General features: G+C 39.6%; 1 protein-coding gene across 2 annotated transcripts; it reads left to right on the forward strand.

The window, feature by feature from the left end:
* The first annotated feature begins 1,707 nt into the window (after positions 1-1,707).
* THOC2 (THO complex 2) lies at positions 1,708-109,411 on the forward strand. 2 transcript variants are annotated; one of them, XM_037909450.2, is made up of 40 exons: positions 1,708-2,007; positions 9,797-9,855; positions 14,205-14,296; positions 17,471-17,522; positions 28,003-28,073; positions 30,789-30,910; positions 32,459-32,592; positions 36,177-36,343; positions 37,060-37,152; positions 37,973-38,128; positions 44,644-44,816; positions 48,452-48,647; positions 53,533-53,577; positions 56,139-56,180; positions 58,463-58,593; positions 58,702-58,803; positions 59,778-59,862; positions 60,975-61,068; positions 61,716-61,796; positions 62,059-62,155; positions 64,741-64,858; positions 65,043-65,222; positions 67,308-67,472; positions 68,663-68,938; positions 69,821-69,962; positions 72,284-72,441; positions 75,342-75,470; positions 79,948-80,079; positions 80,168-80,352; positions 81,098-81,282; positions 81,613-81,715; positions 82,709-83,145; positions 84,982-85,040; positions 86,597-86,632; positions 97,101-97,238; positions 97,607-97,676; positions 97,755-97,912; positions 98,955-99,031; positions 99,144-99,191; positions 108,584-109,411. In XM_037909450.2, the coding sequence occupies exons 1-39, from the start codon at positions 1,940-1,942 to the stop codon at positions 99,169-99,171; spliced, it is 4,836 nt and encodes a 1,611-aa protein (XP_037765378.1). In that variant the 5' UTR covers positions 1,708-1,939; the 3' UTR covers positions 99,172-99,191; positions 108,584-109,411. The 2 variants fall into 2 exon arrangements, with proteins under 2 accessions (XP_037765378.1, XP_037765379.1); XM_037909451.2 differs by lacking the exon at positions 53,533-53,577 and having other exon boundaries at positions 1,858-2,007.
* Positions 109,412-124,016: the final 14,605 nt, after the last annotated feature.

Here is a 124,016-nt window from a genome sequence, read left to right on the forward strand (position 1 = left end):
CAAAGGGAATGGCTGAACTGAAGAGGAAAATAGAGGAGATTGAGTTGTGTTTGGCAGGGTGTTTGTGAAAGAACACACTATATAAAAACTGTTCAGTCCTGTAGAAATAATATCTTATCTTTAAGATATTTTGTTTAGGTGTCTGCTCAGAGAAATGGTCCCTGTCAGAGGGCAGCTGCTTCCCAAGCACTCCCTCCTGGCTTTGGGGATGTGTCTACGCTGCGTAGTAAATCCAGGTTCAGACTGAGGTTTAAGCCCAATGCTCCCTAGCATCCACACACAAAGCCTCCTGATTTGCATCATAAACCTTTCAGGACCTGGGCCTGCAAACTTGCCCTAGGGTGTATTGTATTGTATTGTATTATCACGTCCCTCGATCTGCTGGCAATGCCCCTGCTTATACATCCCAAAATGCCGTTAGCCTTCTTGGCAACAAGGGCACACTGTTGACTCATATCCAGCTTCTCGTCCACTGTAACCCCTAGGTCCTTTTCTGCAGAACTGCTGCCTAGCCATTCGGTCCCTAGTCTGTAGCGGTGCATGGGATTCTTCCGTCCTAAGTGCAGGACTCTGCACTTGTCCTTCTTGAACCTCATCAGATTTCTTTTGGCTCAATCCTCTAATTTGTCTAGGTCCCTCTGTATCCTATCCCTACCCTCCAGCGTATCTACCTCTCCTTCCAGTTTAGTGTCATCTGCAAACTTGCTGAGGGTGCAATCCACACCATCATCAAGCCCTCGGATCGCTTGACTGCAACTGCATCATTAAGAGCTATACAAATTAACATTACCGCTACAAATGTGTAGAACAGAGCTACAGAATTACATAGTCATATTGATGTCCTTTTGCTAAATATCTAAGAATAAATTTATTTTAGTAAGTTTGTAAAGTCACAGGCATGTGCATGGATGTCAGTCTAGGGGATATGGGCATGTTTGAGGGAGAGATGAGAGGGAAGTTGCTACAGACTCAGCGCTACCACTGTGGGATTGTTGGAAGCCCAGTGTTTGTGGTGTATTTGGTGGAGTTGCTGGGCATCCAGTGTTTGCAATACATTGGGGAGGGGCAGTTGCTGGAGAATGGGGGTTATCACTGTGAGAGGGGATTTGCTGCGGGCCTGCTATTTGGCGGGGGCAGCGACTGAGGACCCGGTGTATTTGGGGAAGTTGAGGGAGGCCTGGTATATTGCGATGTATTTGGTGGGTGGACTGCAGGGGACTTGGTGTATTTGGGGGGAGATTGGTGAAGTCCCAGGATTACTGGTGTCTTTGAGGGAAGGTTGCAGGGGGCCCAGGGGTATTTGGGGAGTGTTGCAAGGACCTTCAGTGGGTGGATGGCAGGGGGCCCAATGTATTTGGAGTGGGGGGATTGTTGGGGGCCCAACGTATTTGGGGCACTTGCTGCGGGCCGGGTGTATTTAGAAGGGGAATTACAAGGGGTCTGGTTTTACCGCTGTATTCAGTGGGTGGACTGCAGGGGGCTGGATGTAGTTGGGTGGGTTGCTGGGGCCCAGTGATGTTGGTGTATGGGGGGGGAACAGGGTGTTACTGGTGTACGGGGGGAGAGTGCTGGGGGCCAGGGGTTATCTTTGTATTTGGGGGCTGCTAGGCGTTCGGTGCTACCGATGTCGTTGATGGGGGGTTGCTGGGGGCCCGGGGTTGCCGGAGTATCTGGCGGGGGCGGGGGCGATCGGGACTCGCTAGGCCCGGCGGTGCCTGGCCGGGGAGGTTTGCGGGCAGGCGGCGGTGCTGTGGCTTGGCAGCCGCACGCTGAGGCGAGGCAGGCTCCGGCGCGCTCTGCCGCGGCTCGGAGGGGGGGCGCGCGTTCTTCTCCCAGGCTGCCCCGGGCCCGTTTCCCGTCATGCCTGGCGGGCCGGCCCGTCCCCTCTGACCCGGGCCCGTCGCTCCCCCATCCGGGCTCTCGGCGCCACACGGGGAAGATGGCGGCGGCGGGGGCGCTCCCTGCCGAGTGGATAAAGAACTGGGAGAAATCGGGCAAGAGCGAGTTGTGAGTGCGGGGCCGCGCGGGGGGGCGCGGAGGGGCCCGGGCGCTGGAGCCTGGGGCCCGCCGGCCGGAGCCGGAGCCTGGGGCCCGATCGGGCGGAGGGGCCAGGAGCTGGGAACGGAGAGGGTAGAGGGCAGGGCTCCGGGCTGTGTTCGCCACACCGCACCCCGAAGGGCTGAGCTCCCGCTACCGGGTCTGTGCCCTTTCACCCTCACTAACGCTCTCCCCGGGGCGCGACCCGGCCCCCCTCCCTCGGCCCAGCTCGCTGGGCTCTGGGGTGTACGAGTCCCAAGCGCCCCCCTCCTGTCCTTGGGCTAAGCTCCCCCGAGCGTTGGTCCCCGTTCGCCCCCAGTCCCTCCGCCCGCGGGGCTGAGCCCAAGGCTCCCGAGTTCGCCTGTCTTCGCCAGTGCCGAAGCGTCAGGCGCCCCAGTGCTGAGCTTCCCTGGCAAGGCCCCGAAATCCTTCGATCCGAGGGATTTAATGCTCACGTCTCTCCCCCGATCCAGCCTAGGGTGGTCGCTGCGGTGGATGGTTCCCCCCATCCCTCCCTTGTGCTCCTGCGAGGGGGCCTTTGTGTGTGCCAGGAGAGGTCCACTCAGCCCTCCCCAATCCATCTGGGTCCACTGGGCTTGGCAGAGAAAAGAGCTGCCTTGTCAGCATCCCCTAGATACTAGTCCTAAGAGGTCTCCACCTTGGCAGGTTATCTGCTTGTATTGCCCACTATGTATTGGGGTTGCCTTTGATCAGGAGGTTTGACTTGAAATTCACAATCTCCTCAATTTAACATTGAGTTGTTACTTGGGATGAAGGTTTTTTTTAATATTTTAGATTAATCGGAAGGGCTCTTTAAAAACTTCCATCTCTCTGTCTTTTATTAAAAGTGATGACACTTTCAAAGTTAAATTTTAAGCATAGAATATTTTGTGGTGAATTTCAAGGAGACATTATAGTATCCACAGCATCATTAATTTCCCTTCCTCAAATTGGCACAGCTTTACAGTCCTCTTAAAAGCTGGATGAGGGGAAGGGGAGGTGAGGTGAATGGCCAATGTAGAGGCCCTCTGCAAACACCACCGTTCTTCTTTTGATCTCTTCCATTTTGTAGTGGAAGGAGGAGAATAGCCCTGTTGTCAGTGCCCTTGTGTCATGCTATATATAGGCTTGACGTGACCGTGGCTTAAACATGTTTTTGTCTATACTGAAAACTAAACTATATTACGACCAAATAAAGAAACAGCTGTATGGTAATAGGGTCCCCTGACAAGTAATAACTACAGTGTAGATGGGCCTATAAAGAAACTAAAGTTCAAACTCCTTTTTAACTTTCCCTGTTTAGGATTCTGTGTTGACAACTGATTCCACAATAAACTTGAAAGATAGTGAATAAGTATAGAGACCATATATTAGCCATTGTTTACAAATTTTGGTTCAATATGATTAATTTTTAAAAACCCTCTTATGATAGTTGGGTAATACAAAGTTAATGTTGAGAGATATTTCATAGTTGATTGTGTAAAGATATGTGCATTGTTTGAAGACTCTGTAGTGCTATAAAAGCAAATTTGCAGCAGTTTAGAAGGGGTGGATTAGCTTATTCTTTGGCTATTATAGGATTCAAACAGATCAGCTAAACCATTTTCTAACAAAGAGACAGACTATCTTAGAAATGTGTTACACAAAAGTATTCTACCCTCGCCTTTGAATCCATGATTTTAAAAAACAAAACAGAATATAAAATGATTTTGGTCCATTCGTGATGGCTTATCTCAGTGTTACCAGTTTAAGTCTTTTAAAAGTGAAGAACTGTATCTTTATCAAACATTCCAGAAGATTTCTTGCGGACCAAAATTCTGGTTTCCTTGGAAGTACATACTGAGCAATTTTGCTAGAATTTTTATTCTGAAACACTGACCAATCCCTCTGTTAATAAAGAAAAGCAATTATTGATTGCATTTTACATTCAGTTTAGATACTGAAATGAAATGCTTCAAAAATATTTTATAACAGTTCTAGAAGTGAAGAATTAGAAGCTTAGAAAGGGTGCTAGGTGCTTTGCAGAAGACCTACGACATGATTCCAGCTCTAAAGAGCTTGCAGTCTAAATTAAATATATAGCATGACTGATTAAGTTCATAAACTGTGGGAAGGGGATGAGATGTAGAAGGACAACACCTGTAATTCTAGCAACTAAAGCTAAGTGACAAATGTTAGCAAAACTTGTTTTACCCACCTTTTTCATTGGAGGTACGCTCCTATTGTCAAGCCAATGTTTAGTCTTTAAGCATGGTGGGGCTGGGCAAAACAGAAGCAAAATATCAGCTTTCACTCAAATAAGAACCAGGAATTGTCTGGGGAACAATCTATGGTGAGTAGGAAGAAAAGGTGAGGAAAGATAGGAAAATTCATTAATTGCTGGTAATGTAAGGTAGCTTATGAGATCCAGCAAGATCACAGTCTGAAATGGTATGTTGGCAAAGTTATTAGTTATCTATACTTCAGCATCATTTTACAAGTTGGGAATTGCCCTAATGAAACAGACCAAATACTTTGTCTTGTTTAGTATTTTGATTCTTGACTGTGACCAGTTCTGGATGCTCAAAAGGCAGAAATAAACAGCCCACTATATATTACTCCTATATAGTACTGTATAAAAGTGTGGTGATCAAGTTATGCTCTGAAGCACGAGAGTTGATGGCTTTTGTAATATTATTAGGGCTGTCAAGCGATTAAAAAAATCAATCATGATTAATCATGCTGTTAATAATAGAGTACAATTTATTTAAATATTTTTGGATGTTTTCTACATTTTCAAATATATTCAGTTACAACACAGAATACAAACTGTACAGTGCACACTTTATATTTATTTTTGATTACAAACATTTCCATTGTAAAAAAGAAAAGAAATAGTATTTTTCAATTCACCTAATACAAGTATTGTAGTGCAATCTCTTTACCATGAAAGTTGAACTTACAAATGTAGAATTATGTGCAAAACCCCCCTGTATTAAAAAATAAAACATTGTAAAACTTTAGAACTTACAAGTCCAATTAGTCCTGCTTCTTGTTCATCCAGTCGCTCAGACAGACAAGTTTGTTTACATTTGCAAAAGATAATGCTGCCTGCTTCTTGTTTACAATATCACCTGAAAGTGAGAACAGGCGTTTGAATGGCACAGCTGTAGCCGGCATCTCAAGATATTTACATGGCAGATTTGCTAAAGAGTCATGTGTACCTTGATGCTTCAGCCACCATTTCAGAGGACATGTGTCCATGCTGATGAAGGGTTCCATTTGATAACGGTCCAAAGCAGTGAGGACCAACAAATGTTCATTTTTATCATCTCAAGTCAGATGCCACCAACAGAAGGTTGATTTTCTTTTTTGGTGGTTTGGGTTCTATAGTTTCCACATCAGAGTGTTGCTCTTTTAAGACATCAGAAAGCATGCTCAACACCTTACCCCTCTCAGATTTTGGAGGGCACTTCAGATTCTTAACTCTTGGGTCAAATGCCTAGCTATTTTTAGAAATTTCACATTGGTGTCTTTTTTGCATTTTGTCAAATTTGCAATGAAAGTGTTCTTAAATGAACAACGTGTGCTGGGTCATCATCTGATACTGCTATAACATGAAATATATGGCAGAATGCAAATAAAAGAGAGCAGGAGACATACAATTCTCCCACAAGGAGTTTGGTCACAAATTTAATTAACACATTATTTTTTTAACAAGCGTCATCAGCATGGAAGCATGTCCTCTGGAACGATGGCCAGAGCATGAAGAGCCATATGAATCTTTAGTGCATCTCGCATGTAAATATGTTGCGACACCAGTTACATCGGTGCCATGCAAACGCCTGTTCTCACTTTCAGGTGACATTGTAGTTAAGAAGAGGGCAGCACTATCTCCCCTAAATGTAAACAAACTTGTTTCTTTTAGCGATTGGCTGAACAAGAAATAGGACTGAGTGGACTTGTAGGCTCTAAAGTTTTACATAGTTTTGTTTTTGAGTGCCGTTTTGTAACAAAAAACCCTAAATTTGTAACTTGCACTTTCATGATAAAGAGATTGTACTACAGTACCTGGATGAGGTGAATTGAAAAATACTATTTCTTTATCATTTTTACAGTGCAAATATTTGTAATAAAAAATAATATAAAGTGAGCACTGTACTCTTTGTATTCTGTGTCGTAATTGAAATTGATATATTGAAAATGTAGAAAAACATCCAAAAAGATTTAATAAACAATAGAATACCAATTGAAATTTAACAGTGAGATTAATCACGATTAATTTTTTTGAGTTAATCACGTGAGTTTACTGCGATTAATCGACAGCTCTAAATATTATTCTAGCTAGTCTGATCTTTTGTACTTTTTAAAAAGTCTTCGTTTTGATAAACAAGTATGACAAATGTATCAAAGAGCATGGAGTGGATCATGTTACTGTAAGTTTAAAAAATGCAATATCTATTATCAGCATTGACAAAGAGATTAAGACAATTCAATCTATGCACTATTCTAAGCAATATGAAAAATACTAAATCTTAAAGTTAACACTGTTATGACGTAAGACATTGATACTCAAATAACAGATCATAAAGATTCTGGACATATCCATAGATGGCTACTATCTAAAATAAGAATATAACTTATTAGTCTAAGCCAGTGATTCCCAAACTTGTTCCGTCGCTTGTGCAGGGAAAGCCCCCGGCGGGCTGGGCCAGTTTGTTTACCTGCCGCATCAGCAGGTTCGTCTGATCGCGGCTCCCATTGGCCGCGGTTCACTGCTCCAAGCTAATGGGAGCCGCTGGAAGTGGTGCGGGCCGAGGGACATACTGGCTGCTGCGGAACAAGTTTGGGAACCACTGGTCTAAGCGGTCAGCCATCCGATTCCTAAAAATTCTTCACAACCTTTATTTATAATTATTTATAATTGTACACTTTATAAACTAAGCATGTAAATAACATGTAAAAACAGTAACTGTGTAACCGATTAAAATTCTGTTGGTTACATGGTTAAACATTTTCCCATAGGAATTAGGGTGTGGGGTGTGCTGCAGCACCCCTGTGTTTTATGTGGGTCCCCGCTGCCGGCCCCTGCACCCAGGGGTCCCTGCTGCCGCCTAGCATCCTGGCTGTGGGGCTGTCAGCCAGGACGGACCCCAACTGCTCTGGGATGTCAGGTGGCCGTGGGGCTGGCAGCCCGGAGGGACCCCAGGCGCACAGGGCAGCAGCTGAGACCCTGGGCGAAGTTTAATCGTTAACAGAAACCGATAAGCATCAAGCATGTTAGTTAACCAGTTAAACTCATACATCCCTATTATAAACTTAATTTAATTAGCTCTTTTACTGACTTGTAATGTCTAGTCCTTCTTAGACAATTTTTGAACTATTTGTCGCAATCAGTATCTTGCATCAGTGAGTTTCACATACCAGTTATCTGTTGGAAAAAAGTATTTAAAATTTTCTGCCTTTTAATTTACGTGTCACTTGTTTTTGAGAGAGGTTAGTTAATGCTGGTCATTCTTTTTCTTTTCTTACTAACTGCTCTTAATCTTCTTGAAAGCTCCCACACTTGTAACTTTGTTTTAGTCCTGTGTTTTTTTTAAATGAGGTGACCCAAACTGAACATTTTTCACAGTGAGGTCATTTTTTTATATGCGCGCGTTCGCATGTGCATGTGTGTCTCTTAACCCTTCTAAGTATATCATAGTATCTTATTTGTGTTTCGCCACTGCTTGGTACTGGGTGGACATACCCATTGAATTTATACAATGACAACTTTGTTTTCTCGTAAATTAAAAAACTAATCCAGGAATGTGTAGTGTGTCAGAGTAGCTTTAATGATTTCTTTGGCCAGCTTAAACAATGGATTGATCTTCAAGATGAGCTGAAAGAGCATTCTTGATATTTTGAGTCTCCTTTCAGTTTGTCGTATGTGATGGGAGTTTATATTTGTCTGTAGTACAGAGACAACTTAAAACCCTTGAACTTGTATTAAGATCTGCTGAAGTGGACCCTTCAGCGCACAGTGGAGTTCCATTAACATCACAGCTTGTTGATCCATTATAAAAACTGATATCAGAAGGACTTTATGTGCTCCAAAGGGTCTGCCTGAGTGGATCCCAGTGCAGGATCAGGGACTTAGTTTGGCTGTTAATTTTAAGCAGAAAGTAGAAATGACTGCACATAGGCTGACTGTAATGGGTACTAATTAATCCACTTAATATTTAAGAAAATACACAGTAGACTCAGAAGACAGACTAGGTTGAGATCAGATGGCCTGAAATAGTTCTTGTGAAGAGATATTGATTTTTGTAAATGCTTCTAAAGGTCTATTTATCTTGGTTAATAATGAATAGAAGAAACTTCACCATTAGTGATAGAATGAAATAGAAGCTTCTTGGCCCCAACTTTAGAACTAGACTTGTCCATGTTATGTGATATGATAGAGAGAATCTATTGTGTTTTCTGTAACAGTAAAAAAGTAATAATAATAATTTGATCCATACCTTCACTTTATGTGGCATGAAAGCTTCCATAGTGTAGCTGTACAGTGAACCTGCTTATTACATTATATTTACATTTGAAATGGCACATTTTCTTAATGTTTTACACAGTGTGTATTGGTTGTAAGCAGCCTGAGTGACGGCTGTGATTTTGTTGTATGAGCTTTCTTTACAAGAGTTAATATATAATTTTGGTTATGATAGCAAGGAAGCCTAATATTTTTATATGTAATCTACATTGTAACGTACTGCTATGAGTTTATGTATCTTTATGAGAGAATATAGAGATTCATTTTTAATTCTCTGAAACTCTGAAATGAATTGTAATATCTAAAGTTGTGGTCCTTACAAGAATATAATTGTTCTCTTGCAAAGTTTAAAAAAAATCTGATTTGAGCAGTCTTCTACGTTTTTATAAATGTAGGTATTTACACATTTTTTAGGTCTCTGCTCTTATGCTTTGGGGCCTGATCTTGCAAGGAGAACAACGCTGGAAAATCCCGGCACCCTTGAGAAGCACTTTTGAAGTCAAAGCCCCACCTGGGTGCACAGATAGCTATTTAAAAAAAATAAACAAAGAAACTTAAAATATATAAGGTCTTCTCTTTCACAATCCAGTGTTGTTGTTTTTAAAATGGATACAAGATTATTTAGAATGCTGTTGTGTATTTTTTAAAATAAGGGATTTGCACAATATAACACAGACACTGATCCAGACGACAGAACCCTTCAGCCTATAATTATCTTTTTATATTTTTATTTAAAGATTAAAATAGCTACTTAGTAGTGTGTGCACACTCCTCCCCTTTGCTGGATTATGTTCTGTGAAATCATGTGAATGCTTAGCATTAAAAAGTGAACAAATATTTCAAACACACATTTGGGCAAAAGTTCAATAATGGCCACTAGAAAGATACTTGCATGTCACTTCTTAATGATAATATGTAAATGGCAGTGCTTCCTTGCCTGCTTTCATGTCTTTATATTGCCTTAATTTCTCAGTTTTCTGATAGTCATGCTGAGAAAGGTGTGGCAATCCAGAAGTTAGGGTATGGAAGTACTACTACATTTGTAACTTTTCTAAATTAAGATCCTAATTTTAGCTTTAAGTATTGAATAAAGGTTATGTTTTGGTTTTCAACTTGTTTGGCTTGTCAAAATAATCTAAAATAACTAGATACATATACAACAGCAAACCGTACTATATAATTCTTTTTATAACTAAACTTCATGACTGATTTTGAAAACTGAAATTGTATAAAGAATATTTCTCTTTTCAGTTTGCAATTATGCCGCACACTCAGTGAAAATAAAAGCCATGAAAATGTGACTTTCAGAGGTAAGTTGATATTATCCAATATACTTGGAGTGTGTATATATATGAAATTGATCAGGGTTCAGTGTGTGCCTGGATGGAATGTCAGTATGTATGATGATTGCTGCATAATAAGGAGGGGAGCTCAGTGCATAAAGCAAGGAGGATATCCATTTACACAGATTCAGTTAACCTCAAACATTCACATAGGAAGTATGCAAAGGGAGCTCTCTGCAGACCCGCAACCAGTCTTTGGTTGGGGAGGTGGACTTCTTCGCCATAGCTCCTTGTGAAGTTCCATATGCAAAGCCCTACTACTTACGTTTTGTGGAGAGCTGAGTTTTATTCTAACAAGGAATTAGGTAAATAAGAAATGCTTGGAACGTACAGAAGTAGTTGCTTAGTAATGCAAGTATAAACTCTTAAACATATTGTTCAGTTTGCTCCTATAGAGTTATAGTTCTTAGTTTCCAGTTCTGTCTTCCTTGGGTAAATATATTGCTGGTTTTAGTTTCTAAAGTTCCAATTTTTAAAAGGGTTTTAACGTTCATTCTAAAATGCATGTACTTACAATTTTGGTGGGGGGGCTTTAAGAATTAGAATGATTAAAATGTCCAAGGACAAATAGCAAGGCATAGTTTTGCAAAATAAACAAGAGAAATTGAATTTTGGCTTTGTTTGCTTTGTATGATTCCCTGAAAGGAAAGATTCAATATTATGGAGTCTGCAAAGCTGCTTACTTTATTTAGGTGGTGTCTGGGGATCTTGTTAAAACAGTTGCCTTGGGAAACGATAAAAGCAGAGGGGATTATTTATTGTGAAACACAAATATGATTATAATTAATTTTGCAAAGTAAAAAGTATTTAATGTTAAATCAGTAAAATTGCAAAAATATATTTTAACTCCCAGATATGTTTAGTACAAGTCATTGTTTTAATACAAGGCTATGGCCCAAAAATGAGCTGTTTTCAATCGTCATCTTCCTGTACTGACTTTTATAAACTTGAGATTCAAACTTTCATTGAAATTTATATAGCTCTCTAGAACTTGTGATGTTTCCTTCTGATTAAAGAAAGTTACTAGATTTGGTGACATATTTACAAAATTGAAATTTACGCAGTCTCTATAATTGAACAATTCTCATTCAATTAAAACATAAAAAGGTCTGATTCTGCTCTCACAATGATGTAAAATGGAAATAACTCCATTTAAATCAGTGTTTTGTGTTATAAAACTAGTGAGAGGAAATCAGGCTCACAGTCTTCTGGGGAACTCATATTTATCTATTTCAGAAAATACATTAGCTTGATGAAGACAAAACACTTCACATTTTCTTTTTTTGGTAGATGCTTAGATACCACAATGATGCTTTCAATAAAAAAAGAATAAAACTGTGATTAATTTATATTATTTTTGTGTGAATTGTTACTACCAGCAGTGATCACTTCTTAAAATTCGGAGTAAGTTCTGTATCAAATTCAACCGCTGCTTCCTTTTTATATTTAAAATTATTTATTTGTATTTTTATTATTATTATTTATTATTGTAGTGTCCTAGAAACACCAGACAAGGATTCTGGTTCCATTGGGGTATGTGCTATACAAGCAAATAGTACAGTCTCTGCCCCTAAGAGTTTTTTGCTATACTTTAACATGTGCCCCAGACGCTGTTTCTCTCTCAGAATAAGTTGAGATTTAAGCTGAGAACAGAAGGTCTGCAAGTGTAGTAGAATATGCTTCTGTCTCATCTGATGACTAAGGTATCAGACTTTTAAAATTATTTCTGTAGCATATGTTGACCTACTATAAAATGCTTCTGAATTATATATTTCAAATATCCTAAATATCCGCTCAAAATTTAAACAACCCCCTCAAACGTCTACTTCTGAAATAATAGCATTATTTATGTAGAAGATATGCCTTTTCTCAATATTGCAGCTGATCTTGGAAAAAATATCTTTGACTGTCTAGTTAGGTGAATGACTTCGACTAACTGATTATTTTGAAGATTAGCGTAATCAATGAATGCGGATTGAAAGCCGAGGACAAAAACATAGGAGTTGTCATATTGGATCAGACCTGAGGTTCATATAGTTTATTATCCTGTTTCTGACTGGCCAGTACCATACGTTTCGGAGGAAGATGTAAGATTGCTGCAGTATGGAGGTTTGGGGTTACCTGTCCCCACATTAGGTCCCCTCCTGAATTCTAATAGAGATCGGCTTAAGATCTGAAGAATTAGAGTTCCTTCATCAGAAATACTACATTAAAGAAAATAAAGACCTTCTTGCCCAACTCTGGAATTAAACAATTCCATGCTATTAATGTAATTTCAGGTTAGAGTTTTGTATTCCCAAATGTATAGACGTCAAAAAGATCCATGATCTAAATACTCATTGAGCACACTGTTGATGTTTAATATTTTCATCCGGGTGTTTTGTATAGCTATGTGTACATGGCTTGGTAGAAGTGTGATTTTTCCCTGCTTGTGTTCACATAGTTTGCTAACTCTCAGTGAGTAGCGCAATATAAATAGCAGTGTAGCCACACTATAACACTGCTTGTGGCCGTGGAGGCATGGGTGAACTTTACCAAATATATATGCACCAGTTTCAGGTGGGTTTGTACTCAGTACAACTCAGCGGTGCCTCCATGGCCACTACCAGAGCTACTGTGGTTACGGTGCTATTTATATTGGTAGTAGCTCAATGAGAGCCTGCGCAAGTGTGATAATGAGGAGAGGAATCACACCCCTAGCTTGCAGTGTAGACATAGCCTATAACAACGGTGGCTAAATTTACTGACCCTCTGAGCCGCATATGACAATCTTCAGAAGTTCAAGAGCTGGGGTGTGCCTGCCGGGACTCGGGGCCTCTGCCCTCCAGGAGACGCCTGCTGGGGTTTGGGGCTTCAGCCCAGCTCCTGCTGAAGCCCCGAGTCCCGGCAGGTACACCCTGCGGGCCTGGAGCCCTGAGATGGCCCTCCTCCCTTCTGGGCAGAAGCCAGAGGCGATACGTCGGGGGGACACATGGGGTCACGCGCCCTCTCTCCACCCCCCAATTTTTGCCATGGTTTGCTTGCCGTGATCAGTTGCAAGGTGCCGCACAGCCCCCACCCTGCATGGCAGCTGCTGGATCTGGCAAGCTGGGAGCTGCAGCCATAGTGAGAGGCAATGGCATATAGCTGGGAGCTGCAGGCAGAGCCGCTGCTTTTGCTGCTTCCTCTCCCCCATGAGCTAAAGCAACAGCCCCTCCCTGCAGCTCCCAGGTGTTTGCTGTTGACTCTCCAGTGGGAGCTAACACCTGGGAGCTGCAGGGACGGACTGCTGAGGGTATGTGGGGGGCATGCCTCGGAGGGCATGACTCAGTCTGTTAGGAGGGACATTTAAATTGTGCCCCCCCAACAGGTACCAGTCATCTCTGGCAGAAGTCCCTCACCCCACCGCCCCAAGCTTCCCCCCTCCCCCCAGCCTGCTAGGCGGAGAGTGGGGGACGGGGGGCCTCCGCGAGCCATACTTTAACTGTAAAAGAGCCTCATGTGGCTTGGAGCTGCGGTTGGCCACCCCTGGTCTATAATATAATTATACGCATAATGAAAATGTACCTCCTTTGTGTTTTGGCTTTTAGCCACATCAGTTATTATAAATGTATTCTTCACCCTGTAATAAGGTGTTTTAAAGACAGTTCTGTATACATTTAAAATAGTGTAGCCATCTGTTTTTAACTTGTTGAAACCATGTGTACAAAACAAGCATGTATTTAATGTTCTATAATTCTCCCCAAACACACAGTCTCTGATCCAAGGAGCAGTGAAGAACTTTTCAATGTAATGTAATGCTCTGAAGCATGTGACATTATTTAATCATAGAAGTTTTTCTCTCACTTTTCTCTCTACAAAGAATTCAGCCTGACAAAGTGTTTCTCAGTTATTAATTTTCCACCTAGAGAAGTGGATATTAATTTTTATAGCTGCAACTTAGTTTATTATAGTATTTTTCCTTTGTCATGACATAATCTCTGATTTATGTGCACTATGCAAATGTGTCTTCATCCAGGGAAGCTCATATTGTTGTGCATGAGACTGGTGTAATAATTCATCCCATTTTAGTCTATGGCATTTAACTCTTCTTTCCATAGAATCTCTAGGGCAAGGACCATATTTTGCTATGTGCTTGTACCATGAGGTCAGATTGGGACCTCAAAGCACTGCCTTATACAAATAAATAATCTTCTGGGTGAAGTGGGGAAAAAACACATTCTCTGTGACTACTAACTGCACCAAGTCTGCAGCATCACTGTAGATTTTTCCCTGGAAATTAGACCAAGGATTACCTAACACTTGTGTTCCTAATGCGTCTGTTTTATGTATGACAGATATCCAGCAGGCTCTGTATGAGCTTGCAAATCACGTTGTCAAGGGAAACTTAAAGCACGATCAAGCTTCTAATGTTCTCAGTGATGTTATAGTAAGTATATATTTGTACTACTTGCTGTAGGTTTATTTAATATTTTAGTTAGCTTATTACTTATGGAAGCCAGAGTAAATGGGAAACCAGCAGAAACACACCATACCCTGCTGATGTAGTCCTTAAAACTTTTAAAGAAACTGCTTTTACTCCTAGGGCTTGTACACAATTGCACTTAGTTCAGTATAACTCAAGTTGCTCAGGGTGTGAAAAAGCCATCCCCCGAGTGACGTAAGTTGCACCATTCTGTCCGGTGTGGATGGACAACGCTGTGTCGGTTGGGCAAGCTCTCCTGCTAACATAGCTACTACTGCTCGGGGAGGTGGACTTGGAAGTATAACTCCATGCCAGATACTCTGCCCATCTTGTTCTATCCCTCTCCACCTCCCCCGCCCGCCCCCCGCCCCCCAAAAAGAAAAAAAATTAAGGTGATACTTTTGACTATTAAAACCTTATAGCTTCAGCATAAGTTTAAGGTCTACTATGTGTTGTGGAGAGAGAGGGAATGAAAACATTGAAATGAAAAATATTACTTGTATACAATTATAACTATTGTGCCAAGACCACCATAAAGGATATGTTGGTGATGCTACATCTTTCCTGTTGAAGTGCACTGTAATGAATGAAAATTTCCCAAGGCTAGGTTAAAATGGTATTCATGGAAAGTATATTGAGGTTCATCTGATGAAAAGCTGAAGAGAGAAACAAATGTTTTATAGACATACGTGGGGGACTATGGTACTCAAATGCACGCTTGTTCTTGACTGGGAAGTTTGCATCTTTTTTAACTTTATGGTTCTTTTGTGTACCCACAATGCTAGCGAAGCCTTTCAGTTTTTACAATCAGTACTTTTACTATAGAAAATAGTTTAGATACTAGAATGTTCAGGAGGGAGGAGTGGGTGTTTGGGGTAGCTATAGAACAGCGTTGTGGGCTTTTTAGCTAATGCTAGGTCTGATTTATGTGGAGCTCGCTTAAATTCCCAACATATTAAAAAATACCTCAGGACTGAGGCTATGGGGGGGGAAAAGGTGGATTGATTTAGATAACCAGTTTTAATTTTGTTTGGCTGTTGTGCTTTTTAGTTATTTTCCTAAAGAGAGGTTGATTTTCACTGGTTGGTAACCAGTAAAACATACTGATTTGCAATTGAGTACAGCCTTTATGCTAAATTTGGTATTTCTTTTTGCTGACCAGAAGGATTTGCTACATGAGAAAAACGTTTTTAGATATTGTATAATTGTATAGCTAATGTGCACTAAATCAGATTCTAAGATTTTACTTCTTTATTATGTTTAAAAATGGTGAGTGATAGATTTCTTATTTACTAGATGATTAATGTTTTGGATCTATGCCCAGCTGTATTTGGATGGAAATTGGAATTCAATCAAAAATGCACGAAACTAGTTTCATCTCACTTAAAAACTACTTGCGTACAAAATCAGGCATTAAAAATACAAAAGAGTCACAGCACACTGTTACTGAACAATTGCTTATTCTCTCTTTTGTACCATACAGTTATAAAATAAATTAATTGGAGTATAAGTATTGTACTTACATATCAGTGTATAATATATAAAGCAGTATAAACAAGTTGTATGAAATTTTAGTTTGTGCTGACTGCATTTGTGCTTTTTATGTAGCCTGTTGTAAAACTAGATAGATATGTAGATGAGTTGATGTACCCCCTGGATGTCCTCTGTGTACTCCGAGGGGTACATGTACACCTGGGTAAGAACCACTGCTGTAGGCTCCTCCAACAACTTCCACCAGTTCAGTAGTTTGAATATCATTCAATTCTGGCAGCAAACATATACTGTTTAAATAATATTTTTATTTAAATGATATAATAGATTTAAAGTAAGTTGAATACTTAGCATAGATTCTCAATTTCAAATTTAAATAGATTTATTTTTAAAAAGAAAACCATCTATGATTTAATTTAGAACGAACTGATTTTTTTTTTTTTTTTTTAAATCTACCATGATTTATATGGCATAGTTTTTTCAGTATATTTATCCTAGGGTGAAATGGGAACCCCGGGGTCTGGAGACACTGTGTGTTAGTGTTGGGCTACAAAGTGTATGGTGTCAGTTTGGCAGATGATTTGTTACATGAAGCCGTTTCTTAAATTCTTTGATTTTTAACTTAGAAATTAAGGGAGATGTTCAAAGGCACAAATGACCTTTAGGGTATCTACCTTCTCTTGACTTAGGATACCAGACTGCCATTTGTGCCTCTGACAGTCCACCCCTTATTTATACCACTTCTGCAACAGTCACTGTTGTTAAGCAGTGTTCAGTCATTTTAACTTTAATGAAATGTATGTTTTATATGTATAGAAGTTAAAAACGATATTAAGGTTTGGATTTTGCAAGTGCAAAAGTCAGAACTTCGAATTGTTTGTGACACTATACAGTTTTGGATAATTGTCAAAATGAATACAACTGGCTGTGGACGTGCTTTAAACTGTAAACTTGGGATGTTTATGTGTAGGAAAATCAATGTACTGTTGATGCACAGTACATTTTTAAAATAATTTTTAATTTGATTATTAGTCAAAACTTTTTCAGGTTAGCGGACTTAAAGTATTCTACAGTATGTTGTTCAGGCAAAAGAATATCCTTAAGGCATGCAGAATGTCCTTTCTATTTAACTGTGTATCACTACCCCTTAGAATAACAAAAAGAACCCAAAACAGGTTAATTTAATCTTAATTGTGCACCCAAAAAAGGCATCTTTGGGTTTGAGAATCAATATAAAATACTTAGTTCAAAAACTGAATTGTAGAAGCACTTGAAAACAGGGATATACAAAGGGCGTGCCTTGTCAACCTTTAATAATAGCATTTCTAATTCAGTGCACTTTTAAAACTTATGCCATACCCGCAGACATGAGTTTAACTGTCATTGAGATTTTTCTTTCTTTCAGTACTTTTCAGCTCACTTGATAATGGTTTCCATTGTATTAATATTTTCTTTTGTATTTTTCCAAACACATCAGGCACAATAGATAGTTAAACCACTCCTGTTCATTGATTTAACAAGAGTCATGTTAGTGGATCTAAATTTACATTTCTGTCAAGACTCTTTCTTTATTAAAACAATAGACTAAAATATTCTAATTACACATTGTGGTATTCCTGCATTTACTGTGTTTTTTGTTTCGGTTAGGAATTTCGAGATGACATGTCCTCCATCCTTGCTGATGTATTCTGTGTATTGGGTAGGTTTCTTTCTTCCTTTCATCACTTAAACAGCTTAGTGGAGGAGAAGTGTGTGTTCTGTCACATAAAAATCTTGAAATTCCAAAATGTTATATAAAATAACTTTTGAAATGTAGTTGAATGTAACTAGTGCCATAGGAAAGCAATTTAAACGTTTGTCGTTTCAGTAATGCAGTATGTACTATAAACTTATACAATTCATGGTTATTTTGCTTTTGTCTTCATATAAATGAGTATATGCATAGTAAAACACTTCTTATGCCTTACCAAACTATATGTACGTTGTTTAGAAATCAAGGAAATTGATGATAGTTACAATCTGTTTGAACAGGACTATTATGCAGCTCCCTAGAACTATCAGAGTTGAAGTTTCTGCCATTAGTACTAATGAATTGATGCAGTGTGTCAGGCAATCCAAATTTCCAGACAACAGAGGCAGATTACTGGTCTTAACGATTGCCTATTTTCAGCTGAAGATTTTTTGGTAGTTTCACAGCAGTCTCTAGGCTTTTTTTTACCCTGGTAGTTTTGTGTAAGGTATCCGTGATGGAGATGGGTCTCTTATTTACAAAGATTCCTTTCAGAACTCCCAATAAAAGGAGCAACATATGTACATTTCTGTCCTGATTGTGCAACCTTTACTCATTCCAATAGTCCCATGAAAGTTGATGGGAATACATGCACAAAAAAGTTACAGAAGCTTGCTCTTAAGTATGAATAGCAATAGGTTGTGAAGTCAGTGACTTAGCAATAATAACCATAATTATGACTTTTAAACAAATGCTCTTATAAACTGGCAATTTTTCTTTGATTTTTACAAATCTGGATTGTAAATGGTATTGGTAGCTGCTATTGTAGCTGTATTTGCACTTACGCTGTAACTGAAATGGAGCTTAGTCTTACATTATACCTATTGTTCCTAGAATCCTAGAATATCAGGGTGGGAAGGGACCTCAGGAGGTCATCTAGTCCAACCCCCTGCTCAAAGCAGGACCAATCCCCCCAGATCCCTAAATGGCCCCCTCAAGGATTGAACTCACAACCCTGGGTTTAGCAGGCCAATGCTCAAACCAGTGAGCTATCCCTCCCCCTACAATACAATTTATGTATTGTTCGTAAATACAGTCAAGGCAGCTGGATAGGTCCTGGAAGAACAATGAGTATAGACAAAACAAATACTTTAAAGATAAGATGCAAGAGAAAAAAAGTACACTTTTCTTTCCCTCTGTCTACTGAAAGTTCTTTCTGCCTTTTTTTCAACTGTAGAAAGATGTCATGATTTACCTTGTTTTTAATTAAGATATTTTATTGAATTTTTCAAACAGCCTATATAATATATAAAACAAACTAAGAAGATACTTGCAGGAATTATGTAAATCCATACATATCTGGAAAAAAAAGTACTATGAAAACACAATTACTAAAAGAGTACCTCCTGCTGCAATCAGATCTGTGTGGGCAGACCCTTGTGCCTTCGAAGATCAGATTACTTCAAGAGGGTCAATGTGTGTACAAAAAATAAATATGAACGCATAAATCACAAGGCAAAGAATATTATGTTCTAGTCCTTTAGTCAAAGGATGAACAGTCATATCTTTTAGGCAGTTTATGTACAAAATTTTGGTGATTTTTACAAAAATGGTGCTAACTGACCTATGAAAAATTTATTATATAAGAAGACTCAAATTCAGGAAGATTTAAGATTTAAAAGGAACATAGCCCACCCATTGCAAAGGAATATTCTCTCTAGCTACAGTGATAGCAATCAGAAGAGTTGTTTCTTACCATGTCATCAAACATGGTAGCTCTGTAACTTGGTAAGTAACTTGATCTGTTATGAGCGCATTTCTAACAGGAAGTCAGATTTATGTGTTCAATTTCACATATATATATGTGGTGAGATAAAGATTCTGAAAAACAGTTTTAAACTGTAGTTGAAAAAGTTAAATTGAATTGAGAAGTGGCTTTAGTTGAGTGAGTGATCTTGCAGTTTCACTTGACTAATATTGGACAGTGAATCTTCTCTTAAAGATATTTAAGATTTTGTCATCCAGATTTTGTCATAGCATTTTACCCAAAACTGCTAACATCAATGAAATTCTGGACCAGCTACTACCATTAGGATCAGCAGCAACGTTTTCTCTATTATTTGTTTGATATCTGTATGGACCACCAAGAAACTCTTGAGACTGTTCTTTTTCTTTCTTTTCCAGATTTGTAATCTACGTGAATAAACGTAGCTACTAATTTCATTTAGGAAACTGACTTTTCTCCCCCTTTATGTTGGAGGGCTCTGATATTGTGCATTATTGTCAAAGTCCTCTAGCAAAAACATGCATATTTTGGACCTGATTTTTTCTAATGTAAATAAATAAGCAGAAACATTTGGGGCTGGGAAAGGAGAGGAGCAATTTGTACATAAAGGAGCCGTAAAGAGGATACCATCTTGCTTTGCATATCACCTGAGTGCTCAACGGTAGCTGTTGAGAGAGTTATGGCTACAGGAGAAGATAAAGCTGGCCTGGCCTACCCTAAGTTGTTTCTGAAAATGGGATCCTTGGGATCACTCAAATTCTCCATTAGTAGAAACAAGGGATTGGCAAAAAAGATCTTTTTTAATGTCTCATGGTGGATTTCACCCTAGCTTCTATATTAACATAATTTTTATTGATTTTTATGGTGAAGATTGTGGGCTTATTTATATCCCTGAACTAAATAGTTCTGGAATTCGTTCCTTTTAAAAATATCAGGGAAATTGAGGGCTAGTTTCTGTGTTAATGATCTTCCCTGAGATAGGGGTTATGCATTGTTGAACTGTCTGGAGCGGTTCAGGAGAGAGATTGTGACTCAGGGCTAATCTACATTACTGTGCTATATTGGCTCAGCTGCACCAATGCAGCTGTGCTGCTTTAGCATGTCTGGGGAAGATGTGCTATGCCGACGGGAGAGGCATAATTACTCCACCTCAGTGAGAGGCAGCAACTATGTTGGTGGGAGAGCGTCTCCCGCTGACAAACCACTAGTGGGGACAGCGCTTAGGTTGATGTAACTTGCATTGCTTGTGGGGGTGGCTTCTTCACACCTCCCCTCCCCCCGAGCGACGTAATTTACATCGACTTAAGCGGTAGTGTGGACAAACCCTCAGTCTGACTGCTGATCTGGGAAAAGTGTAAACGTCCCTGGCTCTGTACCTAGTTTAGTGTCTATGTCTTTTGATACGCCAACCTAACTATGCTCTATGCTTCTATAGAGGCTGCTTCACCTTATGTGCTGTGAGCAGTGTAACGGGTAGTAAGGTAGTAGTGGGGCACCTTATAGTGCCGTACAAGTGGGCCACGGTCTGATCTAATTGCAAAAAGTAGTATTTAAAGCAACATTGAGGAGGTTGAGAAATCGAATGGCAGTTCTTCCTGCGATATTAACCAGAGCAATGTTACATGTTCTGTGCTTTTGATATTCTACATTGATAACACAAAATATATCACTATTTAACAAGACAAACAGATACTACCTATGTTCAAAGCAATGGTTAATATTGCAGAAGCAACCTTAACTTTTGCACTTGATTTCTCAGCTTCAATGTTAAACTAACAATGGTGGGGTTTTTTGTACTCCATGTAAATGATTAGTTCCAAGTAAGGCCTAATCCTTTTTCTAGTTCTAGATTTAAAACATAGTTGTAGAAAACATATTTAAAAAGCTTAAATATTGAAATATAAAAATTCTGGTGTGGGTGTTTTTCAGTAAACTTTAAAATGATTCTTACTTTATAGAATATGCAGACTAATTGCCCAGTTACTTTATAGACAAGCCATTATAGTTAACTGAGCACACAGCTGAGTTAAAATTCACAGTAATTATATCACTGTATTATTTGGTGATTGCTACTAGATTTCTACCTGTTATGGATAATAGAAAATATAGGGTAGACTGTTTTCTCTTGAATAACTCCAAAAGCTGATTACAAAGAAAATTTTTTCAAAAAATTCAGATGCAGAAACTTAGATAAATTACACAGTTTTACATTCACAGTGCGATAGAGCTCAGTTTGTTTAAAAGCAGCAAGTCATTACAGTTTTTTAGTCTCGGGGGAATAAATATTTAGACTTCAGCTAATTTAAAATATTGTTGAATAAAACAGTTGTGGCATAACTGAAAAATCTGGAAAATTTAAAGTAATAGTTGATACTCAAACTTCTGCTTTTCTCACAACTGTATGAATTAAGAATACATAGGTCCCGGAACTGGTTTTCTTGGCTTGAAGTAGTAATAACTAGGGCTGTCGATTAATCACAGTTAACTCACGTGATTAACTAAAAAAAATTAATCTCCATGTTAATCGCATTGTTAAACAATAGAATACCAATTGAAATTTATTAAATGTTTTGGATGTTTTTCTACATTTTCAAGTATATTTATTTCAATCACAATGCAGAATACAAAGTGTACAGTTCTCGCTTTATTTTTATTACAAATATTTGCACTGTAAAAATGATAAAAGAAATACTATTTTGCAATTCACCTCATACAAGTACTGTAGTGCAATCTCTTTATCATGAAAGCGCAACGTACAAGTGTAGATTTTTTTTGTGTTATATAACTGCACTCAAAAAGAAAACAATGTAAAACTTTAGAGCCTACAAGTCTACTCAGTCCTACTTCTTGTTCAGCCAGTCGCTCAGAGAAGCAAGTTTGTTTACATTTACGGGAGATAATGCTTCCCGCTTCTTATTTACGTCACCTGAAAGTGAGAACAGACATTCACATGGCACTTTTGTAGACAGTATTGCAAGGTATTTACATGCCATATATGCTAAACATTCGTATGCCCCTTCAGGCTTTGGCCACCATTCCAGAGGACATACTTTAAAAAAAAAAAAATAAAAAAAATGTTAATTACATTTGTGACTCAACTTCTTGGGGGAGAATTGTATGTCTCCTGCTCTGTGTTTTACCCGCATTCTGCCATATATTTCATATTATAGCAGTCTCGGATGATGGTCCCGCATGTTGTTCGTTTTAAGAATACTTTCACTGAAGATTTGACAAAACGCAAAGAAGGTACCAATGTGGGATTTCTAAAGATAGCTACAGCACACGACCCAAGATTTAAGAATCTGAAGTGCCTTCCAAAATGTGAGAGGGATGGGGTGTGGAGCATGCTTTCGGAAGTCTTAAAAGAGCAACAATCCAATGCGGAAATTAGAGAACCCGAACCACCAAAAAGGGAAATCAACCTTCTGCTGGTGACATCTGACTCAAATGATGAAAATGAACATGCATCGGCCTGCACTGTTTTGGATTGTTATCGAGCAGAACCCATCATCAGCATGGATGCACGTCCTCTGGAATGGTGGTTGAAGCATGAAGTATATGAATCTTTAGCGCACCTGGCACATAAATATCTTGCAATGCCGGCTACAACAGTGCCATGCGAATGCCTGTTCTCACTTTCAGGTGGCATAGTAAACAAGAAGCGGGCAGCATTATCTCCTGCAAATGTAAACAAATTTGTTTGTTTCAATACATTGTGTGAACTGAAAGATTGACTGAACAAGAAGTAGAGCCTACAAGTCCACTCTGTCCCAAAGTTTTAGATTGTTTTATTTTTGAATGCAGTTATTTTTTGTACATAACTCTACGTTGGTAAGGTCAGCTTTCATGATAGAGATTGCACTACGGTACTTGTATTAAGTGAATTGGAAAATACTATTTTATTTTTACAGTGCAAATATTTATAATAAATATAAAGTGGGCACTGTACACTTTGTATTCTGTGTTGTAATTGAAATCAGTATATTTGGAAATGTGGAAAACATCAAAAAATATTTAAATAAATTGTATTTTATTATTGTTTAACAGCACAATTAATCGTGATTAATTTTTTTAATTGCTTGACAGGCCTATTAATAACCCTAATATCTGGTTTCTGCCTTCAGCACCCTCACTGTAAAAATTGTTCCATATGGCCATATGTGCCACTGGCCATATGTGCTTCATATTTAAATGTCTTTGCTTTAGTCTGTCACAGATCATTACTCTTTTTATTTAGAATAGAAGTGTAGGTGTAATATTTCCAAAAAAGTGCTGTCATTCTATTTTGAGAAAACAAAACGTCAATGGAAAATAGAATTTCAGAGGAGAATAGGCCAATACATTTCTGTGCTCCCTTTTAGTGAAAATGGTTTTATTTGTATATTTGCTGTTATTTTAGAAATCAAACTTGTTTAATAACAATTTATTAATTTATAACCTGGATTTAGTTTCATTAGTAACCTCACACTTCCATTGAAACAAAATGCTTCCTGCCCCTCAAAAATTTATATTCTGAATACTTGATCATTAATTTTGCTTGGGTTCAAACATACAGATGCAAATATAATTTATTGTAGCCAAGAGTCTTCAGGATAGTAGTTACTGTTTCCAAATCAAATTATTTTTGCGTATATTTGGCATTTATTTTTGATATGTTTATTACCTTATTTATTATCTGTAGCTCAGTTGGTGAGTGAATATCGGTTTTACATGCAGAAATAAAAAGATAAAGAGCTGAATACTGTCTTGTTCCACAAGTGTAATTCAGAGCACAATTTCATCTAATATTTCTACCTGAAGAGTTTGCAATCTAAAGTGATAACTGATAACAGATATGCAGTAGGGGATTGTGAGCACCAGGATCAAAGATACAGGCTGTGAGAAGCAGAATATGATACAACCTGGGGTTCAAAACAGTTATATTTTAAAATCTCTAAGGAAGAGATTTTATTTTATAAAACAATGGAAGACTTGAGTTAATAGGCCTGGTGAAAGGGGGAGTGTTTTTTGAGGAAAAATTTGAATGAGGAGAGAACAGTTGTTCTGTGCACAAGATTAGTTAAACTATTCCCTTGATGCGGGGAGGTATTAAAGAAGACGCAGAGATGAGTGAGAGAAGTTTACTTGTTTGTTCTCATTTTTCTTTAATTTATTTTGAAAATAGGTAAATGTCCATTGCTCAGAATTTTTTTTTTATTGTTGAAAAATAGGGGAACAGATCTGCTGTGTGTTCTCAAATGTATTGTTCTGATTCAGTGCACCTTAGTCCTGTTTCTGCTCCATAACTTTGTAAAACTAAATTCTGACTGGTTTTACTTAAGACTTCGGTGAGCGAGCTCAGAATGAGTAGGGATTAAAATTTTTCTTTTTAGTAACTGCTGTAGGACCTGTATTGGTACCAAACTTAATATTGGCCATGATTTTAGCAGTTGATATCTCACAGACTGCTAGATCTAGAGATGAATATTCACCATTTGAAAGCTGAAATTCTCATCTGGTTTCATGCTCTATAATGCAATGATTCTCAAATTTCTTGAACCTACAGACCACTTGCCAGTTTTTTAACTACACCATATCAAACATTAATTTTAATCAGAGTGGTTTTTCTTGTCTTGGTTCTTGCTGGTGCTGCTGAGGCTCTGGTTGGCTTATTTTCCCAAAACAGTGATTAGCAATATGCATACTGTAATATATTTTGGCCAGAATAGACTATACAAATTTCTGAATAATTTGCAGGGAAGAAAAAACGTTTGTAATGTGTAGTGGTCTTTAAAAAATATCATTTAGATTCATGAGGAAAAGTCAACTCTAATAGTTTCCAGTGAAAGGGAATGAATTCTTCTGTTCCCTCCCTTACTGCCCAGAATTCATGCAGTTTGTGCATTGTGTTAGTATACACACATGCATAGTCAATTATATACCCATGTTTTAATCTTAAAGTTTTTGCATTCATCTTTGTCATCAGAAATTCAACTTTTAAAGATTCTATCGCTTTTCTCTTTTTTTCCCCTTCATGCCAGTTTACTTTCTTTTATATTGTATCTTCATGGGGAGAGCTTCCTGACTAGAAACTTGAACCTTGCATTGCCAAATATGGCAGCTGGTCTAATGAAATTCAGCCACAAAGGCTGCTCCTTATTTTGAAGAGCAAGTACTCATCTCTGCTTGAGATAGTTAATGTCTGACTGTACTCAAAAATTTCATATATGTCCTATGACTGGGATAGTTCTGCACTGGCTATTGAAGTTGGGGAAGAAGCTTTTAATGGGGGCCACTGCCTTAAAGTATTGTGCTTTCCCTCTAACAGCTCTATTCTGGAGGTCACCCGGGGAGAAAAATCAAAACAGCATGAGGACCAGAGATATGGGTTTGGAGTGAGTGGTAGCCCCAGCCACACTCCAGTGATCAGGAAAGGGCAGAAAGGCACCCCCTTCGTTTCCAAGTAACTTTTTTTTAACCTGGTTCATAGCTTAGGGCTTGTCGGTCTCATCTGTATTTGGGCAGGTGAGTCATTTCAGCCCTAAGCTGCACAGCCTGTCTTGAAAACTGTCCTGGAAATTGATAGCAGATGTGGGCTGTAGGGTAGTAACTTACACGACCCACCGCCTCGCTCCCAAAGATTGAAGAGATGCGGGGAAAGGGTTGCTTTCCATCACAAGCCATCCTGTTCATCTGAATGTCTGCCTACTACAAGACCAACATATGTGACCTGAGCTCATGTGACTCTATGCTGTGGCTGTACTGTACCAGAAGAGACACTTCATTTAAGGATTCACTGCCATGGTCTTCAAACTATGTGGTCAGATATGCTATCTTTTAAAAACAATCATCCTCTTTATGTGCACTTCATTTCTCACCATTCATAAATTTGAGTGAAAATAGATTTCCATTTCCCCTCCAGTATGTATCCATCATTGTCTCGCCTGATTTGAAATCCTCATTTGGTGTGACTTTTAAACGCACAGATTTTCTCACTTTTTCTCATTTTCTCATTCTTCATCCCAAATCCATAATCATGGAACAGGAGATGCAGAAAAATGCACAACATTGTAACGGGGTTTGGATAAAATGTATTGTTTGCTATAATAATACAGTAGTAGGTACGCTGTCACTTGTAATTTTTAAAACTGTGCTGGTCAGAGCATTTAAGGATAAATCTGTACTGAAAGGGGGGATAATTTAATAGACTTTGGAGATGACAGTACCTAGGAATCTAAGATTGTGTCAATGGAAGAAAAGTCAAGAATATGAACTGAGAGAGAAAAATTAAGGATGCATATCTGATGCTTTATCTCTATGGAGTTACAGAAGCATGTAACAGAAGAGCAAAACACATCTAGGTAGTATTATAAAGATCACAATGTTAAGGCAGTCTTCTAGTACATTTAATGAGTATTCAGTCCAGACTCTATCAAATTGAACTCAACAGGTTATGGCAGTGGTTTTGAAACATTGTTTGAAGCCCCTGTTGTGAATGAGTGGGCCATCTGCCTGCACCTCATTGGAATTTTCTCCTTGTTTCTGCTCTCTCTCCAATTTTCTATCTATATTTTTCCCCTTGCATTTTCCTATAGGGTTTTCCCTCTCTTGCTCTCCCCTGTCTTGATGAATTAGAGGGATCTAAACTACTCTAGATCGGGGGTAGTCTGTTGATTACTGTGTTGTGGAATGTGCACTCCTGTAGGACCTGATAAGCTGCCTGAAAGGCTCTCGTAAGTTACTGCTTCAACAGCTGACTGTAACAGCAGAAGGAGAGAGAGAGAGAATGTGGAGAAAAAGCATGGGGGGAGGGGGGGGTAGACCAGTAACATAGGGGGAACAGCTAACTCTTTACCAACTTCAGATAGAAATAATGTTTATACTGTACAGAGTATAGTAGAATCTCAGAGTTATGAACACCTGAAGAATGTAACTGAACAAAATGTTATAGTTCTTTCAAAGGTTTGCAACTGAACATTGACTTAATACAAATTTGAAACTTTACTATGCAAAAGAAAAATGCTGCTTTTAACCATCTTAATTTAACTGAAAAAGCACAGAAAGTGTCCTTACCTTGTCAAATGTTTTTTAAACTTTCCCTTTTTTTTAGTAGATTATGTTTAGCACAGTACTGTACTGTATTTGCTCTCCACCCCCTGATTGCGTACTTCCAGTTCCAAATGAGGTGTGTGGTTGACCGGGCAGTTTCGTAACTCTAAGGTTCTACTGTATGTTGGTTTCCCTGCCTCCTGGTCCTATCCCTCCTTCTACCTGCTGTACCTACTGCTGGTCATAGGCCTCACTTAGACAGGGAGAAGGGCAAGAAAAAAGTGAATTATCTTCTGTTATTCATTCTTGTCTCCAGCATTTGTGCCACCAGTGTTAACAACCGCTGGATTTATAGATGTGCAGTGTGTGAATTCTTTTTATCAATAGAATCAGCCACTAAATATTACAGTAAGCTGAGTGTTAATGAATGGTTAGACTAGACACAGAATCAGAATGTTAATTATAACTGAATCTTAAACATTAATACATGTGCAAGCAGATTTTTACTAGGATTCATCACAAAAGGAAGAATGGGCCTTCTACATTGCAGTGGAGAAATCAGAGAGAAACCAGAAAGATATGTCTCCATGACCAGTAATGTCTCATTTTACCCTTCCCCATATTCCTTTACTTCAGATATCGAAACAAGTTGTTTAGAAGAAAAAAGCAAGAGAGATCATTTTACGCAACTGGTGTTAGCCTGTTTGGTAAGTTGCACTTACATACTTCTTGTGTAGCAAAACACTTCCACGTTAAAATATGACAAGAAAATTGAAATCTGTATCTTTTACCAGATATTTTTTAGGGAAAAAATTGTATGTAATGTAATTATTGAGTTTATTTTTAAATTATTACTTATTTTGTAAGAAATACTGTGTATGTATACGACATATACTAATTTGTTGTATATTTCAAACCACATGTTTTTATTGCCAAGAGAATAACTACAACATTACTTTCATCCTTGTAGTCAGAAGGTTTATTAGTGTGAGATAAAACAGAATAACAGAATAGCAGATAGACCAGTTGTCTTATCACATATGGCAAATCCTGTGGTTCTTTATTATGTAGACTTATAAGAACAGATAACTGTTTTAACTAGCTGCATTATAATTGCACAGAATGACTAGTTATTAGTTTCAGGCAAAATAGTTTGTGAACAACAGTGTGTGGTGTTCCTCCTCCAAATTTACTCCTCTTTTACTGGTTAATTCTTTCCCACAAAATAAAGATCATGGAGGAAAGAATTAGACAAATTGCATATCTAGAATTTTTATGATCCTTAATTTGTCACAGTTTTTCTAGATTTAGTGAATATGTGAGATGTGAAACTCCAAAATCTGTTGTAATGAATTAATTTAATTATAGCCTCCTTCCTCCCTATAAATATTAGAGGCTCTTTTGTTAGGTGACAGTGCCACTTTGTACCTGTCATGTGCCTTATTTGTATAAAATAGCAGTTCTTTTTCTTATGTTGTGAGTTTTAGTTTGTATAAGACACTGTATTATTAAAAATGTGTATTGTGTTCAAGTTTTTGTTGAGTTTTTATTAGCTGTCAAGATATCAAGCCCCATTGATCATGGGTTGGACTCAAATTACTTAACAGCTGAAAATATCCATTATAGTAGTCATTGTCAAATTTTTTTTTCCATATTTTGGACCATTTCTTAAGATGGCGATCCTCTCACAGACACCTCCCTTCCAATCTTGGTTCTACATCTGGGCTTCAACTACAGTGTTGATTAGATAATAAAGGTCTATTAGGCCAGTGTTAGACTAGATAAAAATAACCTTGTTTTTATGTGGTGGCTGAAGTGGCTTGGTTCTGCCTTTTTTTCCCTACATTATTTGTTTCCTTGTCTGAGCACTGGACTGTATTTTAATATTATAACTGGGGCTCAACCTACAAACCTTTTATCTGGATTTTGAATGTGACCTTTCCTTTCCCCAGTGTTTGGATGTATTCATTTTTGGTTTTGCCATTATGACTACTAAACTACTAAATTTGGATCTAGGTTTGGATTCCAGTCTCTCACCTTACTATAATTTGAGGTTTTGAGATGTAGGATTTTTCCTTTTGGGAGCATTTCTAATTAGTATAAAATATTCCCTCGTTGCTTGCATCCCAAAATGTTCTTATATCTCCATGACCCTTTGCAGTTAGGTCTGGTCCTCCTTTGTGTTTGCTGCTAATCTGATTTTTGTGTCATCTGCTGATGTGATCGTGGTGGAGTTTGCGTTGGAAAAACACTGGATAACATTAAGCAGCTTCGCAGCATGTCATTTTTTTGTTTAGTTGGCCAAAGAGCCTCTGGAAGCCCTTAATGTCTTGCATGGGACTACAGGTAGCAGAACCCTTCACTTTACCATTGTAACAAAAGCAGCTTTGCATATCATCTTGAAGTGTTGCTTATACTTCAAGTGGCTCGCAGATGGGGCATCGTGTTATAGACAGCCAACAGGTGAGGGTCGGTCTCATTTGAGCATAACATAGTGGATGCTGTTAGAAACAAATAATAATTAATTATTTCCAGGAAATGAAATATGACTCTCAAGCTCAAGTACTTTGGGCTCATATAGATGGTTTGAGACCTTGCTTCCAAGTCCCTACGTGTATATCAGTTAGATGTTTTTCTCTTTGAGTAGTCAATCTAAAAATGTTGACTTGTCCTGCTATCTGTAGTTTGGATACCATTATAGGGTATCTGGAATTTAATATCAGTGATACCAAAGGATTTCTACAGGAACTATATTGAAAAGTAATCGAATTTAATAAAAACTGTTAAATTTTTTACAGGTTTTTGAACCTATCTATTAAAAAAATCTATAGCAGGGATATAATTTTCTGTCAAATTCTATAGGATAGTTTAAAAAAAACCTGTAAAAAAAGATAGTATTTTCTGTTAATTCTATGAGGTTTTTGGGTTTTTTTTTTTCATCAAGGTGTGTATGAGTGTTCTGCTGGACGTCCCATTGGTGCAGCCTCTTTTGTGTCTAGGAGTTGGCCTTTTCCATCATGTAGAATAAGACTTTTAATTGTAAGAGCTTCTGCATGTGAAAATGAGTGTTGCACTTGTTTTTCAAAGCATGTGAAGGGAATATATAGTGATTTTGGCCACAGGCAAAAGTTTTAGTAATCAGGCTAAAAATGATAATTCTGTGGTGCCACTCACTGCAAACTCCGTAGCCTTCAGTGTATTTTATATAGATTCCTCATTTGTAGAATTGTAGCTTTTCAGTTGCAAGCAATTGTTCGTTTTGAAACTGAGTTTATATGGTATGTTTTGTATTTGAATTACCTTTATTTTCACTGTTAGTATACATACACAGATAACCCAGGGTCAAGATCAAATGCTGTTTAGTTTAATATACTTATCAACTCATATGTATAACATGTATGTTGCATTCTTGTTTTGTGCAGTACCTTGTTTCAGACACTGTCCTAAAGGAGCGTCTGGATCCGGAAACACTGGAATCATTAGGGCTCATCAAACAGTCTCAGCAGTTTAATCAGAAATCTGTTAAAATCAAGACAAAACTTTTGTAAGTGTGTGTGTGTAGATTTTTTGGGGGGTGCAGGTCAATTTCTTTAAATGTAGCTTTTTATAATCTATATATTTTCAAAGTAATGTTTTCCATGTTGAAAATTTTATGAAATACTTGGTGGTTTTTAAAGTGAAATGTTTTGTTGTACTAAAATTACTCCTTGGTAATAAAACATAATTTGTCCTTTTATATTTTTCATAGATACAGTAAAAGCTCTTTTATCCAGCACTTCACCAACCGTCAAGCTCTATAAATCGGCATTTCTGATCTGCACTGAAAATCCGGTTTATAGCGCAGTTGTTGCGGGACCGGCTGGGGTGTGGGAGGGGCTGTGGGGCATGCTCTGAGAGGGAGTTTGGGTCTGGGAGGGGCTTGGGGTCCTTGCGGGGAGGAGGGTGCTCACCTCTGGCGGCTCCCTGCAAGCGGCTCCCTGTCCCTGCTGTTGCTGGTGGAGGCACAGCCAGGTGGCTTGTAGGCACGCTACCTCTGTCCCCCGTCCCCGAGCGTTGACTCCGCAGCTCCCAGCCCATTGGCCGGGAACCGTGGCCAATGGGAACTGTGGGTGGGGGGTGCTTACAGATGGAGGCAGCGTGCCTCCTTGCAGAGGCAGAGCCACCTGGCCGCGCCTCCACCAGGAGCAGCAGGGATTGGGAGTTGCTTGTGGGGAGCCACCGGAGGTGAGTGCGCCCTCCCAATCCGGCCCTTCCACACCCCAAACCCCATCCTGGACCCAACTCCCTCCCAGAGCGCACCCTGCAGCCCCTCCCATGCCCCTGCACTCCAAACCCCTCCCTCTGAGTTAACCGGCATTTTTAATTTACTGGCGCCCCCCTGTTTCCAGCGTGCCGGTTAAAAAAGCTTTTACTGTATGTGAAATTTACATTTTATTATAATGCCTAATTATCTTTGCTCCAGTGGTTTCAAATATTTAAGCTTTCAATGGTAGAAAATGCTTACTTGCAAAATACTTAAAAATAAATTACTAATATCTCTGACTTAAGCATAGGCTTTTGTTGTTTTCCTAAACTATCTAGTGCAGTGCTTTTGGTCTTTGGATTGTAAGCAAAGGCTCTGTATCTACATGTCTACTGTTTCATTTTCAGTGTCTATGAAATGCAATTAAAATTAGTTTAGATCCCTAGAGCTCAGTCCTGAAAGGTGCTGATACTCTGACCCCATCCATCAAAGCAGTTAGGAACAAGTTTAATATTAAGCACATGATAGTCCCATTGATTTAAAAGGGATTAATCACATGCTGAAAGTTAAATGTGAGCTTGATGTTTTTGTTAGTCTGGGACCTGTGCTCAGCAACTCAGGGTCCTTAGCCACTATTTGAAATGAAGCTTATTGTTTTCTGCATTCTGTAGTTTTCCTAATGGTTGGAAATAAAACCATTAATTCATAAGCATGTATTCAATGTTGGTAGATAAGTTTAATATTTATAAAATATTTAACCTGTATAAACTTTACTATTATGAATAGCTATCTTGTGCTGAGCTGTACTCCTCATTTGTTAGTGTTTAATATCTATTTATCTAATTGCAGTTATAAACAACAGAAATTTAACTTATTAAGAGAAGAGAATGAAGGTTATGCAAAGCTGATTGCTGAACTGGGGCAAGATTTATCCGGCAATATCACTAGTGATTTAATCCTAGAAAATATCAAATCTTTAATAGGTAAGGAATTTATCGAAGCAAATATAAGTAATTATTTTCCTATATAATCACCTTGAGTTGCTTCTGTAGAGAGCCATTCTGGACAACTTTTTTGGTGTCTTTTGGGGATCAGACAGCAGATTTACGGTGCTAAGGTAACACATTGCGTTGCATAATCTCCGGGATTGGTTCTGTAGGCAGAAGTTTCTTTTGGGGAGTTTCTGTGGTAGTGTTAATTATGTAAATGCTATGTATTTCAATTTACTAGTGGTGCTGAAGTTGTCAGCCCAGCTTTACATGTGGTTCTCCACAATTTATTTATTTTGGACTATATATATTTAAGAATGGAGTTTTATGATGATGCATCCTTCTTTTTAATTGGTGGGAGCATGGTGACTTACCGGTGCCTTTTTTTTTTTTTTTTTAATTAGTTTAGATACCCAGAAGAATAAATGGCTATCCAGTTAGTCTAAAAAGCAGAAATCAAAGAAATTGGTATTTCTTAAATGAAATGAAAATCAGTAAATGTTGTTGGATTCGCTCACATAGATCCATCTGTGGTTGGTTAAGTACTCATAAAGGATTGAACTTGGCAAAAGAGTGTCACAATGGGAGCCCAAGTTAGATTTAAAAAAAAAAAAATCTAAATCTGCTCAGATCAGCTATATATAAATATATTTTTAGTGACTGCTTGCAAATTAGCCTTCCACATTGAGACTAAAAGTTTGATTATATGTAGCTGTTCTGTATGCACATAATGCAGCACCTTCGGCAGACTAAGACTTTAAGTAATTTAGCTGTTTCAGATTTGCAGTTTAGTTAAAAATAGGTAAAATGACCACATACTACTTTGTTTGCTTAATATTATAAGTGAGCAGGCAACAGTAAAATACAGACAGAGTCTGGGTTGCCTGGTAAATTAACCATACTTCAATTGCTTGTGTGTGTATACAAGCCTGTATTTTAGACCAGGGGTTCTCAAACTGGGGGTCCTGACCCCTCATGAGGTTGTGAGGTTATTACATAGGGGTCATGAGCCCTCAGCTTCCACCCCCAAACCCGACTTCCCTCCAGCATTTATAATAGTGTTTAGTATAAAAATTGTTTTTTAATTTGTAAAGGGGGTCGCGCTCAGAGGCTTGCTATGTGAAAGGGGTCACCGATACAAAAGTTTGAGAACCTCTGTTTTAGACTGACTTCATCTCTCCCCCCCCCCCCCGCCTGAAAGTCTGCGCAGGTATTGTCTCCGTACCTCATAGTCTTCTAACTCCTTTTATTCCCCTGGAGCAGAGGATTTTTGTCATATATGGGTTCTTTAAGAACATAGACCTCCAGGGACAGAGTGTGCAGTATGTGTTTAATGTAAGACATTTCCTGATGTATACAGGTCCAAGTTTGCTTCCCTTCTTACGAGGATAGCAGTAAAGGAGTTTGAGTGAGACGACTCAGCAGTACTAAGAGTGGGAGATCTCAAATAATCCCACTGAAACAATTAGTTTAAATTAAACTGGACTCAAAACTGTCTTTGGACATTTCTACCAACAGTTTCCCCAGTTTATAATCCTCACCTTGCATTATAAAGTGTGGGCTAGAAGTAGCAACAAACCTGCTGTGGAGAGCTGGAGTGAGAGAAACTGATATTTTATAATGAGTCTCCTTTCAACATTTTACTTCCTCTGTAATTGATTGTTTGCTCACTATCTCCATCAGCTTTTAGGTTGTCTCCCCAGAGAACTATCAGGGTCTGTCTAATACTTTTATAGTAGAGAGGTTAAACCAGGCATGTCTAAGATTACTTCCACAGGAGTCATTGATAATTTAGTTTTATTTTCCACAAATTAATAAAATACTTAGCAAAATTGATAGTACTGGGGAGAGAAGATATATTGAAAGTCTATGAATAAATGAACGTTTCCTAAACTGAAAAGATTGCAGTGGCTTAGTGTGTTTCTTAATAGTTTAAAAATAGGTCTTGCCAGCCTTGAGGGAAACAATTACATATAGGCTGCAATGGTGAGTCAAATATTCACCCATTTAATTATATACGCTTCTCCAAGCATATATGGGGGTTGTCCTAGTTTCAGGGTAACTGTACCAGTATTTTCGCCCTCTGCAGTGCATGCAAGGAGTGCCCAGTCAGGTCTCAGTTCTTCTATTGTCACCTGTGTCTGGGTAGAGACCCTTGTCCCATGCCCTTCTGATTGCAGGTTTTAAGACTGCCCAACTCCCTGCCTTACACTCATATCCCCAGTCTGCCTAAAGGCCAGCACCTGTTCGTTGCTTTTTCTTTGAAGGCTATGAATAGTGAATTGCCTGCAGTTATAAGTTACCACACAGCTCTTTCTAAGCAAGCACATTTATTCTTAAGGTAAAAGCATTAGAGAGAGAATATTAAATCAATTTATTGGTTATTTTATAACACACACTAAATATACCAGGAGGAGCAGCTGGTAACCAGCAGGAGAGTGAGTTTGTATGTGTGTGTGTGTGTGTGTGTGGGGGAGGAAGGGTGAGAAAACCTGGATTTGTGCTGAAAATGGCCCTACTTGATGATCACTTTAGATAAGCTGTTACCAGCAGGAGAGTGGGGTGGGAGGAAGTTTTGTTTCATGATCTCTGTGTGTATATAATGTCTTCTGCAGTTTCCACGATATGCTATGCATCCGATGAAGTGAGCTGTAGCTCACGAAAGCTCATGCTCAAATAAACTGGTTAGTCTCTAAGGTGCCACAAGTACTCCTTTTCTTTTTACGAATACAGACTAACATGGCTGTTACTCTGAATACAGAGAGTATAGTACTACTCAAAATTTAAAATATGTTTTACAGATCACCTCTGTCTTGCATAGTTCTCTTGACTCAAAACTGGTTTTCCATAAAATATCTGTTCCTTTGTAGTACTAATTAAGATAGTTAGAAGTACTTCAGGCATTGGGTCTGTTCAAATCATCTTATAGCTATTAAACCAGCCATTCTGTTTTCACCAAAAGCTATTTCTATGGCAATTTAAAAATTAAGATGTAACACCTTACTCCTCAGTGTGCGATTATCTGACATACAATTGGTATATTTTGGATAACCCGTGTCAGTCTTTAACTGACCAGAACTTCCTGTTTTGCAATGGTGAGGTTAACATTTTACTAAAGAAAATACCTTGATCTCTTATCACAGTGAATATTTGTATTTTCCTTTGGCAGGTGCGGCAGAAGGAACTGACTAAAAATAGAGTTCATAATGACTTTTTTTTTTTTTTTGCTGAAATCTGAGTGTTAATATACAATAGTATTTAACAAGAACACTGAATTTTTAGCTTTTTACTTTAATCTAAATCTCAGTTCTGTCCCTAACTTTGAAATTCTGATGTTTACTACAGCTGTCAACTTCTATATTTAATATAGTACCATAAAGCCAAAATATATACTGCTCTGTTTAATTTTGTCTATTTATTTTGATGTAGAGAGAATTGCTTTTTATTCAGAGTAAATGGCTGAAAAGATTTTTTTTAATGGCTCATTTGCAATTTTTCCTAATTCTAATTTAATTGTGTTGTATTAGGAAATGAGAAATAGAACTGAATTTTTAACTTGTATTTTTTTCCCCCAATAGGATGTTTTAACTTGGATCCCAACAGAGTTTTGGATATTATCTTAGAAGTCTATGAATGTAGGCCGGAATATGATGATTTCTTTGTACCTTTGATAGAATCGTACATGTATATGTGTGAACCTCAAACTCTGTGTCATATCCTTGGGTTCAAATTCAAATTCTATCAGGTAATATAGATGTATTTTTAATATTTAAGCACCCCTTCTTTGTCAACCCCTATTTCTGTGTAATTTCAGTGATGTAAGTTTTTGATGCTTGTTTAGGAAAAAAGTTTTCTTTCCACAAAATACAATTAGCATTGGTTGTAGAAGTCCAATTTTAGAAATAGTACGTTTCTCTATTTATGATACTTTAACGTGGGATAACTTTTTGCATTAAATTTTTTAACCATCAATGTATAATCTAAAATGGAAATTGTTCAGTACTATATTTGAACCAAGCATTTTTTAGAGTACACTTTAAGTGTTTGACTGTATTGTCCTCCATTTGAACTTGTAGATGAAATGTGCAAGTTCTTACATTACTGGAAATGACACATTCTTATATACCGCAGACTAGACCCCTAAGAATGAGGAAAGCATGGCTGATGTTTAGTGTGATATCTCACCATCTCAACTGCAGAACTAGTAATTGCATGCAGTCACTGTGAGATGCGAAAGAAGATAATCGGTTGCACATCTTTCTTCATTCAGAATCAATATAGTAACAGGACCATATACAATGACAGAATTAATATGTTTGATAAAAGCTCTCCCTGTCCCCATTATTAAGATGCCTGCTTTCTCTGTTCTTACTGGCATTTTTTATTTTTTAAAAGTAAGTTTTACTTTTCTGTGACATTCTTGATTTGCTGTTTCTAAAAATGATAATGCTTGTCTTTTAGGAACCAAATGGTGAAACACCTTCCTCTTTATACAGAGTTGCTGCAGTACTTTTGCAACATAATCTTATAGATTTGGAAGATCTTTATGTACATGTAAGTTATTTATTTTTCTCTAACTAAATGTTACTAGTAAGAACAATGAATATGAAATTGGGCTTGCAGCTGACCTGTTTCTCATACTGCTAAAACTGTTACCACAGAGAATTCAGAGAAAAGAATTTAGATGGATTACCTACTCCAGTCTTTCACACTCTCAGCCGAAATGTGTCCCAGGAGATCCAATACTTCCTGTGGTACTTCAGGCAGGAGCATCTACAGCTTGTAGCTGGCATGGTCAACTGGGCAGTTACACTTAACAGAGAGCTGCTAGGTGTGCTCATCAAGCCAGGCAACCAGGAAAAGGAATTTCAACAATTTGTGGGGCTTTAAAGGGGAGGGGTGACTTCCTGTCTACCTGCCCCCTGGGCAGCAGAGTTCACAATGGTGACCAGAGCGGTCAATGTGGCTCATTGTGGAACAGCTTCTAGAGGCCAGCAACAGTCGATGTAAGTAACGCAGTGGCTACGCTAGCCCTGTGCCAACCTAAATACATTGATCTTAATTGGATTTCAGTACTTTTCTGTTTTGTTTTTTGAATTATCGATAGCTCTGAGGACAGTGTGCAGTATGATTCCTCAGTCTTCCTTACTTGATTAGGGTATGTCATGGATGTATCATTTTTGAAGTGCTGCTGGGAAGTTAAAACAAAACAACAAAAACAAAAAACTCTCCTTTCTAGGGAATGACCTGATTTCTTCAGGAAGAAGAAGGGATCTAGCTTTTTCTCCTTCAAGCTTATTGATCAAAAAGTAGTTTCAGGTTATGTTAATTTTTCTTTACGTATCTTAACACCATCCATGTTTTATTTTCTCAGCTTCTTCCAGTAGATAATGCCATTCTTGAAGAACACAAACGAGAGATTGTGGAGGCTAAACAAATTGTTAGGAAACTTACAATGGTGGTTTTGTCCTCTGAAAAGACTGAAGAGAAAGAGAAGGAAAAGGACAAGGAAGAGGAAAAAACTGAAAAGGTATTTTTTCAAATGAGTTAATTATAATTGTAAACATAACATGGTCATTGCTATGAAAATTACTTTTTTGTCCTTTTAATACAGTGTATCCAGTTGTAATGATAAATTTAATTGGCTGTTTATCTAAAACAAAACCAGAACTGTAATTAAACTGTTTTCTCTCCTGTTTCAACTTCTGATGTAATTTTTGTTATGCAAGAAACCCTTCCCCCAAAAGTGTTGGTTTTAGTGTCTTGTCCTGAATTCATTCAAGGTTGTATATTCAGTTCTGTAGTTAGGTATTTTGATTCCCTCCTTCCTCTCCCTCCCACCCCCCTTCTTATCACCTTCGATAAATATCGCTCAAGATTTGCCTACCTTTTGTGCTGGTTTAACAAGCTTTGGTATGTTGTTAATCTTGGTAGGAGGTGTCATCATGTAACCCACAATTGATTTTTGACTATGCAGGGTTTATATAATCTATTACACACAAACTGCTCCAAAAGAACATTATTAAGGTGCAAAGTCAAGCACTTAAAAGTTAGGAATGCCAGAACTAAGGTTGCCTGTGCAGCCCCATTGTGCGTGTTCATTGTGATATAATCTTTAATTACATGACCACATACTATTTTTTCCCATAGGACCTCTTTCTCATTCAGCCCACAGAGTGGACAATGCTTCCTTAATGAGAAGCTATTTAAATATTTTTTTCTTCTCTTCACAGCTCAGTTTGTGGCCCATGCCTTATTTACTGCATACTATTCAAACTCTCTGTTGAAAACAGTTATTAGTTTCCTCATGGGCTTTCTTATGGTGCTCATAACTATCGTCTCTTGAGTGCTTCACAGACACTGATTAATTTATTTTCACTAATGGTTGGGGGACTTATCTCCACATTTTACAGGTGGGGAACTGAGGGCAGAGAGATTAAGGGGATAAGTATCCACTAATTTTGCATGCCCAGTTTGAGATGCTTAGGATCTGATTTGTCAGAATACTTAGCATTTTATAGCACATTATATAGTCAAGCATAGCTCCCAGTAACTTCACATGCATTAGAGTGCTCAGCACTTCTGCAAATCAGTCCCCCAGGGTGTCAAGTTGGGCACCCAGAAAGCAAGGAGAGCACAATTAGTGACCACCTGTGAAAAGTTTGGTTTAAGTGACTGGCCAAGCATCACATAGGAGCTCTATGGCAGAGGTACTGATAAAATCCAGACCTCCAGGGTGGCATTCAAATGCCTTAACCCTGAGACCGTTCTTTCTCTTCCTGCAAGCCCCTGCCTGATTCACTATTCACCTTCCAACTTCTGCAACAAACGAAGTGAGGATCAGATAAGTCTCCTTCACTACACAACCCTGATTTGCCCCATAACAGTTCCATCCTCTGCACTGAATGAGGAAGGGGTCCTATGGTGAAAAAAATATGTGAATGTGTAATTTTTCACAAGGGGGCTGAATTGTAGTTCCACAGGCAACCTTAGTATTAAGAGGCGTTGTGTTGCTGTCTCTCCAAGTTGTCTTTGAAAATCTTAGCCTAATTGTTTTGTAGCTAATATGAAAATAAACCTGTTCTAATCCATGATTTTTGACGCTTTTGTTATGTATGGTACAGAGGACATTTGAAAAGACACAGTTTAACTTCTGTGAAATAAAGTTGGCTGGATGATGGAGCATGATGGAGAGATGCTCATTACATGAATCTTTAGCTGTTGTCTTCAGTGCTAGAAATTAATATTGTCTGAAAACAGACTACTGTGAAAAATCAATAGTTTAATATTGGCAAAAAGCAGTATCCACTTTTGCCTGTGGAGATGAGTTTAGGATAATGAATAAACAGTCAATTTCAGAATACAGGTAGTGCAAGTGTTAGAGGTCACAGGACAGAGCAATGTTACTAGATTTGTACCTCTGAGAACAGTTCCATGCAGTGAATCTTAGGTGCACTGTGCTGCTGTAGAATTTCAGTGGAGACATGCACTATAGCGATGAAAGAGTTTCTCCTATTGCTGTAGTTAATCCACCTCCCTGAGAGGTTGTAGCTCGGTCGACTGAAGAATTCTTCCATTGATCTAGCACTGTCTACATGGGGGATTAGGTTGGCATAGCTATGTCTCTGGGGGGTGTGGGGTTTTTGCACCCCAGAGATATAGTTTTGCTGATGTATGTTTTCAGTATAGACCTGCCTTTAGTCTTTTGTGTCCAGTGGTGAAAACTAGGGCTGTCAAGCGATTAATCACTTTGTTAAACAATAATAAAATACCAGTTATATAAATATTTTTGGATGTTTTCCATGTTTTCAAATATTGATTTCAATTACAACACAGAATACAAAGTGTACAGTGCTCACTTTATATTTATTTTTTATTATAAATATTTGCACTGTAAAAATAAAAGAAATAGTATTTTTCAATTCACTTAACACAAGTACTGTAATGCTATCTCTTTATCATGAAAGTTGAACTTACAAATGTAGTTATGTGCAAAAAATAACTACATTCCAAAACAAAACAATGTAAAACTTTAGAGCCTACGAGTCTACTCTGTCCTACTTCTTGTTCAGCCAATCACTGAGACAAACACATTTGTTTACATGTGCAGGAGATAATACTGCCCGCTTCTTGTTTACTATGTCACTTGGAAGTGAGAACAGGCGTTCGCATGGCACTGTTGTAGCTGGCGTTGCAAGATATTTACTTGCCACATGCACTAAAGATTTATATGTCCCTTCATGCATCCATGCTGATGATGGGTTCTGCTCGATAATGATTCAAAGCAGTGCAGACCAATGCATGTTCATTTTTATCATCTGAGTCAGGATGTCACCAGCAGAAGGTTGATTTTTTTGGTGGTTCGGGTTCTATAGTTTCCATATCAGAGTGCTGCTCTTTTAAGACTTGTGAAATCATGCTTCACACCCCGTCCCTCTTAGATTTTGGAAGGCACTTCAGAGTCTTAAATCTTGGGTCGAGTGCTGTAGCTATCTTTACCCTGTTCTAGAAATACATCATTACCCCGCCCCCCCGCCCCCCCCCCCGCCAATTTGGCGATCTGTAGCAGTACCATGACAATGCCCTGTTTCTTTTCCCCTTTTATCTTCACCCAGAGACTTTAAACTGTTCTGCCTCTTACCTCCTTCTGGACCAAGATTATATATTCTTGCTATTTAATTCAATACTACCTCCCTTATTTCCCTGCTTGTCCTTCCTAAATAAGTATATCCCTCTATACTAATATTCCAGTCATGAGACTTATCCCACGATATCTCAGTGATCCAAATTATGTCATAATTTAGCTTGTAAAAAGAAAAGGAGTACTTGTGGCACCTTAGAGACTAACAAATTTATTTGAGCATAAGCTTTCGTGAGCTACAGCTCACTTCATCGGATGCATTCAGTGGAAAATACAGTGGGGAGATTTATATACATAGAGAACAGGAAACAACGGGTATTACCATACACACTGTAACCAGAGTGATCACCTAAGGTGAGCTATTACCAGCAGGAGAGCGAGGGGGGCGGGGGGGGAAACCTTTTGTAGTGATAATCAAGCTGGGCCATTTCCAGCAGTTGACAAGAACGTCTGAGGAACAGTGGGGGGAGAGGGGGAATAAACATGGGGAAATCCTTTTACTTTGTGTAATGACCCATCCACTCCCAGTCTCTATTCAAGTCTAAGTTAATTGTATCCAGTTTACAAATTAATTCCAAAGCAGCAGTCTCTCGTTGGAGTCTGTTTTTGAAGTTTTTTTTGTTGAAGTATTGCCACTTTTAGGTCTGTAATCGAGTGACCAGAGAGATTGAAGTGTTCTCCAACTGGTTTTTGAATGTTATAATTCTTGACCTCTGATTTGTGTCCATTTATTCTTTTACGTAGAGACTGTCCAGTTTGACCAATGTACATGGCAGAGGGGCATTGCTGGCACATGATGGCATATATCACATTGGTAGATGTGCAGGCGAACGAGCCTCTGATAGTGTGGCTGATGTGATTATTCAGGGGACACCATCATACGGCCTAGATATGTGGACACAGTTGGCAACGGGCTTTGTTGCAAGGATAGGTTCCTGGGTTAGTGGTTCTGGTGTGTGGTTGCTGGTGAGTATTTGCTTGAGGTTGGGGGGCTGTCTGTAAGCAAGGACTGGCCTGTCTCCCAAGATCCGTGAGAGTGATGGGTCGTCCTTCAGGATAGGTTGTAGATCCTTGATGATGTGTTGGGTTTTACTTCCTGAAGAGCTGAAGGTGATGGCTAGTGGCGTTCTGTTGACAGAGCCAGAAGAGTACCCAGAAGTCATCTACTACAGGACAGGCCCACCAAAGAAAATAACAGAACGCCATTAGCCATCACCTTCAGCCCACTGTTCCTCAGACATTCTTGTCAACTGATGGAAATGGCCCACCTTGATTATCACTACAAAAGGTCGTGTCCCCCCCCCTCCCGTCCCCCCCCCAACTCTCCTCCTGGTAATAGCTCACCTTAAGTGATCACTCTGGTTACAGTGTGTATGGTAACACCCATTGTTTCATGTTCTCTATGTATATAAATCTCCCTACTGATTTCCACTGAATGCATCCGATGAAGTGAGCTGTAGCTCACGAAAGCTTATGCTCAAATAAATTTGTTAGTCTCTAAGGTGCCACAAGTACTCCTTTTTTTTTTGCGAATACAGACTAACATGGCTGCTACTCTGAAACGTAGCTTGTGTTGTTGTATTTCCAGTTCTTCCATTTATTTTCCATACTCCTTGCATTTGTGTGTAGACATCTAGGATGTTGAGCAGATTCCCCTCACTGTTTTCCCTCTTGTTGTTGTTATGACCCTATTATAATTTTCCATCCCTTCCCTGTTACCCACACCCCAACTCTCTATTAAGATCACCTTTTTTAAAAAAAAATCTACTTGTGGGTTTTGTCACCTGCCCCCTTTGAGTTTAAAGACCTCCTCGTTACGTTGGGAAGTCGGTGCACCAAGATGCTCTTCCCTTTCTTGGTCAGGTGGACCCCATCTCTTCTGCGCGCCTGTGGGTACCTCCTCCGAAGCTCCCATTGGCCGCGGTTCTCCGTTCCTGGCCAATGGGAGCTTTGGAGGAGGTACCCACAGGCAATAGCAGCGCCGGGGCCGCAGGGACATGGTGCGGGCCACTTCCCGGAGCGGAGTAGGGCCCACGGCACTACTGGGTGGCAAATCCGCAGGCCGGATCCAAAGCCCTGAGGGGCGGATCTGACCTCCGGGCCGTAGTTTGCCCACCCCTGCTCTACTGGAAGAATGGAAAAGAATACCACCTGTGCCCCCAACTCTTTCACCCTCACTACAAGAGCCCTGTAGTCACTAGTGATCTGCTCAAGGTCATATAATGCCCATGTGGGTGAGGAGCAGAGGGTAGTAGTCAGAGCGACAGATGAGCCACATCAAGCTTTCTGTAATGTCTCAGATGCAGGCTCCAAGCATGCAGCATGCCTCCATGGACATCAAGTCAGGTTGGCAGATTGGTGCCTCATCCCCTTCCAAAGGGGAGTGACGGTGGTCGGGGTCTCCTACTTTTCCTCCTCTTGGGTGTAGTGGCTGTGAGCCTGCCAACCTTCAGGGCAGATGGCTCCTCTTCCTCAGCCACTAGGTCTGCTCCTTTCTTACTGTTGCCAGTACAGCATACCTGTTCTTCACCTCAATGGATGAGGGACCTGCATGGGAGGGAAGCAGTGTCTTCTGCCTGAAGTAGCCAGCAGATGGTCTTCTCCCTATAGAGCAGCTGAGTCTCCTTCCTCCTCTGGTGTTGCTATATCTTTTCTAGTTGGCTAGCATCCTCCATCCTGGATGTCTCCTTTTGCGTTCTACTGATGAAATCCTGGTGCTCCTGGATGCTACACAGATGAGCCGCCATTTCCTTTCATTTTAAAATGCAGTATTTGGCAACCTAATTTTACTTGCCATAGAATTAAGTTCCAGATTCTGTTTCTTTTAAAACAGTTGCTGACATGAAAACCACAGTATACAGCATTGTATAGGAGGTGATTTCTTCCACTATTGAAAGGGAAACTTACATTTTCAAATTCAGATTCTCGCATAAATATTTAAATAATACTTTAAATGTTGCCTTTAAAAATTAAGTATATTCAGTTCACTATAATGTCTAAATACACCATTAAGTTCAGACTTTTCGTTTTTCTAACAGCACTTTGTACATTGTAATGGTATTTAATATACATTTTCCTATTAAACAAAAAACTCAGTCTCATTTGTAAAAACAGTACTCACTGCTGCAAGGAACAATACTCTAGAATTAGTATTTAGGTTTGATTATGATTGTGTTGCTGAAGAGTTTGATCATATCTTACAAATATTTTAAATACATTTTTAAAAAAATGTGTAATAGGAGTATTTACCGAATGGTAAAATACATTTTGAAATAATTATGGTGCATACAAAAAAAATTGTCATCTTGTAGATTTTAACCCTTCTACTGAAGAGGAAACACAGGGAGGTTTTAGGAATGCATTAAACTTTTGACTCTAATTTCTTGTTTGCTATCTTTTTTTAGCCACCTGACAACCAGAAACTTGGTTTGTTGGAAGCTTTGCTAAAAGTTGGTGATTGGCAGCATGCACAAAGTATTATGGATCAAATGCCTCCATTTTATGCCACTTCACACAAGCCTATTGCCATTGCCCTTTGCCAGCTTGTACATGTGACCATTGAGCCTTTGTACCGCAGGTAAGATGAACAGCATTATTAAATGTTGGGAATTTGTACAGGGTAGGTAGAGAATGTATTCATCATGTTTGCAGACTCTGTAAGGCTGAGAGGTGTTACATTTCTTTGTTAGGACAAGATTAAAATACATTATGAACTAGAATGGAGAAATACGCTTAATTTAATAAGGATCAATGCAAAGGACTTAGTATAGGATGGAATTTGCCTGCCCTGCTAAATACCCAGTAATTGAGCTGTGCATGCGGGGAGGGAAAAGAGAAGGGAAGCGTGGGGTCATGAGATTCACCATACAGCCTGGACCTAGGGCTACGGTGTACATATACTAACAGTACTCCAGCTTCTAGGTTTGAACAGATCCTGTTGCTCTTCTATACCTCCTCCACTAGGGGTGAATCCCACTGACTCTGAGAAAATGCTGATTCCCTCGGCATGCCTCCAGCACCAGCCTAGATGTTAGCCTAGGTTGGCATGCAGACCATTGTCCTTCATGCAGTGGTTCTGGTGGCATGTGAATTTCACCCATAGGAAAGAATAATTGAATGTATAAGTGAATTCCAGCAAACGGATAATACAACAGAGGAAGACATGAGGTTGATAGTAGATAATACATTGAACAAGTCAACAATATGAATCTTCAACAAAAAATGAGGGAATCAAATACTGTATTGGAGTCTTGCTAATTTGTGTAAGTAATATACATGAGACAGTTACTGTGCTCTAATAAGTAATGGTTAGGGCCAGTGTTCCCTCTAATTTTTCCATGCATGTGCGGAATGAATTTTGTTATGTGCACCAATATGAAAGGGCTGAGAGGTTCAGAGTGTGGCGGGGGGGCTCAGGGCAGAGGATTGTGGTGGGGCAGGTGGGGCTTGGGATGAGGGGCTCAGGGCTGGGGCAGAGGGTTGGGGTGGGGGGCGAGGGCTCTGGCTGGGGGTGCAGGCTCTGGGGTGGGGCCGGGGATGAGAGGTTTGGGATGCAGGCTACCCAGGGGCTGTGGCGAGGAGGGAGGACTCCCTACAGCTCTTTTTCCTCACAGCAGTACCTGGGCTGGGGAGGGGGAGAGGCGCCTCTCCCCTGGCCATGGCAGGTCTGTGCTGGGGCTGGGTTGCAGCCAGGGGTGGGGTGCCTCTCCCTCGGCCAGGGGAGAGAGACATTCTCCCCCCTCCGAGTGGGGCTTAATAGGTAGCTGCGTGGCTGTGCAGCTTGGAGGAAACTTAGGTTAGGGCTCCGTGTTCCTCATGGAGGTTGCGGAAGTCACAGATTCTGTGACTTCCTGTGACCTCCGTGACTTCTGCAGCAGCCATTGGGGCTCGCCCCAGGACTGCCTGAGCAACTGGCCCCGGGGACAGCCACACCAGCTGCTGTGGGAGTGCCTCTGCAGCCAGCTGCTCAGGTGGCCCTGCAGCCATCCACACCAGCCACTGCTGGAGCGGTCCCGGCACCATCCATATTGGTGAGCAGCAGTCCTGGGGCAGCCGGAGCAACTTCCCCACCCTGGCAGCTGGTGCCATGAGCCCCCCCAGGACTCCCAGCCACTGGTGTCATGAGGTCCCCCCCGGCAGCCCGGAGGGGCTCTCCAGGGCTTCTCCCCACACCCTGGCAGCTGGTGCCACGGGCTCGCCCGGGGCTCCCCCCCCCCCCCCCCCTGCTGCTGGTGCCACAGGCTCCCCCCTGACAATGCTCCCTCCTAATATTCAATCAGGGGTATTTATGATATAAGTCATGAACAGGTCACAGGCTGTGATATTTTGTTTCTTGCCCATGACCTGTCCATGACTTTTACTAAAAATACCCATCAGGAGCAGGTGCTCAGCTGCCCCATCCTTTATCTGTTGCTGAACCCTGAGAGACTGTTGGCAGATGCTGGGGAAACTCTGCCTCTTCTCTGCTGCTGCTTTCTGATAGTGTGAGGTGACAGCTGCAGTGAACCCTGCCACTCCTGCCAAATGTGGCTCCCTTGCAATATGCATGCGCCACAGAATTTCTAGTCAGGCGATAGCAACAGCCTCGTAATGGTGTCACCAGGTGGGGCCTGTCGTGTCCTGGAGGATGTGGCTGACTTGAAGGTGCCTTTGCTCCACACTGCTTGCCAGCCCCTTAGTTGTGCCTACCTATTGCAATCCCGGGGGGATGCCCCACAGTTTGAAAGCCAGTGGTTTAGAATATCTATTTAAAAGTTTGGCAATACAATAAACTATCATATGAAATTATAGAATTGCCATCATTGGAGTTATCAAGGTTTTGCTAGGTAGCCATCTGTCAGATATATTTTACAATTAATCAAAGCATTTCTGTCCTGATACAGGGTGATAGGCTAGATAATTCAACAGGTGCCTTCCAACCCAAATGTTTTGTGTCTGTGTATAACTTTGAAATGTATAAGAGATCAAGTTGTTGATTTTTCCCTCTTTGTCTTATTCTATCCTGTATATATACATATACATAGGTACATATATGCAACTCTCAGTCAAGTTAGTATGGGTTGTACATGTGTATTTAAGGCAGAATTGATTCATGTTGGCTAATTGAACAATGGACAATCACCAGTCTGTTATAAGTTGATCCAACTGCTGGGCACCATGCGCCTATAAGCCATCTGGATCTTCACTGAGTTTAATCATTATTCCTAGCTCTGCATCTACAGGGCACATTCCTGGGTTCAGACTTTTTATCTGATCCCTTCCTTGTGCTCCTGTGTTGAGTCCATTTTTTCAGGGGGATGGCTTGGTAGTTGAGAGACTGTCAATGGCTACTTAGAGATTGTCCTTTAACAAGATATCAAACGCTCCTGGGTAGGATAGCTGACTGGAATACATCATAATACCCTTGAGCAACATTAGATGTGAGTTCAGCACATAACACAAAATGGATGTCCTAATCCAAAATGGAGTTCATAATTTGATTCAGACATATCTCACTCTGCCACTCACAGTAAATACAATATTTGTGTACGGTATCTTTCTGATCTTATGTTAATATGTTTAGCTGGTAAAGCAATTTTCAAGTTTTGTATATAATAATGACTTCACTGCATTTCTATTTACTATTTTTTAATAACATTTTTTTAGTCTAAACTCTTCTGAGAGTCATGCAAAAATAAATGTTCATCTTTGAAGTAGATCAGGTCAATACTGTTACCCAGTCCTGTTCTGATTATTAAAGCAAATCTTAAATAATAGACAGTTCAAAGGACAAGTTCTATTAAAATAAGAATATTTCACTTAATGTACTTAGATTTACTTTAAAGACAGTATTTATTTAATGTGGTGTGGGTTTTTGACCATATTAAAAATGAGGATTTTCTAAAATATTTTGTACCCACTGATAGTGATCTTGCAGTTTTTTATTTAATTATGTAGTAACAGAGTCCCTTTGATAAGAAGAGGATTTGGGGATGAAATCCTGATCTCACTGTAGTTAATGGCAAAACTCCCACTAACTTCAGTGGGGCCAAAATTTCACCAAATCAATCCAGAAGACTATAATACACTGTTGCATTGAAAAAACCACTGAGAAAATAGTATAGAACCATAGTAACTAAAATCAGTTAACTAATAAACTAAATTGTTTGTCCTGACTGTAAAAGTGAATAGTCCTCATGTAGAATGTGAAATTTTATACTTCTGTTTTCACAGAGTTGGAGTACCTAAAGGGGCTAAAGGGTCACCAATTTCCAATTTGCAAAATAAGAGAGCCCCAAAACAAGCAGAAAGTTTTGAAGATTTGAGGAAGGAAGTGTTCAACATGCTTTGTTATCTTGGTCCTCATCTCTCCCATGATCCCATTTTATTTGCAAAAGTGGTTCGCTTAGGAAAAGCATTTATGAAAGAGGTTGGTAAGATAGAGCAACTTGTCTAAAGTTTTTGATGGAAACATACTATTCCTGTATGATGACAGCAAAAGATAATTTATTAAATACTAGTGATGTGTTCACATGCTGAAACAGGAAATGTCCGAACATTTTTTAAAAGGACAGTCTCCCTTTGCTGTTTCCACCCATTGATCTCCTTTATTATAACTATTTTACAATGTTATCTTTTGTGTGGATAGATTTTTATGAAAAAATTCTATACAATTTCCTTGAAGCTTTTGCACTGGAAAAATGTGAAGGTCATCCTGAAGGCCATGGTGAACAATAAACCAATATGGGACCATTTTTAAAAAGTTTGTTTCTCCCCATCTGTTAGGTATCATGGAGAGTGGGGAATATGCTTTTTCTCTCCCCTTCAGTGAAATTAATAATGGATGCCAAATCAAACCCATCCAGGTGGTTGGATATGTTGAAGAGCTGCTATTTTCTAGCTCGACTGCCTCCACTGCCACCATGATGCTGCCATACGGTAGCCATATAGGCTACCTCTCATATGCTGCTGACAGGGATGGGTTTAATTCAGAGGGCTATGAAACCTTCTAAATCACAAAGTAGCTCACTTTATTTTTAAAGTGGACCCTTTTGGGTGCTATTTTGGCCATGGACCCTACTTTTCCACTAAGTGAGTGTCAAGACTATATAGTGATCTTTTTATTTAAAAAGGGCAAAGGGGAGTTTTTTGGTATTACTCTCTTGGAATGTAGCCTTCAGATCATGTCAAGGCCCCTGGGTTGTTTTTGCTTCTGTTCCAGCAATGTTCTGTTTGATACAGTACAGGTTTGGCTACTTTGCTGACCTGCCTCATCTTTCAGGTCATCAGTGCAAAACTATAAAAACAGTTGAAGCTTAAAAGTGAAAATGAATAATATTTAAAACTTGGTGTGACTTGCATCTTTGCACTCTACAATTAGTGGCTTGCCCACTCCTTTCTTCTCTTCCTCCTGCTTTTTCACTGGTTGCTGTACTTTCTTAGGATACGTCTGCACTTCATTGTAAGCTCAGGGTTCGAACTCTAACCCAGGGCTTGGACTCAGGGTCCCAGGACCCCATTGGGATGCAGGGTCCAAGCCAGAGTCAGGCTGGGACCCAGAGTTAAAACTGAATTACTTTGCAGTGTAGACACATTCCCAATGGGCTTGTGCTCTGGAAATCCACCAACAGCATCCCACAATCCTACGGGCTGACTTTTTGTCCTTTGGACAGTCAAGTTTGGTGGATAGTCAGGTTTTCCAATACTACATCACTAAAAAAGAGCTAGCTCCACATTTTGGAATAAATGTGGTTTTACTCGGGTCCTGCATAATGCAGTGTAGCCACTGAGGCCCCAGATTAGGACCCAGGGTTCAACAGTTCGTAACCTGGCGTTACAAATGAGTATAGATGCTCAAGCCTAGGTTAACAAACCCAGGATCTGGTAACTCAAGTTCTACTAACCCTGAGCTTACCTTTCAGTGTAGACATACCCTTATTGGCTAAATACCATGAGTTAAATAACATCAAATGCTGGCTGACTCAACTACAGCAAGATGAATAATCTAGTATCTTCCATTTCCAGTAGTAGTTGCAATAATATTACAGTAATTTTTAACTTCTCCTGCCATTCTCCCTCCTCCACTTGGATGGATGGTATTATTCCTTTATCAGAGCAATGAGAAAGCCCAGTGACTAAAAGTGCAACTTCCCTAGCACATCTCCCTCCTGCCTACTTCTGGTGTAGAAGACTGGAATTTGAATGAAAATGCGTTGAATGCCAGTGCAGAGTATTGCTATTAGACTGCCAATGCTGAATTCATATATGCTGAGGATTTTGCTTACAGGTCTTGGCATCTCATTTAGAATACACAGACTTCTTTTAAACACAAATTTAAACCTGTGACCAGAGCCCTTCTGGCTTGCAAGGTACTTAGGTTGAGGAATTTGCAGTTTACTGTGTGGTGGTGGTAATTTCTGATGAGACTTGTAAGAATACCCTGGTCCTGGCTTCTCTGACATCTGAACCCATGCACTTCTTATAGGTATCAGGGGTTTGTCTTGGTGTCCTAGATCAAAAGTTCCCCTTCTCTTATTGCTGCATAATACTTTTTTGTAGTGCAAAACTAGAGGTTATGTAATTAGGCGTTCAGTAAATGGGAAATGAGAGAATTCCAGTTGAACATGCATCAAGAATAGTGCCCCTTTTGAATATATGCACAAGGATAATAATCAGATATTGTATTTTTAGAAATAGTTTAAAAAGTGTAATAATTTTTGTAACCTTAGGCACATGAACTATATATCTTGTAATACTGTGTACAAGTAACTGTGAGAAGTACACACACATACCATATGCTACAAATGCAGTATAGTAAAATTCTTTCTGACTTCTGATGGCAGAATCTTTGGTCTTGCATAATTTTTTAAACAGTTCCGTTGATGCATGAGCTGTAATAGAATCCCCCTCTCTCTCTCTCGTCTGTGCGGTGCAAACAGGAGTAAAACATAATACAGTAAAAGCACTGTTATTCAGCATGTTGGGGGAATGAAGGTTGCCGGTTAGGCAAAAATTCCAGATAACTTAAGGGGCTCATGGCTGGGGTTGGGGTGTGCAGGGGGTGCAGGGCACGGGCTCTGGGAGGGAGTTTGGGTGAGGGAGGGGGGCTCGGGGCAGGGGGTTGGGGCACTGGAGGCGTTTCAGGGTGCCGGATCTGGACGGAGCTCACGTCGGAGGCTCCCTGCAAGCAGTGACATGTCCCTGCTGCTCCTAGGCGGAGACGTGGCCAGGTGAGTCTGCGCACTGCCACCGCCCTGCCCCAAGCTCTGGCTCCGCAGCTTCCATTAGCTGAGGACCACCAAGGTGAGCTCCACCCGTTTCCGGCACCCCGAAATGCCAGATTCTAGATGTCTAATGTCTGGTTTATAAAGTGCTGGAAAACATAGCTTTTACTGTAAAAACTTTTTTACCTGCTATTGTGCAGAAATGACCATGAAATACACATGTAGTTGTCAGATTATGCTGTTTTTTCAACATCACTTTTCAGAGTAGAACTACACTTAACAGGCATAATAATGCGTCCTATAATAATGTCACGGTAGTAGTGCAGGCTAACAGCTGTAAAATTCAAAATTTATGTTGCTACCATAAAAATTTGCTCTGATTTTAGAAGAGTCAGATCTGCATGAGTGGAGGACAGGTATTAGTCTTAACCTTTTTTTTTTTTTTTTTTTTTTAAACCATGGCATTTGTGTGTTTTTTCATTTTCTTAATGAGTCACTGAAGCAAAAAAATCACATTTAATGAACATCACATCTATTTGACTAATAAAACATTAGAATATTGAGAACATTTTTAAAGATCTCAGCCCACTGACCCTTTTATCCCACTTTACAAACTTATCTTACATAGAAGTAAGAAACCCAGACTCCTCTGAGGGCTTGTCTACTCAGGGACACTCAAACATTTATCTGAATTAACTAAAGTGTGAATTCAAAATGGATTAGTTAAACTGCAGTAAGCCCCTGTGTATACACTCTCATTCACTAAAGTGAATTAAACTAAACTGAATTAAGGCCACTTTTATTCTGAATTAGTGTGTCCACACCGGGATTTAATGCAGTTTATATAATTCATTTTGTATGGCTCCAGTTCAAAACTACACTGAGGTACAAATGTGTGTAGAAGGCTGTCTCAAATGTGGCTATGTTCTATCCTCTCCCCTTCTCCTCACCTTTTTCCTCATTGCCTCTAGTTAGTTTTTGTTGGTTCTAGTGCTCTTATTTTAATCCCTTCCACCCAGATGGTTTGCAGATTCTCTTGAGGTGGACTAGTTGAAAATGAAATACAGTAAATGTATTTTACCCAGTTTTCTAAGATGCCAGTTGGCATGGTGAGTAATAATATGGCCACCTATCTGCAAATAGGAATCAAACAAAACTGTAATGCTAGACTCATATAAAGGAAGTTAAACTGGCATTATACTATACATGTGCATAAATCTGAATAGATGTTACTGTGTATGAGCCTATCATTAACTTAAGAAATTTAGACAAAAAATGAAGTGAGTGCCTGTTTATTTTACCAAGCAAATATAACCTTGTAATTTCACTCTTAGCTGGATAGAATAATAAACCTGTACAGTAAATTCCATGTTATCAGAAATTTGTCTTCTATGCTATAATTTTGAGGTATGACCGTTACAAGTTATTATGCAACTGTACATCACTTAGAGAAGTGCAAGTGTACATTTTTATTAAAATTTTAACATAACTTTGTAGTCATGATTCAGTTAAATGTCATCTTTGTCCAAGATCTTTTACTGAAATGAATTTGTTTCCCATGTAACTCAAAGATAAACTACCAAGTTCTCTACAGATATATATTAATATAGCATTGTGTGCTACATTGGATATAGCTATATGTGTCATGTTTAAATATTGTTCTACCGTAGTCAGTGGCCTAGTATCTTTCACCTATTTTTTTCTGTTCACAATTTTTGTGACTTGTAGTTGATTTGTAAAAGTAGAATTATTGATACCTGTATTTAAGGACTTTTTTTAATGGGAGGCTTCAACTATGAATATTGGGCTGTGGTGCTTTCTGTTAGATTGGTCTAGTCATCTGAAGAGGTTGTCCTGGTTTCTGGGAAGAAGGAATGTTTGAAAAAGTAATTCACAAATGTAAGAATATACTATCATATTTGTTTATCATGTCAAAGATCCATTCTTTACTTATGTTAGACACTTCATATTATTCTGTTTTGTCATTTTAGTGGAAAATTCAGTATTTGAAATATACAAATATGATAGTTTAAGATACATAAATGTTATGCTTATGACAAGGATGAGCAACATTATAGCTGTTTGCTTTAGGTTGGAACTTCGAAGAAACTGAACAGTGAGGACAGAATGGTTAAGGTAACATAGGGAAAGTTATTTTTAATGCATATTGCAATCAGCATGTTATGTGAACTGTTGAAGTTTTCCCATTCATATCTAATACACATGATTGAAATATTTATAACCATATTGGTTTTTTAGAAACTGCCAGCTGACTAATCATACAGTAGTTGATAAACCCAGGCTTCTAATACTGCAAACCTGGCTTTTGTGCTCAAACTTAACTGTAAAGTATTCTGCACTTTATGTTGTTAACTTAATGCACATGCAACAGGAGTGGGGCAGGATAAGAGGGACAATGAGGACTAAAAAATGTGAATAGATATTATTTCCCAAAGGGTGGCTATTAGAGGAGTTGCTGTCTGTACTTTTATAACAGGCTTGGAAATTCTGCTATTCTAGAATGTATAGTTTGAAAGCCAGATATATTTCATCTCTTTCCAACACGGCAGTAAAATATAGTGTACAGAATAGTGACTTTTTTTAACTGATAGTGGTCTTTTAGTCAATTTACATCTTTCAACAAAAATAATATACAGTTAAGTTATTCCATTAAAATGAGCATTATTTCATATATGGATGTGGATTTCTTTGAGAAATGAATCAACTTGCTCTTCATGGTGGCTTTGATGTATTTTTTTCAGTTTTGAAAACAAATCTGAAACATAATAATCAGAATGAAACAGCTTCTAAATATGTAAATCTTTCTGCTATAGTCACTGACGGACTGATAGGTATTAGTATGGTCCTCCAGAGAATTTACATATGTAATATCTAAATAAAATAGAATTTTGTTTAATTTATTGACATAATGAATCTTTGTGAACTCTGTAAAACATTGCACTCTGTCTACTATGCCAAAAACATTAAATTTATGAAGCAGTAGGACACAACATGCTAAGATTTAGTTTTCTGGTCTGCACTGGAACGCAGGAGGTGCACTTCACACATTTTCCAAATTAGTGTAGTCTTTGCCTTGCAAATGATATTGTCTAAATATTGGAAGTGTATAGTAGACCTCTGTTGACTTTTCTCCCCCCTTAAACTCTTGTAAAGTAAGATGGATGATATCCGATTTTATACAAGGCTACCCCCAAAACCAGCACTCACCGTATCAACAAATTAGGCTCCCCTCTCATTGGTGTGTATGCAACTCTAATATTGCTTAGAAGAACCAAATCCACCATGCATAACCAAAAAAACCAAAACCAAAACCAAAACTACCTCAAGATTGTACAGCTCAAATGCTTGTATACTTCCACAGTACAGAAGCCACTTGTTGGTTCAGTGTTAGTATTGTTTCTAAAATTATAAACAATTTTTAAATTCTTCAGATTGTTTGAAATGTTTAACCTCTAGATGACAGAGCTGAACATCTCAGTTGTTGAAATTTTGCTGTGTGTTAGTTCCATAGCAAAAACTAATGTCTAAAAGGGTGTATTGATTTTGGAGAAAGAAAAGGAATACTTGTGGCACCTTAGAGACTAACCAATTTATTTGAGCATAAGCTTTCGTGAGCTACAGCTCACTTTATCGGATGCATACTGTGGAAAGTACAGAAGATCTTTTTATACACACAAAGCATGAAAAAATACCTCCCCCCACCCCACTCTCCTACTGGTAATAGTTTATCTAAAGTGATCACTCTCCTTACAATGTGTATGATAATCAAGTTGGGCCATTTCCAGCACAAATCCAGGTTTTCTTCCCCCCCCCCCCCCAACCCACTCTCCTGTTGGTGTGGGGAGGTATTTTTTCATGCTTTGTGTGTATAAAAAGATCTTCTACACTTTCCACAGTATGCATCCGATGAAGTGAGCTGTAGCTCACGAAAGCTTATGCTCAAATAAATTGGTTAGTCTCTAAGGTGCCACAAGTACTCCTTTTCTTTTTGCGAATACAGACTAACACGGCTGTTACTCTGAAACCTGATTTTGGAGACTATTCCTGATGTTGACTAAATCTTCTTTTAAAAGCTTTGGGGTGAAATTTTGGCCCCATTGAAGTCAGTCGGAGTTCTGCCATTAACTTCAATGGGGCTAATATTTCACACTTGAACTTAAGCATAATGAAATAAAAATGAATCTAGAACCCTTCAGTTAACATAAAATGCTTAAGAATAATTTAAAATGTCTGCTTTCATTTCTGGGTTAAGTAATGAAAGTATTGATACATTGCAACATTTTCCACTACAATTTCAATTTCCTTCAAAAGAACTTTAAAATGAAAATTGTTTAAAGAAAAAATCCTTAAGATATATATAATAATGAGTAGTCAATCTTCATTTAGGCATTACAAGTGTTGGGTGAAAAATATTACATTCAAAACAAATATTTGAATTGTTACTCTATATAATGTATTTGTATTTGATGGGTAGTCGTATACTGTATACAGCTAAAAAGATACAGATATTGAAACTTCAGTGCTACAAAATGGGAGTATTAAACCATTTGTGGGCACTCCATTAGATATAGATTTTTCTGAAATAACTTTTGATTTGAAATTATGCCTATTCAGTAGTAATAGACTAGCTTAATAGTCATATAATTCTACAATTAATATGAATGTGTTTTTTGTAGTTTCAATCTGATGGAAATAAACAAGAGGATAAAGAGAAAATGGTGAGTTTTGGTCCTGGAAATTACTATAATATTTCTTTTACAGATAACCTCTTTTCATTCACTAGTAATGTCATACAATTTTAAATGAAAAACTTTCTAATGTTCTTTGTGCCTATGCAGTGCTTTTATTTTTTAAAACACCTTAAAAAAAAAAAAAAAGAAAGAAAAGAAGCAGCAAGTGAAAACTTCACATAGTTGAAACCCACTCTTCTTTCTTGTCGGAAGTCTATTTGCTTGTTCAAGGACCTCGGCTTCTCAGGAGTATGCTTGATTCTGCTCTTTCTGGTCTGCGAGAAGAAATCTCATATCTAATTATGAATTATAATTTGACAAAATATTTATTGTCAATAAACGTTTTCCTCTCTGTATAAACTCTATTTTATTGTGAGATGAAAACTGGTTTAGAGTTACAGTGGTCTCAGGATTTTCATGGCTCACTGATGTCAGAACAGTCATACTTTTTTTTCTTATAAGCTATAAATCTGTGGTTGTCTTCACCAAATTCAAACAATGGATTCGTCTCCTTATTGGCTGCATCCTGCTTATAAACAATCACAAAAAAGATCTCGTCTTCTCCAGCTGGCTCTCTTCCTTCCAGTTTCTGCATATTTAGTCTTTTCTTCTTCCTGCTGGACTGCTCTTATTTTGTAGTAATGGTCTATTGACTGTATTCTGTCTCTTGCTGATTTTATCTGGGAAAAGTGTAGGAAGATCAAGGAAAACAGTAATTAGAGCAGAAATTGAGGAGATATTTTATAGTTAGATGGCTAGTTACTATTAAAATATATTTCCTAATCCCAGGAAATTAATTTGCTACTGGCCTCAGTGATACTCCTGTGAGATCCAGTTTCTCAGCAATCATAGGAATTCACCTGTAAAAGGTCTAATATTGAAGCAGTTCAGTTTCCTATAGCATCCAATTCCTCCTGTATTTCACATGCCACAGTTTTGTGACTTTCTGAGGTATCAGTGCAGGAGAATGTTTGCACAGTGCTGCCCAAAGGTGTTGGGAAAAACCTGTGTTTCTTATAATTGTATAGTTTGGTCAAAGTAGTTTTAGATTTTCCTGAGGCACTCGGTTTATATTAACATTTCTATTGTAGCATTTTAAGTTAGGCCCTTTGCTTAAAGATACGTCACATTAAAAATACCAGTTTTATGAGACTCTTATACCACCATGCAATGCCTAAGATTACCATAACCAGGTTTGGAAAGATTAGATTTTTATCAGTAAATGTCAGGAAACATCTATTTCAAAGCAAAGAAAAATATTTCCATTGATGATAACCGCAATTTACAGATAGACAAAGTAAGAAAACTGCTGCTTGAAATTTATTAGAATTTAAGGATGTTTACTTTCTATCTTCTATCTGATGTGTGATGTTGATTATTTGTGTTTTAATGGTTATAAAGCTTTAACTTTTTGAATCTCAACATCTATTGTCGTTAAATTGTCTGACCTCCTTATTAACTTAATCCCCCCCATAATTTTTTGTTACTGAAAATTTAAATTGATAAAAATTGAAAAAATGCTTAAAAATAAACAGATATTATCCATTGAAATAAGTAAACAAAAATCAAATTCTGCCAAGCCTAATCATAACTAACAGAAATAGAGAAAATACTTTTCTGTTTTTCATTGTATTTTGGGCTTTTTTGCTATATCCCTGTTCATAACCACAGTAAAAGGGAAAAGAAAATACATTTAAAAAAAAAAAAAAGGGAAATCTGATTCTGAAAACACAAATTGGCAGGGAGGTTTCAGGAGCAGGTGTAATTGAAAATATTCACATTTTGAAAATTGATGTGATTTCAAATGGCAAGTTGTCTGCAAGGACAGTCCTAATGTAGTATAGGACACCTTTCTATTGGTTTAAAAATTACTTTTTAAAACAAGTGTAAAAATTACTCTCTGATACCACTTGATATCAAAATAAAGAAGTGACTTATCACATTAGTTGGAATTTTATCAATTTACTGTTTTGGGAATATGAATGTAAAGCATTGACATTTTCTACCACTTCCCTCAATGCTATATGGCTAATACATTTAGGACAGTAGTTATGAGTATCTAACCAAATATTTCTGCTTAAAACCAGATTTTCTAATGTAGATGTTTTTCCATATAAATAGGAAGTCACAGGTATATCATGAGGCATAAACCATGAAGATATTTTATTAGTTAATCAAGATAAATAACTTCACATTGACAGGTATTTTTTCTGAACTTGTCTCATACTTATAGGTTATTTTGTTTTATGTTTTTTTGTGTTTTATCTCAGGAGATCTTGTTTAGCTGTTTGTTAAATATTACCGACCAAGTTTTGCTCCCATCTCTTACTCTAATGGACTGCAATGCATGCATGTCAGAGGAACTCTGGGGAATGTTCAAAACTTTTCCATACCAGTACCGGTGAGTAGCGTAGAATAAATTTTTATTTTATAAATGAGAAGTCTTTTTTTTTAAATTTTCAGTTTGAATGATGCTCCTTTTTCTTTCTCCCATTCTTATCCCTCCAAGCTATCGTCTCTATGGACAATGGAAGAATGAAACATACAACAGTCACCCACTTCTAGTGAAAGTTAAAGCTCAAACCATAGACAGAGCCAAATATATCATGAAGTAAGTTATGCTGGATTTCATATTTTGCAGTTAAAAGTTAATGAGATTTTAGGAGTAACTTTCAGCTGTTTCAGGTAGGTGTCACATACAGTGAATCCTGCCAACGTTAATACTTGACAAAGATGATTCCTGTTTACAGAGTACTTGAGTCATTAAATGACTCATGAACAGGGAGTCTCTTAAAATTAATGTTTCGTGATTTACTGAAGCTTCCAGGAATAAATGTCAGACTGATTGTTTTGTCAAATCAATGTTGAGCAAAGGTTTTTTTTAATTTTTGTCAAGACTATGCCAAGTGAAATTCACATCTTCTATGGGACAACATTTCTTGCATAGAATCACGTAAAGAGCTCTCTGTTTTCTGCAAGATTTTTCTTTAGAAACAATGCATTATAATGCAGGCGCATCTTGATTGCTGGGAGGATCTCCTAGAATCTCAAAAATCCTTCCCTATAGACAGATGCACTTCATAATTTCCATTCTGTGGGTTTTCCTTCTTGTGTGGTGTATTTTCTCCCAATCCAAACTCAAATGGTGAGGTTTGTCATCATCCACACACATGGAGTTAATTTTAAGTTGAAAAATTATATGTGGTTGAAACTTACAGTATGTGCATTTGGAGCCCCACTTTGCAACTCTATCTACTATGTCAGGGATTCATGTTAAATCCTTTTGTTGTTGCATGTGTGAATTGAACCCATGTGGTTTTACCCATGCTATGGTAATGTGGTTATCATCTGATTAGAACTCTACCACACAGAACTCTTCAATTCATAGATTCATAATTTTTTTGATTTGCAGATTTTAAGGCCATAAGGAATAAAAAAAAAAAAAAATCTCCAAAAAAAGGATTTAGGCTATCTAATTGGTAAAGGAGTGCTTAAGAATAAGCTGTACATCTGAGAGAGAGAATAGTAAAACTACTAACACTCTGTGAAGGAATTAATTGAAATAAAATATCTATTCTTTTACAGGCGTCTAACCAAGGAAAATGTGAAGCCTTCTGGAAGACAAATTGGGAAGCTAAGCCATAGCAATCCAACAATTCTATTTGATTATGTATGTGATGTGATATGCATATGTTTATGTATGTATGTATGGACCTAATCTGTCCTTTCCTTACTAATGTGAACAGTCCCATTTTAAGTCATTGGGGTTCGTGTGAGGAAGTGTTACAGACTGAACTCTATGCATATATATTTAAGGGGAGGATGGACTGCGTATTTTATGCATGGTATTTTAGTAAGTTGGAGAAAAGTGCTAATTCTATTATTCTTGATTTATGATAGGTTTTAAAAACATGGTAGGTAATTCAGTAGAAATGTAAAAATATATACACTGAGACTTGCAAAAATGACTAATAATTTTGGGTAGACAAATTGAGAGAGGCCCAATTTTCAACAAGTCCCTGACCACTCACCCTCTGAAAATCAGATCCCTATAACGTGTCATGTGTAGGGCATTCAAAAATTGAGGCGCTCAATCACTAGTCACTTTTTAAAATGTATATCCGTGTGCTACTTCAGCTTAATAACAATAACAGCATGTGATTTCAGTCAACTATTGCATCTTCTTTTTACTTGTTCATTTTGGTTTCTATTTTAATTTCTTGTAGTAAAATCTTAAGTGGTTGAAAACAAGAAGTAAAGCAAACAAAACCCATTTTCATGTTTCCTCTTCGTTAGTTTTCGGTTTGACAATCAGTGGCAGCAATTCTTGTTAATGAGGTTTAGTTTTTGTGAGGATGGATTGTTATTTATTTGTATTAACATGTAGGAAAATATATATACAAGAGCAGAAACTTTTTTGGGATTATGTTTTCTGTTGGTCTGAAGGCTAGCACTATCACTCATTTTAAAGAAATTGCTAATATGGAAATGTTTTTACATGATTAATTGCACTACTATTTTTATTTATTTATTTATTTATTTATTTGTGCTACAGAAATCCAACGAGATTACCTTTTGCTACAGAAGCAACTAAAACATTTTGTTGAAACGGGTTTTCTTTGTTTTATCTTTTTAAAACATAGGTATAAATGTTGACCATACTAGCCTATTTACTATATTCGGCAATGACCTAGGAATTTCTAGGTTTACATTAGATGAAAGGCATGTAGCACTGTCTTAGTTTGGCTCACTAAATCTTATCTATTTCATGTTTGTTTTCAGATTTTGTCACAAATACAAAAATATGATAATTTAATTACACCAGTTGTTGATTCATTGAAATACCTCACTTCACTGAACTATGACGTCTTGGCATGTATCCTTTTTGGGTAAAATACATGTGCTAATTGTATGCCTTGTATCTTAATCCTCGATTGCCCATCAGTAGGTGTTGTTTCGTGTTGTAGCTGTACTTTGCTATCCACCTTTCTGTTAGGTCTCAGGTCTTGCTATGGTAGCTCCTAGGCTGGGGAACTAGCCTTTTCCACTTTCCAGTCTTTCCTGCTTCCTGACGTTGTATGAAAATGCTCCTTTTCCAGAGCTGTTTTACAATTTTAATTAACATCTGCTCTCTTAGGATTCCCATGCTTCCTAAATGATGAGGTGGTAATTGGTTTGTTTGGTATGTTGGTTTTATTGTGTCTTTATAATCTTATATGGTTATTTTTCAGCTGTAATTGTCTTCAGTGGCCCTAATCTCTTAGTATATATAATGTTTTAGGATGATGCTTTCTAAGTATTCAGGTATAGTGTTTGCATATTAGAATTTTTGCGGTTGAAGGGACAATTGTACATGGCTATTGGCAACTCAAATGGAGATAACTTATTTACCTTATAGGGATATCGTTAAGTTTAAATAATATTTGTAAAGCAATTTAAAGACGTACAGTAGTATTGTTAATTATTATTAATGCTTATTTCAAAGATACTGGGGAAAAAATATATTCTTTAACTTTGTAAAAGACTGCATCATTGAAGCTCTGGCAAATCCCGAGAAGGAGAGAATGAAACATGATGACACTACAATTTCTAGCTGGCTGCAGAGTTAGTATTTTTGTTTTATTTAATAAATTAGTTTTTCAGGTATTTATCATGGCTGTTACTTTATCAATTTATTTATCAAAGGAAAAATCAATATGGCAAGTAAAGGCAATAGAAACAATTATTACGTTCATGTTCACGAAAATATTAAGTGGGAGTGTTAGCAATGCATAGCTGAATAAATGCAGAGCATAGTAATCTTATGTTGAAATAGATGATGCATAACTTTCAGTCACAGCTATTTCTCCCTCTCCATCTACTTTAGGTCTAGCTAGTTTTTGTGGTGCAGTTTTCCGAAAATATCCTATTGAACTTGCTGGTCTACTGCAGTATGTAGCAAACCAACTAAAGGCTGGAAAAAGGCAAGTCTGACATTTAATCTGTATAACACCCTCTATTTTAAAGTTTACTCGTTGTTTGACATCTGCCTTTTGCTGATGCAAAAGTGCTGTTAATAGTAAAGCTGTACTTGAATACCTGTCGGAAAGTTAGAGAGCTTCAAGTACCAGGGAAAGAGAACATACAGCTGTAATATTTTCCTTTAGTATGTATGGTTATGGCATGTACTTTTGAGTCAGTGTTCTGTGTCTTTCATATACTGTAGTACTAGAACCTCTAGTTGAGTCTGAATCACTGGCATACTTACAGTATATGCAAGAATACTTAATTTAGAAAAACGTATCTACAGCTATTACATACAGTATTCAAGAAAGTTAATCATTATAGTTTCTCTTACGGTTGCTCCCAATATTTTGTCTGCAAAAATGTCTTTACAATTCTTTTTTTTTTTTACTTTGAATATTTAAATAATTTAGTATATTTAATGACTATACAATTACTTGCTGTCCAGTTGCTCCTTGGATCTCCAGCTTGTCAGCACCGATGGTGTCCTTTTTTCGAAAGTTTTCAGTTGTAAACAAACTTTACAGCCTGAATCCTTTCTTCTTTCCCCTTCCACTGTTTAGTGCACTTTGTTTCTTTTCCTGTTTTTTAATGTTTAATGGGTAGTTTTGTCATATTTGGTAAGTATGGATTTATAATAATTCCTGTATTATGAACTCTTTTATTAAAATTTGGTGAAAGATAATTTATGAATGCTAATAGTGAGCTACTGATTTTTTTGAAATAGTTAAGATCTTGCATTTTTGCTTAAAAAGAGAAAAGAAGACACAATCCCTGCACCAGCAGTAAAATAGGGGCACTTCAGCCCATTGTTTTAGGGCTCGGGGAGTTGAAAAATGAAGTCTCTTCCTTTCCCTCAACACAGACAACCTTGTTTCACATGTGTGTACCAATTCCCATCTTATTATGTACTCTGGTGATGGTACAGTCACCAGTTAACTACAGAGAGTAAGGTAAATAACTTTTCCCATCCTACCTCAATATTGTGCAAGCATCTTATAAATGCTGTTAACTTATTAAGTAAGTGTTAAGTTATTAAATAACTGTACATACAATGCAGTATTTGGGGATGGTCAAAGAAAACTAGACTTCCTTATTTTAGAAAGGTTGTTTATGGTGATCATATTATTACTTGTGGACTTCCATTAAAAAGAATAGTAACTACATGACAGACAGTAATAGTCCAAGTGATGTAGTGGTTAGAGCATTAGATTGGGATCCAGGAGGCCTGGGTTTAAGTCTGGCTCTGCCAGTGGCCTGCTGGGTGACCTCAGGCAAGTCACTTCCTTGCTCCGTGCCTCAGTTTCCACATCTGTAAAATGGAGATCGTGAACATTATCACTTAAAACCAAGGTCTCTATCCACTCACTCTCTTCCATAACTTAGCCAGGATAGGCAGGGATGGTGTCCGTAGCCTCTGTTTGCCAGAAGCTGGGAATGGACAATGGGATGGATTGCTTGATGATTACCAGTTCTGTTCATTCCCTCTGGGGGACCTGGCATTGGCCACTGTCGGAAGACAGGATGCTGGGCTAAAAGGACCTTTGGTCTGACCCAGTATGGCCGCTCTTATGTCAGACATTTTAGTTGCTGAAATCAAGGGCAAAACATTGATATTTTGATATTTTGATAGCTAGAATGAATTACTGACCTCAGTGGTTATGGAGAAATTGGAATTGATGGTACGAGACATTTGGAACAAGTCTGCAATAAGAAGTCCTACTGGCTGAAGTTTATTTTAAATTCTATAGCCAGAAATGCTTTGTGATGTTTTAGATGTTAGAGTTTTGAGTGAGAAATTATGGTAAAAGACTTTATAAACAGTTGTATATGTTTAGCTGTTTAGTAAAAGGCAGAGGTGTGATCTGTCATTATAATTTGCTGCCTTTTCTTTTGAATTGAACATATCTAGCAAAATTAGATGTTTCTTCAGGAGGTGGCCATTGTGGCTTTTCATATTTTTTGCACTTTACAAGTCAGACACATGTTTAATAGGTCAAGGTGAGATCACTACATTCACTTTAGGTTTCTGTCATTAAACTCTCACTATGTGCACTGAATTGTCTTTAAAAACAATTCTTTAACTAAAAGCAATTATCTGAGGGTTTCTCATTAATAGTTTATTTGTTTTGGCTGATATATACATCAAAGGCATGTAAAGATAAGAAATACAAAGGAAACAGCTGCAGTTTTTTGTAATTAATTTGTTGGTATAGTAAGTAAGTGGTACTGTACCTGTTAATGTTTTCAGGATTGGATCCCAGTATTTCTCTCCTGCAGAAGCCTATGGTCCTGGTCTTGGTCCATTGGAGGCATATCACTTTTACTACTACCTGTAAATTTTCAAAAACAATTTTTCTTTCAGCATTTAGCAGTGTTCCTGAACCTTAATTACCTTTGGAAAAGGAATTTTGTGTTTTGGTCTTGTTTCACTACAGCAATTTTAACACACAGTGGTTTTATTTTGCATTAGCTATTGTAAGTAACCATTTCTGTTGCTCATAGTATTTCATTTTTATGTGGTTCTTATTTTTCTTCTGTGCAGCTTTGACTTGCTCATTTTAAAAGAGGTGGTACAAAAAATGGCTGGAATAGAGATAACAGAAGAGATGACAATGGAGCAGCTAGAAGCCATGACTGGTGGAGAACAGCTAAAAGCTGAGGTGGGAGTGCAGATTAATTTACTGGTTTTATTGAAGTTCAAGAAATTGGGCAAATGTTGATGAATTACTTATATTGTCATAAGTCGATACTATATCTATTTACTATTTGTCTATTTTCTATAATAAAGTGATATTTCTTAAATTGGAATACCTTAACTTCTGGTTTTCTTGACTCTCTGGGCAGGGTGGATATTTTGGCCAGATCAGAAACACTAAAAAATCTTCACAGAGATTAAAAGATGCATTGCTTGACCATGATCTGGCCCTTCCACTGTGCCTGCTTATGGCTCAACAGCGAAATGGTGTGATCTTTCAGGAGGGAGGGGAGAAACATTTGAAGCTGGTGGGGAAGCTGTATGATCAGGCAAGTAGAACCAATTACATATTTACATTTTTAAATAAAAAGGTTTTTAATTCTTCAGTTAAGTTTAGCCTGCTTATTTGATATAAAGGCTGCATAGCACAGTTTTTACTGTCAAAATAGTAAATATAAGAAGTCTCTTCTTTAAAATTACATACTGAACATATCATGTATTTTCATAGTTATCTTTTTCAAAAATTGATTTTGTCTTTAGGTATTTTCCCCTAATGTCGGACTGAGATTTGCTTCAATTTAGAAGTGAATTGTATTGAAAGACAGTTGCAGATTCCTAGATCTATTGTTTTGCCATGCAAACTTCACAATGTTTGTTAATGTTAAAATCATGAAAAATGAAAAGGCTTTTAGATTTTAATGTGGGCTCTTAGATTATAAAAGGTTTTTCTTATTTAAAATATATGACTTATTGGAACAATACGTGAAAGTGCTATATGTATCTTTTCAAAGTCAGTTGAACTATTCTGATTTTTATCACATTAACACTGTCACAGATAAAAGATATTACCTCACCCATCTTGTCTCTCGAATGTATTTCCCTGTGAGTATTCACAATTCAGGTCTAACTTCCTGCAAATGTATAAATTGAGATTGCTCAGTTTACTGTGTTAAGGTTTGAAAGACCTGTGTACCAGTTGTAATTTTGGTAGTTTGTTTTTTCAGGTGTTTTATTTTTAAATTATTATTTTAGTGTCAAAAGTTAATTATGTAATCCAGCACAAACAAGTCACAAAACTGAAAGAAAAGGATGCTTAGGAGTAAGTGTTTGCAGGATCAGACCCTTAGTCCAGCCTTCATTTAGGGGAGAAGTGGACAAGTAGGCCTAGATATTTGTCTAGTTCTTTTAGGAACTCAAGAGAGATCACTTACTTATTTTACCTATTGAAGTAATCAGCCATCAGCTAGCGTCATTGATTTACCGATTCCAAATTCAGTCCGTTGACCTGTATGTGAAAGCTTAAAGCAAAGCTCTTCTTTTATACTGGGAAACATGAACTTAGACAAGCATATTGATTAAAAAAGCTTTTTCCTCTCTAACCATTGGGTTAGCCAGGTTACCCTGTTTATCTGACCTGATTCTGCAAAAATTTAATTTGAAGGGCTCTTTAAACATTTTCTTGCTTTGTCTTCACAAAGCCTTCCCGTTTCTGATTTTTAGAAGTCAGTGGTATCTTACCTGTCTTTCAGTATTTCTCATTTTGGGCCTTTGGGCTGACAGGTGCAAGTGGCACTAAATTAATTTAGAATCTGTATTGGAAGCTCTCAGATGTATGAGGTTAGATTTTTCTTTTTTTCCTGTGACCTCATTAAAGTATCTTAAATGGAGCTTTGGTCCATGGGTAAGTAAGATCTTGTGTTGGTCCATAGGCTCAGCTACAACAGCCTGTGCACAAAAATAATCAAGCTCTGTAGGCTTTCTCTTTCTGTAGGCCATCCTCAATGCTGGGTTTCCATGCAATACTGTATTTTCAACACAGAGCACTGGAGGTTTCAAAAAAATGTATCACGATATAAAATATTGTAGTGCTATATGAACCTTAGACTTTGATATGCTCTACATGCTGACTGGGGTCTTTCTAATTTTTTAAATGTCTGTGCTGACATAACAAAAGGAAAAGACAAAGTATTGAAATAAGTTAAAATCTTAATTTAGTTATAATTTGCAAATTATTTTAAAATATTATCCTAATTTTAGCAGTTTTTCTAAAATCCTCAAGGGCCACAATAAAGGATTCAAAAACATGTAGAGAGCAGAATGTTGAATCCTAGTAGGGCAGAATACTTTTAGAATTGAATACATTTTTTGTGGAGAATTTATTTAGCTGCGGAACACGGGGCCGGATTAGTTTTCATAAAGGGCAGAAGTTTTTTGTAGTATGGAAAGAATTAGCATATTATTACAGCAGTAGTTTAAAATGTACTTTTCAGGAAAGTGACTAGTGGCTTGTTACCTATATATGTATTTGCCTTAAAAAGTTTGATATTTGTTAAATCTGCCTAGTCTTCCCCCCCCTCCCCCCCCAAAAATCAAAAAATAAATTTTCCTCTTATACTTTCTCTGTTTCAATTTAGTGCCATGATACTCTGGTACAGTTTGGTGGATTTTTAGCATCCAATCTAAGTACAGAGGATTACATTAAGCGAGTGCCTTCCATTGACGTTCTCTGTAATGAGTTTCACACACCCCATGATGCTGCATTTTTCCTCTCCAGGCCTATGTATGCACATCATATTTCAGTAAGTAAAAGCTTTTTTTGTCAATTTTCTAGAGCTTTAATTTTACCAGTTATCACTGAACTCCAGCTACATTTTGTGCACGTCTGTTATGTTCTCACTGAAAATTTGCTGTGTAATTTGGGAGCTACAGTTTGCCTGTAGAGTTGAGAAGGAATGGTTATTTAGAGGTCATGCAATCTGGGTTCTGTATCCATTTCTGCCACAAACATTTCTTTGTAACCTTGGACAAGTCACTTAACCCTTCTGTGCCTCAGCATTCCCAACTGTAAAAACACAACAATGAACCGCCAAATACCTCTTTGTAGTGTAAGTGCATGGTAGTGGTGTGGGTAGCTATGTTTATACTTAAGTTTGCCCAACACTTTCCATTGCAAGACCCTGTTCTTAGTTGCTTATAATTTTGCCAAACTTAAACCATTATGGATGAGGTTATCGATGCTGGGAGTCTGCCTAAATCTGTTTTTTTCCTGAAGGTTTCAGCTAAAATGATTTTCTGAGAATGACAACAGGGAATATGTTTTGCACATGTTAAAGAAATTCTTAGAGCTGTTTTGTGAAGGAGCTCTTGTGCTTGCATGCTGTGGAGCCAGGGAGTTTTTGCAAGGGAGTCATCCTGCGGTCACAGATGTGCTTTTGGTGTACCTGTGAAAATTTACTCTCACTTGGCTGAGTTATCAGACTCTTAAAAAACTACAGTTTGCACATATCGAATAGAGACTTGTTAGAGTTTGGCGGCTAAATTTGCTGAAGAGTCCATCTGCACTGAGTATACTCCACCCCTTCATAGCTCCTACATGCTGACTGGATTGCACATGTTTCATCCCTGGGCTACAGGGATTGAGCAGGACTTTCCCTGCAATTGCTCCTCCCGGATACCAGCATACAGGAACTGAGATCAGGGAGATTCCCCATGGACATAAATGAGTCAGAGAGATTCTTCATCAGAGAAGATGGCAGCCTTGATGGTGCAAAATTAGAGCCATTCATCACCATAGAAATGTTCAAAGTTTCACAGGCATTTCTTTAATGTTTGGTTTATGTATATAAAATTAGGATGGGGGAGGGCGTAAATCTATATCTATACATTTGATAGAGGTTTCCTTTGAATGATAAATGACGTTATGTAGGAAATAATTAGATATGTAAAAACAATGCAAATCACAAATATTTTTCTTTTTATTTTTCTTTAGTCAAAATATGATGAACTTAAAAAAGCTGAGAAGGGAAACAAACAGCAGCACAAAGTTCATAAGTACATCACATCATGCGAGCTAGTGATGGCTCCTGTTCATGATGCTGTGATCTCGTTGCACCTTCCTAAAGTTTGGGATGACATCAGCCCTCAGTTCTATGCTACATTTTGGTCTCTGACAATGTATGACCTTGCTGTTCCACATAATAGCTACGACAGAGAGGTCAATAAACTTAAAGTCCAGATGAAAGCTATAGATGACAATCAGGAAATGGTACGTTTTTGCTTGCAAACCTTTTTAAATAGTTGAATATTTAAAATTTACTTTGATGTTCAAATTGAAACATAAATATGTCTAAACATGACAGCCAATGAAATCTTACATTAAAGATAGTTGTAATCACTGTTTTTTGAACAATATAAGATGTCAGTTTTATGTCCTGGTACCATTTCATACTAGAATTTTTCAAAATGTCAAAGTGTGTGAGATTTGTGTTTAGTAGAGGTTCTCTTTTTGATTTTGTGCCTGCGGTAACCAGGTACAAACGGTTGCAGGAAATACAGTACATGTCAAATGCTGTTTATTTTTGCTATAAGTATTTCAGTACAGAAAATCTTGTTTTTCCTACATGGTGTAGCTGGACTATATTTTGTTGAACAAAAATAATGTTGTAGCGGCATACCACGATAAACTACTTTTGCAACAATTAAACGCTCAGGCATTTAACTACTAACTTACCTATTTTAGTAAAGCAGATATCTGTCTTGTGTATTCCTTCTTTACTATGAACATTATCATATAAATATTTCAAGTCTAGTAAAACTAATTTTACCATAAGAGAACCTACTGCCCTTACTGGGGTTAAACTCTTGTTGACTTCACTGAGTAAGGACTGCAGAACTGCTCTCTGACTAGAAAAATAAAGTTTGACATTTGCCTTCAGTTTAGTGGCTCATTTAAGATCTCCATCTATGACTGTTGTGGTTAAAATTAGGTGAATGTGGGGGTGGAAAGACTGCCAGAGCAAGACATTATTTTATTGTTTACATGAAGCTTTATTTGAAACTTGTTTGTGGTAAACCAAATCTTTAATCCTTGTTTTTGCATATAGTAAGGGATAACAAATATTAAAGTGAAATGCATTGACATTTGTAGCCCCCAAATAAAAAGAAAAAAGAAAAAGAACGTTGTACAGCCCTTCAGGACAAGCTTCTTGAAGAGGAGAAGAAGCAGTTGGAGCATGTGCAGAGGGTTCTACAGAGACTGAAACTGGAAAAGGATAACTGGCTTCTGGCAAGTAAGTATGAGAAACTTTGGCTGTTTTCCACAGTCACTGCACTTTCGATATCTAAATTACAAAGTTCTGCTCACTTGACTCTTGCTATACTAGCACTGTAATCATTTGTTTTAAAATCGGTTATTGACATATATTATCAAGATAAGTGAACTTTAATTTCAGTGTTGTTTTATTTCAGATTCTAGGCAGTGTGTCAGCTTTTACACTGACACTTTGTAGATGCTTAATTTACTGGACAGTTAAATTAGAGCAAAGTTCTTTCCAGTGCACAATGCCCTATGTGCTAGTTAAGTCCTATGTAAGGTTGTTGTTAAGGACTTGTTCAGGTACTTGCATGAGTCCTGTGCCTTGAGTTCAAATTCATCCTAATTGAGGAAATACCCTTTTTCACCAGGCCCATGTTTTTGAACAATTTTAGTGTTGTGAACGTGGCATTGACCTAAGCTGGTGCAGAACTGATACAGTTATTTAAAAAATTCAGTCAGATTTGGCCAGTTAAAATTAATTTATTGTAGTGCTTCGTTAATTTGGCCAATGTATTTAGTTGCTTCCATTAGTTGTGCCCTGTAGCAGTTCTGTCAGTGGACAGGCATCCAATTCTTGCTTTAACTGTGAAATGTAAAATTGGTGGTCAGTAAAGTGGTTATTTTCCATGAGCTAATCAAGGATGAGGCTTCCATTTTGCACGTATAACTGAGACGTGGTTGGGTTACACTGCAGGACCAGTGTTGGCGAAGTTGTCTCCAGCTGCATATGTAGTTCTGCATGAAGCAAGGGAGATTGGGGAGATAGTATTAACTCTGTTTTTTTCATCAGACCTCAAATGTAGGTAGTCTCTGTCCCCAAAGCTACATCTCAGGGAGTGTTTCCATTTTGTGTGAGAGGCCCCAGACAAGTTAAGAATGGGGTAGTATTGGTGTACAGGTTTTCTCACTGGATCAGAAAAACCCTGGCAAGGCTTCCTGCTTGTGATCGTCCTGCAGTTGTCGTGGCTGGTTTTTCTTAGTGACTTGGATGTTAATGCAGATGACTCTTCTGGGTTCAGCACAGGAGCTCATAGCTGCAGTGAAAACTATGGGACTGTTTCATGTGGTTTAAGGCACAATTAACAGATCTGGCCACAGTCTAGTTCTGATGAGTGAGTTGACTTGGAGTTTGGGCGGTGGTGATTTCTTCCTTCTAATGGATGGATAGTTACCTCCGCTGATTTGAGGTTGGGATATACCTTGCCTACCAAGATGAACTCATTTTGATGGTTGACCCTTAGAGATTAATGGAGACGGTGAGCTTCTATAGGGCTTTGAGGGAGAATAGTGTGGAACTGATTGGTGTCCTGTAGAACTTTATAATCTTTTGTCCTCTGCCTTCCATTTAGAGGTCCTTAAGTAGCTCTCTCTCGTAGCTTTGTTCCCATATGTCACCTTGATTAGTAAATGACTTAAGAAGAGCACTGGGAGTGGAAGTGTTATGTCAAGCTACTGGCCACATGAAATATTTTTGAGGTCTAATACCATGGCTATGCAGGAGGTAGAGAGACTTCTTTTCCTCTGCTATAGCATCAGTCAAATTTCACATATCTGAACTACTTTTTAGGTTCTGATTGTGTGGACAGTATTTTATTGTACTGTGTATAATGTTTGTAAAAGCACATGGAGCTAGCGAAAGGCGCTAAAATCATTAATAAAAATAAATATTGTTACTAAAGCACAAATTTTGATAATTATTTAAAAAAAGAAACAACGCGCTGGCCATTTCATACCACTTAGCAAAGAATTAATAACAGGTGTCCTAGTGAAATATTGTAATTACCAAGACTTTATTTTATAAAATATACTACAGAACATATGATGTTACCAAGTAGTAACATAGCAAATGGAAACTAAACTTTACCCCTGAAAGAGAATCAACTTATATTTTGTGATGAACTATCTTTGCTTTTTAATTCCTTTTTTCCTCGCTTTCTTCGCTAAATCTGATCATCTGCATTGTGTCTTCCAGTCACTAGAGCAAATTAGTGTGAGGTGGTTCTGAGTCAGCTCTTGTATATAATGGAGAAAAATATTCATGGTTAATGAATACATTTTATCTGTTAGTTTTCTTGGTATCTTACTAGGGATTATCTATCTGGTTTGAGAGTTTTCACTGCGTAGTTTGAAAGGAAATTTGGGATGTTAAAACGTGTTATAATGCACACTATATTTCTGAAGCATGTGTGATTGAGTTCATTTTGTGGGTTTTGTTTGAATGTTAGCTGCATTATGTACAGTTGATGTTGCCATAAAAGACTTCCCTTCTTTGTCTCTTTATTTTTGTTTTTGAAGAATCAACCAAAAATGAGACTATCACAAAATTTCTACAGTTGTGTATATTTCCTCGCTGCATTTTTTCTGCAATCGATGCTGTTTACTGTGCTCACTTTGTAGAACTGGTGCATCAACAGAAAACGCCCAATTTTTCTACACTTCTCTGTTATGATAGAGTAAGTAACCGGAATGTGTTGGAGCTGTGTTGTTTTCTTTTAAGTGAATATTACAAGTCTATTAAAACTCTGTTTTTGAAAGATTACTATTTGTCACATCCTTTTTCCATGTGAAAAGACACTGTGCATCAACAGAATCTCTAGATATATTCCAATTCCAGAATCTGCGTTTATCATTATTACCATAGCACTTAAAGGGTCCCCATCAAGACCGGGACCCCATTGAACTAAGCACTCTACAAACATAGGAAACTATCTGTACCTGCCCTGAAGAGCTTACCGTCAAAAAAATCAGATAAAAAGAAATAGACAACATACAAGTTAAAATTCAAGGAACATATCGTTATGTACTTCTAAAAGTTTTTCCTGCAAACCTTCCCTTTCCCTTTGTTCTTGTCCCTAAGCCCCAGAAAGCATGCTCCATCTTTGCTGAGCCAAGGTGTCATCCTCCACCTTGCCTGCCCAATATTTCATTGCTCTATATAGATGGTAGTGATATACAAGGCACAGATAATCACCTTGGTCGATTCAGTCCATCAGCCCTCACAGAGAGAGCGCAGATCAAAAGACATCATTCGTGTTTTTCAAGACAGTACTTCAGCCACCTGCTGGCCAGGCTGTCAGTGGCACCAGACACCCAATCAGCATAGTGCCCCGCAGTCCAGAACCCCTGAGCAATCTGCCAGCCTCAGCCTCCCAAGTAGCAGGGATTACAGGCACACACCACCGCGCCTCATACAAGACAAAGATAATGTAACTTATATTTTGGTACCAGGTCAAGCTTGCACTGCTGAAAGCTAATTTACAAATCAGTACCACTGACTTTTGTTTTTAACTCACTAACTTGCACAATTTGGTAATCCATGTTGGGTTTCCTGGGCACTAATATGAAGTACCATAACTAAGAAACTCAGTGTGAATGGAGGTGGTCTATTTAGACCAAGTATGTATCCTGTGTCTTTTACACCATGGGAGATCTGTGAACTTCTCTGGTTCTGCAGCTGGATGAAATGATTTAAATCAAAGCAATTGAAATTACTAAGCAGGAAACTTGATTACTGTTTTTAAATTGTTTCCCATTTGTATGTATTAGTTATTTTCCTAAAGAAAAGTTGATTTTCATTGTTTGGTAACCATTAAAACGTTGATTTGCAGTTAATATAGTCTTTACACTAAATTTGGTCCTGCTTTTTGCTAACCAGGAGGATACGTTATATGTATATACATTTATTTAAACATTATATAGCTTAAATTACATCTATTCTGCTTCTTAATTTTTAAATGTATTTCTTATTAACTAGATTAATTTTTTACTTGTGATTTTGTGTTAAGCTCTATGTGTCTGGAAATTGGAATTAAAAGAGCAGCTAACACATACTGCTTAATATTTTTTGTATTTAAATTATTTTAATAAACTATAATAAGTTTAGGCCTTAACAGAGGTTGTCAGTTTCACGTTTAATTTTAGATTGTTTTAATTTTAAAAAATAAATCTGTACTTTAAATGAAAAAACCCATTTAACTGAAACTAATCCAATTTTGATTTTTTTTTTTAAATCATCATTTGTTATCCACCCTGTTTGGCAACCACAGATGCTAATTTCTGTCTTGAGAAAATGTCTCCCTGAAAAGCAACCATACAATCAGATTTTGCCTTTTTGTGCTGCTTAAGAAAGCCTTATTTCCAGGGGATGATCACATGGGAATGGTGTCCAATCAGCAGGGTGTGCAAGGAGGACTTCCCTGGTTAATGAGATCAGCCAGGGAAAGTTGTTAAGGGTTGCCATTTCAGAGCCAAGTACTAGAAACGGTCATCTGGAGATCGGAAGTAATCCCGATCTCCAGATGAGTGTTTCCAGTACTTGGCTTTGAAACGGTACTTATTGTTAGAGTACAGCCTCATTTGTATAAACCACAATGTTTTAGGACATTAGAATCATTCATGTAAAATGTGAGCCTGGCTTCTTATGGGAGTGGTTGGGTAAGTGACTTGCCATGGTGGAACACAATGGAATAAGAGTCTTATTTAAGTGGGTGATTTATATGGTTGTACAGTAAACATTATCCTAAATTCTTCTTTTATCGTTTTTTGTGGGGAACATTCAGCTCTTTGGCTGGGCCAGAATGGGTCCAGTTTTACTTTTGGCATGGGAATACAACTTTAATATTTGGGTTTACTCTGAAATGACTTTTTAAAAATGGCACTTCCTTACTCATCAGATCTGCACTTCATGTATTCAGAGTCCTATCTGCTCCCATTTCTGACAAAAATACATTTTTACTGCTTTTGTACTCCTCGTAGTCTTGGAGAGCCAGCACGGCCAGTAGCTGGATTCTATTTCTTCTTATGCAGCAACAATATTATTTACTAAGCTTCTATTATCCAGCCAATTCATTACCTGTGCAGCTCTGTTGAAGGCATTGGTGTCACAAAAGGTGTCACTGAGGGCATAATTTACTTTGTGGGAAACTATATATAAGCAAGAGCCAAAAACCCTGCTTGACTTTCAGATCCAAGGTAGAGTTTAAAGGCCTCACAGTTAGAAAAACCATCTACTTGTAAACTTCATGTGTTAAATGTAGAGTCATGGATAGATAGTAAGTATGGGATGTCCACAATGCCTTTATTCTGTAATACTTAGAGTAGAACTACATTTTGTTTATACAATCAGCAACAGTTTACATATGTCTTTTACCCAAGCTCAATGAGATGAGTTAAGAGTTAAGGTAATAACTGATAAGAAAAGAAAGGGAGTTCAGAGTTCAAGGTGGAATTAGTTCTTTGTATTCTAGTAACCTTATGAACATGAAGTATGAAAACTAAAGCAGTTGGGTTTGATTTTTTTAAATAATTTTGATTTCATATTACATAGCCTGACTATTGTTTCTGTTCTTTACAGGTTTTCTCAGATATAATATATACAGTAGCAAGTTGCACTGAAAATGAAGCTAGTAGATATGGCAGATTTCTGTGCTGTATGCTAGAGACTGTGACTAGGTGGCACAGTGATAGAAACATATACGAAAAGGTATGTAAAGCTGTTAAATTGTAGTCTGTTTCATGAATAATCATATGATTACTATTGCTATGCCAGGCGCAATAAAAGTGGTTGCTGTAAAAGTATTAAAAGTACGATTGTTTTTCTAGTTTTCTAATTTTAAATTTCATGCGTTATAAAACTTTGCTGATACTTAAAGGCAGGATTTCTGTGATGGGAAAGGAATTCCGTGCATACATTTTGAACACTTCTGCTTACTGAATCATACTTTTCATCAATCTATGTCTAAGTTGAGTTGGAGGAGGCTTAACTTATCAAAGTTTAAGTGCTTTGAAAACTGCATATGGATTAAAAGGTAAATATATCTCAGATTAACCACAGTCAGTCATGAAGATAACATGTGAGAATGATGAAACTTGCTCGATAGCTCTGTCAGAAGCAAGTTAAAATGGAGCAAAGGTGAGAGATGTGCACACCTCTCTTCCACTCTCCCAAAAGCAGGCATTTCTTCTTCAAATGGTTGCAGACATGTATTGCGCTAAATTGTAACTACGTATAAAAGACCTCCCTTTCTGTGTGTGGTTCCTGCTTTTTTGAAAAGTCTGATCAAACTCTCAAGCTACATTCCATTGGCATCTGTACCCCAACCATTAGGGGACAACAACATGGGCAACAATTCCGTCAGTGTTCCCAGCCGTATTTCAGACAACCAGCTTATGCTTCCAGGCAGCAAGACTTTTCCAAGAGGAGGCACAAATTACAGAGAAGGTCCTCTGGCTCCGCCTCTAACCAACTGGCTCATCTCCCCCATCAGCTTTGGGCAAATAGACTATTTGACCTGTTTCAAGGTCAGTATTCCTGTCATCAGCAATCTTCCAGTCATATCCCCCAGTCCCACAGCTACACGGCTTGTGAAGCAATAACCACAGACAGACGGGTCTTAACCACTGTGTTGGAACACACTATCCAATTCCAAGCCAGCTCCCTACCTTGTCCCTTTTCAGGGACCCATCTCTTGAGTTGCTGCTATTTCAAGACTTTCAGGCTACGAGCTTCAGCAGCCATAGAAAGAGTTGCTGTACAACATTGGGGTAAGGGGCTCTATTCACATTACTTTCTGATCCCCAACTCCAAGGGAGGGCTGAGACTTATACTTTACCACCAAAGTCTCAAAAAATACATCAGATATATAAGATCCCACATGGTCAACCAAGCGACAATTCTCCACTTGTTGAATCATGACTGGTTTGCTGCCCTCAATCTTCAAGATGCCTGCTTCCATATAGCAGCTTTATCAAACCACAGGAAGTATCTGAGATTCATAGAATGGGTCAGCATTATCAACACACAGTACTCCTCAATACTGTCTGTATTCATTAAATGCAGGACCATAATGGCAGCCTTTCTCGGGTGAATGATTTCCCTTAGCTGGATGATTGACTAGTCAGGAGCAAGTCTGAAAGTCCAGTCCTCCATCATGTCCAATTCATGCTATCTTTCTTCTATTGACGGGCTGATCTTGAACAAAGGAAAGTCCACTTTACTTCCAACACAAAAAATTGAGTTCTTTGAGTCCTACTAGGCTTTACGAGTTCGACAGCCTTTCTCCTACATGAATGGTTTCAGTTTGTTGCCTATATCTGCCCCTCAAATCTCACTTCTCAACCATGGTTTGTGCATGCTTGAGATTGCTAGGTCACATGGCTTTGTGTACTTAGTAGTTCAACATGTGAGATTATCCTGGAGTCCCTAAACTGGTGGACAGATCAGAATAATCTCACATGTGACGGTGTGCCCTTCGCTCATCCTCCACTGGCCAAGACCATAGTTACTGATGCCTCGCCAATAGGTAGCAGAGTGCATATAGAGATGTTAGTAGCCCAAGCTCTGTGGACAGAATAGGAAGCATCATTACATATCAATGTCCTAGAGCTTTGAGAAATTTACAGTGCATGCTGAGCCTTTCTCTCACACATCAGTGGCACATCAGTTCACACTCTTACTGACAATACCACCACAATGTACCGTGTGAACAGATAGGGTGGAGCCTGGTCCAGCCAGCTCTTCAGAAAGTGATAAAGTTTTGCCACTCTTGCATCAAAGATGACGTCGTTCTCTCAGCCATCCACTTACTGGGTGCCCAGAATCAGTTGGCTGATCAGTTCAGCAGGAATTTCTCTGAGAATCATGAGTGGGCCATGAAGAGCAGCATCCTGAGACACTTCTTCAGGGACTAGGGCATTCTGTCTATCGACCTATTTGCAACAAAAGACAAGAAGTACCGTCAGTTTTGCTCTTGAGTGGATTGCAATCCATGCTTTCTGATTGATGCCTTCCAATTGAACTGGGGGTCAGCACTACTGTATGCCTTTCCCCCCCGTTGCGCTCATCCCCCAGATCATTCTCAAGCTGAAGCTGGATCACACCAAATTGATACTCATTGCACTAGCCTGGTCAAGACATTGTTTTTTCTCCAGCCTTCATAGCCTTTCTGTCCAATTTTCCAGAAGGAAGACCTTCCGGAAGGAAAAGAGATAGGGGAGATTGGACAGAAAGGCTATGAAGGTTAGCTGTGGCACCAGGTCTGTACAGTTTGCACCTCAGCATGGATGCTGCATGGTTAGATTCGGGGGGAAAGAGCTGTTCAGAGGTAGTTCAGCAGTTTCAAGTAGATCAACCTGTTTGGCCAAGTGGAAATGCTTTTCCGTTCAGTCTTTGGCTTGGGAAATTTGTCTGGTACTTACCCAGATTCAGGACACTTTAAATTCCCTGTTACATCTTAGATCACCAGGCCCCGTCTCAGCTCATTGAGGGTCCACTTGGCAGTGATCTCAGCATTCCATCGCCCAATCCAAGGGAAGTAGGTGTATTCCTTATAGTGGTTGTCTGCCTCTTCCCACCTGTAAAGGAAGCAGTAGCCCTGTGGGACCTTAACGCTGTACTTCCTGCCCTCAAGGGGCCTCCATTCAAGCCTCTAGCAATCTGTTCTCTGTTCCTTCTTTGCCAAAAGACATCCTTTCTTATTGCTGTAACCTTGTGAAGGAGGGTAAGTGAACTGCAGGCCCTAACTGCAGAACTTCCATGTACTCAGTTATTCAAAGGCAAACTAGCCTTAAGGTGGCATCCAAAATTTTTGACTAAAGTGGTTTCACCATTACCAAACAATGTACTTGTCTGTATTTTTTTTCTAAGCCACGCGCGAATGCAGAAGAACGGTGACTTTGTATTTTGGGTGTAAAATAAGCCTGAGAGTTATATTTGGACGGGACTATAACATTTTGATTATTACTCTGGCTTTTTGTCTCCTACGTGGACAAGATGAGAGGTCAAGTGATTTCGGCACAGACAATCTCCGGATGGATTACTTCCTGCACAATAAAGCATATGCATGACAAATACCACAGCTCCACAAAGGCTCTTGGTTCATTCAACAAAGGCCCAAGCTGCTTCAAGTTGCATTTCTCAGGGATGTTCCCATATTGGACATACACAGTGTTTCTGCTTGGTCCTCCATGCATACCTTTATCAAACTGTGTTATCACAACTGCATCTAGGTCTGATGCAAAATTTGGAAGAGCAACTCTGTAGTCACTATTTAAGTAGACTCTAAACCTCAGCTCCTTCCATTACTGCTTGCAAATCCTCTGAGGGTATGCCTACACAGCAAAGAAAAACCCATGCCAGCCAATTTGGGCTGCGGGGCTGTTTTCATTGCTGTGTCTGGGCTTGGGCTGGAGTCCGAGCTCTAGAACCTTCCCATTCTGCAGGGTCCAATGGCCTGGGATCCAGCCTGAGCCCAGAAGTGTACACAGCCCTGCACCCTGAGCCCCGTGAACACCAGCATGGGCCAGCCGCTGGTGTTGAGTTGCTGTGTAGCTATACTCTGAGGGGAATATTAGTCTGCAACAACTTGATGGAGAAAAATCTGTTACTTTACTTGTACTGTAAATTGTTCTTCAAGATGTGGGTTCCCGCTGCATCAGAGTCTTCAGACATAGATTCTGGTTCATAGGAACTGAAGTGGGTCTGGATAGCACCACTCTGAAATAGCCTTGGGAGGGGCCATGAGGAGACCCTTGGTTGTGCATTTGTTGTCCCAACAAATTCTGCTAAACACAGTTATCCGGCTTCTGTGCATTGGGTGTGCACAGGTGAGTGAAATACACATCTGCACCAACATAGAATTATAGAACCAGAGGGTTAGAAGGGACCACAAGGGTCATCTAGTCTAACCCCTTACCAAGATGCAGGATTTGTTGGAACATGTTGAAGAACAACAGTAACAGTACAGGTAAGTAACTGTTTTGATGTACATAAGTTATTTTAGGAATATGGCAGATATACCTGTATAAATGTTGCTAAATGTGAATGTTTTAAACTTTACATATACCAGAGTTAGTGAAAGTAATGTACTTCAGTTATGTTAAAACTTCAGCAAAAGTTAAATTATTTTAATCCGCTGACTGAATAAGGTTAACTTTTTACTTTTCTTTTTACATACATATAGGAATGTGGCAACTATCCAGGCTTCCTTACCATATTACGGGCAACTGGATTTGATGGTGGGAACAAAGCTGATCAGTTAGATTATGAGAACTTTCGACATGTAGTACATAAATGGCACTATAAATTAACTAAGGTAAATAAAGGATGTTAAGTTGATATGACCCACTTTTGCAAGTATTAATGAGAACTACTTTGATTGTATTTTATACCTTGTATTCTAGGCTTCTGTACACTGCCTTGAAACAGGCGAATATACACATATCAGAAATATCCTGATTGTGCTGACCAAAATCCTTCCCTGGTATCCAAAAGTTCTGAACCTGGGTCAGGCCTTGGAAAGAAGAGTACATAAGATCTGTCAGGAAGAGAAAGAGAAGAGACCTGATCTATATGCGTTAGCTATGGGGTAACAACAACTTACTTTAAAAAGAGATTTAAATGGATGATGAAAGGATTCCAAAGGCTCAGAACTCATCCAGTCTTGACACATTTGGCTTTTGCTGTATCTTGGAAGATCTTGCAATCCTGTTGTTTTGAGGCTGGTGCAAGTTGAGGCTCCTGGTTTGTACTGGATAATGATGATTAAGTGTGCTAGGTTCTCTGCAGGACAAAAGAAAGTAACAATCCCTGCCCTGAAGAGCTTATAATATAATTTTAAGCAGGACCAGTAGTGGTAATAAGTAGCTGGAGGGAGAGTAAGACAATGACAGACGGGTTATAGCTATAAGATTACACAATTACTCAGTCTAGGCATGTGCAGTTCTAGAAGGTTAAATAAAACAATACTTTGCTGTTTAATTATGGTTATTTTTTCATGATGTGGTGAATGCAAAATTATCTATGTTTGTCTTGGTTGCTGGAAAGGTATTTTATTTCATCACTGTCGTTGATTTAGCACAGCTTCAAAACTATTAGTGTAACACAAAATCACTGGCTTATTTCTTTGAAGGTTTTTAGATGGCAAAGGTTTAGAGGGTCAGGTTCTTTAAAGAACCGATGGTAGTAATAGAAGGAGAAAGAGAATACTGCAGATCATTTTCAAAGAAGGGCTAAATAATTTGCAAACTACTCGAATAATCTTTTTAAACAGTAACCCATGTTTATATTTTGCTTTATGTTTGTGCATATTTAACACACTGTGCGACTTTCAGCTATTCTGGGCAATTGAAAAGTAGAAAGCCTTATATGGTACCGGAAAATGAATTCCATCACAAAGACCCACCTGCCAGGAATGCTGTAGCTGCAACAGTGCAAAATGGGCCAGGTGGTGCTGGGCTGCCTGCATCACTCACAATAAATGCAGCTAAACTGGAAGAAAGCACTGCTGAGGAGACTGGTAAGCCATCCATTTTAAAAGAGAATTCTTTTAGTGCTATAATTCTGACCCTTTTTTTAAATTGACTTTTAGGATTGTGTGGTTTAACCTTCAGATTGTAAAACTAACAGGGTCCATTACATGTTGGGTTTTGTGTTTTTTTTTTAAATATTGTTTATTGCTTATATTGTTAATCCTTTGTTATTGACAAATACATCTTGATCAATTTAGCTGTCAATAAATTAAGTCTAATTTTAAATGAATTTTGAAGTATTATATGTTCAAGTGGTTGCTATAGCATTGAGCCAAAGTACTAACTCAGTAGATTAAGTTTAGCATCTTTTTCAATAGACAAACTAAAGGAGAAAACTCAGGGTGCTGTGAAGGTTATTAATAAAGCCGCCAATGCAACACCAAAAGTGACGACAAGCAATGGAAACAGTGCTTCTAACAGGTGAGAAATCTATTCTTCAGTCATTGTCTGACTGCAGAATCGTGAAATTACATTTGAAAGTGACCTATCTATTCTTAAGGGTTTTTTTAGGAAGAGGTGAAAATGATCTTCTCTACTTTGTGCAGTAGAAATCTGCAAATTGTATCCTTTTGATCCACTAGATAAAGGAGTTGCAAGTGAAGACTGATAAATGGAATGCTTTTCTCCCAAATTATGCAACGAAACTATACTAAGTTAAATGAATAAAGCTTCACTAAAGAAATAATCATATCTAATATGCTGAACTTAAAGATCCATTTTAAATACTGTGAACCCAATCCTTGAAATCTGTTAGAGTGGGCTAGACATCTCACAACGAGTACTTGGTAGCTGCTCTAATTGGGTACTTGTAATTGGTGGGTATGACTACATTGGAATAAAAGACTCGTGGCACAGCCGTGGCTGGCCTGCTTGGCTCAATATTGCTGTGTAGACATTTGGGCTCAGGCTGGAGTCTGGGCTCTGGGTACATCCCCCCATGCGGGATTGCAAAGCTCAGGCTCCAGCCTGGGCTTGAATGTCTACCCAGCAATTTTACAGCCTTGGAGTGAGAGCCCCACAAGCCCATATCGGCTGACCTGGACCAGCAGCGGGTGTTCACTTGCTGCCTGGATGTACTCATAGTTATTGTTTACATAGCTGCTGGGCTGGAATAACCTTGAGTCAGAAACATTAGTGTTTTGTAATGGCTACTAGTTCTGTGTGCCTCAGAATCCTGCTAGTCATGTAATAGCATTGTTTCCTGTATCCTCCCATTTTAGCTAGAAGAAAGGTACTGGTTTGTTGCTATGAAGATGAGCGGAAGAATATTGAGAGACAGGAATTTGTCACTTATTTAGCATTTTGAAAAGGGTTTTTTGTCTTAATCATGAAAAGTAAAAATTGATTTGCATTTGATTATGAAAACTGAAGCTAGTTTTGATATTGAACACTCATTGGGCTTTTTTTGTGCAGCAAAATTATTAAAGAAAAAGATGAGAAAGAAAAAAGTGGGAAGGAAAAAGATAAAGAAAAAAAAGAAAAGACTCCGGCTGCCATTCCAGAGGCCAAGGCACTTGGAAAGGATGGAAAAGATAAACCAAAGGAAGAACGGGCAAACAAAGATGATAAAACGAGAGAGATCAAGGAAAAAACACCAAAATCTGACAAAGAGAAGGAAAAAGCCAAGAAAGAAGAAAAAACACCAAAAGAGGAAAAATCCAAGACAGTTGTTACCAACGCTGAGTCAAAGTTCGCTGCAGAAAAGGAGAGAGAAAAGGAGCCATCCAGAGAAAAAGATGTAGCGAAGGATATGAAATCCAAGGAAAATATTAAAGGAGGAGAAAAATTGTCAGTAGCTGGGTCCTTGAAGTCCCCTGTTCCCCGATCAGAAACATCAGAGTCTGAAAGGGGTAAATTAAACTTTTTTTTTTTTTTTTAAAAGCTGCCTTTTCAATAATGTACAGAAACTTTGAAAGCTGCTTAATACCTAAAAATGGTTTGAGGGTAGAAGGAGAGTAACTATATGCTAATTGAAAAGGAGTACTTGTGGCACCTTAGAGACTAACAAATTTATTTGAGCATAAGCTTTCGTGAGCGGCAGCTCACTGCATCCGATGAAGTAGCTCACGAAAGCTTATGCTCAAATAAATTTGTTAGTCTCTAAGGTGCCACTAGTACTCCTTTTCTTTTTGCGAATACAGACTAACACGGCTGCTACTCTGAAACCTGTCTATATGCTAATTAGCATCTAATCATAAAAGATCCTTTTCTTTTCAACTTTTTGGTGCCAGGTAGTTAAAAAGATTTTCAATTCCTGCATTAGTAAGCAAACTGTGGGGGAGGTGTTTTCTGTTCCTACCACTTTCAGTGAGAGCAGAGTATTATAGGGCCCACTGCCTTTAAGAATTTCAAATATGCTTTCATATGAATATCTCTTGTAACACATCCTTGTGAAGATTCTAAATTGTGGTGATCATGTAATAATAGATTACACATGGAAATGTGTATTGATTGTTTGCTTGCTGTAGTTGAGGTACCATATACTCTACAGCAAAAACAATCTGAGTTCTGCAAAAATTTTTGTATTGAGAATAGGAGTACTTGTAGCACCTTAGAGACTAACAAATTTGAGCATAAGCTTTCGTGAGCTACAGCTCATTTCATCGGATGCATATAGTGGAAAATACAGTGGGGAGATTTTATATACACAGAGAACATGAAACAATGGGTGTTACCATACAGACTGTAACAAGAGTGATCAGGAAAGGTGAGCTATTACCAGCCCAGGGGAGAGGGGTGGGGACCTTTTGTAGTGATAATCAAGGTGGGCCATTTCCAGCAGTTGACAAGAACAAGGGAGGGGGGAATAAACAAGGGGAAATAGTTTTACTTTGTGTAATGACACATCCGCTCCCAGTCTTTATTCAAGCCTAAATTAATTGTATCCAGTTTGCAAATTAATTCCAATTCAGCAGTCTCTCCTTGGAGTCTGTTTTTGCATCCGATGAAGTAAGCTGTAGCTTAGGAAAGCTTATGCTCAAATAAATTTGTTAGTCTCTGAGGTGCCACAAGTCCTCCTTTTCTTTTTGCGGATACAAACTATCACGGCTGCTACTCTGAAACCTGTATTGAGAATGTATTACAAACAGCATATGGAAGTTTTTGGAGGAAAGCTGGAGTTTTTGGCATCTGGGTAGGCAACAGCTGGGGCTTTTAGCACCTGCAGAAGATGTGGAAAGCTGTTTGGAATAGTTTCTACTAAAATTGTCATCAGTGAAATAGTTAACAATGTGGACTTTTAAGTTAACATCTTAGGGTTTTGGTGTTAGCAGCCTGTTTAGGTGAATGAGGTACTTCGCATCTCAGAACAATTGTTTTTAGGCTATTTGCAAACCCAGAAAAATGGGTCTGCATCAGTTTCCACTTGTTCCACATTTTCAAGGTTTTCATCATAACCTTGAGCGCTAAACACAGATTATTTTAAAAGAAAGTTTAAACACGAAAGCACAATTTTGCAGCTGGGGATTCTGCAGATGAGAAATTATGGAATCCATGGGATCAGGCCTGTTACTTTCTCCTGATGATAATCAATACTTTTAATCCTCCAACAGTAAAATTTTAATTCTAACTTTAAACTCCTTTGGTATTTTGTGAAGTAATGTAATCAGATTTTATCCCCTCTTGCTAGGGTTTTAATGCTTACTGCTTCTTATTTATTTATTTCTTCCTTTTTTTTTTTTTTTTAGAACAAAAACGTCGCAAAGTTGATACCCATTCTTCTCCATCACATTCCTCAACAGTAAAGGTTAGTATAGCCTGAGGAAGGCAGCGCCCATGTTAGGCTCACAAGTTTGGAATGCCAGTGTCCGACTTCCTTCAAGTTTTGTGCCAAGTATATACTGGAACCACTGGAGGTTTTATCTTGCATTAGAAAATGCATTCCTTTTCTTTATTGGTGGACTCTTTTTTTCTATTAAATATTTTTAATTAGAAAAAATAAAGCTTCAAGGACCTAGCACAAATTTTGTAAATAGTGTTTGAAAAATGCAAGAAAATTTTTACACAGAAGTGCCTCATTGTTTTAAGCAGTCAGTTTTTTTTGGAATGCAATGGTAGCTACAAGCAAATGATTCTTTGCAGCAGAATGGAGCATATTTTTCTGCACTAATATTGAAGAATATATAGCACTGAAGATTTTCTGGATGTTACGGGATATACGGATACCTCTGAATTCATCAGGCTTCTTGATGAGCATCATACCGATGTGTGCCTTCCAAGGAGGAGTCTTGAAAGGAGTTCCATTTTAAAGTCTCCTTGGTGATCAGTTCTCCTGTAGTTGTGTATATTCAGTGAGCATGCAGCTTCTGTTGCACCTTCCCTTCGAGGTTTGTTTATATTCCAATGGGTTCCCACCATGTTGAGCCCTGCGTTACGATAAAACCAGATGTGGCAACCAAGCCTACCACCCAGCAAAGAGAAACCCCAAGCATTCAAGCGCAGCACAATACCGTGGGTGTAGCCTACTTGAAGACTCAGGGTAGCCATTCCTTGCTCCATATTTAATTTTATTTCTAAACCATCTAAATTCATGGAATCTTTGAATTTGCAGTACGTTGAACCTTTAAAACTGTAAGTTACTAATACTTCATCAAGAGCACTGTGATGGATTATGTGGGGTGTTTAAAACTTCACCATCTTACCAACTTAAAAATCCAATGTTTTGTTTTCTTTTTTCAAAGAATACATCTTTTTTGTATAAGAGTTACTTAAAGAATAATAATTAATTTTGCAGAAATAAGACTAAAAAGTGCATATAATCAGTTTTGAGGAACCAGGAAAGGATAAGGACTTAATTGTAACATCAAGTATATTTTTTTAATATTTTTTTTCTCTATCTGTTTTTTGCAAAATGAAACCTAAAGTTGTTTTAGGGGACTTCTACCACATTTAACTATAAGTGGAGAAGATGCATTTAATATATTTTTATTCATGGAATATATTCATTTAATATATTTGTAAAATCTTCATCTGTGGCTCACTCATTTAAAGAATATTTTTCTTTAAATATTGCAGAAATCTTTGTGGGTGGAGGGGAGGTTTTTAAATATTTTTATGACAAATTTAATAGGAACAAATTTACTTTTGTAGTTTAAAGAATCATATTGCTGATATAATTTAGTTTAGAAAGAGATGTAAATTTTGTTTTCTAGCTTTAGCTTTGTTCAATATAAAATATTAACATCAGATTTATTCTGGAAGGAGTAGTTGTTTTTTGTTTCAAGGTACAGCCTGCTTCCCAAAGTTCCTCTGGTTTCTGAAAATTATGCCAGTTTACGTGTCATCTCCATTCATTTTCTACAGGACAGCCTCAGCGAACTCAAGGACTCTTCAGCAAAGGTTTGAATCTTTTATTTGTCACCAAGATTACATTTGTATTTTATGTGGAGAAATTTTAATCTTGTGTGGATGTTATACATTACCTGAGAAATTGAAGGGTGCATTACTGTATGTGCTAGCATAAAAACAGATTTTTCAACCATTGCATAAATGTGCTTTACACATGTGCCTTTAGATTTTGATCTATAGAATAAACTACAGTTGGCACAGTGTACAATCAGCATTGCTCTGTTATGTTGGTAGTACCTTATAGAGTGATCACTTAATTTTCCTTGATCCTCCTCAGACATGTTTTTTTCATATTTCATAGCTATTAATGCAACTTTACTTTGCATAAAGAAAACAACAAAACTATGGCAGTATTCATGCTTCTAAAGTAGCCCCCACTCATTTGTGTCTTGGTAAATCTCCATCAATATCACCATCAGTATGATTCCAGAGCTAACAACTAAGTTTTCCTATTGGTATGCTTGCTTTTTTTCATAAATGTAATTCAAATTAAAAATATTGTAGAATTGTGCTCTAAAATAAATACATTGAAAACATGTTTGAAGCAGAGTACATTCTGATATTTTGGGAAAAGGCCATAAAACAAGCATTAATGTAGATTTTAAACATATTTACCGAAATACGCAGCTATTACAGTAATGAGCACCATAGAAACTTGAACCTGGTAATGTACTAGAATAATTTCTTATCCTTTTTTGTGGATCTGTGCTCTTCTTCGAGTGATTGCTCATGTGTATTCCACAACAGGTGTGCGTGCTCGCCACGTGCACCGGTGCTAGAAGTTTTTTCCCTAGCAGTACCTGTACAGGGGGAGCGCCCCCCCACAGCCTCTGGAGTGGCGAATCATAGGATCATAGAATATCAGAGTTGGAAGGAACCTCTGGAGGTCATCTAGTCCAACCCCCTGCCCAGAGCAGGACCAATCCCAACTAAATCATCCCAGCCAGGGCTTTGTCAAGCCTGACCTTAAAAACTTCTAAGGAAGGGGATTCCACCACCTCCCTAGGTAACGCATTCCAGTGTTTCACCACTCTTCTAGTGAAAAAGTTTTTCCTAATATCCAACCTAAATCTCCCTCACTGCAACTTGAGACCATTACTCCTTGTCCTGTCATCTGCTATCACTGAGAATAGTCTAGATCCATCCTCTTTGGATCCATCTTTCAGGTAGTTAAAAGCAGCTATCAAATCCCCCCTCGTTCTTCTCTTCCGTAGACTAAACAATCCCAGTTCCCTCAGCCTCTCCTCATAAGTCATGTGTTCCAGACCCCTAATCATTTTTGTTGCCCTTCGCTGGACTCTCTCCAGTTTCTCCACATCCTTCTTGTAGTGCGGGGCCCAAAACTGGACACAGTACTCCAGATGAGGCCTCACCAATGTCGAATAAAGGGGAACGATCACGTCCCTCGATCTGCTGGCAGTGCCCCTACTTATACAGCCCAAAATGCCATTGGCCTTCTTGGCAACAAGGGCACACTGTTGACTCATATCCAGCTTCTTGTCCACTGTCACCCCTAGGTCCTTCTCTGCAGAACTGCTGCCTAGCCATTCGGTCCCTAGTCTGTAGCGGTGCATTGGATTCTTCCGTCCTAAGTGCAGGACTCTGCACTTGTCCTTGTTGAACCTCATCAGATTTCTTTTGGCCCAATCCTCCAATTTGTCTAGGTCCCTCTGTATCCTATCCCTACCCTCCAGCGTATCTACCACTCCTCCCAGTTTAGTGTCATCCATAAACTTGCTGAGGGTGCAATCCACACCATCCTCCAGATCATTTATGAAGATATTGAACAAAACCGGCCCCAGGACCGACCCTTGGGGCACTTTGCTAGATACCGGCTGCCAACTAGACATGGAGCCATTGATCACTACCCGTTGAGCCCGACAATCTAGCCAACTTTCTACCCACCTTGTAGTGCATCCATCCAGCCCATACTTCTTTAACTTGCTGACAAGAATACTGTGGGAGACAGTGTCAAAAGCTTTGCTGAAGTCGAGGAATAACATGTCCACTGCTTTCCCTTCATCCACAGAACCAGTTATCTCATCATAGAAGGCAATTAGATTAGTCAGGCATGACTTTCCCTTGGTGAATCCATGCTGACTGTTCCTGATCACTTTCCTCTCGTCTAAGTGCTTCAGAATTGATTCCTTGAGGACATGCTCCATGATTTTTCCGGGGACTGAGGTGAGGCTGACCGGCCTGTAGTTCCCAGGATCTTCCTCCTTCCCTTTTTTAAAGATTGGCACTACATTAGCCTTTTTTCAGTCTTCCGGGACTTCCCCCGATTGCAATGAGTTTTCAAAGATAATGGCCAATGGCTCTGCAATCACATCCGCCAATTCCTTTAGTACTCTCGGATGCAACGCATCTGGCCCCATGGACTTGTGCACGTCCAGTTTTTCTAAATAGTCCCGAACCACTTCTTCCTTCACAGAGGGCTGGCCACCTCCTCCCCATGCTGTGCTGCCCAGTGCAGTAGTCTGGGATCTGACCTTGTTCGTGAAGACAGAGGCAAAAAAAGCATTGAGTACATTAGCTTTTTCCACTTCCTCTGTCACTAGGTTGCCTCCCTCATTCAGTAAGGGGCCCACACTTTCCTTGGCTTTCTTCTTGTTGCCAGCATACCTGAAGAAACTCTTCTTGTTACTCTTAACATCCCTCGCTAGCTGCAACTCCAGGTGTGATTTAGCCTTCCTGATTTTGCTGTAGCTCGTCTCCAGAACCGTTCGTTTGTTCAGTGTGTTAGTACCTGTAGTTAGTTAACTGTTTAGTCAGTCAGTGAGCCTGGGCTGGGGCATGCCCCGCGCCCTGGGGTTTAAGTTGTGTGGCTCTTGTAGGTGTTCTGTGCCAAGAAGTAACCCGCATGCAGACTGTTTGCGCTATTTGGGAGAAACCCATATCAGCGAAAGGTGCAAGATTTGCAAGTCATTTAAGCCTCAGACCAAAAGAGAAAGGGACATTAGGCTCCAGGCCATCCTGATGGAGTCGGTGCTGACCCCGACTCCGGCACGCCACTCTGAACTGGTACCTGGCACCATGGCATCAGTATGTGGCAACCCTCCAGTGCCATCGACCAGTCGGCACCACTCCCCGTCCACAAAGTCTCCCTCTTTGCAGCGGCACCAAGGGAAGTCTGGGACAGAGGCTAGGCCCATGTCAGGCAGTCCTTGATCCCCACCAGCCCCTTTGGCCTCTCCGGATGTCTGGATGCCATCCACACCTGAAACCCTCCAGGCAGCCTAGGATGATATGTCCATACTCGTGCCTGGAGTGTCGCCGATGTTGGCCCCACGCTCCAGAGGCAAGCTGCCGCTGGGATCTCCGCAGTCGCCTCCAGCCCTGTACCAGTCTCGGTCAAGGGAACATTCCCAACGCAGTTCGCCGCCCAGCAACCACTTAGGGCAGAGTCCATGTGGATCTCTCTCGGCGCCCACCAGACTGTCTGGCTGGGTTCCATCTGGCCGGGACTCTCGGCACCGCTCATCCTCAAGGAGCGAATATTGACAAGACTGCGGCGGGCGTCGCCAATGGTCCTCGTCTCTGAGAGGGTACTACAGTCGGTCACGGCACGGTCATCGTCGCTGATCCCGCTTGGACTCCCACTCCAAGTCTCTGCCAAGACATCGCAGCCCTGGGCGTCGATTGCCATTGCGGATCCGCCCGTTGAGGCTGTTTGTGGAGCAGATGTTACCGTCGGTACCAATCCTCCAAGTCGAGATTGCGGTCCCATGGCCGTCGTAGATCCCAGCACCGCTGCTCCTCCCAGTCCAGAGACAGCAGCAGATCTTATGCCAGCGCAATGTCCATTCGTAGCTGTCCTTTGATGGGCCAATAAAGCTACCCTTCTCCAACCGGTTGTGTGCTTTCCTCCCGGAGTGGTCATGGCTAACCTCGGACCGATGGGTCCTCAACACCATCTCCCTGGCTTACACCCTCCAGTTTACTTACTCCCCACCCCGTCCCTCTTGGGGGACCCGTCGCATGAAGCTCTGCTCGAGCAGGAGGTGGGGCAGCTCCTTGGACTAGGAGTGATAGAGGTGGTGCCTGAGGAGTTCATGGGCAAGGGGTATTACTCCCGTTATTTCCTTATCCCGAAGGCCAAAGGGGGGCTCAGGCCCATCCTGGACCTGCGAGGTCTGAACCAGTACATGGTGAAACTCAAGTTCTGCATGGTCTCCCTGGCCTCCATCATCCCCTCCTTGGATCCCAGGGACTGGTACTCTGCCCTTGATCTACGGGATGCATACTTCCACATCCACAAATTCGAGGGGCACAGGCGCGTCCTCCGTTTCATGGTGGGACAGAATCATTACCAATTCACGGTCCTCCCGTTTGGTCTGTCCACTGCCCCCAGGGTGTTTACAAAATGCATGTCGGTGGTAGTGGCCTACCTCAGATGGCGGGGGGTCCAGATATTTCCCTATCTGGACAATTGGCTTATCAAGGGCACCTCTTGGTCGCAGGTGAGGGATCACAATATGCTCCTCCTGTCCACGTGCACTGCCTTGGGCCTGTTGATAAACAACACCAAGTCCACTTTAGTCCCAGTCCAACGCATAGAGTTTATCGAGGTGCTCCTGGACACAGTGTCGGCCAGGGCCTCTCTCCTGCCAGGCAGATTCAAGACCCTGAAAGGTCTCATCGACCCGGTCACAAGGTTGCCAGTGAAAACAGCCTAGGTTTGCCTGCAACTCTTAAGTCACGTGTCGGCATGCACGTACGTAGTCCGTCACACCAGACTCAGGATAAGGCCCCTCCAGTTCTGGTTGGCCTCGAAATTCTCCCAGGCCACGGACAGAATGGACAAGGTCCTCACCGTGCTGGACTCTGTGATCACCTCCCTACGGTGGTGGTCTGCCCCAAACAACATGCTCCAAGGGGTCCCGTTCAGGGACAGGGTCCTGTCGTTGGAGCTGGTGTCCGACGCGTCTGACCTGGGTTGGGGGGCCCATGTGGGGAACTTTCAGACCCAAGGCCTGTGGTTGGCTCAAGACCTGACCCTACATATAAATGTCAAGGAGCTCAGGGCGGTGCGGCTGGTGTGTATGGCCTTCTGCTCGCACCTGGAGGGCAGGATAGTCAGGGTCCTCACGGACAACATGGCCTCAATGATCTATATCAACAGGCAAGACGGGGCCTGATCCTCTGCCACGAAGCCCTCAGACTGTGGGACTTCTGTATAGCCAACAACATCCACCTGAAGGCCTTCCACCTACTGGGCACCTGGAACGAGAGGGCAGGTCACTTGAGCAGGGACTTCTCGCAACACGAGTGGTCCCTCCACCCGGAAGTGGCCCACCAGCTCTTCCAAAGGTGGGGAACTCCCCAGGTGGACCTATCCGCGACTCGGCACAACTGGCAATGCCCCCGCTTCTGCTCCAGGGGGGGCCTGGGGAGGGACACTATCACTGATGGCTTTCTCCTGTCCTGGTCAGGCCAGCTTCTCTACGTCTTTCCCCCGTTCCCTCTATTCAGCAGGGTCCTGGAGAAGATAAAGATGGACAAGGCCCGGGTCCTCCTGATTGCCCCGGTGTGGCCCAGGCAGCATTGGTATGGGACCCTCAACTGCCTGGCGGTAGCTTTGCTGTGGCCATTGCCGCTCTGCCCAGACCTCCTCTCTCAGGACCAGGACCACCTCCTCCATCCCAGCCTAGTGGCGCTTCACCTCACGGCGTGGCTACTCAGTGGTTAGGTGGAGAGGAAAAGACATGCTCAGAACAGGTTCAGCACGTCCTCCTCGAAAGTAGACGGCCCTCCACTCGCCGCACTTATTTGGTGAAGTGGTCCCGGTTTTCTAGGTGGGCGGTGGACTGGGATGTCTCCCCGGTGGCCGCCCCGATCCAGCTTATCCTTGATTACCTCCTCCATCTGAGGGCCCAGGGCCTGGCGCTCTCGTCATTCAAGGTGCACCTGCCAGCCGTATCGGCCTTCCATCCACTGGTGCAAGGGCACACGGCATTTTCCCATGCTATGACTGGCCGGTTCCTTAAGGGTTTGGACCGTCTTTTGCTGTATTCTGGACCCCCGGTCCTGCAGTGTGACCTAAACCTGGTGTTGGCTCGTCTCATAGGGCCCCCGTTTGAACCGCTGGCCACGTGCTCCTGGTTTCACCTCTCGTGGAAGGTGGCCTTCCTGGTTGCAGTCATGTCTCCCAGGTGAGTCTTGGAGCTCATGGCCCTGACCTCCGAGCCACCATACACGGTCTTTCATAAGGACAAGGTCCAGCTCTGCCCACACCCTGCTTTCCTCCCAAAGGTGGTTTCTACCTACCACATGGGTCAGGGTATTTTTCTACCGGTCCTCTGCCCCAAGCCTCGTGCGTCCAGTGAGGAGCGCCATCTCCACACGTTAGATGTGCAGCGGACTCTGGCTTTCTACCTCGAGCGGACCAAGCCGTTCAGAAAGTCCTCGCAACTGTTCATCACCTCGGCTGAGCACGCGAGGGGCCAGCCGATTTCCACTCAGCAGCTTTCCAGTTGGATCATTTCGTGCATCCGTTCCTGTTATCACCTGGCAGGTGTCCCCCTGCCACCCATTGTGAGGGCACACTCGACTTGGGTGCAGGCCTCATCAGCTGCCGCCTCGTCGGCTGCCTTTGTGACCCACATCCCCATTCAGGACATTTGTAGGGCTGCCACGTGGTCTTCGGTTCACACATTCACCTCACGTTATGCGATCGTCTCCCAAACCAGGGATGACGCTGCGTTCGGCAGGGCTGTCCTCTGTCCTGGGAACTTGTGAACTCCTACCCACCTCCAACAGATATAGCTTGGAATCACCTATTGTGGAATACACATGAGCAATCACTTGAAGAAAAGACAGTTACCTTTTCCGTAACTGGTGTTCTTCGAGATGTGTTGCTCATGTCTGTTCCACATCCCACCCTCCTTCCCCTCTGTCGGAGTTGTCTGGCAAGAAGGAACTGAGGGTGGGGGGAGTGCAGCGCCCTTTATACCGCTCCAGGCAGGCGCTGCTCCAGCGGTCGCGTGGGGCACTTCCCCCCTACGGGTACAGCTAGGGGGAAAAGCTTCCAGCACTGGTGCATGTGGCAAGCACGCACACCTATTGTGGAATAGACATGAGCAACACATCTCGAAGAACACCAGTTACAGAAAAGGTAATTGTCTTTTACTGTGTGTGGGGCGGGGAGTGGGTATGTCTGTTAAAACTGACTATTGAGATCTTGTGTTAATAAATAAAATGCTTTCCAATAATCATAACAGAGGTATTTATTAGCACAAATGTTGATTGTATCAAATTAAGCAACTTTGAACATTTCCCAATTAATTTATAGATTTTCATCTGTCATTATGCTTTATCATTTACAAAGAAACAAGTTTAAAAATGCATGAGAGAATTGTTGCTTACTGCAAAGTGTACATCAGGTATTATTGTACCTTTTAGCTCAGATTGCTTAAATGAGTCTTTACAAGAATTCTTTTTATATAATTTTCAAACAGCAGCAGTAATTTTGCAACTGCTAGTTGCTAATCTACTGGGTTTATCTAAGTGATTCCAATGCTAACTATACAGCATACATAGGAACATTTAGAAAGGGAGGCAGGAGCAGGAGCCTCAACTCCTTAATGTCCCAAATTCTCATAGTTTTACTGTTTACACAGTTGTCACTTCTATGTAACATATGTCATTTTAAATATTTGGGATTGTTAACTTCTTTTGAAAGCATTGCCTTTCTGATTTCAGAAATCCAAGTCATTTCTCTCCCACTCACATCTGTTAACAACTGGGATGTGTTGTGGTGGTGGGGTGTTACATTGGAAAAAAATGTATTCGCTAAGACAGTTTTTCCTAAACTAATTTCAGAAGTACAATTAAATAATTTGTATATGCCAATGCATTTGGTGCATATGATTAAGACAAATAGCTGAATTAAATATATGTTAAATAATCTGCAAATTGCTTATATGTTTTAATTCAAAATAAACAGCTCAGTTTTAGTGTTGGCTGCTGAATGTCCTTATGTATTGGGCTATAACATATGTTTGTTTGTCTGTTTATTTTATTTATTTATTTATTTGTATTATTGTAGCACTTAAGAGCCCCAGTTATGAACCAGGACCCCACTGAGCTAGGTGCTGTACTAACACAGTTTTTCCTGGCATTACTGTTCATGAAGAGCTTTTCTTCTGAGCTCTAGTTTCCACCTCCCACCCTCCCTTCCAGTTGCTCCTTCTTTCTCTGACTGAATGAACCGGCATGTGTTCTGCCAGTAAAATCACAACCCTCATAAAGTAGCACTGGAGTATGGACTCTGTCTATAGAGTAAGGAAGTCAAACCCTCTTCTTTCCATGATGCATGTCCCTAAAAATAAAAGGTGCACATTTCAAAGACTGAAGTACTCAACTGTCATTCGCAAAAAGAAAAGGAGTACTTGTGGCACCTTAGAGACTAACCAATTTATTTGAGCATAAGCTTTCGTGAGCTACAGCTCACTTCATCGGATGCATACTGTGGAAAGTACAGAAGATCTTTTTATACACACAAACCATGAAAAAATGGGTGTTTACCACTACAAAAGGTTTTCTCTCCCCACACCCCACTCTCCTGCTGGTAATAGCTTATCTAAAGTGACCACTCTCCTTACAATGTGTATGATAATCAAGGTGGGCCATTTCCAGCACAAATCCAGGTTTTCTTCCCCCTCCCCCTTTTTTTTCTTCCCCCCCCCACACAAACCCACTCTCCTGTTGGTAATAGCTTATCTAAAGTGATCACTCTCCTTACAATGTGTATGAGAAAACCTGGATTTGTGCTGGAAATGGCCCACCTTGATTATCATACACATTTTAAGGAGAGTGATCACTTTAGATAAGCTATTACCAGCAGGAGAGTGGGGTGGGCGGAGAGAAAACCTTTTGTAGTGGTAAACACCCATTTTTTCATGGTTTGTGTGTATAAAAGGTCTTCTATACTTTCCACAGTATGCATCCGATGAAGTGAGCAGTAGCTCACGAAAGCTTATGCTCAAATAAATTGGTTAGTCTCTAAGGTGCCACAAGTACTCCTTTTCTTTTTGCAAATACAGACTAACACGGCTGTTACTCTGAAACCTGTCAACTGTCACTGAAAGTTAATGGGAATTGAGTGCCTCAATCCTTTTGGTGCTTTTGAAAACCTCATCTTAAATGACCAGCAATTGACTAAGGCTTTCAGTATTCTTTTTTATATACTGTTGAGCAGAATGATTAATTCTAAGAAAATCTTAACTGACAGCTAAATATGAGGGAGTGGGGCAAGTGGGAAGAGTCTGGAATAGAAGATCTGCAACTTCCATCATCGAGCAGACTCCATGTTCCCTAGTGCTGATCTGTGGTAGTTGTGATATCCCCAGGAGAGTGCCTGCTATGGCATCTTGTTGGAGCAGGAATTGTGCACTGGGGGAAGGGAGCTGAACAGTCTGCACTTCATGGATATCAACAACCAGGGAGTGAAGTATGTTTAAAAATTATACTTCCTGAAACCTGGAAATAAAGCAAAGGAAATAAATTAATTTTGTTGGGGTTTTTACTCATTCCATGATGGTGCTTGTTTTTTCTTCCCACGTCCCTCTCCAAAACAATCACATCTGTCGCTAATGCTCTGAACAAAGAATATTGAAATTGCTTAAAAACAGAATTAATGTAATTCTGGGAAATTTGCAAAACAAACATGAAGAATTCTTCTCTCCAGTAGCCAGCAGTTTGAGGATTTGTGGCCCAGTTGAGTTGCCTCCATACTCATGTTTCTTTGATTGTTTACAGTATTGCAGTTGGAGAACCTCATTCAGTGTTCTGAGTATCTTCCAAAAATGTATGACTTAAAACACTTTGTGGTTTAAGATTACTGTTTAACAAAAAGTAATAACATGTTTAAAAACCAGATCCCGTTAAATCAGCCCTGTGTCATTTGTAAATTATTCTTCTGTATGCTGGAAATGTGTTGGGATGTATCATTTAAACCAGTTTTGAGAGTGATCCATAATTGGGCAAATGAAGTTAGTTCTGCATTACCTCTGTGGTACTGAAAGTCAGGATTTCCATATGCTAAGTATACTGTAGTAAGTCCAAGCATTTTCACTGGCAGAATCAACAATATTGCTACCTGGTTTGTGTTGAGTATATTAAGCGTTACTGGTAAACAACTTAAGGTGTATTTAGTACAACATTTACCTTAAGTGTATCTTCTGTTCAAGCTAGTGCTGATTCTTTATGCAAATAGATCTTGAATTTTCAGCTTTGTATAAGATGCTTTTTTTTAAAGAGTTTTTGAGTATTATGCTACATTTTTTTCCACAGATGGACAATAGAGGTGCCTTTAACCTTTTGCTTGGCTGGAAAGTAATAATGTTTAGTTTTTATTCTCTGAGATAGATATGTTGCAGTAAACAATACGATTTTTTTTCATGTCCACATTTAGGAAGACCTATTAATCCTCAGTAATATTGCCTTAATTTAACAGCACTACATTAACCATACTGCTCCTGCACTGTCCAAGAGTAAGGAGAGAGAAGTGGAGAAGAAAGATTTGGACAAGTCCAGGGAAAGATCCAGAGAGAGAGAGAAGAAAGATGAAAAGGATAGGAAAGAGCGAAAAAGGGTTTGTGACATTTTTATGGAATAGCTTAGAAAGTTGGTGCATGCTTGACTCATTTTTTGACTCTAAGTAATAATAATTACAATTGTTGTGGTAGCCTTTATAGACAGAAGTGACCTGCTGCAGGGTTTATTCTTCATTTGCCCTATTAATTCTTAAAAGGTCAGTACTTGACATTAATAGGTTCTAAACTGCATTTTAATCTTCCATGTCAAGAGAGTTAAGTTCAGAAACTTTAAACAAGCTTTAATCATGCAACTACCTTTCAACACTTGAAAAATATGGTATTTGTACAGTATTCTAATTAGGATGCTGGTTTAGAAATCAGCATCTGTTAATCTGCTAACATTATATAATTGTATTTGGTTTAGGATCATTCAAATAGTGACCGGGAGGTGCCACAGGACTCAACCAAAAGGCGTAAAGAGGAAAATGGAACAAGTATGTGTTTTATTTCATTTTTCTGTGCTTGAAGTGTCCAGTCATGATTATGAATTGTGTTACGGGGTTTTTTTCCAGCTGGTTCTTCAAAACATAGTAAAAGTGAAAGTCCATCTGATTCCCCTCGTTCAAATGAGAAGGAAAAGGAGAAGAATAAATCAAAATCTTCAGGCAAAGAAAAAGGTGATTCGGTCAAAACTGAAAAGATGGAGAAAAGTTCCTCTGGTAGCAAAAAGGTAAAATGAATAAATTTTCTCATTTGTCTATTACCTCTAAACCTTTTAATTGAAACATTTTGTTCCAGGTAATGCTTTGGAGTTATTTTTCAGCTTTTCAATGCCCTTGTGTATGGCCTAGGTTAAACACAGATATTGCAAATGGTAGAGGAAAATACATCTGGAACTTTTGGCCATGTAGCCGCAACTTTACACTCAGTAGTCAACTCTGACTGGATAATTCATGAGGGAACACCTTTCATGTTAGCAGCAATGATGGAGGAAACTTTTTGTGCCAGATAATACTTATTTTTGAATGCTATGGTGTGAGTTTATAGCCTAGATTGGGGGCTAAAATCTAAAAACAGCGTTTTCTATACTTTGGTTTAAGGAATTAAGTTTTTTTCTTTTTCAGTCCAAAAAAAAAAAATTACTTTCAGAAAAAAATTCTGAAATGGGGCCTTACTTAAATATTGATTTTTGCCACAGTTAGCATATATTTGATCAAGAAATCTACATGGGAAAACTCGTTTGGCCCTTGGAAAGGAAATGTGTTCAATTTGAAGACTATATTCAGTCATTAGAGTGTGAACCAGACTGACTCTACTTATGCTTTTAACTGCAAGTCTCAGTGCAGCCATATCTAAGAAGACACCACAGCGCCCATTTAGTATAGTCTTCTTTTGAAGACATTTTTAAAATGGTAGTGACTACAGTAGATCCGTCTTCAACTATGCATATGGAGTTTACTGGAGTTTTTGAGAAAAAATTGTTTACAGTAATGTAATATATTGTTAAATTGATAATGGAAGAGGCATTTATAAGTACACAAATATTACAGTATTCAGGATGAAAGTGGCCAGGGCCTATGGGGTTTTTTTTGAATGGTGGTGTGTATATGACAGTGCCTTTCAATATTTAGTAGCATCCCAGTGAAATCCTCATTTTTAGAAATATAAACCTTAATTGGCTCTGATGATTTTGGACTATCATACTTTATTATGAAATTCTTTGTACACTCAAACATATTTTGCTTTATTTTTCATATACAAATTTTGCACAGGAGTCTAGACATGATAAAGAAAAAACAGAAAAAAAGGAAAAACGGGACAGTGCTGGAGGGAAAGAAGAAAAGAAACAATATCCTTTTAACTTTTGATCACTGGAATTTTAAGTAGCATAAACAGTGAAGTAAGATAACTGTGTGTTCTTAAGGAATTAAAAAAGCATTTTTCTTTAATGCTTAATTTACTCATAAATCTTCAGACAAGCACAGATAATGAAGACTGTTCGAATCAAGGTAAGAATTATTTTCATGTTTTCCCCTTACCAAAGTATTGAAGATACCTGTTAAAGTCTATGGGTAAAATTTGCATCTCTGCCGTGACCCCTCTAAGGTGGGTTAAAGGGCCGGAGTGGCATAGAAGGGGATCAAAAAAAAAAAAAAAAAAAAATTCCCCAGCACATAAAATAAGGAAGACAGCCCCAAGCTGCTCTAAGAAGACTCTCTCAGAAGCCTTGACATAAGGGCTGAGTTGGGGGGCAAGAGAGGGGTGTTAGAGGGGGACTGCAACACATGATGATGTGGAGATTCTGGGCAGCTGGGAACAAGGCGGCTATAATGTTGACAGCCCTTGATAATCCACTTTCTGCTTGATAATCTTTTGCTACCAAGTTATTTTTGAAATGTAAAGCAGCACATAGGATACATTTAATTATCTGTAAGCCTGTGATCTCATACTCTGCTTTTTCTTCATATTAAGATACTTCATTATGCCTGTGTAGTCTTTGGCCTTTCCAAATAAGATTGGACAATAAGTGAAAGCTTTACATATAGTTCTTGAGAGACAAGTCTAAACAAGATCAACTTCAACATATTTGTGTTCAAATTCCAACTTGAATGTGGGTGTGACTCAAGAGAGATGTGCCAAAAACATCTGAAAAATTTTAATCAAGTTTTCTAAAATCCTCTTCCAGGGCTGTTTAGACATTGTCACATATACAGATTCATTAAAATATTGGTAAATAATTTACTTATACCAAGAAAAGCTGACAAATTCAGATTTGAAAGATAAAAATGAGTCTTTAGCAAGCAGTTCTGTGTTCAGGTATTTCAGGAGTCTCAGAACACTGTTCATTTTGTGGAGAGCAGGGAAGTGGTGCCCTTCTAGATTTCAAAATAATTCACCCATCCATCTAGTTTCAGAAGCCACGTGTCACAGCCGACCTCTCTCCAGAGGACAATGGACAATTTTACATTCTGTAAAATATGTGTAATTATGGCTGGTAAATATTAGAGTTGACTGATTAAACCATAGCAAATAATTTATTCAAAGAATGTAGCCTCTCTGTTTACCAGTTGCCTGTGAGCAGTTTATAATTTTCTTATATTTGTTCTCCATTCAAAATTACTTGATGAATTGTTTCTGTGGAAAATTATTGGTCTGTAGACTGATTTTCTGCATATTTGCAGAAAGCAAACATAAGGAAGAATGCAGCTGAAGCAAACTCAAATTTTTATTCAATTAAACATTCGTTGAAGTTTTAGAGTTAATTGCCCAGCTATAGTGAACATGGTTCTAAAATGTACTGCCACCTGGGTGAGGTCTTCAGCCTCTCTACCTCCCCTTTATGCCATCAAAATATAGTAGTAAGCTTTCACCATGAGCAAAAAGTCAGGGTGGCAGTACTTAAAACAGGAATACCATTCAGTATGTTATATGACAAACGAAGATGGAGATAAAGGTCAGAATATGTATCAGTAACTTAAGGGTCAAGCAAAGTAGTTTGTACTGTCACATGACCCCTGCTAAGAAGATATTTTGAAGTGTCCTCCACAGGAAAATTACAGCAGCACCTCTGCTGTGGTGTCTCTGACAGAGTAACCTGGAGATAACACTGGCGCTGGGGGGAGGGTGGCAGAGACCTTTTGCCCTGGACTCAGAGATAAAGAGGTGCAGGAGAGCTGCTTTCTCTTTTCTGCTCCACAGATATGGCAGGGGAAGGGGACTTACTTTGTGAAGTCACCTCACCATCCAGAAATGCCTTCAGAAGGCATCTTCTTCACTGAGACTGTTATTCCAAAAAGCAATTAGTAGAGCCTTGTGCAGATACAACATTTGTATTCACATCCAATCTGCAAAAATGGTCTGTGAATGTAAAGGAGATATCCATGTATTTGCAGGGCTGTAGCAATTAGGGAAGTTGAGTTGGCTCAGATTTTAGAAGGGTTTTGACAGTTTGTCCTGGTGATGTTGCTTGCCCAGCCACTAAAGCCAAAAGCAGGTATCTGAAGGGAGTTCCTGCATAATGAAAATCACACTGGTGCCCTGTGCCCTTTGGTGGGGTTTAGGGGGAAGGAGATGATGCCAGGAGTCAGGGTCCTAGCTATTTTGGGGACACTTTTCTCCTTATATATCATTCTGAGTTTAACCAAGGCACTAAACTATATTTGAACAGCTGGGAGCTGTGTTCTCTGAAGGGCCCTCATTTATGGAATTTACTTCCCTTGTTCATTCAACAAAGCCAGTGTCTGCTGACCTTTCGGAAATGGTCTCAAGCTTACTGATTTGCTTAAATGTTTTCTTAAGGGAGTGCGCTTGAGCAGGCTGAGTTCTGAGCCTAGGATAGAATTCTTTTGGGGCTAACCTTGTGTAGCTTATCTTCTATTAGAATACCAAACTACATGTGACCAGAAGTTCATGTATGTGTGCTTTCATAAATGGAGAATTGAAATATATTCGAATGAAGTATGATCATAAAAATACAATTTATCTAGCATAGTTTAAGAAACAAGCACTTAAGTAAATGTCAGTTCTTCGAGGAGTGTCCCTGTGGGTGCTCCATTTCAGGTGTTGGTACATCCTTGTGCCTTTGATCGGAGAATTTCAGGAGCAGTGCTTGTCTGGGCCACGTGTGCGTGCTCCCCATCTTGCACCTGGCACTGCACGACAAGACACTTCCTCCCCCGCAATTCCTTCTCAACCATCCTCAGTCTGACGTGGCGTTCCCAGCAATGTTAAGACTGATAGCTAAACTTAGAGTTTAGAATAGGTCTTTAGTACCCTCGTTAGGTTTACATATCCCTTTCTCCCCATTTATTTTCTTTAATTTTGTTTTTCCTTTCCCCCTTTACTCCAGGTTTGAATACCCCTTCACTTAGATAGAGTTCATCGTTAGGATTGAACCACTATAACTTGAGCCATGCCCAATTCACTGGTCTTCAAGTACTGCCTTTCCTGCTGAGAGGCGATCCCGTTTTGGATGGGCACTCTGAGTGTCCGATGCCTAGGGGAGACACATGAAGCTCACACCAGAAAGGACCAAAACCTACACCTCAAACTATTGTTAATGGAGAAGTCTCTGCACCCAGCATCTGATCCAGGTCTGCCGACCTCCCTTGGACAGTTTTCCCCAGCAACTTCACCCATATCACAGTGGAAGGCTCACTCTTCCAAAAGGCAATGAGGAAAAGGGCTTCAGCTTCTGTCAAGGAGCCGCCAAAAAGGAAGCACTCCCTGGCCCACTCCCCATCCTTAGTACCAACCATACTGTGGCTGAGTACTTACAAGGCACCAGGATCGTCTGGTACCACGAGTACCGTGAAAACCAGTGACCCTAAGTAAACCTACCTCCTCCGCTACTGCACTGACAAGAGGTGCCTCAAGATGCAGCACTGATACGCTCCATGGAAGTTATGGCGCCACCTCCTGTCCCAACAACTCAGAGTGCTCCAAGGCCAGCGCCGACAACTGCGACTACAAGAGCACTGTTGGCACTGACCACCTCCGTACCGAAACCATCGGCACTGCACCTCTTCCTACATCAGACGGACCTTCATGTCTCACCGATGCCTGAATCACCTTTTTCCACCACTGATGTTTCTCTGGCATGCACAGCACCACGTCAGCCCACTTCACCACTGGCTCCTCCATTCTATAGTGAGGAAGAAGATACTGAGGAGGAAGTTGCCTTCTCATCTCAGCACTTCTCTCCCGTTCAATCTACTGCAGCACTGAGTCCACCTGTACAGTCTAAACCTATCACAGGGCTGACACCATTCGCCACTCAGTGGCCCTACTGGGGGACGTACAGGAGACTACCCTAGACTCCAAGCCCATACAAGAAGAGGCTTAGAGCTTCCTCACCACTGTCAGTTGCTGCACTTTCAGAGCCCCCTGAGGAGAGCATTTGAAGAACAGGAGGAAACCCAGGAACAGGATACATCACCAACATTTCTTTCTCATCCCTGGACAAGGCCATAATGCCAATGCCACCGCCACCCCCAGCGGTGGATGACTTTAAATGCATTCAAGAACTCTTTAAAGAATCACTGATACCATAGAGTTTCCTCTAGAGGAGCTCCCAGAGTCCCAGCACAAACTACTGGGCATTCTCCATACATCCTTCTAATCTAAAATTGCGCTTCCCATAAATGACTGGCCAAAAACATGGCAGACCCCAGCTACAATACTGCCCACCTGCAAGAGAGCAGATAAGAAGTACTATGTTCCCTCTAAAGAACTAGACTTCTTCTTTTCTCACCCCGCACCAAATTCACTAGTGGTTGATGCTGTCAACCAGTGAGGCAGACAACAACAACTGAGATCCACTCGATACGACAAGGAGTGGAAAGGTTTGAATCTTTTTGGCCACAAGGCCTATTCATCTGCCACTCTTCAGCTCTGGATTGCCAATTATGCTGCCCTCATGGCAAAATACGACCCCACAAATTACTCCAAACTCACTGAATTTACAAAAAGAAAAGGAGTACTTGTGGCACCTTAGAGACTAACCAATTTATTTGAGCATAAGTGAGCTGTAGCTCACGAAAGCTTATGCTCAAATAAATTGGTTAGTCTCTAAGGTGCCACAAGTACTCCTTTTCTTTTTGTGAATACAGACTAACACGGCTGTTACTCTGAAACCTGTCACTGAATTTATTGACATCATACCGGAGGACAAAAGAGACCAATTTAAGTCCATAATTTCAAAGGGCCAGCTCCTATCCAGAACCGCCTTACAGACCTCTCTAGATGTGGGCGATATAGTGGCGTGCTCCACAGCCACCGCCATAGCTATGTGCCGGACTTTGTGGCTTCACCTGTCTAGCTTCCCAAGGAAGGTATAATCCACCGTCGAGGACCTCGCATTCAATGGCCAGAAGCTGTTTGCAGCAAAAACCGATGAGTCGCTTCACACCCTGTAAGACTCAAGGGTGACGCTCTGCTGCCCTTATATACACATCTGCATCAAAAAGAAAACAGGGTAAATATTACCCCACTCAGCACACAAGGTCTGTCCTGTATACCTCACAACAGAGGCACTATGACACCGAAAGACAGAGGCCTCCAAAGCATTGCCAACCTCCAGCTCAATCATCAACATCCCTCCAGCCCTCTGCAAAACAACAATTTTGTGGGTTTGGTTGAGGACCCAAAAGACCTCCCCCATTCTTCAGCACTGACACCATCACTAACCATCCACTGTTTTGGAGATGGGTTGGCTCCTTTCTACCTAGCATGGCAATCCATCGCCATGGATAAATGGGTTCTGGAGATAATCCATTCAGGCTATACAATACCATTCATCTCCATCCCACCTTCCCTTCCTTTCCCCTCTTCAGGACCCCTCTCACGAACACCTTCTACAGCGAGAAGTAAACCACTTACTACAACTGGGTGCCATGGAACACGTACCATCACAACACAAAGGGAAGGGTTTTTACTCCCACTACTTCTTAACCCAGAAAAAGAATGGAGGATGGAGGCCTATCTTAGACTTCAGAAAACAAATTCATAAGGGTCCAACGGTTCAGGATGGTCACATTAGCAAAAATAATACCCGTACTGGAACAGGGGAACAGGCTTTTGACCCTCAATTCAAGACACCTATTTTCATGTAACCATACATCCCATGCACAGGAGGTTCCTCAGGTTTACTTTGGGGACAGAACATTATCAATACAAAGTTCTGCTATTTGGCCTGTCGACAGCACCTTGGTTGTTTTCCAAAGTGTTCCCGGTAGTGGTAGCATACCTCCACAAACAAGGAGTGACCATTTTTCTCTATCTGGATGATTGCCTGTTAAAGGCACCCACCTTGGCAGATGCCATAGGCACTATGCAGATGACAATCATTCTCTTCTTGCAGCTGGAACTACAAATCAACACATGAAAATCAAGACTAACACCTGTGCAGAAACTGGACTTCATCGGGCCATATCTTGGTGCTCTAGAGGCCAAAGTGTCACTACCACCGACCAGATTTCTCATGATAGCCAGTCTGATCTCCACCGTATTGAACAGCCTACAGATATTGGCATGGACTTACGTCCAACTACTAGGCCATATGGTAGCAACCACGTTCGTGGTACGACACATGCGTCTTCACATGTGCTGCCTTCAGGGCTGGCTAAGAACCATGTACCACAGAAATGCAGACACTGTTCGTAATGCTGTTCAAAGTCAAAGACTCGCTACACTGGTGGACACAACCCAACAATGTGTGCATGAGAGTCCCTTTCACACAGACTCCACCTTCAATGATTCTCACAACTGACGCCTCCTTGATAGATTGGGGGGCCCATCTACAACATCACACAATTCAGGGCAGGTTGTCTCCCATTGAGACTCTGTTACACATAATTCTCCTGGAACTCTGAGCAGTTCGCAACATGTGCTTACACTTTCTGCCATTGATCAGGAACACAAGACTATACAGGTAATGACAGACAACATTGCCTGCCTGTTTATACAAACCAGCAGGGAGGGGCAAGGTCGCACTGCCTATGCACCAAAGTCATTAAACTATGGAATTGGTGTATCCAGCACGTCAGCATCTCAGCCTCGTACCTCCCAGCACATCAAAATGCCACAGCAGATACATCAAGCAGGGAATTCTCCCAGGACCATGAATGGGAACTAAACATGGTCCTACAGAGCATATTTGAATGCTGGGGTCACCCATCCATAGACCTTTTTGTGACCTCCCAGAATCACAAATGCCTGCAGTTCTGCTCGAGAGCAGGTTTGGGCTCCCGTTCCTTGGGCGATGCCTTTCTCCTCAAATGGGACATGCATATCCTATACATGTTTCAAGCTCTCCCTTGCTATCGACGGTAATACGCAAAATAAGAGCTGAAAAGGCCAAAATCCTCTTGATAGGCCCCACATGGCCCAGACAAACTTGGTACTTGCACCGTGCACTCTTCCAAATCTTCTCTCATAGGATGCAGGATAGGTCTGCCACCCAAATCTGGAGAGCCTTCACCTGAGAGCATGGCTCCTACCTGGCTCCAGCACAATGAACTAACCTGCTCGGAACTGGTGAAAGACATATTGGTAAACAGGAAGAGGACAACCACATGGAATACTTTCCAGCATAAATGGAAGAGATTTGCCATCTGGTGCCAAAACAAACAAGTCCAACCTGTTACCGCTCCCTTCCCAATTATTTTAGAAAACATGCTGGAACTAAAAAATTCCAGTCTATCTCTTAATTTGCTTAGAATACACGTCGTCGCTATTACTGCTTTTCAACCCAAGGTAGACAGGATATTGATTAGGGATGTAAATATCGTTTTTAAAAGTACCCGTTTAAACTATTAAAATTATATCTGTTAACCATTTAATCATTAACAAGTTCACAATTAACCCCATGTATATATTATCTTTATCAAGTGTGTTTACTAACAACAAAAACAGACTTATGTAAACCCACATAAATCGAAAATACTGATATATTCCTCCATGTTCTGCCATACTTTCGGTTTGTAGAACTGCAGATCAAAGCTCTAATCACGAGGTTACACAACCCAATTGCTACATATTTGCTGGTATTGCTGTGGCTTTTTTCATGTGCACATTAGGTATTACAATGTCACAAAACTATTTTACCAATGTGTTTTAAATGTTAACTGCAATATATTAACAGTAAGACTAGTACTTAATGGATAACGGTTTAATATTTTACATCCCTAATATCTATATTTGCCACTACCACTAAACGATTTCTATTGGGCATTAGAAATGTTTACCCTGAAATATGAGTGCCTACTCCACTTTGGGGCTTGAACTTGGTATTACGCTGTCTTACCGGAGCCCCATTCAAACCATTAGCAACATACTCACTAACACATCTGTCGATGAAGGTTGCATTCTGATTCGCTATCGTGTCCACCCAACAAGTGGGAGAGTTAGGAGCCCTCATGGCACACCCACCTTATACCATCTTCTTCAAAGATAAGGTCACTCTAAGACCTCACCCTAAATTTTTACCTAAAGTACTCTCCTCTTTCCACCTGAGCCAACCAATCCATCTTCCGTCGTTCTTCCCTGAACCCCATGGGAGCAAATGGGACTCCATATTATACACCCTGGATATCAGATGCGTATTAACATTCTACCTTGAGAGAACCAAGACCTTCAGAAAGTCATCAAGACTTATTTCAACTTCAGTACAATCTAAAGGTTCTGCCATTTCCAAGCAGAGGCTGTCCAAATGGATTTCTGGGTGCATTCACCTGTGCTATAAACAACATGACATACAACCCCCACCTAAGTATCCGAACTCTATCTACCAGGTCGTTATCAACCTCAGTAGCTTTTCTCAACAACATGCTGATCATGGACATATGTAAAGTGGCCATCTGGGCATCCACGCACATGTTTACAAAACACTGTGCAATAGATCAGAGCTCAAGATCAGGCGCATTGGTAGGACTTACAGTAATATCATCAATTACCTGCACAACTCCGAAGCCCCTTCTGTCCATCAAGGGCCACTGCTCAGCAGTCACCTGAAGTGGAGCACCCACAGGGACACTCCTTGAAGAAGAAAAGGTTACCCACCCTGTGCAGTAACTGAGGTTCTTTGAGATGGTGTCCCTGTGGGTGCCCCACTATCCACCCTCCTCCCCTTTACTTTGGAGTTCAATCTGTGGCCTCGGGTGGAGAAGGAACTGAGTGGGAGGTCTGATCGCGCTGCACTAGATAGGTGCTGACAACAGCATGAGACGGGGAGAGCGCATGCATGACCAGACAAGAACTGCTGCTGAAATTCTCTGATCAAAGGCGCCCACAGGGACATAATCTCAAAGAACAGGATGAGTAATCTTCTTTTACACATTTAGGTAATACACATCCAGTTATTTCTTGCAGTAAATTAAGGGGCATCTGGTATAACATTCACCTTACTCTCCTTTATTTGCGGGGTAAGTGTGCAAAAGTGCTTTTTAGAGCAACACAGAATTGTGGCAGCTAATTCCATTTCTGCTGCTTGCACAACCTCTTCTATTACATTCTCCATAATGTGTGTATTGCTTTATATTCATTGCTTTTATTTCTCATTTAGACATGTTAATCTTCTTGGGATAGTATACAACAGCTTGTTGAATTTCACTTTTTCCAATACTTGTTTTTGTTGAATTTTTATCTATTAAACAGAGTTTTCCGTTATTTTTATTTATAATCCCCAGTGCCTGATTGTGTGTGTTAGTGTAGTTCTCATTACAAAGTAGGAAATTGAAGTAATTGTCTGTAAAATCTAAAGATAATCAGAGTAGCCAGTTAAAATGGTATTTTTCCACCCTCATTGTTTGGACTGTGAATGAAAATAAATTCTAACAAGTTCTGAATCTTCTGATTCTTTAGAAATGACATCTAATTGCATTGGCATATGTATTTGTTGTAGGTGAGGTTGAAAGTGGAAGATATCCAGCTGTGACCAGAAATGTATTTTCAAGAGTATAGATTGCACAGAAATTTGTGAATGAAGAGGACCCATCTGCATCTCCTTAAATTATTCAGTTCTCTGCTTTATTTCCCCCATGCTGAACATTTAATTGTTGAGTTGTACATTACTGTATTTTAACTTGTTGCTTAGTTTCTCACATTTATTTTCAGTACCTGGCTGAAAGTGTTACCTATTCCATATTTTAGCACAATGTGCTGCAAACAGTTGCCATAGTGCAAATAAGGTTTCATGTGTACAGAGTTCCTCTTTAGGTTGTCTAAATACTGCCTGAGTTTAATGATTCTTTCAATCTGAACTGCATTCTTTTAGGTGTCTGAAAACCATAAATAAACAGTTATTGAACCATTTTTGAATTTACCTCATTTAAACTCAGTTTTTATTTATTACTTAGCCTGTTTTTAATATCAGTCACTAAAAACCAAGTGGGAGCACTGTTTTCATGCAATGCTTAGGAATTATTTGTATATTATGTGTACAACATTGAGCTGTTTAAAAAAAACAAAACAAAACAAAAAAAAATCCCAAACCTGCACTCAGTTGTCCCTTGCCACATCTTTGTTTGTCATGATGTTTTTAGATAAATTGGAAAATACTCTCTTCAAAAATGAAATAAATTAGGTTTCAATTCTACAGCTACAGGAGCTTTGTATCGCTGAACTTTAGTCTGAAAAGTTTCACAATGACATTTTTAAAAAAGAGAATTTTTTTTATCTGCTGAATTCTACCAGTGTAACCTTTTTTCTAAATAAACAATAGTTTTCTCAATGGGTCGTAAATCATTGTGTCTGTGTTGTCGCTTTATTGACAAAGGTAGTGCTAACAAAATTCAGTTTTAGTCAGTGTGAGCTAGCTTACTTTCCTTAAACCTCTTCCACTATGACTAAATCCCCTTTCAGTTGGTCTGCCTTACAAATCATTTCATACACATCTGGAAAAGACCTGGGTCATCTAGTGTGTCCCCCTGTGCTAGCGCTTGATCCTGTCTATCCATTGTGGATCAGGCACAGAAATCACAAATCTGCATTATGGTTTTGAATGCCTTTAATGATACTATTTCAGTAACATCCTTTATCAAGGAAGTCCACTAATTAATTTTACAGTGAATTAGGAAAAACACCCTAACCTAAATTTCCTCTTTTCTTGTCCATCTTAAATATTTTTCCAGCCCCTATACGTGGGGATCTAAATGTGTTCTTACTTCAGCAGAATGTATTAAAGAAATATTTTATGCTTTGTAAGTCTGGTCCCTTATTTTTCAGCCTGATAACTGTTACCTAACAGAGTAGTCCTCACTTTCCTGAAAGTAAGAATTTGCAGGATTAGCCCTTAAATTTGTAAAATCAGAAAATGAATAAGTACAACAACTAGTTCATTATCCTAATAAAGTAATAAGAACAGGATCTTGTTAGTAATAGCAGTAATCTAGTGACCTTCCTCTGATACTACATAGTTTAAAAAACCTGGTGTTAGAGGTCTTTGAGACATATTCTGTTTAATACTCTAGCAAATGTGTTTAAACGTTGTTTTTTTTAAATTTAAGTGACATTTCCGGTGACACAATTCAACTCAAGGACACAGATAGTTTCAGTTGCTTTATTGGTTTTTTTTAAACTACTTTAAAATATAATTAATGCTAACTTAACAAAATATTGTAAATATTTACAGAAATACACCGATACTGATATGTAGAAATATCAAAATGGCTGAATGAAAATAACTATTGATGTGAGAGGAGAGAACGGAGAACAGTGTAATTGATGTAAGGATAACCCTTTTGTATCTCTGCTGATACAATTTTTAAATTGTATAATTATGGATTAAGAGTCTTAAATTCTTACCATAAAAATGTTTGTCCATGTACTTCAGTGTTCAGATTCCAAATCTAAGACAAAAGTTTACATGCTTTATTAGTCAGAAGCACCAGGATGGGAAGGCTATGTATATAAAACTCCAGTTTAAAAAAAAAGCTGCACCGAAAGAACGGTGAGGTTGCACAAGTGAGGCACTCAAATCAGACAATGACAAATTTGCTGTCACAACCTTAACTCCTGCCCCCTAGTGCACATTACAATAGTCTCTCATTACATTATCGCCCACTTTCCTTCACAGTCAATGAGACTGAGTCAGAGCCCGGGATGGAAGATGCTGAGTGAATAAGGCAGCTGTTTTTATTCTCCTTGTTCAGTGTGTGCCCCTCAGCTTTATTTAGATTGGTCCAAAGCTCGGCAAAATCTGTATAAACACTTCCATTTAATTTCACTGGGTTTTGAATCAGGCCCTTACTATACACTACCCAACATTAGTCCTAAATATGGAATTCAATAAGTTGAGAAGTACTAATCTTTCCCTAGATGTCTTTTTATATTTTACTGAATCTTCCTTCATGCTGCACATCGTTACAACCTCTCCGGATTACGTCCCAGTTAGCTTGTTTCCTCTTTGTGTATTACTGCCTTACATTTTGTTTTCTGCAAATTTAATCACTGTTGAGTTTACATCTTTTTCTAAGTCAGTTAGGGCCTTATCAAAAGCCCATTAAAATCAATGGCAGTTTTTTCCAGTTTCCTAGTCAAGTGAAATTAAGGTTCCAATTTGCTGCCCCTTAAACTTTGTTTAATAGTCTTAATTTGAGAGGTTTAAGGGGAGCCTTTACGTTGTCCATGGGAGGGAGGAAAAGTCTGTTTGAAACCTTATTGCTTGATTGAGAATGTGCTGAATATGCACTTTTTGAAGGGGTATTTCCTTTCTTTATGACTTGATCCTAATCTTACTGAAGTCAATAGGAGCATTGCTGTTGACTTTAATGGGATTATGATCTGGCCCTTAATACCAGACAGGTGGTACTGTACCAGACTGTTCATTTAGTAAGGCCCCCTTCATTTTTGTAGTATGTGTAGGTACTGGCAGTTGTTTCTCTCACATGCACATACACACACACTCTCTCTCTTTCCCCCACTCCCTCCCCAGAGATAAGTTCCAATTTGGGAAACTCCAGTTCACCCCCTCCCTTCATGCAAGTGTCATTTCCCCCTAAAATTTTCTCCCCAAGTTGCTCCTATAAACTGATCAAAAGGAAGACCAGTTTTCTAATTAATGTGGAAAATATGGCTTGTGAAAGAAACGCCCATTTACAAGAATGGGAAAAGAGTGGTGGTGCACATTCTGTCCCACATTGTTCGTTGCAGTGTGGAAAGGTAGAACCTTGGAGGTCACTTTTTCAAGGCACAATCGTTTTCTTTATAAAGTGAAAAATCTCAGTTTTAAATAGGTGTAGTAAATTCATAGAATTTCAGGGTTGGAAGGCACCTCAGGAGGTCATCTAGTCCAACCCCCTGCTCAAAGCAGGACCAATCCCCAATTTTTGCCCCAGATCCCAAATGGCCCCCTCAAGGATTGAACTCGCAACCCTGGGTTTAGCAGGCCAATGCTCAAACCACTGAGCTATCTGTTTCTTGAAGATACTGACACACTCTGCTTCTTCAGTCAAGGAGACCCTTTAAAGAAGGCAAGAAGTAAGATAGACCAGCTCCAAAGGGGAAGATACAGGTGGCCCTCTGACAATCTCTGTACATACTCGCCAGGGTTTCCCTGAATGTTCTAGGCTTTCGCTGAGAGCAGCACTTCCCCCTTCTGGCTGCTGGGGGCACCTCCATTGCTGGACACCATAACTGACAGCAGAAAGGGTCTTTCCTGTGCTTTCAATGCCCTGTCCTGCTGGTGCCCCAGCATTATGAAGGAGGTGGAAGCAGCCTTATCTGACTGCAGAGAGGAGTAACAGTGGTGGGGTGGGGGAGGAGACGAGAGAAGGACAAGCTGAGTGGGAATGGGGCAGGTTGGGGAGGGGGCTTTGCTAGGGGTGAAAAGAAGAGCCTATCATGACTAGAATTAACTCTTCTCCAGAAACTGGGATAGAACTCGGGATTTATGACTCCCAATGTTCCTCCATTGTCTAGCACATAGCTGTGAAACCAACTCGCAACGTACCTTATCTTCGTCTAGTGGCTGATCTTCTCAGCCTATGTCTACATTAGGAGATACACGTGAGATATACAGACTTGCAGTAGCTCTCGTCAAGCTAGCACGACTATAAATAGCAGTACCACTGGTAGTAGCAGTGGAGGCCTGGCTAAGTACACACCCGGCTGAAATGAGTGGGTATATACTCGGCATAGCTCAGCCATGCTGCCGCTACCGGTAATCCTGTGACTATACTGCCATTTTTTAAATGCTCATACTAGCTCTGTGAGACCTAGTACTAGTATGTTTAGAGGAGCAGGGGAATAACACCCATACCTCCTGGTATAATACCCTACTACGGCTACCATTAACTCCATTAGCTCATGTGGGGTAGAGGTTTGTATTGTTGATCTAAAGATTTCAGTCCTGACAATGCGTGTGGGGGGTCAATATAGTTCCACATGATGGAATTTGTCTTTTTAAAATTTGGGAAATTGCACTCCTTCCCCCCCCCCCCCCCGCCCAAGTACATTAAATTGCAAAGCCAAGCATTCAAAATTAGGAGATGCCAGATGGAAGGTTGTTTAAAAATGGAACCTTAATTTGTCCTCCTTTTGGGTGTGCATTATGAGAGTCTCTAATTACATGATGACATCCTATTTTTCCCACCGGACCCCTGCCTCTTTCAGTGCGCAGGACAAATAGTACTCAAGGAGTTGACTTTACAACCGTAGCTTTTTAATGAAGTGTTTTTTGTATGTTTTACAATTAAAAGGGAACTAAGAATGACTGGACAGAGGGGCATCTGGGTATAGTTTATACTGAGTGGAGAAAGGACAAATACAGAGCAACTAATATGGTATGTTTCATTCATTCACCTGACCATTCTGCTTGTATGCTGTGTCCTTTTCCCTGCCTTCCTTATCTGCCTGATATTGAGCAGTGACAAATTGAAACCTGAGAAAAGAAAATACTTTTTCACACAAGAATAAGTAATCTGTGTAACTCATTGCTACAGGATGCAGGTAAGACCAAGAGTTTCACAAGAGTCAGAGGGATTGCACATATTTATGGATAGCAAGAATATCCAGCATTGTTAAGAGTTCATGCTAACAAAGTTTGGAAGGGGTATATAATCTCAGACTCCAGAGTTCAAGCCCATCTAACTATTAGGGATCAGGACAGTTTAAGATCCTTTCACTGAAAGAAACCTTCCCACATAATCTCCCTGCTTTCAGGTTTCAGGCACCTTCCTCGGAAACTTCTGGTGTTAGCCCCACTGTTAGTGACAGGTTATTAAAAATGCAATGAAAGTAAGAGGAAAGGGACTTGTTGCATCTGTGAAGTGAGAGCCCAGCTAAAATTGTCAGCTACAGTTTCCCACAATCCTCATCTCACTGAAATATGTACTTTTTCTAAATCAAAATAGGAAACGTCGACCGTCCATTTTCCTCATGTCACTTCAGAACTATCATGACCTTTTAAAAATAGTGGGAACTACAACTGTTGCTGCCAGAGTGCTGGTGGAATTTCCCCTATTTTTAGAAGACCACACCAGGTCTAATAGTAGAGAGTCACAATCCCTCAACTGGAATAATTTATTTAGCAGATACTGCTACGCCAGAAAGGATCCTATGAAGCCCTGCAGTGGAACTGAGAGGACTCAGCAACTTGTAAGATATGAACCATAAATGTGGAGGTGGGTGCTATAGATTATTTTAAATAAACAAAAAAGTTCTGATAGCATGTCGTCATCCTCAGCAGAATTATCAATCTATATAATTATCTATAGGACTGTAGTACTCTCCTTTACATGTAGACTATGCCTATATGGACTTTATAAATATTCTCGTCTCAATATTTCACAGTAAGGGATAACTACCAGCCAAGATTCAATTTCTTGCTTTAATAATCAAGCCTGCAAACTGTTTATTCCATATCATTTTTTGTATGGTTGCCTTAGATGTACAACAGGGAAATTAAATTGCTATTGAATTTTTGCTGGCTTAATTGTGCTTACCTGAGTTAAAACAGTTCATAACTCTCATTCATACTTGAAAAAGCATCAGCAGGCTTTCCTGTTTCCTGGTGGTGTGCGCTGATAAAGGGAGTAATTGAAGACTATTAGTTAAATCAATTCAAATCAATTTAGATCTGCACAGGGAAATCAGTCTTTATTGAACTGGTTTGGAAAATAAGGTTGTGGAATGCTCACAAAGCCGTGTGTATAAAATTCAGCCATATCAGAGCAAACTGATTTCTAAGGATTGTTCTACCAGAAAGAGATACTTAGATTAAAATGCTCAATATTCTGTTATGTAGAGGTTTGAACAAAAAGTCAGTTAACCAGGGAATGAAGACGCCAAATTGAAAGCTTTTAAATAAATCATGTTTTGAATGAAAGGGGAACTTAGCCACTGAGATCAACGTGAATCACGTCGAACCAAAAAGTTACTTGCCTTCATGCATTTCACACATTTATCAATATTGTTGCCAATTCCTTTAAAAAAAAGTGTAAGACAAATTTCTATTTTGCTCCCATCATCCCCTCATCCAGCATGATCCTGCACACAGCTAGGTGAGTGAGTATAAGGAATTCATGCTTCTGAGGATATTAGCTTTTCCCCCCCATGGAAACATACTGAACTGTATTTGCTACAGACAGGATGATATGTAAGGCCCTACTTGAATCGTGGGATGATCTTCAAATAATTGTGGCTGAGTGTGGACAAGACACGGAAAAGTAATAATGGGCCTTTATTAAGAGCAGCAATTTGGAAAAGCCAGAGTAGACCTATTTGTTTAAGAAAAAATTACCGGAACAATAAAAACTCTCAAGTATTATGTTATACCTGCTAATTTTTTTGCTAACCAGACATTTTGCTGCAATACTGTTACATTCATTTTAAAAAAAAAAAGTGACGAATACAATATAAAATTCAAAAGACTAAAAGTCTTAACACAACTGCTGTAGAAATCGAGTCCAGTTACTTTGGCTTTTTACATTTTGCAGACATTGAATGATGATGCAGTACACCCCGCTACAGTGATCTGCTTCATGCCCTGTCTTTGCTTTGTGAAGACTTGTCCATACTGAGATATTAATTAAAATCAAAATTGTGGTGGAAGCCTAATATTGCGGGATCCACAATTTCCAATATTGCGAATGAAGTAGGGCCTAAATTATATGAGTATAACTTCATTAAGGGATGGAGCTGAGGCAGAAGATAAGTTATGGGTTGAAGTAAAGGTGTGGCGCATAAGGTGCTTCTATGAAGCTACACTGATGTTTGTTTAGTATTTGTACATGCTGACTAGCATAAACATCTGCAGTTTAAAATGTGTATTTCACTGAAAGGAAAAGGAAAAATCCCTCTGTGTTTTAACACTAGTGAAACTGATGGAGTTTCATCAGGCATGAACTTGGTCAATTAGATTCACAGCATGAATACTTCTTTTCTGATGACATTTCACTTTACATAAGCTGTCTGGATGAACTACAGCTATCTGAATTATTTGCTACAAACAATTTATCAAATTAATTTAGCCCATATTTCTGTTCATGATTTACAGTGGAGACATTTAAGATGTTTTTGTGGGTTGTGAGACTTCTCCATGTATGCAGAATTTTATGTCTTGGGAATATCTTTGAACCAGATAAAGTCTTTCAGAATGGAAGAAACTTTTAAAGTGCAGTCACAGTGTCTTTGATCAGGTGGTGATTTTCATTAATTAATTTGCTGGACGCAATTGTTTGCCTAATTTGCGCACAGATGTTAGCCTATGGTTTGTTTGCGAATTGGTCACCATGGGGATTTTCTATTTGATTGATCACATGCTAGCATCTTTCCCTTGATTGGATGACCTAAACTTTACAATCAGGAGGAATGATCCTTTTTCTGTTTCCAAATTATCCATAAACATTTGTAATTTGTATCTATTGTGCAGACAATGTAAAGATCTTTTCACAGATGGCTGCAAAATGGGTTCAAATGCTGTAGTGACTATTCAGTCACTCAACATTCACAATGCTGTTTTTTTCTGGAAACATTTTTACAACGGAAAACTCATTTGTCTGCTCATGAATCAGTGAAGTAAGGCCAAGACTCTCAAAAGTCACTAATGATTTTGGGTGCTGCTTATGGGTGCCCACCTTGACATGCATTAAAGAGGACTGATTTTGACAAAATGCTGAACACCCATCCTATGCAAATTGGGCCCTTTTAAGAGATCACAGGCTGGGAACCCCAAATCACTAGTCACTTTGAAAATCTTGTCCAAAGAGTCTGCAAACATTTGTGAAACAAACAGATGGGTTTTATTCATCAATACTTTATTGCTGTGCTCACCCATCTCTACTGAAAACAAGCCCAACAGATTATTCACAAACTTTGAATTAGATGAATCCAGCTGTCGTATTACTCCAACACATGGGCACTATGGAGAATTTGCCTCACTGGTGTGGAAGACTGCCCAAAAATACATCCCTAGAGGATATTGAACACTATATGTACCTGGGTTTTCAGAACAGACAAGCCAACAATGTACGAGATATTCCCATTTGTTTGACCTGGATCTGTTCCGTGTTTATGACAGAGATTAGAAAGGAGGTGCACAATCACTGGAGGGAGCTGATTGAAACAACAAACCTTGCCATAATAGCAAGAAAGATGAGCCACTATTTTCAAGCTGAACCCTGATGGACAATAACCAAAGCACATCACCACAGTCTCTCCCAACCAAGTCAAGCACCAACTCATCCTGAATGCTAAACCGGCCCCAAAAGTGCAGAACGAACCAAGTCAAGCAGGAACGTTGCTCTCTCCACAGAGGCAGTGAAGTACACAACGAGCAGCTCAACAATGAGGAGCTGACAATAGTCATGAAAACCTGACATGTGAGAAGGGAGCTGTTCTTGATGGTATAACTAGCAAACAGTTACTACACTTGGGAATGAGAGCACAGAAGTGGCTGCTTGACTTCTTTAATTCCTGCATGGAGACAATGCAGATTGTGGAGACAGGCCAAAGCGATTTCACCACAAAAACCACATAAAGACCCTAACTCTGCAAAGTTTTCACCCAGTATCCTAACGCACCTCAACCTACAAGCTTTATGATTAGCTTCATGATAATGATAGCTCCCGCAGTGGAAGGGCAGCTGATTGATGACCAAGCTAGTTTCTACCCAGAATGTTCAAGCTATGGCCAAGTTGTAAACCTAACTAAATACATTCAACATGGCTTTGAAACGTAAAATTACAGGGGCTGTTTTGGTTGATCTGTTGGTTGCTTACGACACTGAACTGTTGTGCACGTCTGTTGATATTGGCAAGAATTTTGAGAAATAGCAAGATAGCCCAAATCATCTCCTTCCTGCTCAACAATCAATGTTTCTTTTTCAAGATGGATCATCAGAAAAGTTGATGCCATACGCAATAGAATGTACTATCCCAAGGTTCTGTGCCGTATCCCTTGCTGTTTAATATTTACACAAATGCTGTTTGATATTTACACATAATTACCAACCAGAATTCCCTGATATGAGAAAATTCATTTATGCAGATGATCTTTTCTTTGCTATTTAGTCGGAAAGATTTGAGGACATTGAGTGTATTGTAGCTGGTTCACAAACCATACTTGGAAAATACTATCACACATATTTCCTGAATGCCAATCCTAGCAAGGCAAAAGTGTGCGCTTTCTACCTGAAACACCATCGGACCAAGCACAAACTCTGGATATTGTGGGATGGTACAATCAGCATTGTGAACATCCATTGTACCTAAAGGTCATATTAGCCTGACTGCTGACATTCAAGGCATCAAGAAACGGAAAAGGAAAGTGAACTTCAGAAATTGTGTACTCCAGAATATGGCTAAGACAAAATAGGGGGCTGGCTGACACCAAAACACTCCAAGGAACCAGTCCTGCCTTGTGTCATTCATCTCCAGAATACTGTACCACAGTAAGATCACCCTGAAACCATGCACACAAAATTGATACTGAACTCAAACAATCCTGTAGGATCACCCCAGGGACTTTAAAACGGACTCGTACACTGCTTCTACTGTCTCGTAAGGATTGCACCTCCAACCATGAGGAGGGATGCCTTTAGTAAAAAGAAGAAACAGAAACAGGTGCATGGTCCAGGACATCCCCTGCATGGACATGTTCCACCACCTAAGAGGCTGAAGTCCAGAAAGAGCTTTGCCTCTGAAAATACCTTATCCTAAAATACCTCTGGGGAAAGTTACAGAGTGACAAAACGGCAGGAAATGTCAATGACCTTGGAGAACCTGGTTCCTTCAGAACAACTCCCTCCAGGCATGGACCTGGAATGAAAACATTGGTGTACTCTAAATGAGTGGTGCCCAACTCTTATTACACAGGAGGGCCACATAAAGCAAAGCACAACCTTGTGTGGGCCAACGATTCTCCATATTTTAATAAGATTTAACCTCACCTGTATTGATTTGTATTTTAAGTTCAGTTTGTTTCGTATGTATTTAGATAGGCTCTCTCTATGTCCAGTATTGTCTGTTTACAGAATTATGTAAACTAAAATGATGTAAAAATAATGACAAAATGCGAATGAATTGGCCGTTAGTATATTGTGTTTAAGTAGGCTGCAGGCCTTATGAAATGCTGTGGTGGGCTATAGGTTGGGCACCCCTGCTTTAAATCAAGCGAGAGCTGAGGTGGCAATGACTGGTGACAATATGACTGAGTGGGGAATGACCGCACACGTGTTTATGGAGAGCCAATGAAAGCACTTGAATGCGGCTGGATGCAGTACCCCTTTTCAACATCTTGTATTCCAGAGGAACTATTCCAGAGAAAAGTGACAGCTCCATGACTCGGTTGTGGTTTTGGACCAATAAACTATGATGATTATTCACAAACTATAATTACAAAAACCTAGTATTTTATTACCAGTTATTCCCTGTGATTAAAGAAAGGTGCTTATATTGATATTTTAAGCATTGCTAAAAGGGGAGCGATGAATTATACACATTTTAGTTTAAAGAGATGGAGATCAAATCATAGTTGATGCAACCTGGTGATCCTTATGCACTCAGAGCTTCCACTGGGGTCAGCTTCAGGGCTCAAGGAATGTGAGAATGGGACAGAGACTCTGTGTCCATGGTGAAAGTATTGGATCGTAAGGCATAGCATGCTCATAGGCTGAGCTGCAAAAATCCACTGCTTAGTTTTGTCCTGAGTAACCAGAGATAATAGATGAAGGAATTAAGTTAGATCTGGATGCCCCAATGCAGGCAAGACACTGGCAAATTGGAGGGGGATTCATGGAAGAGTTACCAGGGTGTTTGAGCAGAGGAAGAATTGTTAACCAAACTAAACGCTAAAGCAGTAATTCAACCCACCCAGTTCAAGTTATCCCAGATTTACACCAGTGCAAATGAGAGCACAATTTGGTTCTGTGTGTGTAGCTTCTCTAAGGCTACATCTATACTACAAATTACTTCACCATACTTCAGACCCCTAGGCAATGTAAATTATACCGCCTAAGCATCTGTGTAGACAGCACTATGTTGGCGGGAGAAGCTCCCCCTCCGACATAGCTACCACCTCGCACAGAGGCAAGAGTTATTAAGACAACTGGAGAACTCTCTCCTGTCGGCTTAGAGCACAGGTCAGCAACCTTTCAGAAGTGGTGTGCCAAGTCTTCATTTATTCACTCTAATTTAAGGTTTCGTGTGCCAGTAATACATTTTAATGTTTTTAGAAGGTCTCTCTATATATTATATAACTAAACTATTGTTGTATGTAAAGTAAATAAGGTTTTTAAAATGTTTAAGAAGCTTCATTTAAAATTAAATTAAAATGCAGATCTTATCAGTTTAGTGTGATCCTTGCCCTTGCTTTTCCTTCTGAGTCTTCCAATGTCTGGCACATATTTGGATACTTTAAGCTGCACACAGGCTTCTGAGTGATCAGTTGTTAACCAGCTCCAAGAGGGACAGAGGACAGATTTAATGTGTGAAAATACCTGTTCACACAGGTATGTGGATCCAAATGCTGAAAGCATTGCAAACGCAATTTTCTTCAAACAGTTAAATTTCACTGGCAGGGATGTCCAGCAGATCAGAATAGAGGCCCCATGATCTCTCTCAGTAGCTTTAAGTGCACTCCGCAGATCTCCAAATTTTGATGCCCACAATTCTGAGCTTTTTAACTGAATGAGCTGCATTTCAAAATCTTCAACACCCATCCACTGAAATACAGACAAATCCAAGTCGCTTTTATTGAACTTTTCAGGCTTAATTAGAAAAGAAAGCATTGGGCCAAATTGCTGGAAATCTTGAAATCTGTCAGAAAATTCTGATCCCAGTTCTTGCATGTACATTCCAATCTCATTGACACTGACAGTGCAACGTGTCGATAGCTCTTTTATGTGTTGGAAGTAGTGGAAAGTCAAAGTTCGACTATCCTGAGAAAAAAACTGCTAGTTTAACAAGAAATGCTTTCCAGGTTTCATAAAGATCCAGAACCGTTTGCCCTGCACCCTGAAGATGGAGGTTGAGGTTGTTTAGATGAGTGGTGATGTCAGTTATAAACGTGAGCTTACACAGCCATTTGTCATCATCCAGTTCAGAGTAGTTTTGTCCTTTTTCCAACAAAAAGGCCATGATTGCATCAAAACAGTTTACGAAGTGCACCAAAACCTTGCCACGACTTAGCCACCAAATGTTGCTGTGAGGTGGAATGTCATTATAAGCACTGTCCATCTCTTCCAGCAGTGCTTGAAACTGTCTGTGAGTCAAAGCAGAACAAGCAACAAGGACATTCACAATTTGCACCACTGTATTCATCATATTATTAAACTCTGAATTAGAAATTTTAGCACACAGTTTTTCTTGATGGATGATACATTGAAATTTGACTGTCGGGGGGCCAATTTGATCTTCAAGTAACTTTACAAATCCCTTCTGTTTTCCGACCATAGCAGGAGCACCGTCTGTTGTCACAAAATATTTTTCTGATGTCAACTCCTCGTTCTTCAAAATGGTTTACAAAAGTTTCCGCTATATCTCCCCCCTTTGTTGTGCCATGCAGGGGTTTTAGGCAACAAAGTTCCTCTTGGATTTCATCAGAAGCACAATATCTTGCAACAACTGCCAAATGTGGAACATCGTTTATATCCACGCTTTCATCAACTGCAACACTAAACACTGCTGTGTCTTTTAATGCAGTCGTCTGCTCTTCGTTAATGTTTTCTGCCATTTCGTTTATGCGTCTCTCAACTGTTCTGGCAGAGACAGGCAGTTTTTATTCTAGATATGCATCTTTATTTGGCAAATCATTGAACAAAACCTCCGAACTGCTGAGAAAAACTTCTTTTACATATTCCCCACCTATAAACAGCTTTCCGTTTTTTGCAATCCACTCAGCAATCTTGTAACTTCCTTCTGTGGCTTGATTTTTACTTACACTTAAGCATTTAAAAACATTGCTTTGCTTCTCATATCCTGCTACTGCCTTTTTGATTGATTCAGTCTTGTCTGCTTCATCAAGAAAAGTTTTCTTGTGCTTCGTTTGAAAATGTCGTCGAACACTTGATATGAGACAAACAACACTTTCACAACAGAAAGCACAAACAGCGCGATCCTTCTTTGAATAAATCCAGATGTGTCTGTCCAAGAAGGCTGAAATGAATGGACATCTAACTTTGCTTTCTTAGGAGCTGACATTTTATCAAAAGTACCCCTCAACTTACACTGGGGAAAAAAATTGCTGAGCTGCACCCCCTCTTGCCCCTGTTTGCACCCCTCACTGTCCCAGGCTGGGGCCAGTGGGCCACAGCTGGGGGCGGCTGCAGAGCCCTGGGCCAAGGCCAGGAGCAGAGCCCTGGGCCAGCAGCCAGGACCCCAGGCCAGTAGCAGAGCCCCCCCGACCGGTGGCCGGGACCTGGGGCTGGCAGCGGGCTGAGCAGGGCCGGCAGACGGAACCCCAGGGTGGCAGCAGAGCCCCCTGGACTGGTGGCCAGGATTGGGCAGTGTGAGTGCCACTGAAAATCATCTCGCGTGCTGGAGGTTGCTAACCCCTGGCTTACAGCATCTTACCGGAAGCACTCTTGCGGTGCAGCTGTGCTGCTGTAAATTATGTAGTGTAGACACAGCCTCAATGACAATTACAGAGGGGGATATAACAATGTGTATTTAAAGGGTAACTCCTTGGTAAGGGAGAGGAATTGTTTTGGGCTGTTACTCAGGGCAGTGGGATTAAGCTGAGGAAAGGAGCAATAACACCAGGGTCTCTGACTATAGAACAGTCTCCCAAGGGAAGTGGTATACGCCCCTTCACTTCAGCCATTTACAAGCGAACTGGACAAACCACTTAAGAATAAACTGCAAGGAATGTACTTGTATAGGTCGGATAATGGGTGAGATGATGCAGCCTTCATCTGTGATTTTTATGGTTCTGTGGTAAAATCAGTGCAGTCTCTATTATAATGGAAACTGAAGTGGAAATCTTATTTCTCAATCTGTGCTTTGTGTGCTAAGTGCAGTGTCAATAATAAAAACAGAACAGCTTCACACGGGAGCAGTCAAAACAGAAGAGACGTAGCTGACAGTGTGAAAGTAGATAATGTATTGGAAAGGAATAAAATGTTTTCTAGAAACACCTAATGGCCATATTAACCAATAGCATCACCAGGTTCAGACCTACAGGGGCATGACTTTGGGAGTGAGATTTTTCTAGGAAAAAATGGTAAAGGAATGTTAACGCTTTCACTCCTGAATGCTTTAATTCAGGTGTGTATATGTGTGTGAGAAAAAACAGGAAAGGAATGTTAACCCTTTCACTCCTGAATACTTTAATTCAGGTGTGTGTGTGTGTGAGAAAAAACAGGAAAGGAATGTTAACCCTTTCACTCCTGAATGCTTTAATTCAGATAGATGTGTGTGTGAGGGGCGGGGAGGGATACCTCAGTGGTTTGAGCATTGGCCTGCTAAACCAGGGTTGTGAGTTCAATCCTTGAGGAGGCCATTTAGGGATCTGGGGCAAAAACTGGGGATTGGTTCTGCTTTGATCAGGGGGTTGGACTAGATGACCTCCTGAGGTCCCTTCCAACCCTGATATTCTAGGATTCTACGTGCGTGTGTATGTGTAAGCATCACTGAATGCTGTGGGCTGCTGGAAGGGGAGAATCACATAGTTGTAGTTTTGGGAGAGCCGGCCTTGAAGAGTGTGTGGGTGGGTGGGTGGGTCGTTGGGAGGGTGGGGGGAAATAATGAGTTATGTGCGGCAAGACAGAGACGGGAAGGCCCATCGGAGCACAGCAGTGAGGGGCTGAGCCATGCAGATAAGGATGCCCTGAGATGAGATGGATGGCAAGGGGCAGTTCAGGTGGGGAGGAGGACAATACTGCAGACATGGCTCGATGA

This window comes from Chelonia mydas, chromosome 9 (genome assembly GCF_015237465.2).
Source record: "Chelonia mydas isolate rCheMyd1 chromosome 9, rCheMyd1.pri.v2, whole genome shotgun sequence".
NCBI classification, from domain to species: Eukaryota; Metazoa; Chordata; order Testudines; family Cheloniidae; genus Chelonia; species Chelonia mydas.

Coding starts and splice junctions, on each gene's coding strand:
- THOC2 (XM_037909450.2), top strand. CDS start 1,940: ATGGCGGCGGCGGGGGCGCTCCCTGCCGAGTGGATAAAGAACTGGGAG. Junction 37,153..37,972: donor TGGAAGATCTTTATGTACAT/GTAAGTTATTTA, acceptor TTATTTTCTCAG/CTTCTTCCAGTAGATAATGC. Junction 59,863..60,974: donor CAACAATTCTATTTGATTAT/GTATGTGATGTG, acceptor GTTTGTTTTCAG/ATTTTGTCACAAATACAAAA.